General features: G+C 50.0%; 3 protein-coding genes across 6 annotated transcripts; 1 reads left to right on the top strand and 2 right to left on the bottom strand.

Annotated features, from left to right (window-relative positions):
* Window positions 1-35,687: 35,687 nt before the first annotated feature.
* Window positions 35,688-44,639, bottom strand: LOC133280692 (protein NDRG4-like). Of its 3 annotated transcripts, XM_061475608.1 has the most exons (15): window positions 44,482-44,639; window positions 42,344-42,449; window positions 40,911-41,031; window positions 40,521-40,583; window positions 40,263-40,323; window positions 39,916-40,002; window positions 39,781-39,837; window positions 39,366-39,469; window positions 38,862-38,918; window positions 38,713-38,764; window positions 38,059-38,106; window positions 37,825-37,860; window positions 37,687-37,738; window positions 37,020-37,058; window positions 35,688-36,418 (listed from the first exon to the last, which is right to left on the bottom strand). In XM_061475608.1, the coding sequence occupies exons 1-15, from the start codon at window positions 44,500-44,502 to the stop codon at window positions 36,264-36,266; spliced, it is 1,059 nt and encodes a 352-aa protein (XP_061331592.1). In that variant the 5' UTR covers window positions 44,503-44,639; the 3' UTR covers window positions 35,688-36,263. The 3 variants fall into 3 exon arrangements, with proteins under 3 accessions (XP_061331592.1, XP_061331593.1, XP_061331594.1); XM_061475609.1 differs by lacking the exon at window positions 37,020-37,058; XM_061475610.1 differs by lacking the exon at window positions 38,862-38,918.
* Window positions 44,640-62,708: 18,069 nt separating this feature from the next.
* LOC133280699 (casein kinase II subunit alpha'-like) lies at window positions 62,709-87,646 on the bottom strand. The gene is made up of 6 exons (XM_061475616.1): window positions 87,637-87,646; window positions 87,216-87,367; window positions 74,862-74,963; window positions 73,393-73,443; window positions 64,928-64,987; window positions 62,709-62,825 (listed from the first exon to the last, which is right to left on the bottom strand). The coding sequence occupies exons 1-6, from the start codon at window positions 87,644-87,646 to the stop codon at window positions 62,709-62,711; spliced, it is 492 nt and encodes a 163-aa protein (XP_061331600.1).
* Window positions 87,647-88,395: 749 nt separating this feature from the next.
* LOC133280694 (casein kinase II subunit alpha'-like) lies at window positions 88,396-122,519 on the top strand. Of its 2 annotated transcripts, XM_061475611.1 has the most exons (11): window positions 88,396-88,518; window positions 88,758-88,869; window positions 106,087-106,188; window positions 107,607-107,657; window positions 116,063-116,122; window positions 118,225-118,308; window positions 119,208-119,318; window positions 119,529-119,630; window positions 119,952-120,052; window positions 120,709-120,857; window positions 121,041-122,519. In XM_061475611.1, exons 1-11 carry the CDS (start codon window positions 88,415-88,417, stop codon window positions 121,115-121,117), a joined length of 1,053 nt encoding a protein of 350 aa, XP_061331595.1. In that variant the 5' UTR covers window positions 88,396-88,414; the 3' UTR covers window positions 121,118-122,519. The 2 variants fall into 2 exon arrangements, with proteins under 2 accessions (XP_061331595.1, XP_061331596.1); XM_061475612.1 differs by lacking the exon at window positions 118,225-118,308.
* The last annotated feature ends 19,575 nt before the right edge of the window (window positions 122,520-142,094 follow it).

Here is a 142,094-nt window from a genome sequence, read left to right as displayed (position 1 = left end):
ACTGTAGGGGTTGTTGGAGTTTTGTCAAGTCACTGGTTGCAGTGGCCAATTTATTCATTAGTACTTCTGAATTTGAATCCATTTAGGACCCCCAGTCCCATTCTTAACATCCCAGTCAAATCCCTCCGCTTTCTACCTTTGAAGGGTGCTTGCCTTTGTGACCATATAGTCCAACCTTCAAAGGATATCTTTTGGAAAGGAGAACAGGTTGGCTGAATTTCAGAGATATTGGTTTGCATTAATAATTCAACGCGTTTGAGAGACCATTCTGGGTTAAACATCAGTTGTTGTTGGCCCGTATTTCTTATTATATATGGACCAATTTCATAAAGTTTATGTTTGGTTGGCGTAACGGTTGTGATAGTGGATTCAGACACAATACTCGTAGTGGGGGTTGTTGTGGGAGGTCCAATATCTATAAAAAAATCGAATTCGATCCCTTTTGAATTATCTTTATCATGCCAAACACAAATTAGGTTCGCTGGTTGTGTCAATGTTAAATTATACCAACAGCTATTTTGGGGTTGTTTTTCACTATTACAAGTCTCTACTCCATGCCAGGTGCCATCCCCTAGAATTAGGGTTGGCTTCTGGGGTTCATGCGGATTTTCGCTAGAAAAATCAAAGAATTGGCATCTCACTTCAAATTTTTCTCCCATGTTTCCCCAGACCTTACTATTTGAGGAATATGTCATCTGATCTCCTGCTGTCTTTGCTCTCTCCCAGAATATCCTTTTGTCTGCTGATGTAAGGTTAAAGGGATATTCTGTTTGGTCTGCATGAAGGACCATTATGTCTAGGGGTAGAGGTTGTTTTAATAGTTCTTGTACATCTGATTCGGTAATCCCCTCTCCTTCTAATCACATGGTTATCACATATAGAGTAATTCCACTCCAGAAATTTCTGAGTGTTGTACTCATGGTACACTTATCTTGTTCGGGTAAGCTTTACTTTCAGTTCGTTGTCGCCCAATCTGACTTTCCAAGGGGCTCCTAGAGCTTTCTTTATTTGAGTATGATGAATCCAGGCGTTCTGCTCCTTAATTTTGATAGCAGTGAAAGCTGTGAGTAACACCTGGAATGGTCTTTTCCATCTTGGTTCAAGGTCTTCTTCTCCTGCAGGTTTGAAAGACTTTACGTACACATAATCTCCAGGTTGTATATTATGTACTGGACTATCCAATCCCCTGCTCCGAGTTCCAGCCACGTATTTTTCAATTTTTCTAAGTTGTTTCCCTAATTCTGTTATATAGGTGCCCATAATCTCCTCTCCTGCTTGGAGACATGTTCCTTGTTGAACCCCATATGGTCTACCATATAAAATTTCGAAGGGACTCAACCCTTCTCGTGTTCTTGGTTTAGTCCGAATTCTCAGCAGGGCCAATGGGAGTGCCTGGGGCCAAGGTAGACCTGCTTCTTGGCCTAGTTTCACAATTTGTTGTTTGATCAAGTGATTCATTTTCTCTACTTGGCCACTCGACTGAGGATGATAGGGGGTATGAAGTTGCCAATCAATACCCAAATATTTGCTAATTTGCTGTACCACATTTGAAATGAAATGTAGTCCCCTGTCTGAAGATACAGTGGCTGGAACTCCGTACCGTGGTATTATTTCCTGTAACAATTTCTTTGTTACCTCTTGGGCTTTTGCACTTCTAGTCGGAAAGGCTTCTGGCCACCCTGAAAAGGTATCTGTTAATACCAACAAATGTCTATACCCCCCTTTTCTTGGCAGTTCCGTAAATTCAATCTGCTACTGCTGTCCTGGTCCATTACCTCTACCAATTTGGCCCACTTTGGGTTTATGAGTATTTTTGGGATTTGTTTGAAGGCAGAGATTACATTGGTGAGTTACTTGTTGAATGGTGGCATTTAAGTTTCTAGCCATAATTTTGTTTATCAAATATTTATGCAAGGCATCAACTCCCCAATGTGTTTTTTGATGTTCATTCCTCACTAGGGACCATAACAATGATGAGGAAACAATTATTCTCCCTTGTGGTGTGTCAGCCCACCCCTCCTCATTGACTGCTCCATCTTGATCTGTAATGAATTGATCTTCCTTATTATAATTTCGCTTACCTTCCAGGGAAATGTTCCCATCAGAAATTAGGGCTCCTTCAGTAATTATCTCACCTCTTTCTTTTCAAATGGCATATTTTGAGTCTGTAGAGATGTTTATATTTTTTCCTTTTGCTAGTTCCAGAGCTCTAGTTAGTGCGATCAGTTCCTCCTTTTGTGCAGAAGTGTTTATTGGTAAAGGCCCAGATTCTATTACTTCTCTTCAGGTGGTGACTGCATATCCAGCATGCCGCTTTCCACTGACGACATAGCTGCTTCCATCAGTAAACAAGGTTTTTGCATTGTCCAAAGGAGTATCTATCTTTCAGGTCTGGATGGCTGGAATATGTAGCCTCAATGGTCTCCAGCCAATCATGATGTACAGGTTCTCCTTCATTTCCGCTGAGGGAAGAAGTTGGGTTGACAGTGTTAGTTACCACTATCTCTATGTCATCTTGTTCTACCATGATGGCTTGATGTTTCAGGAACCGTTGAGGGGAAAGCCAGTGCCCACCTTTTACTTCCAGTACTGCAGACACTGTATGGGACACTAGCACTGTCATTTTCTGGCCCAGGGTAAATTTGCGTGCTTCTTGGATATTTAGCACGACTGCCGCAACGGCTCTAAGGCACCCAGGCCATCCTTCGGGCTCAGAGTCCAATTGCTTAGAAAAATAAGCAGCTGCTCACCGATACGGACCCAAGTCCTGTGCTAGTATCCCCAAGGCGATCCCCTGTCTCTCGTGAAAGAACAGAAAGAATGGTTTACTCACGTCTGGAAGTCCTAAAGCTGGAGCTGACATAAGAGCATCCTTTAGTTGGTTGAAGGCTTGCGTAGCCTCCTTTGTCCACTGAAGGTATCTATTCCCATCAGCAATGAGTGCATATAAAGGCTTTACATGCAACCCGTAGGTATAGATCCACAGTCTACACCACCCTGTCATTCCCAAGAAGGTTCACAGTTCTTTTATCGTCCGCGGCTTCGGGGTCTGACATATTGCCTCTTTACGATCTTATCCCAGAGTTCGTTGTCCAGCGCTGACTTTGTAACCCAGGTAAATTACTCTCTGTTTCACTAACTGAGCCTTTTTCTTAGGTACCCTGTAACCCTGGAGTCCCAGAAAATTTAAAAGGCTTACTGTCCAAGCCACACAGTCTTCTTCTGTCTGAGTAGCAATTAAGATGTCCACTTACTGCAATAATTTTCCTTCTTCTGATGGAACTTCCCAGGATTCTAATTCTTTTGCAAGTTTTTCTCCAGAGTGGGACTGTTTTTGAATCCCTGAGGCAGCACCGTCCATGTGAGCTGGGTTTTGCGACCACTCTTAGGGTTTTCCCATTCAAACGCAAAGATTTTCTGGCTGGCTTCGTGGAGAGGGAGTCAAAAGAAAGCATCCTTCATATCTAAAACAGTAAACCAAGTTAACTTTGGTGTTAAACACGTTAATAAAGTGCATGGGTTTGCCACCACAGGGTAAAGATCCTCAGTTACTTTGTTAACAGCTTGTACTTTGTTAACAGCCCATACTGCTGGGAATACCTGATCCAATACATCTTCCCTGGCCTTCTCCTCAGTTTGATGTGTGATCAGAACTAGGCTCATCATTTCTAAATATTGTTGGTCATTTACTTCCAAGGTAATCTCGCCTCCTTTGAAGGTAATGGTTGCTCCCAATTGTTCTAATAAATCTCTCCCCAGGAGAGCCTTTGGGGAATTGGGCATGTATAGGAATTTATGAATGCCCCATTGCTTTCCCAATTGATATTTCAATGGTTTGCAAAAGTACGCCTTTTCGTTTTGGACAGTTGCCCCTTTTACCTTAATGTACTCATCTCCTAAGGGCATCAAGGCTTTGTTTAAAACTGAATATGTCGACCAAAAATTCTACTTCCTTCTCCTTGTCCCCTAGCTTTATTTTAACAAGTGGGTCTGCTAGGGAAGATTCCTCTGGTCCTCGTCATTCTTCCTTTACATGCGCGACCACCCTCCCTTTAGTAGCTCTATTTGGGCGACAGTTCCCTTTGTTTTCTGGACATTCATTTTTCCAATGCCCAAATTTCTTACACAACGCGCACTGTCCTTTACCCAGTCGGGGTCTTTGTTCTCTTCTTCCCCCTTCTTCCACTACTGCCACTAATTTCTGCATTCCTTGCTTATAACCTTCCTCCCGGTTACTGAACACTCGCCATGCCTCGTCCAGCAGAATTTCTAAATTTCTCCCTTCCGTTGGTCGTAACTTTTGGAGTTTCCTCCTAATGTCCTCAATAGATTGTCCCAGAAACAAAGAAACTAACTGTTGTATTACTACCTCTGACCCCGGATCTAATGGTGTATTATGGCACATTGCATCCTTTAATCGGTCTAAAAATTCAGACAGTGATTCTGAAGGGACCTGTTTTACTGCATATAATGCTGACCAATTTATAGTTTTTGGAATAGCCCTCTCTACTCCTTAAACAATCCATTCTTGATAAGCCTGCAGCCTTTCACGTTCTGATGATCGATTTGGATCCCATTTTGGATCCTGGAGAGGAAAAAAACCCCTTCACATCTTGTCTCATTTTGTAGTAATCTTCATCTAGATCTCCCACTGTTTTTAATATCAGTTGTTTTTCTGTTTCTGTCATTGCTTCTAATAGCAGCTGTATGTCATTCCAGTCTGGATTATGCTGCTTCACTATAAACTGCAAATATTTTGTAAGGTTCACAGGATCATTTCAGTAATCCTTAGCTACCTTCTTCCACGCCTCCAAGTCCAGGGTGGAAAAAGGTACTTTAATTAACATTGTATTTCCTTCAGGTCCTCCTGCCTCCCGAAGAGGTGCCCGTAGGATGTGTTTCTGTTGGGTTCATGAGGAGACTGGTCTCCCTGGGGGAGTAATGTTGTCCTCCAAATCTGTGTCTACCTGTCCCTTTGGTGGGGGTTTAAATACGTCTACTAATTCCTGATCTGCATCTCGGTGAATTTTATCCTGTTTAGTACACCTCTGACTAATATCATATGATGAACAACATCATTTGGGCTTGTTTTTGTTTTCCCTGCCATCCCTTTCCAGGGCTAACACCAGGGGATCCTGATGTGGTATCATTCCGCAGTCTCTCTGCCACTCCGGGTGGTTTCGGAGGGTGAAAAACATATCTGCGTATGATACTTCATCCCCTTTCCCTTTTCTCCTCAAAAACAACATTAATTTTAACATGGTATTATAATCCAATGTTCCATTAAGTGGCCACTTTACCCCATCTTCTAATTTATAGAGAGGCCACCACTGATTGCAATATTTAATTAGAGTTCTCTTATTCTCCGTCCCTCCGGGCCCTGCAATTTCTTTCCAATGTGCCAAAATACATCCCAAGGGGCTCTTTTTCAAAATTTCTTTACTTCATGAGGTTGCCTTTAATATCCCCATATGGCCAGTGTGAAAGTCTAATGGAGAGTGGAGACTAACAGTAGACTATCACGGCCTGAAGTCACACCACCACTGAATGCTCCTGTACCGGACATGCTAGAACTTCAGTATGAACTGGATTCAAAGGCAGCCTAGTGGGATGCCACAATTGATATTGCCAATGTGTTTTCTCAATTCCCTTGGCAGCAGAGTGCAGGCCACAGTTCGCTTTTACTTGGAGGGGTGTCCAGTACACTTGGAATCGACTGCCCCAGGGGTGGAAACACAGCCCTACCATCTGCCATGGACTGAACCAGACTGCACTGGAACAGGGGCAAGCCTCCAGAACATCTACAATGCATTGATGACACATCATTGTGTGGGGCCATATAGCAGAAATTTTTGAGAAAGGAAAAAAGGAACATGACTGGATTTCACCTAGCAGATTAACTCAATACCAGGCAGTGCTAATTGAACAAGATGACATGACTTTGACAATATCATTGGCCTTGAAACCTGTCAGCAAAACAGAATTAGAGCATGATTGTTTACAAGGAATGGAACAGATTAATTCCAGCTGGCCTTATTTGAGGGATATGCCTCTAACCAATGCAGACCTGGAATTATGCATGTATGGAAGCAGTTTTATGAGAAATGGAGAAATGAGAGCTGGATATGATGTAGTGACCCTGCACAAGGATGTGGAAACCCGAGCATTGCCTCCTAATACCTCATCACAAAAGGCTGAAGTAATAGCACTGACACGTGCCCTTGAATTGTCAGCAGACAAACGTGTGAATATTTATACTGACTCTAAATATGTTTTTTGTGTAGTCCATGCCCATGGGGCTATTTGGAAAGAACGAGGACTGTTATCATCACAAGTATCTCCTATCAAATACAGACCTGAAAGTTTAGATTTATTACAAGCTGTTTTGAAACCTAAAGAAGTTGCATTTATACAATGTAAAGCTCACCAGAAGGGCCAGGTGGAGGTAATAAAAGGAAAGTGAAGGGCCAGTGAAGCAGCTAAGAGGGTGGAAAATGTAGAGCAAATGATTGGATCCCTTGTTCCCACAGGGAAAGTAAAATGGGAACCTCCAGATTATATGGAAAGTGACAACAAATTGGCCCAACAGCTGGAATGTCTTAAAACATCAGATGAGTGGTGGATAACCAAAGACAACCAAGTGTTACTCACTGCTCTAATGGTAATAGAGGCCCTGAAGAGAGCTCATAATGAAACACACGGGAGCTGACGCTATGGTCACTATACCATAGGTCCTCAGATGCAGAAAATGGCAAATATAATAGTGTGTCAATATCATCTATGCTGTGTTAATAACCCTAAAATAATAAGGAAGGCACCCCTGGGAGAAGTAAGCTATGGTCAAGCCTCAGGGGAGCACTGGGAAATAGACCTTTCTGAACTACCAAAATACAGACAGTATAACTATCTCCTGGTTTTGGTAGATACCTTTTCTGGATGGCCAGAAGCTTTCCTATGCTACTCCAATAAGGTTAAAAAGGTAGTGAGGATTCTACTCAAGGAAATAATACCCAGGTTCGGGAATTCCCAAGGGGATATCATCAGATAATGGACCTCACTTTATAGCCAAAGTAGGTCAAGGGATTGTAAAATTTTTACAGATTCAGTGGAGGCTACATACTCCTTGTAGGCCACAGTCTAGTGGAAAACTAGAAAGAATGAATCAAACATTAAAGAGGCAGTTAACAAAATTATTTCAGGAGACTCAGATGAGTTGGGTGAAAGTTTTACTGATAGCATTTTTGAGAATTCAGGTCACATTGAGAACAAGGGAGGAAAGGAGTCCTTTTGAAATTGTGTGGAAAGCTGCATCCTGCTATGTGGACAGAAACTGGATCAAGTTAATGTAAAGAGGGATGCTACCATAATCAAATACCTACTTTCTCTGTCAAAGACTTTAAGATCTTTACTTAAGTATTTAAATCGGTGCACTCCTCCACCCTTGGATATACCAGTCCATGAATTTCAGACCAGGGATGGAATGTATATCAGGATGTGGAAGGATGAAGACCTGAGAGAAAAGTGGAAGGGACCTTTCAAAGTGCTCCTGACAACCTATACAGAGGTAAAGGTTAAAGGAGTCAACTTGTGGATACACTAAACTCAAGTAAAGAAGGCACCACACAAGGACTCAGTTTCAGAAGAAGTAGAACCTCTAAACCTGAAATTTCTGAAATTCAAATGAACTTTACATGGACTGATTTAGAGTCATTACATCATTTAGATTGCAAACGAGAGAGATTTCTATGTGTAAAATACTAACAGTGAGGAGGGGCACAAGAAGCCTGGAGGAAGCACAGACAGGACACTTGACCCAAACTAGCCAAAGGGGCATTCAATACCACAGCACGTCATGCCCAGTATATAAACTGGCAGGAGTTACCCAGAAGGCCCAGATCGCTGCTCAGGTAAGGCTGGGTATCAGTCAGCAGGTGGTGAGCAATTGTATTCTCTTCCCTTGTTATTTCTCTTATCATTATTATTATTGGGGGTAGCAGTAGTGGTTTTGTGTTATACCTTAGTTACTGGATTGTTCATATCTCAACCTGTGGGAGTTCCATTCTTTTGATTCTCCTCCCCATTCCTCCAGGAGGAGGGGGGAGGAAGAAGGGGGGACAGTGAGCAGTGACATGGTATGCAATTGCAACTTCATTATTAGCTAAGTACCAAACTAGTTTTTCTGCAGCTGCCTTCTGACTACAGTGCAAAATAGTTTCATCGGTCCACAGTTTCTCCATCCTTAACTTTGTACTTCTGAAATTCAAGCTAGAAGGGAATTCGATGCCCTACTCTGTGGGTCAGTAGAAGATGATCTATTCTAAGCAGTTCTCCTTGTTGCTTGCATATGTATGAAACCAGTTTCTTTTTCATACAGTTACTCTACATGTTTATAAGTCAATGCTTTATCTGTAAAAAAAAAAAAAATTACATATATATGACTCAAATTCTGTTTTGTCATATCACAGTAGTTTACTTAGAAATGCACAGCTGCATGTATGTGCCTAAAATATCTAAATGCTATATCAATGTTCTCCAAAATAAGAGCTGATTTAGGGCCAAATCCCCCAAAATCTAAATGGGATGTTGGCTCCTAAATAGACTGAGAAAAGCCTTGGGCAGCTGTCACTGAGCTGGGAAGTGCCCGACAGTTTTGGACTTTCCTGATGCCCAAGAGCCTGTTTCTGCGCTCCTGTCCAAAGGACTTTGGTCTTGCTTGGACCTGAGCAACTCATTTGTGTCCTCGTGATAGGGGGCCTGAATTAATAACCGAAAGTTAAACCTATGTTATTCTTCTGATTATCTTCAATCTCTTTAGTTAACAATAAGTATCTGTCTAAAAGTACAGCTGGTGTTTAATGTAAACTTGTGTAAGAAATGAAAGAACATCAGATAAGGGGAGCTGGTGGTCAAAGTTTGCACGTGCAACACAATATGTCTGATTAAGACCCGGATGAGACTGGAACTGCGGTTTGAGCCAAAGCCAGGGGACTAGTGAGCATGTGTGCAAGACAGAGGTGAAAAGTTCAAGAATGAGGAAGACTCGTTTACTTCATCTCGAGACCCCTGCCCACGACCACCAGGAGGCACTGCGCAGGCATGAAGGAAGCTTTAGCTCATTATAATATGAAGCGGGAAAAGGATATGAATATGTATAGGTGTGCTGTGTAACCTATTGCATATGTAACACTTTAGAGAATAAATGTAGAGGGAAAACGACGCTGGGGTGCGCATGACTTTGGAGGAACTATACCCCATGCGCCTCAGCTGAATAAAGCATGCCTACTTTACAACTATAACGAGTTGTGGAGTCAATCCGTGTATCAATTTGGCGAGCCAGGCAGAAGACCTCTGTCAGCTGCAGGACCGGCTAGGGAGCGGATATCCTAGGTGCCCCAGGCCATTTGCCTGGAGGATCTCCGCTCCTCGTCTGCTCACTGCGGCGGCAGACAACAACCTGTGACGGCTGTGGAAAAATGATATGCTTGGAATTTATATGGGTAATTTTGGGGGTCTAAAAGTCGTACGCGTGACCCGGGTCTGCTAGTAAGGCGCACAGAGACATCTGGTGCACAGTGTAGTTTCCCCTTGGCAGGTAGGGCTTGCAAGCAAGGGACTTGCCGACCGATAGAGCGGCTGCTAGCGATCCTCAGGGTGGATCGGGTGAGTCCGGGTTTTCACCGTATCCCAGGTTTGGGGAGACAGGACAGACCTGCTAATGACTGGGTAGGAAGCAGGAGAAGGTTAAGCGGAACCACCGTGTGAGTGTGTATGGGATCCCTGCGTGCAAGAATTCTGTGTGTGGCTGAGACGTGGCATAGCTACGAAGCGAGTGTGGAGTCCTGATCCACGGTTCCGTGTTCTCCGCAAGGAGAGCAGCCGGAGACAGACGAAGCATATTTGTTCTGTCTTGTATTCTTGTTTCTGATTTAAACACTGGGGGAGGAGTAGACAAAAGTAAACCGTGGCTAATTGGGGGGGGGGGGTGTTAAGAAGAGTTCCCTCTCTGTGCCCCAGTGGCTGTATAAGAAAAGTATAACCTCTAATATTTGTGGTCCTATTTTTGAGACCTGGACTTTACACTCAAAGAATTATAGCCTCACATATGGGTGCATAATAACTTTTGAACAGTGGAACCTGCCATGGATACTAGGACAGTGTAAATTTTGCTGGAACCGAAACTATGATCTAACAACAGGGGAGTTGATCGGCAGAACCCAGAAATATTATTTTACTGAACCCCCTGAGAATATCATAAAACTGGTGTGTAGGTGCTCTCATATTTTTATAAGTGCATTTGCAGAGCACTGGGAGACAGAGGCTATAGAGATTTGCAAAAGATTGTTTGAAATGGAAACCGATCAAAGCAAGGGAATTCTGAAGAAAAACCCATTAGGTTGCATTTTGGCACATTGGAAAGAACTGGGAGTGTCTCCTGGAGGCTTGGTAAGCAAGAAAACGTTGGTAAAATATTGTAACCAGTGATGGCCTTTATATACTTTGGAAGATCAGGAAAAATGGCATAAAAATGGAACTCTGAACTGTAATACATTGTTACAATTAATGTTGTTTTGAGGCAGCAAGGAAAATGGGATGAAGTAATGTATGCAGATATGCTTTTCACTTTAAGAAACCACCCAGAGTGACAGAGTGAATGCAAAACTAGTATAGCTCCACCAGATCCCTTAATTTTGGCTTTGGAAAAGGACAGGGAAAAACTGAAAGTTAAGATGGAGAGATGTTGTTCAGGTTGTGATATTGGGGGAATGATGTTTAAAGTTAAAAAAACAGTAATCAGGAAGATAGGTAGGAAAATTATATATCACAAGTACCTCCAAGAGGAGCACCCTCTGTATCTGTCTTATCAGATATTGATAAGGAGGCGGAGATTGCTGTCACTGGCAACAAGCAGCAGATTCACATTCAGAGTTAAGAAAGAGTTAAATCAGAAGTGCTGTTGCACAGGCAGGCATCTGCAGCCCTTGCAGAGCAGGGTGAACAGCTACGAGGAAAAAAAAAAGAAAAAAAACAGGATTAAAAATAAAAGGAAAACCAAGGGGGAGTGACATGGGGTGGCTCCGGTAACTGAATTGGAACTAGACTGACAGGGACTGGGTGAATCTTCCCTAACAGATCCACTGGTTATAATGAAGCTAGGGGACAAAAAAAGGCAGTGGAATTTTTAGTTGATACAGGTACAACGTATTCAGTTTTAAACAAAGCTTTAATGTCTTTGGGGGATGATTATACTATGGTAAAAGGGGCAACTGGCCAAAATGAAAAGGCTTATCAATTGAAAAAGCAATGGGGCATTCATAAATTCTTGTATATGCCTAACTCCTCAAAAGCCCTTTTGGGGAGAGATTTATTAGAACATTTAGAAGCGACTATTATTTTCAAAGGAGGCGAGATCACTTTAAAAGTAAACCACCAACAATATATAAAGATGTTAAACTTAGTTTTGGTTACTAACCACATCAAGGAAGAAGTCAGGGAAGATATACTGAATCAGGTATTTCCAGGGTTATGGGCTACAAACATACCTGGAAGGGCCAAAAATGCACCCCCGATACAGATTAAGCTCAAGGAGGGAAAACAGCCAGTCAGGATTAAGCAATACTCCCTGAAGAAAAAAAAATAGGGAAGGAATTCACACAGTAGTTGCCTACAATTAAGGCTGCTAAAAGAGTGACAGTCTAATTTTAACACCCCTATTTTACCTGTTTGTAAACCTGACGGGCCATACCGAGTGGTACAGGACTTACAAGCTGTTAACAAAATAACTGAGGACCTTTACCCTGTGGTAGCAAATAAATATACCCTATTAACATGCTTGACACCAGAGTTAACTTGGTTTACTGTTTTAGATCTGAAAGATACCTTCTTTTGCCTCCCTCTCCACAAAGCCAGCCAGAAAATCTTTGAATTTGAATGAGAAAGCCCTAAAAGTGTGCGCAAAACCCAGCTCATGTGGACGGTGCTGCCTCAGAGATTTAAGAACAGTCCCACGCTGTTTGGAGAGCAAGTCTCAAAAGACTTAGAGTCCTGAGAAGCCCCGCCGGAAGAAGGGAAGCTATTGCAGTACGTAGACAACATCTTAATAGACACCCTGACAGAAGAGGCTTGTGTTGCCTGGACGGTAAGCCTCTTAAATTTTCTGGGACTCCAGGAATGTAGGATATCAAAAAAAAAAAAAAAAGGCCAAATAGTAAAGTACCTAAAATATGAAATTAGTGCTGGACAGCGAACACTAAAAACCGAAAAGAGGCAATATGCCAAGCGCCAAAACCCCAGATGGTGAAAGAATTATGAATAGTATAGGTTGTGGATCTACAATTATGGACTAATTGTTAAACCTCTATATGCACTAATAGTAAAAGACAGCAAGAATCTTCAATGGACAAAAGAAGCCACTCAAACCTTCCACCAGCTGAAGATGCTCACATGTCAGCTCCAGCTCTAGGACTTCCAGACATGAGTAAACCATTCTTTCTATTCTCCCATGAGAAACCGAGGATTGCCCTAGGGATACTAGCACAGGACTTGGGTCCATACCAGTGAGCAGTTGCTTGTCTGTCCAAACAGTTAGACGCAGCGACCAAAAGAATGCCCAGGATGCCTTAGAGCCATTGCGGCAGTCGTGCTGAATATCCAAGAAGCACGCAAATTTACCTTAGGCCAGAAAATGACAGTACTAGTATCCCATACAGTGTCTGCAGTGCTGGAAGTAAAAGGCAGACACTGGCTTTCCCCTCAACAGTTCTAAATATCAAGCCATCATGGTAAAAAAAGATAATGCAGAGATAGTGGTAACCAACATTGTCAACCCAGCTTCTTTCCTCAGTGAAAACGAAGGAGAACTGGTACACCACAATTGCCTGGAAACCACTGAGGTCACGTACTCCAGCTGTCCAGACCTGAAGGATACCCCTTTGGACGACACAGAAACCTGGTTTACTGATGAGAGCAGCTATGTTATCAGTGGAAAACGACATGCTGGATATGCAGTTACCACCTGCAGAAAGGTAATAGAATCTGGGCCTTTGCCAATAAACACCTCTGAACAAAAAGAGGAACTCACTGCTCTGACTAAAGCCTTAGAAAGATCAAAAGGAAAGAATATAAACATCTATACAGACTCAAGATATGCATTTGGGGTTGTGCATGCACATGGGGCCATTTGGAAAGAAAGAGGACTGTTGAACTTGCAAGGGAAAAACATCAAACATGCATAAGAAATAGCGCAATTGTTGGAAGCGGTCCAACTGCCTGAGAAGGTAGCAATTATGCACATCAAGGCACACCAGAAGACAAAAGGTGGCGCAAAAGGTGCTATAACAACTGAAGGGGCCCTTAATTCCTGACAGGAAAAATCTCCCTGGAAGAGAGATTCTCCTCAATGAAGAAGGGTGGGCTAGCACAACACAGGAAAAAATAATTATCCCCTCCTCTTTGTTATGGTCCCTAATAAGAAGTGAACATCAAAAACGCACTGGCGCACTGGGGGCTGGATTCCCTACATAAATATTTAATAAGCAAAATTATGGCTAGAAACTTGTATGCTACTATCCAGCAAGTAACTCGGCAATGCCATCTCTGCCTCCAAACAAATTCCAAAACCAACCCTAAGCCAAAAATAGGCCAAATTGGGAGAGGTAACGGATCAGGGCAACAGTGACAGATTGACTTTACGAATCTCCCAAGAAAGGGGGGTATATATATTTGTTGATATTAACGGATGCCTTTTCAGGTTGGCCAGAAGCCTTTCCAACTAGAACTGTGAAAGCTCGAGAAGAAACACAATCGATACGAAGTACATATGCCTCGATACAGAACAAGGCATCTGTCATTTTGAAGCCCATCCAGACAAAACTCAAAAAACTGTACTCGTATATATTGGCCAGGGCTGTGTTTGTTTCAAAACTGCTTATCTTTCTGTGAAGATAGATGATGATGAAATTATGACTGTTCATGGGTTCAGCAGTAGCAGGAATTTTTATCCTTAGTAGCTGGTGCAGTGCTGTGTTTTCAACTTTAGTCTGAGAACAGTGCTGATAAAACACCAATGTTTTTAGTTGCTGTTTAGTAATGCTTACCCCAATCAAGGACTTTCTCAGTCTCATGCTCTGCCAGTGAGGAGGGGCACGGGAAGCTGGGAGGAAGCAGATACAGGTGTCCTGGTTTAAGCCCAGCCAGTAACTCAGAACCACGCAGTAGCTTGCTCACTTCCCCCCTTCTTCCTCCCCCTGCTCCCAGAAGGATGGGGAGGAGAATCAAGAGAATGTTACTCCCACAGGTTGAGATAAGAACAGTCCAGTAACTAAGCTATAACACAAACCACTACTGCTACCACCAATAATAATAATGATAAGGGAAATAACAAGGGAAGAGAATACAGCTGCTCACCACCCGCCAACCTATACCCAGCCTGACCCGAGGAGCAATCTAGACCTTCTGGGTAACTGCCCCCAGTTCCTACACTGGGCATGACGTCCTGTGGCATGGAATACCTCTTTGGCTAGTTTGGGTCAGGTGTCCTGTCTGTGCTTCCTCCCGGCTTCCCCTCCTCCCTGGCAGAGCACAAGACTCAGAAAGTCCTTGGTCAGACTAAACATTACTGAGCAACAACTAAAATCATCGGTGTTATCAGCACTGTTCCCAGGCTGAAAGTCAAAACCACAGCACTGCGCCAGCTACTAAGAAAGAGAAAAATGACTGCTACTGCTGAACCCAGGACACCATCCTAAACCTTCAGAATTCTCAAATGCTGCTGTAAATAGTCTGGTGGGGGAGCAGGGGATGTGAGGGAATGTCTTCTTCATAGGTTGACCCTCTGAGGGGAAAATATGGATGTGTAATAGTTAACAATTCCCATTATATGCCTCCCAAAGTACAGAGATGATGACCACTCTGGGAACGCAAGCCAGTTTCATGATCAATGAATCTATTGTATTACAAGTTATTACCATGAAGTACAGTGAAGCAAGAATCTTAGCCCAAGGCCCTCAGCCAATAAACACTAAAACAGCAAATAATGGCTCTAAGTAATGTATGACATGCTCAAACTCTGAGACCAAGCACAACAACTCTGAGAGCAAATAAATCAACCTTGTGATGAGTGACTATTAATCTGAAACAATGAATGCTTATCACTAATACTTTTAGACACACTCTGGTCAGATCTGCTTTCATCTCAAACCTTCATGCCCCACATTGGGCACTACAAAGGACTGTCGTGGTTTAAGCCCAGATGGTAACTCAGCACCACACAGCCGCTCACTTACACCCCCATTTCTTCCCCCTCCCCGCTGCGGCAGGATGGGGAAGAGATTCAAAAGAATGCAAACACCACAGGCTGAGATAAGAACAGCCCAGTAACTAAAGTATAATACAAAGCCGCTACTACTACCACCACTAATAGTAACAATGATAAGGGAAATAATAAGGGGAGAGAATATGAAATTAAAAGGGGAAGGGAAGAACAAACAACTCAAATAATGCCCAATACAATTGATCACCACCTTCTGAGTGATACCCAGCCTAACCCAAGCAACGATCTGTGCCTTCTGTGTGACTCCCCACAGTTTCTATACTGGGCATGATGTGCTGTGGCATGGAATACGCCTTTGGCTAGTTTGGGTCAGGTGTCCTGTCTCTGCTTCCTCCTGGCTTGTGTCAGCAACAATAGATAATGGTCTGTGGTGAAACTCACAAAAAAGGAATAGCACTGTTTGGCATGGGTTGTGGTAACATAAACTTGAAAATAAGGGAATTAACACTGCTTTTAGCAAAATGGAGTCTTATACTGGTAAACATCTGTTCACACACTGGCCACTTGTACGCTGATGTTGCAACTGGCAATTTTCCACTCCAACCCAAGGGGGGATGTAAGGACCTGCGCAGGGACAGACAGGTGAGAAGGCCAGATGTGCATCTTGGTTCAGGGGATGCCCTGTGTGTCACCATGCTTGGAGAGGGTATGTCAGATTGATATACTAATGACGGTGCCTGGCCGCCTGCACCTAAAGAGTGGACCACTCTGTGTCAAGCCTGCCAATTCCTTAAAGAAACTAGCCGTCTTAGTGTGGTCTCCTGAGCTTTATATGCAACAGCCCGTAACTCCTGGGACACGGAACACACTTTTAAAGGGATGTCCACCAGGATGGAAGGTGTATCTTATACCCATACTACTATCAGAACAAGGAAACCCCATTGAACAAGCAACTGAAAAGCTAAGCCAATTAGGGGATTTACCGGGGCTGGGCTTGGACAAAGGAGCTCACTATAAGGGGAGAGTAGGAAAGGAGGAGATATAAAAAAACTACAAGTTGTCCTGTTCCCGCTATGTGGATAATTAAAGAAGAAGAAGAATTACTGGTAGAGCACCTGGGTCTTGTGGGTCTTGAGCAGGCATGGGAGTGTTTGTGTGCATGGGTGCAAGGTCTGCCTGGGAAACAGCCTGAGGAGTGATTGTTTATAGAATGGAATATATAGTGACTGAAGACAATCACTGTGGTTGGTGTGGTTTCTCTTTGGCTTCATACCTCAGATCTAAACCCTCTGGTATTCCAGCAGGTCACCCATGTGACTGTTCAGGCCTGTAGGCAAGTGCCTGGATCTGGGGTGGAAGACTTCTTTCATGGTTGTTTGCCGGGGGGGGGGGGTGTCTCAGGAACACTATGTGCCTTTTATAGACCAATTGGACAATGTTATACAAAGGCAGACTGATGGTCACAGGGCTGCTCATGCACTTTTATTTCAGCTAGCATATGAGGGTACAGGTGGGGATTGTGGGGCTGTGTTAGCCCCAGTCAGAGGAAAAATTTGCAGACATTGTCGAGTTGGTTGGGGCATGTCGAGATGTCAGAGCAGAGGCTTGTAGGGCTTCTGCATTGGCTTCTGCATTAATTATTCTGTTTTTATTGGTCATAGTAGGTCACTTTCCAACCTGCCTGGCCCTTTAACTGTGGGTAATGATATAGCTGACTCCTTGACTGTTAACACTGTGCAGTTTACTTCTGCAGTTGCTTCACATTCCTTTTTTCATCAGAATGCCTCTGCTTTAAAGAAACACTTTAACCTGTTTTCTTCTCAAGCAAAGCAAATTGTCAGGTCTTGCCCTGACTGTCAGTCAACAGCTCAGTCCTCATTTTCCATGGGTGTAAATCCTTGTGGCTTAAAGGCAAATGTGGTATTGGGCCTGCAGAAATGGGAAGGGCCAGTGGAACTGATAATCTGGGGGACGGGTTATGTTTGTGTCCTCCTACCTACAGGTGCATGGTGGCTGCCTGCAAAGTTTGTCAAGCCATACCATGAGCTGGACAGATGACTTGAAGAACCTGATGCCTCAGCTGCAGGAGCTGACCTTAAAGACCCAGAGCAGAATGTGACAGAGGAAGAGAAAAAGGAATGATTTGCAAAACATAACTTGGGGGCAACTGAAAAGTCTACATCAAACTGCAAGTACTATGATGAGCACTGTAGGCATGGAGCCCTCTCCAATCAATACTTTTCTGGCTTACTTAGCAGTTATCACAGCTAATTCTGCTGTAAACACGTGCAAATCAATGAAGTCTATAACCAGACTGTGTTTACTGACTCAAATACGTGTGCATGCAATGTAGCTATTATTAGAGGACCTGATTTTGTGTATAAGCCACCTATATTTACTATCCAGTTGCAAATAAGAAACTACACTTTCTATTGTATGGATTTGTCAGTTTTAAAAGAGATGTTAGAGCATGCAAATATACAGCAGTTGCTAGAAAATGCTAAGGCAGAAGCCAGAAAGATTCTAATACTATGGTAGTGTTATAAAGCAGGCAATGGAACAAATTAAGAGGGTGGGAGAGCATAACTGGTGGGAAATTATCTTTGGCTGGTCCCCCACTGCCACGAACATCTTCAATACGCTGCTGCATCCTGTAATAGTTATACTGCTAATGTAAATCTGTGTGTGCTTTGCCATAGTAATGACTTGTTACTGGATGAGGCAGGTGAAACTCTGCATTGACAATGAGGTGCAAGGACTGAGGTTGGCCAAGTGCCTCCTACCATAGGCGAGGGCAAGACTGGGTTGGCCTCTGCATTTGCCACCAAGAAGAACCTTTAACTCCACTGTTGGCTGCAACCCAGAAGGCATTGAGCAGTGGGGACACATGCCATGCCAGACCTTGATGTGAGGGATGGCCTCCCCTGTTATAAGAGAGCCATCCAGGAGGGAAGGGCAGGCCAAGCAGCATGCGGTTGGCATGAGAGATGATCTAGTCCAAATCCTCTGCTCAAGCAGGGTCATCTAAAGCAGGTTTCATCACCCTCACAATAAAAATAAAAAAAAAAAAAAAAATTTAGCATAAGTAACTATTATAAGTAGTAATATAATAAATATCATATTTGAATCTTCTGTTCTCAAAGGCTAATGTCAAGAATCTGCTCTTGCATGATTTAAGACTCCTTAAGCAGAGAAGGGGATAAGGAAAGCCAAGGACTGTGTCTTTGGAAGTAACAGTATCTATTTCCAGGTTCCCATGACTCCCATTATATATGGCCAACACATTGGTGAAATCTTGGTTTTGGAGCCTGGACATCACCGCTTTTCTTTGTTTTACTTTTCCTCCATGTCATCTGGAGACTTGTTACTAGTTTGAGAAAGAACTGCTCGCTGCCTTGAGTGTACAAAACAAAATAGGACAGCGATTGGTTTTTTGCTTTTAGTACATAAGCATGGGTGTGAAGACTTTGACGGGTTATGGTGCATGAATTTAAGTGACCACTTCAGTTCAATACATGCACAAATACACAAGTTAAAGACCCTCACTACCCACCTAGCAGAAAACACTGGGTGGAACCACTTTCAGGGATGGACATGGGGGTGGGACTGGCTGTGAAAAGCTGTTATATTATTACTGGTAATAGGTATTGGGTTTTATGTATTTTATGTTGTGCTCCATGTCTGTTAGCACTAATATAGACTGTATATTATATAAAACTGTAGTACAGATGGTAAAATATCAGCATGTTCCAAATACAGACCATAGGCTGGCATGTGTCAGGGACGATAGATAATGGAAAAGTAATGTTTGGCACAGGTTGTGGGAACATAACCTTGAAAATAAGGGAGTTAACACCGCTTTTAGCAAAAGGGAGTCTTATACCAGTAAACATCTGTTCACGCACTGGCCACGTGTGCACTGAAGTTGCAACTGGCAATTTTCCACTCCAACCCAAGGGGGGATATAAGGGCCTGTGCAAGGACAGACAGGTGAGAAGGCCAGATGTGCATCCTGATTCAGGGGACGCCCTGACGACGCACTACCTAACACCCCTTCGACCGGGCAGCATGTTCCATCTCCTTCTCCTGCTCGGTGGTATCCCATGCAACCAGGGGTCAGTATGTATGTAACCTGTTTTGCATTAATTTTTTTTTTTTTCTTCACGTTAATAACGCAATAAATAGACTAGAGCATTTAATTATTTATATTGCGTTTGGTGTCCAGCCTTTGTACGTGGGAATCCTACGAACCTGGAACACGGCTTCTTGTGCCCCTCCTCACTGGCAGAGCATGAAACTTAGAAAGTCCTTGATCGGGGTAATCATTACTTAGCAAGAACTAAAACATTGGTGTGTTATCAGCATTGTTCTCAGACTAAAGCCAAAACACAGCACTGCACCAGCTGCTAGGAAGAGAATTAACTGTTACAGGACAGAGTTAACTGAACCCAGGACAAAACTACTCTGTGTGGAAACACTTTTCACTAACAACTCTGTCTTTGCTCTCCTCTTTCTGAAACAAGACAAAGGCTGGTTACAGATGAGATGTTGCTGCACATGCTGATTGAGCGTCACCTCCCTCAGGAGTTGCTTTGAGTGGAAATAAGGTGATCCCTGCAAATGAACCCAGCAGCAGCAGACACAGGAGGCAGAAAGTCGCCTGATAGCTATAGGTTGTTCCCTGCAACTGCTCCGTGCAATGGTTTTCCACCAGCAACCAGCAGGGCAGTGAGCAATCGATGTTCTCTGGAGCTGATGTTATGCTGTGGCTGTCACCAACTGTTACCACAAGTAATTCAACTATCCTGAATTTTTTGTTAACTTTGAATATTTGCCCATCACTGATAAATAAAGTATGTATGTATTCTGCATGATGCAAATGTTGCTTATAAAAGTGAGCTGAAAGGCTGCTGCATTTAAACTGACATAGGGGAGATTGAGATGAGGTCTTATGAAGAAGCTCTTCCCTGTGAGGGTGGTGAGGCACCAGCATAGATTGCTGTCCTGGGTTCAGCAGTAGCAGTCATGTTTCTCCTCCTTGGTAGCTGGTGCAGTGCAGTGTTTTGACTTTCGGCTCGGGAACAGAGCTGATAGAGATGTTTTGGTTTGGCCAAGGACTTTGTGAGCCTCATGCTCTGCCAGGGAGGAGGGGAAGCCGGGAGGAAGCAGGGACAGGACACCTGACCCAAACTGACCAAAGAGGTATTCCATACCACAGCACGTCATGCCCAGGATGTAACTGGGAGTTAGCCGGAAGGGCTGGGGGACTGCAGGGTTGGAGGAGGTATCGGTCGGAGCTTGGTCGGGCTTGGGGGGGGAGTTATCGGTCAGCTGGTGCTGAGGTGTTGTATTCTGTTCACTTGTTATTTCCTTTATCATTATTATCATTGGTGGTAGCAGTAGTGATTTGTGTTATACCTTAGTTACTAAACTGTTCTTATCTCAACCCGTGGGAGTTGCATTCTTTTGATTCTCCTCTCCGTCCCTCCGAGAGCAGGGGGAGGGCAAGAAAGGGGGGGAAGTGAGCGAATGAATTACCTGACTGGGTTTAAACCACGACAATTGCCCAGAGAAGCTGTGGCTGACCCATCCCTGGCAGTGTTCAAGGCCAGGTTGGACGGGGCTTGGAGCAACCTGCTCTAGTGGAAGTTGTCCCTGACTATGGCAGGGGGTTGGAACTGGATGAGGTTTAAGGTCCCTTCCAACATCAAACTGCTCTAGGGTTCTATGTGTTGGGATGTGGGAAGAGGAGCCAAGGAGAAAAAGGCTTTGGAGTCAAGGCATGTGCATAAAAAGTTTCAGTAGATGTTTCTCTCTATCCAGCATGTTTGAGCTCCTCTGCCCTGGGCTTCTCGTGTACTTTTGAAGTCTGCTTTACTTTGGATTGAACCTGCCTAGGAATAAAAACCTGCCTAAACTTTGTACAACATCTATAAGACCTTGATGGGTCTTAATCTAGATGAGAAAAGGGAGTGAAATAACCATATCACAATGTCCACCTGATAAAATGGGGGTGAATAAGCTGTCCTTTGCTGATCCAAGGCTGATGAAGGGCAGTGACTGGGGAGCACTGCAGGTCATACCTTGACCTGCTGACCTGACCTTGGAACCCTGAGTTTCCCCCTGTCCATTCATGACTGGTTCATCTCTGTCCCAGTGTAGGGAACATGAGGGAAAAATGAATTGGCCCATAGGCCTCAGCATGTAACTCCAAGGTCAAAGTATGGTGGGAGGAGGATGAGCATAGGTTGTGCTCATGCTGAAGGCTTCAGAGGGTGATGTGCTGTATACTGGGGTGACTTCATTGCACTCATTCCTGTTTTGTTGCTTTGTCCCTGGAAGAGACTGTGCTGAGAATGGGACATTCGGCTGTGTACCTTCCCTGTGGCACAGGGTGGACCTTACCTGTTGCCCAGGAACACAATGTGTGTGCTCCCAGGTGAAGGGCATTATTGACTGTGGCTCTTTCTTGGGTCTAGTTATTTAGGCAGAAGCCTTTTTGTTGAGAAGAAATGTGGGGAGGATGAAGAGATGATGTGTTCCTTTTAGATACTTATTTCACACTTTGCAGTCCTATGGCATTTGCCCAAGGCTCAAAGTTTAAGATGTCCTGGATGGTTTTTTAATGAAATACCAGTGATGCTCACTATGAAGCAGGAATTAATCTCCAGGTATCTGATTTGGAAGATCTCTGTCTTGCCATCTTATGCAGCTTCATTTTTCCACTATCATCTCATTCGCCAAACAAGAAGTTCCATTTTCCTCATTGCAGAAGCATCTCTGGACTTAAAATGAACATGAGAGACTGTAGCAATACTCTGCAAGCCCTGACCTCCCTTCACCCCTGTGTTAGGCCCTGCACCAGAGCACTGGGAAGAGGTACTCAAGTGAAATTCATTTGTTTGAATGGACCATGGGTGTGCACAGTGCTGGAGCTCCTCAGGGAGGGAGTAAAGGGGACCCTGGGCTCAGGACAGAGCTTAGAGCTGCCTGTGTTAGGCTGTGCTTATTGGGGCTTACTCATGACAGTGCTTCCCTGGGAATGACAAGCTCAATGGTACCAATCTGCACTGAGAGCCTGGCCACAGGCAGGCTGGGAGGTGGGAGATGGCAGCACAGCGGGTGAGCTGGGTGACCTGGGGTCCAAGGTATGAGTGAGAAGGAGAGAACAGCAGATAGTCCCTTTTGGGGGCAATGCTGGCACCTCTAGGGGTTGTGTGGAATTTGATGTTTGATAATTGACATACTGGGTGTTTCCAGGTGGCATATGGCTGTTTCATGTCCTGAACCCAGGACACATGCCCAGTTGCTTTCCTAGACCTGGGAGAAACACTTTGGATTCTGCCATGGATTTCTCCAACCACTGCTCTGTTTCAGGAGAGTACACACAGGGATGTGGCTGTGCTGAAGCCAGGAGGGTGTGTAGGAGGCATTTTCACTACTTGCTGTGGTCACTGTATGCTTTCCCTGAGTTGCTGTTAGTGCTTTGAGGGAAGGCACTGCTAGCCAGGCATCTCCAGTGCCCATGCCCTGACAAATGTGGGGAAGTGCAGTTGGTTTCTGTTATTCTGGGGCAGCAATAAGTGGGCTTCCACTGCTGGGGCCTCATGGGCACCCTCAGCAAGTTTGCAAATGACACCAAGTTGGCTGGGAGTGTTGATCTGCTGGAGGCTCTGCAGAGGAATCTGGACAGGCTGGATCAATGGGCTGTGGCTAATATGAGGTTCAATAAGGCAAAGTGCTGGGACCTGCATTTGGGCCACAACAACCCCATGCAATGCTCCAGGGTTGGGGCAGAATGGCTGGAAACTGCTCATGGAAAAGGACCTGGGGGTGCTGACTGACGGAGCTGAACATGAGCAGCTTGTGCCCAGGCAGCCAAGAAGGCCAACAGCATCCTGGCCTGTATAAGCAATAGTGTGGCCAGCAGGGCCAGGGCAGTGATCACCCCCCTGTATTCGGCACTGGTGAGGCCGCACCTTGAATCCTGTGTGCAGCTCTGGGCCCCTCAGTACAAGAGAGACATCGAGGTGCTGGAGTGGGGCCAGGGAAGGGCAACGGAGCTGGTGCAGGGCCTGGAGCACAAGTGTGATGGGGAACAGCTGAGGGACCTGGGGGTTTTAGACTGGAGAAGAGAAAGCTCAGGGGGGACCTTATCACTCTCTACAGCTACCTGAAAGGACAATGGAGTGAGGTGGGGTGTAGGCAGGAGTGTCTGCTCTGAGAACTATTCATTCCCTCTTGCACCAGGATGATCATGTCCTATTAGAAGAACTTAGAAAATGCTTTAGCTCTTCTGTAAATTCCCTCTTTTTCTTTTTCCCTGCACAACAGGCTCCACAGGGGATGACCCAATGCCAGATCTCTTACTTCAAGAGAGTGAAAAATCATTACCATGTGTTAAGATAGTTGTGTCCATAGTCCATAGATGGATGCTGGGATAAAACACAGTGGTGTTTGTGCTGTGTGTTCAGGAGTGCACAACCCAAAGCAAGTCTAGCTTTTAGTTTCAGGTCCAGGCACTGCTTTGTTGGTGTTGCAGCGAGATCTGTGTCCTGCCACCTGTAGATGTATCAAAAGGGTGTCAGAATGAGAGGACTGACAGCCTGTCATAAGATTGTGCTGTGTAAATAACAATGGGCAGATACATCTTGATTAGTAACATGCTTTCATAGAAGCAAAGCATTCAAAACTACACACCATGGACATCACCCTGCAAGTGAAATACCCAATGCTACATCACTGCTACAGTACAGAGATTTTTTAACTTAGATATTAAACATCCAAGAGTCTTAACTGAAATGTCACATCTGATTTGGTACCCAGGACGTAAAGCCTGCAGTTGCCCTTGGGCAACCCTGGTAGCTCTGCTCTGTGTCAGCTCATCTGCCTGGCAGGAAGATGTGTGGCTTCTCCTGAGCCACAGGACCTGTGCAGCTCTTCTGCACCAAGCAAGCCATGTGTGGGTTTATATGTTCAGCAGGATGCCAAATACATCACTGTGGTGGAAGGAGCTCTGGGGAGAACTAAGAGCAGCTCCCAGTGCCTAAAAGGGCTACAAGAAACCTGAAGAAGGGCTTTGGACAAGGGCCTGTAGGGACAGGACAAGAGGGAATGGCTTTAACCTGCCAGAGGGGAGACTGAGATGAGCTCTTAGGCAGAAGTTCTTCCCTGTGAGGGTGCTGAGGCGCTGGCACAGGGTGTCCAGAGAAGCTATGGCTGCCCCATCCCTGCTCTAATGGAAAGTGTCCCTGACCGTGGGCAGGGGGCTGGGACTGGATGAGCTTTAAGGTCCCTTCCAACTCAAACCAGTCTGGAAATTCTTTCCTGTTAGGGTGGTGAGGCACTGGAATAGGTTGCCCAGGGAGGTTGTGAATGCTCCATCCCTGGCAGTGTTCAAGACCAGGTTGGACGAGGCCTTGGGTGATATGATTTAGCGTAAGGTGTCCCTGCCCACGGCAGGGGGGGTGGAACTAGATGATATTAAGGTCCTTTCCAACCCTAATTATTCTATGATTCTATGATTTTATGGAGCAGCGAGGCCGGGTGAGCTGGCTGAGGGCGGCCCACCGCGCCACCAGGTGGCGTCCTGCAGTGCGGGGCGGGGTCACGTTGCCGGGTGCGAGCGGCGGCGGGGCAATGAAGGCGGAGCGAGGGTTGTAGCTGTTGGCGTTTGGCGCGTTGTGGATGGTGAATGACTAGTTGTACGTGGAGAGGAAGGTGGAGGTGCTCGAGACGTGAGAGCGGGGAAGGCCAGGATAGGGAGGGAGGAATGGGAACGGGGAAGGCTGGGATAGGGAGAGGGGAACGGGGAAGGCCGGGATCGGGAGGGAGGAATGAGAACGGGGAAGGCCGGGATCAGGAGGGGGGAACGAGAACGGGGAAGGCCGGGATCAGGAGGGGGGAACGGGGAAGGCCGACCCGGCGCTGCGGGGAGGGGCTGAGAGGGCGGGGAGGTGCAGGTCCCGGTCCACGGTGCTCGGGAGGGTCCCGTCGTGTTATGTTGAGCTGCCGCGGAATGGCACCGGCCCGGCTCCCTTGAGAAGTTCTGGGAAGGGGGTCACCCCAGGGGCCCGGGACTCTGGGCCCGGAGGTCAGGAAGAGCTCGGGAGGCACAGTGACCGTCAGGGCTCCATTCCCTCTCACCCCGGGCGGCTCTGTGTCTCACATCCCTGCATCACCCGTCACTGAAGCTCATATCGGAGCCCATCGACTTCTGAGCCGGGTCCGGGGCGGGGCCCCGGGCGGGGTCGTGGTGTGAGTTTCTCGCCAATCCCGGTCTGTCGGTGGGTGCCCGGCGCCGCGAGGAGCTGTAGGAACTCGCTGGACATGCTTCTGCGACGCTTCCGAAGCTGATCGGCTCCGGGACAGTCCTGCCTGGGGCTGGGGGACACGAGGGGCTCATTGGGCAGCGGCAGAAGCTGCTGCAGGCTGGCGCTGGGCGGCCGTCACCATCGTGCGGGGCCCGTCTCCCATCAGCCTGGGCTTGTCGCCTTCTGGGGCCATACCATCTCTCCCTGAGGTCTCCCAAGCTCATCCCGCGCTCTGTCCCGGCTGCAGAGATGGGAAACGGCTGCTTCATCCCCGGCCATTGGGTGTTACTGGAGTTCTTCCTACATAGCTGCTGTTTGGGCAGAGCTGGGGCCTTCCTTTTGCAGTCTCCCAGGCAAAGGTCTGCAGGTGTCTGCTGGCAGGGCTGTTTCCCCTCTAGTGCTGCCTGTAGGTGTTCCCTGTGCTGCATCTTCTTGCTCTCACCGTGCTGGGTGCTTTGTGCTGCTCCAGTCCATAGGTTTCCCTGGGAAGGACTGTGTCCTACCCAGGTGTTGCCTGAGGGCTCAGCTCACAGAGCAGATCCTCAGGACAGCCCAGCACAGGGCTGATCCAAGCCAGAGGGTGAGTTTCAGGTAGGAGCTGTGGCTACGGTTGTAATGAGTAAATTCCTGTTTGTTAATCAAATCTTGCTTGCTTAGGAGTTACTTGCTTAGAGTTACTTGCTTGCTTAATAGTTACTGGAAAATTACGGTGCTTTGACATGCTGCTTATAGACCGCAGGTATCCATTAAAGTAAACGATGCATGGGGAAGGCGATAAGGAGCCTTCCTCCCCACACCCACCGGGAGACAGAATGAAACCCCGAAGGAGATAAGGAGCCTTCCTCCCCACACCCACCGGAAGACAGAATGAGACCCCTTATCTACAGATCACACAGACGCAGAGGACGCCAGGAGGTGACACGTATATCGGATGAAGAAGAGTATAAAACCAGTGACTTTGGGGAAGTGGGATGCATGCCGTTGGCGGAGCGGAGACTCCCCGGCAGCCCAGCGCTGTTTTGCTTGCTGTTGCTTGCTCAATAAACCGATTTGATTCATTGGTCTGGCTCTCGTCAATTTATTTGAGCCACATTTATAACAATTTTGGTGCCGTGACTTGGATAGAGGCAATCTGGTGCGAAGCCCCACACAGGGGAGGCGCCCCGCTGTATAGTGGCCCTTGCTTGGTTGTTATCTCACCGTACCCTCTACCGACGAATCCTAAATTCGACAGCAAGCAAAAGAAAGCCGGCAACCCCGTAATCTTTGTTCACGAAGCTCCAAACGAAGACGCAGGAGTGCGTAAGTATAGGCCGGTTACCCGTTCGGTTGGGGTTGGGTATCCTGGAGTGTGCCTGTGTGAGACGTCCAATTAAGGATGAAGCGAGTGCGGACCCCTTAGTAGTGCGGTTCCCATCTCCCGCGAGGGACTGGGCCACGAACAGGGGGCAAAAAGACTGTATGTGTGTGAGAAGGCACTCCAGAAGATGGGACAGAAGAAAAGCAAGCCTTCTGATTCCATGGGGGGGTCGGAGCTTAAGGCTAAGCTACCCCAGATACCACCGGATAGTCCGTGGGGATTGATGATTAAATATTGGGCTGACTACCCTTCTAGGCGGGGTAAGGACAAAGTAAAAATGGTACATTATTGTATGGAAGTTTGGGGAGGTAAGCAGATTAGAGGTGATCATTTATATTGGCCCATATTTGGGTCCTTTAAGGACTGGATCTGCTAGTCTTTAAATATTTACGTTAACACAAAGGAACCATTTAGTTTGGAGGAAAGCGAGTATGCAAGTTTATGGATAGGGTCCAAGACTAGGACAAATTTATATCCTTTGAAAGAAAGAAAAGGGGGGGCAAAGAAGAAGACATGGAGTGAGGATGAAATCCCCATTTCGCCTCCCCCTTATATACCACCACCACCGCCACCGCAGCCCTCTCCTCCTCCAACAGCTCCAAACTACCCCTAGTTCCCCTGAGGAGAACAGGCGGGTGACCCAGAGCCAAAGTAGGGCAAGGGAAAGCAGGGGTAATCTATATCCCCTCCGAGAGGTTGCAATGGGAGGAGCGCAACCTGGTATGGGATATGTCTCTGTCCCTTTAAACTCAGGAGACGTTAGAGACTTTAAGAAGGAAATGGGTAACTTATTAGAGGATCCCCTGGGAGTTGCAGAACGAGTAGGTCAGTTTTGGGGGCCCAACACCTGGGATGAACTGCAGGCCATATTGGGTATTTTGTTCACGGCAGATGAAAGGGATATGGTCCGGAGGGCCGGAATGAGAATTTGGGACCAGCAGCATCAGCAAGGTCCCACGGCGGATGTTAAGTGGCCTCTCCAGAGACCTAATTGGAATAATCAAAATGAAATGGATAGAGGCCATATGCAGGACTTAAGGACTATCATAGTTCAGGGGATAAGGGAATCGGTCCCTAGGGGACAAAATATTAACAAAGCCTGCAGTGAACACCAGAAGAAGGATGAAACCCCTACGGAATGGTTAGAGAGACTTAGAAAAAAAAAATCTCCAACTTTATTCAGGGCTAGATCCTAATACTCTGGTAGGGCAAGCCTTACTAAAAACACAATCTGTAGCTAAATCATGGATGGATATTAGGAAGAAGCTGGAAAAAAATAGAAATTGGCAGGTCCGCGGTTTAGATGAACTACTGAGAGAAGCTCAGAAGGTATATGTTTATAGGGAAGAGGAGACCCAAAAGAAGCAGGCTAGAATGCTGGTAGCGGGGGTCAGAGAAGTACAGAGGGTACCCTCTCCTAGGAAGGGGCCTGAATCCCGACAATCGGGATTGGGACCCCAGAGGCCTCCAAGGGAAAAAGAGCGAGGAACGGTGATTTGTTTCTATTGTGGAGGAAAAGGACATGTTAAGAAAGACTGTAGAAAGAGGATGATGGATGAGAAGATGTTCAAGGAAGATTAGGGGTGTCAGGGGCTCTATCTGCTGGGGACTCGAGAAAGAACAGAGCCCTTGATAAAATTAAAAGTGGGTCCCTGTCAACAAGAAGTTGAGTTCCTAGTGGACTCAGGAGTGGAAAGATCAACTGTTCAAAAATTGCCCCGAGGATGTAAGATATCCCCGAAGACGGTACAGGTTATTGGAAACAAAGGAAAACCAGGAATAAAAATTGATTATTGAGAATCAGAAAATTGGTGGGCTCATAAGTGCCCTTAAGGGCGGCTACCTGTATCCAAAAGGGGAGACGATTGGAACAAGGGGAACATATACCCGAGAGCCCTAAACTCTGCCCTCAAGGATATTAGGATTCAACTATGGCCGAGCCCCTGAAGACTGCGACTGCTGCCGAGAAGAAAAATGACCTCGCTGCTCCAGGCAACGGAGTAGGCGATGGAGGCAGAGACGTACTAAGGTGGGGATATAGAAGAACCATAGTTACCAAAAGTTTAGGGTGGAAAGAGGCGATGGGCCAGGTGGGTAGTAAGACCCCTACCAAATTTCAAGGGAAGAATTGGAAATCTGGATTTATGAGAGGAGGTAACCCACCAATTTTCTGGATCATCTACTGGATATGGGGATGGACATTAATCCCGGTAAAAGGCTATGTCCATCAACCTTTCAAGTGGACCTTGTACAGATGGGAAGATCAACAAGTAGTCCAAAGTATAACCACTTCAGGAGGGCCCACTTTTACTGCTAGCCTCTGTCAACTAGTACCTAGAAGCCCGTGTTTAGATCGTGTGGGATTTTACTTCTGCCCAAGTTCGAATCCCGGAAGAGGATATTGTAATCACCCTGGGGAATATTACTGTGCCTACTGGGGATGCGAAACAATAGCCTCAGATTGGGTCCCTGGAAATCCGGACAAGTTTTTAAGGGTACAGTGGGGGCCTTATAAGGAACTGGGGGCCTCATTTTAATAAAGAAGGAACCAATCCCACAAGATCCTAAACCAGTAGGACCTAACAACGTATTAGCAGAAAAAACATCAGAGTAAATTCCTAAAATAGACAAAGTGGGGGTTAAAAATGAACCAATAATTTCCAGCAACTCAATGATTCTCGTATTGAATGACACTCAAAATCCTAAGGACAGTAATGAAGACAACTTTCTTTGGAAATTAATGAAAGCTAGTTACCAGTTGTTAAATGCCACCAATCCCAACCTAACCGAACATTGCTGGCTATGTTATGGGCTAAAGCCTCCTTTTTATGAAGCAGTGGGATTTACTCCAAAGGCTAGGCGTGTAAATGGTTCTAACCCAGCAGAATGTACATGGGGAAAAGAAAATCAAGGGATAACATTGACTCAGGTCACTGGGAAGGGCAGATGTATAGGAAAAATTCCAAAACGTCAAGAACATCTATGTGAAGTTAATACAACTGCTGCTAAACAGAAAAAAACAGCTAAGTGGTTATTACCAGCCAAAAATGCCAAGTGGGTTTGCTCAAACATAGGTGTAACACCTTGCCTGTCGCTAGAATTGTTTAATGATTCCTCAGATTTTTGTATCCAAGTAATGATAATACCAAGAATTCTTTACCATCCTGAAAATTTTATGTATGACCACCAGACTGCCCAAGACCATCACCTGTTTAAACGAGAACCTTTCACTGCATTAACGATAGCCACTTTAATGATTTTGGGAGGTACAGGAGTAGGTACAGGAATAGCCTAATTAGTAAAACAAAGTAAAGAATTTCACACCTTAAGAATGGCTGAAGATGAGGACTTAGAATGAACAATCCATAAGTGCCCTAGAAAAATCTGTAGGGTCGTTATCTGAAGTAGTGTTACAAAACTGAAGAGGATTAGACCTAATGTTGCTACAACAAGGAGGGCTTTGCGCCGCACTTACAGAAGAGTGTTGTGTGTATGCTGATCATACTGGAATTGTAAGTGATACCATGACCAAGCTACGAGAAGGACTAGAAAAAAGAAAAAGGGAGCGAGAAGCTCAACAAAGTTGGTATGAGTCATGGTTTAATTACTCTCCATGGTTGACTACATTACTGTCTACCATTGCAGGGCCCTTAATATTGGTAATTCCGGGACTAACTTTTGGCCCCTGTGTGTTTAACAAAGTGATTGAAATTGTAAAAAGAAGGCTAGAGACCGCCCACTTGATGCTCATTAGGGCTCAATACCAGCCACTAGATAAGGAATCTGCAGTAGAAGACACCTTAATTTTAAGCCACGCGGCACTCCAAAGATTTGATGAACAAAATGGTAAACAGAAAAAGAGGGGATTGTAATGAGTAAATTCCTGTTAATCAAATCTTGCTTGCTTAGGAGTTACTTGCTTAGAGTTACTTGCTTGCTTAATAGTTACTGGAAAATTACGGTGCTTTGACATGCTGCTTATAGACCGCGGGTATCCATTAAACGATGCATGGGGAAGGCGATAAGGAGCCTTCCTCCCCACACCCACCGGGAGACAGAATGAAACCCCTTATCTACAGATCACACAGAGGCAGAGGACGCCAGGAGGTGACATGTATATCGAATGAAGAAGAGTATAAAACCAGTGACTTTGGGGAAGTGGGGTGCGTGCCGTTGGCGGAGCGGAGACTCCCCGGCTGCCCAGCGCTGTTTTGCTTGCTGTCGCTTGCTCAATAAACTGATTTGATTCATTGGTCTGGCTCTCGTCAGTTTATTTGAGCCACATTTATAACACGGTGAGCCTGGAGGGGAGCAGCCAGTGCTGGGGGGATGGAGCTGCTCTACTGAGGGGTCAGCGGGAGGCATGTGGGGTGGGAATCACATGCCTCAAACATGGAGGGTCCTGTGGTGGAGGTTGTATGTGGGTAATAGGGGAAAATGGCTCTTGGGACAAGGTGAGTGCTCAGGAATAACCCCAACCCAGACAGCCTCTTCTTCTGACCTGGGTGTTTAACTTTCCCTCATTTTCTCTTTTTGTTATAAGAATAGTTTCTTAAGGGTTGCTTGTGGCAGATGTGGTGCACTGTCCTCATAACTCCAGGGATACTTCAGCAGCTGCCAGTGTGAGGGGTGATACTCATCCAGAAGCTTTGCTCTGTCTTATTCTGTCCCAGGATTAGAGTTTTGTGGTTGTCTTATACCAACCAAAGTCTGATTTGGGGTCAGATGGTTCAGCTGATTGAGCTGGAAACCCAGTTTGGGAAGGGTATGAGGAGAAGTAAGGCAAGGGCCAACCCTTTCTGCAGGTTTAGATCAGCTAAAACCCATCCCAGAACGGCACCAGCATCATCTCTCCCATGTCTCTGGCATCGAGCAAGGAGGGGCTCACTGACTTTCAGTTCAGGTGCCTCCTCATGGAGCAGCTTCTGCTACTTGCAAACTCTGATGCTGTGTGTTGCTTTTCGCTGCCTTTTTGCCTCTTTAGTTACATCCTGAGCCCTTAATGGGGCTTAAAGCTCTTGAATAAAGCCAGTGAAGTTGTTTCTGTTCAAAAAAAGCTCCATACATTAAATCTAGGCGGCAAAAGGATCACTCTGACAGTATGTGCTGCTGGAGCTCAGTGTGTTCCTCCTGCTGGAGCAGGACTGGAGGTGAAGCTGTTTGCCCTAAAGCAGCAGTTTGTGGGAGTGGGTCAGGCTGGAACTGTTGGAGAACTAGGCTTTGGAGTGGGTAGAGTGAGGAGGGCCTGCGTGATGCCCCTAGGGAGCACAGTGTTCTGTGGGAACACTGGGGAGGCTGGTCCCCAGCTCTATCTCTGGGTGGCCTGAAGAGTTCCCACAGAGGCAGTACACAGATGGAGTTTTAGGTGGCAAAGCAAGGGTGGATATCCGTGTTGATGGCATTGTTCTGAAGCTCGCCATGCCCAGGTGAGCATGTCCTGTGCCAGGACAGAAAGCTGGTGATGCCCAGCACTAGCTTTCTGTCTTGCCACCTTAGGTTTAGGAGCAGGGCCTGGATGTTTGCACTTTAGGACTTGGGCTCTCAAAGACCTCCCAGAGAGGCAGTATACATTACTTTTAGCCTGAGAACAATGCTGATAACACCAATGTTTTTAGTTGTTGCTAAGTAATGTTTACTCTGATCAAGGACTTTTCAGTCTCATGCTCTGCCAGTGAGGAGGGGCACAAGAAGCCGGGAGGAAGCAGAGACAGGACACCTGACCCAAACTAGCCAAAGGGGTATTCCAAACCATGGCACATCATACTTGGGATAGAAACTGGGAGGAGTTAGCCAGGAGGCACCGATCACTGCTGGGATGGGTCAGTGGGTGGTGAGAGATTGTCCTGTGCATCACTTGGGTATTCTGAGGTTTTTTGTTTTGGTTTGGTTTTGTCACCCATTATCATATTGTTATTGTTGATATTATTTCAATTATCATTACATTTTACTTTAATTTCAGTTACTAAACTGTTCTTATCTCAACCCATGGGTTTCACAGTCTTCTGATTCTTGTCCCCATCCCACCTGGGGTGGGGAAGGAGTGGCAGTGAATGAGTGGCTGTGTATTGCTAGGTTACTAGCTGGGGTTAAACCATGACAGACAGGGATCTTTCCCAAGGAGCTCTTCCTGCACTTGGAAAGGGTTATGGCCTGGGATATTCAAACCTTGATGGGGACACAAACAGAGGTCTGCAATACTGGAAGAGGACAGGGAGGCTGGTTCTCTTGAGGACACTGCTCATCCCCAGAGTTGTGCAGCCAAGGGTCTTCCCTTGAATCCAACCTCCATGGACCACAACTGGCAGCTTTCCAGTCTCCATCCAGTCCCAACATATGGGGTACTCTGCCTGTGGCTGCCCCAAAGCCAAAGCACCCCATGGCTCCCCTCCATGGGCGTTTTGGAGTCCTGGGCTCCCCTCCGGGGGCACCCTGGTCCCTCTCCCCCAGAAGTGCAGCCCCAGATGGGGTTTGTGGCCAAGGTGTCCCCCTTGTCCTCTCTGCCCACCAGATGTCTGCAGACAGGCCCAGGATGAGCCCAGAACTGTTTCTGTGCAGTGTTTTGGAAAGAGCACAGCAGGTTCTTAACATCTTTATTAGCTGCTTGGTTTTTTTTTTCCAACACAGTAAATCTTCTCTACAGCAACAGGTTAGTTAATCTGGTTTACATACTGCCATCTCGTGAGTGCTGCAGCCTTGATGCTACAGTGACAAGCCCAGGTTGCACTTGGACAGGAAAATGCATTAAATTCCTCTGTGACTGGGGAAAATAGGGAAAACCAACAAACCCCAAAAGAACAGGCCACCAGGGAAAACCAAACCAACCAACAAAACCAGGGTGAGGAACTGAAGATAAGCACAGCAGACCGCCTCCAGGGGAACCACATAGCACCGCTGGGATGAGAATGCAAGGGTGGATGAACCCAGGAAGGTCAGGGACTGCACCAACCCTTATATGTATCATGTATATAGGTATCTTTATATATAATCATCTGGAAGGACAAGCTGAGAAAACAAGAGATTGCAGCAGTATCTACAATAAAAAGGAGGTACACAGCTTTCAGAGTCACACTGAGAAGGAAGCACATGGCAGAACCAAGTGGGGGGACACATGGGGACACTGGTGTTTTGTGGTGTTATTCGGAGAAATCTCCAGGAACTCGCCAACAAAGTTTAAGTTGACAAGCAGGTATTTATTGCGGCGCCGGGAGACACGGGGGATAGCTCCACCTAGCGTGTCTCAGCCGAACTTCAAACAGACTGTGGTTATATTGGTGCTTAACATGCATATTCATTAAACGTCATACATATTCATTAACCATCAGAGAACCGCTTTACGTAATTCCACGCCCATTTTCACATGCGCACAGCAACGTAGTAGTGGTCTTTTGGGGGTCGTTTACTTCTTCCAACAATTTTCTTCACTTCTAGCAGCCTTTGAAGCACGCGCAGTAGATAATGCTTACACCAGCTGAATTGGTTTGGTAACACTGCAGACATAGCAATCATCCTGTCCTTCTACTTATCAGTTAGCTTAGCTACAGCCCATCCTGGACACCTGCTAGTTTCAGATACTCTTTATCTGCACATCCTGTTTTTCTATCCTGTTTTTCTTACACTTATTTTTGTACTAAGGTCATAAGGACCTAAAACTACACCAACTACAACGGTTTATCTTATACAAGAATTCTCATTATGTTCTCTAGCTACTCTATATTTTTTCTTCTGTGAAATGTACCTCAGTTATTTTCCATTGCTACTGTTACAAAGCCATCAAACTTAATGTTACTTAGAACTGATTCTACTTATTTACAAAGGTTTGCATTTCATTTTGTGCCTCCTTGTCTCAGTTGGCCATTTGATAGTGTGGGTCAGGGCATGGGTCTTGCAGCCAAAAGCCCTCGTGCACGTTCTGTGAGCTCTGTGCCCCTTGCTGTGGAGTGGGGATGGGGCCTGGGGGGCAGTTACTTTGGGGGAACTGGGTGGGACCTGCTCACCCAGCTGGTGGTGCCCAGTGGGTTCCCTCCAGGTCCCTGCTCAGGTCCCCCACAAATCACCCACAAAGGCCTGAGCGCCCATTGCCACTGCCCCTGGTGCAAGAGGACCTGGGCTCTGTGCAGGGTAGGGTAGGGATGGCAGCAGAGGCCAGGTGGGTTATGCAGTGACACAGCTCTCCATGCCCAGCACAGACTGGATCCACTGGAGCCAGTGGCTGGATGGGCTGAAAAGCTTGGGGAGAGCAAAACCCTTGAGAGACACCCCACTCTGCAGGTGAGATGCTGGGGGAGAAGGGGTTGTGTGGGCCATGAGTGGCCAGCTCTGTGGGCAAAGCCAGCCACTGGCAAGCTCCCCACATCCATGGGTCACCCCACACTGACAGAATCTTGCAGTGATGCACCCTGCAGGGCAGAGAGTGCTGAGGAGTCCCCAGCATTGCAGAGGGGGGTGGGAGTGTCTCATTGCTCATGGCTCCGTGCAGTGACACCCACAGGCTGTGGCGAAACTGGAGGGGGATTTATCATATCACATCCTAAACCCAGTGGCCAGGGACTGAGCAAGTCAGGACACACAGCTCCTCTTTACCCCCAGCCAAGGGACCAAGGAAGTGCCAACGTGTGCAAAGAGCAGAGGCAGGGGGACCCTCCCCTGCATGCCACCTTCCTGCCCAAATGGCTTCTGGAGCAGGGCTGAGCCCACTGCTCCAGGGCAACCTTCAGGGTACGTGACCAGGGCACGGGAACAGTTTGGGGGGTTATTTCTCACAATGCTGGGCCAGCTCCAGTGCAGCAGGTCCTGGGTGTGCTGGGGATCTTGTACCAGCTCTCCTCAGGGAGGACTGGTGGGGAGAAAGGGAGCTGCATCCCCGGGAAGGGCCCAGTGACCTCCCTCAGTGAGCACTGTTCCCTGTCTTCCTTCTGGCTTGGCCAGATGTCGGTTGATAGCGGGGCAACAACCTACCTCCTGTGTCTCTTCCATGTCCTGCTGTCCTGTCCCATCCCACCATCCTATCCCCACCTCACCCCTGCTTTCTCCATCCTGTCCCCACCACCACCCACCCTCCAAAGCCAGAGCCAGGCCGATGCTGGGAAGGTTGAGGACTGATGCAGAACCATGGTGACTGCTGGACAGAGCCAGGAGCTGAAGGCTGGGATGCAAAGCCCCTCTCCTTCTCTGGTACCAGACAAGGGCCAATGGCCAAAAAGACAAATTGACCCCAAAGGGGCGAGAGCCCTGGTGGAGGATGTTGACAGGACAGGCAGGTGCTGGTGTGATGCGGATGGGTAGGAGATGGCTCTGGAGAAGACGTCAGTGGCAGGTGTGGATCTCAGCACGATATCTCCATGGTGTGGTTGATCTGTCCCATGGCCTCGGTGCTCTCTGAGTGGGTACAGGCACGCGGACGGGTGCCATCCACCGAGCTGGTGCTGGTGAGGGAGGCTGTGCGGGAGCGTGCCAGCCGGGTCATGCTGGCGGATGGCACTGCACGGGCACACAGACATGAATGGGCTGCTCAGTTTCCTCTGAAAATCCAGCAAGATCTGAGCCAACAGCAACTCAAACAAGCAAAGCCACAGGTCCCACTCCCTGAAGCAAATGACACTGGGCACTAGCTTGCAGCATGCGGTGTTGTGACAACATGAGCAAGCTCCAGGCTGGCAAAGGACAGCAGGGCAGGGACAGCGGCCCCTGGACAGGCTGCACACCGGGAACATATCCTGGGAATGTGACCACTGGGCATGAGGCAGTGGGGACCCTGGTCACCATGATCCAGGCAAGGAGTGAGCCAGGATGGGAGTGCTTTTGGCTCACCAGGGTGTACAGAGATGGTGCCAGCCCTCCTCTATCCAGGATGCACAGTGGGCACTGCCAAGACTTGCCCACTTGGTGGGGGATGTCTCTGAATCGCATTTCTCAGCCCTCAGCCATGGGTCAGGGGGCTCATCTCAGGCAAAGCAGAGCAAGACAGAGGACATATGGCTGGGAAGGGCCATTCCAGCACCCAGGCTGCTCCCAAAGGTGCCCAGGCAGCTTGAGGGCACAGGCTGGGCAGCACCATGCAGCAGCAGGCACTGAGCAGTACCTGAGCCCCCACTCAGCCGCTGATCCTTCAGGTGGGCAACTGGCAGCAGCGGGATGTAACAGGGGCAGGGAGGGCAGAGAGATGTCATCAGCCAGGCTGGCTGCTCCATGGGGCCAGGACACCTCCACCCCCTCAACCCCACATGTGCATGCACATGGACCTGCACATGTGCATACAGACCTTCACACACATATGTATACATGGACCTTCATGCATATGCATGCACAAATGTGCACACAGACCTGCACATACACATGCATACACACATGTCCTCATGGACCTACACACACCTACGTGCACACAGACTTGTGCACATGGATTCTGTGTGTCTGTGCATGCACACAAAGCCCCTGCATGTGCATGCTCACATACAGGTATGTGTGCACACATGCACAGACGTGCTGTCCACACACATATGTACACACAGAGCCCTTGTACACACATCTGTGTGCACATGGAGCCTGCTCACACCCCCCCCCCACTCCCCCCCCCCCCCCAAAGACAAGGATAAATACACCACAGACACACATGCAGCTCTCCCTCAGGATGGGTACACCAGGTTACCAGGCTCCTCTCCTGCAGCCAGGTCAGCACACACACGCACATGGGCACACACGCATGTGCACATGTGGACACATGCCAGCCCCATGCCCAGCCCGGCACTCACTGTAGCCCATGCCCTGGAGGAAGTACTTGAAGGCCTCAGTCAGCTTGCCGGGCTGTGGGAGAGAGCAGAGGTGAGGGACAGCACCAGGGCATGTCTCAGGCCCAGTATACCCAATTTGGGGACACTGGGAGGGCTCACCTGTGTGACCTGGGGCAGCCCACCGGAGTCAGCCATCTGCAGAGACAAGGTCCTGCTTAGTCTGGGAGGGAGCCTTTGCCACCCACCCTGTCCCCTGGTACCCAGGATGACACTGCTGGGGCCACCCTGCTCTTCCCATGGCCAGGATGGACCTAGAATGGGGAGATAGGGACACCCTGCAACCCTGGGGAGGAGGGGGAATGGACCTCCTGGCTGCCTCTGCCACTGGCCTACCTTCAGGAAGGTGGTGTTGGTGGGGTCCAGCTTGGAGTTACACTCCACCTGTGGGCAAGAGGAGTGATATTAGCACCCTGGAATGCCCCGAGCCGGGCAGAAGTTGCACATGGGTAGTGCCACTGGCCCATGGCACTTCAGTGGCACATCCCACCCCAGGCAGGTGGAGACAGGAAGGCAATCCCTGAGCCTGCACACATGGGACTGAGGGGACCTTTCTCCTGCCAGGCATCCTGTGTGTCACACATATGTACAAGCATGTGTGTATGCACAGAGACACACATGCTGGAGGAGGTTGTGCATGCACTTACACATTACATGCAAATGTGGTCACCTGCACAATCCCTGAGGCTGATTGATTGTGCAAGCATGGACAACACATGTGTGTGTCAGCAGTTCTTTGAGTGCATGTGGCCAAGCAGGGAGGGTGCCTGTGTGCCAACAAATCCGAGTGTGCACACTGTGTGCATCTGAGCATAAGAGGAAGGGGAGATTTCCAGGTGTGTCACCATGCACATGCACACATGAGCAGGTAGGTTGGTACATGAGCACGTTCCTGCACATGGGTGCTCACGTTTGTCTGAGCAGGCGCATGTGTGTGTGCCCATGTAGTGATGGGCACTACCACTCCGCAGGCACTACACCATCACTCACCACCCCTTCTTCAGCAGGCGCATTGTCTCCAACCACCAGCATCACAGGGCAGCTGGAAGTGAGAGGAGGAAAAGGCACAGTCAGGGCTTGGCCTGGGAGGACTCCACTGCCCTGGGACCAACCCTATGCCATGCTGGTGCAACTCTTACCACAGTGTCTTGGCGTTGGGCACAGTCCCAGGCCGGTTTATGTCCAGATCCCTGCGGCTGATGGAGGAGAAAGAGGGTGAGTGTGAGCCTATGGGCCAGTGCTGCCACTGATGCCATAGCACAAGAGCTGCTATGCACTGCCAGCTCTGGGAAGCAGCACCCAGCCCCACTGCCCCAGCATGCTGTGGATGGAGAACCCCACATCCATCTCTGCCATGACCCAAATAGGGTGCAGCACCCAGTGCAGTAACAAGGCTCCCACCCCCCTGCATGATGGGACAGCATCTCTGTCCCCTTCTCTGTGCTAGCACCCAGTGCAGGAGACAGGGGACATGCACCCATGGTGGCAGGCTCTGGGACATGGCAAGGCTCTGCATCCCTGGCCAGCACCAGCAGCCAGCTCTACACTGCTGCCTGTGCCGGAGGGTGATGGCAGCACTCAACGAAGCCAGGCTTCCCAGCAGCACTGCAGCCTGGTGCAGATGGAAAGCCCAGGACACTCACCTGTTGTACATGTTGAGGAAGAGCTGGAGGTTGAACTGGTTCACCACACTGCTGATCTGCTGCCGGTAGCTCTGCACCAGCTCTGTGTTGTTCATCAGCTCTTCCTGTGCCAGCAGGGATGGGGATTAGGGCAGGCACTGCCTGATGCCATGCAGACACCCCACTCCCCCCCAACCTGCCTATGCTGTGCCAGAGAGGGCATGCAGCTGGGCACAGTGGAGCTGCAGGCAGCATTCCCAGGAAGGATGTGGGCATGAGTCACACACTTATGAAGGCTAAGCCCTAGATCAGGCAGGGCTTGACTAACCTCATCCCTGTGGATATAGGGCAGGTCCAATGCCACATGGCAAGGCACAGCCCGCAGGGATGCAGGATGAGAAGCTGGTGACCATCAGGATGCATTGGGATCCCTTACCTGGCTGAAGAGGTGGGAGAGGACAGTATCCAGTAGTGTGCTGGTGAGGCCAGAGAGCTGTGGAGGGAGCACAGGGAGTTACAGTGCCACTTGGCTGGCTCCTGCCCCAGGGAGTGGGGTCAGGGCTCTGCCCACCTTGGCAGCTGCCCAGTCAATCCAGCCTTTGCCGTTGGGGTCAATGTTCATGAGGACCAGTCCTTCAACCAGGTCAGGGAAGATGAGCTGCAGCGAGCAAGATGGGCAGTGCTCAGCAGGGTAGGGCAGCCCCCACCAGCACCACTGCCCACTGCACTGGGAGCAATGGGAGACATGTGGCAAGACCTGGCCAGCATGACCACATTGTCATCCTGGGCCCCCATTCCTCCAGGAGCCTTCACAGGGTCACAGCCTGCCCAGGGGTGTCAGATCCTGGTCTTCCCCATGCCCTGGGCTGACAGCAGCTACAGGTAACTCAGGGCCAGCCCAGCCCAGCCCCAGCTCACCGCAAACTTGGCCAACACGTAGGCTCCTGCCCCAACACCAATCCCGATCACGTACTTGAACCTGGAAAGTGAAGAGGTGCGTATGGGGGGGCCAGTGGGCTCCAGCATGGGCTCCCTGGGGCACCCCTCCACCTGCAGCACAAGGGCACATGCAGGATGCCAGCTTACTGGGACACCTCCCCAGCCCCAAAGCATTGTCCTCTGCCCATCTCTCTGCCCAGCACCCCCAGCCGGCAGTGTGGAGGGGAGGTGACTTACCCAAAGTGCTGCACCACACTGGGGAGCATGGCAGCCAGCTGGTCCAAGGATGGGTACTGGTACCTGCAGCACAGGGGGGGCACAGGATGATGTTATGGGATGCAGAGCAGGAAGGCTGGGACAGGGCAGCAGGGCTGCCTGGAGTGGGCAAGGAATTGTCATCCACCTGCAATCCACCCTGTTTGTCTGCCACGGGCTTTGACACAGTTCAGAGACCTGCAGGCAGGGCACAACTGCTCAGGCAGCAGCAGCCCATGGGCAGGGTGGTGACATCTCAGTGGGCAGGAAGGTGACAGAGATGTTACATGACAGTGGCCAGGGAAGTGACATCCCAGCAGGCAGGGAGGTGACACCCTGTGGGCATAGTGAGTCCCTAAATCTGGCACCTACCCCTGAGGGAACTGCGAGGCTCCTGCCTGCTGGCCCAGTGCATCCACATGGCACACCACAAAGTGCTTCGTGATCTCCTGCATGTCCTCATAGTTGAAGAAGGTATTGAAGCAAAGCTTGTCTGTCAAAGGGTAGGCAGGGATCAGACACTAAACACCCCGGCACGGGGGCCAGAGAGTATGCAGAAATGTTACCTACCCTCCCACTGCCCTTCAACCAGGAGGTGACATGTCACCAAAGCCTTCCCATCCCCTTCCTGCCAGGCTCCTTGTCCCCACAGCAGAGACCACAGCCACTGTTAGCAAGTCCTGCATCCCTACTGGTGCTGGGAAGCATGGAGATGGACAGACACAGCCAGGAAAATGAGGTGTTTGGGATCGGCCTTGTCAATTTGGAGGGATGGGACTGGGGAACTCAAAGCCCAGAGCTGCAGAACCACCCTGGGCAGCAGGAACAGTAGCCTGGGGTATTATCAGCCCTATCCAAAATCCCCAGCATGGGCTCAATCAAACATGGGATTTGAGAAACGGTTGCAAATCTCCCTCCTTGGAAACAGTCAAAGAAACAGCCCTGGTGCTGCTGTGGACAGGCCACCACCATTGCAGTGGGATACAGCCATTGTCAGGGCTTGGAGGGGTTCTGTCCCATGGCATCAGTGCCAGGACACCCCTTCTAAAACATAGGGGTGAGGCAGGTTGTAAGGGCCATCGCAACCAACATGGTGCATCCCTGGAAGTGAAAGTGCTCATTTCCACTTGTGGTGACTCAGCCTCAGCTCCTCCTCACATAGGCCACTGGGCATCCCAGCTTGGCTCAGCTCAGGGATACAGCCCAGGGTCTGGGCTGCAGGTCTAATCATAGAATCAATCAGGTTGGAAAAGACCTTCAAGATCACCAAGATTACCCAGCACTGCCAAGGCCACCACTAACCCATGTCACTAAGGGACTCAGCAACATGGTTTGTGAACACTTCCAGGGACAGTAACTCCACCACTGCCCTGGGCAGCCTGTTCCAATGCCTGACCAGCCCCTCAGTAAAGAAATTGTTCCTCATCTCCATCTAAACCAGATAGCACAGAATCCCCAGATCAGGTCTCTCCTTCCCTACTCTTCCCCATCTCCTTCAGACCCCACGACAGGGTGCATGCTCTGGATTCCAATGGGCAGGCAGCAGCGGAAACCCATCCAGCATCCCCTGTGTTCCATCCTTCCTGATGTGGCCAGCCCACAGCCAGCAGCAGGGTGCCCAAGCACTCCTGGCCTGGGCTTTGGATTGTGCTGAGCATCCAAACCCTCCTGGTGCCATCAGATACCTGGGGGCACCCAACGCAACCTGGGGACCCTCCATGGGAGGCTGACATCCTGCACCCACTGCAGCCCCAAGCTTGCTCCCTCCTGCCCTTGCACCCCATGGCTCAGGGACAAGTACTCACGGTTGAGGCCCACGTCATGGTATGTCAGGATGGCCGGGCGATTCCCCTTGGGAGAGCCCTGGATGACCACGTGCAGCAGTCCATAGGGGGTCTCAATGTCATGTTCCTGAGGGAAGAGAAGAGATGGGGTGATGCGTTTCGCTCAAAACATCCTCTCATGCCCCATCACCCCAGCCCTTACCCTGGGCAGCTGGATCCCATGGGAGCACAAGGGAAAGAGGAGTAGCCATTACAAGAAAAAAAACAGCTTTGGGCATCCCTGCAGTTGCAGAAGGAAGGCAAATCACAAGGAAGGAAAGGGAGGACTTGGGATAGGATAATGGGATTTAGGATCATGGTGCATCATGGGGTGGGATCACAGGATGGGATCAAGGGATAGAAGTCTGGGATGGGATGGGATGATCCAAGATGTCTTGGGAGACAAGGATCATGGAACAGGACAGGTAGACCACAGCATGGGACAGGAGATCTTCAAGGGCCTGAGACTGAGGGAGTTTGGCAACAGGATGGGGATGACAGCATGACCCAGTTGGCCTGGATTCGTTGTGCCTGGGACAAACAGACAGAGGTCAGACCCCAGACACTGCCCTGGGAAACTCTGAAGCCTGATGCCAAAATCACAGCTAAAGTAACTTAAAAACATCTTGGTCTGACATGGCTGTGCCCCCATACAGAGACCAGGGTTGCCCTGTGCCTCAGTTTCCCTGGCTGGGAGGGCTCACAGCCATCATCCCCAGCCAGCAAGGGAAACTGATGCTGCAAGCTGCCTGGGGACAAAGGACCAAGGTCCCCTCCGGATGCCCATCCCTGCCAGCCAGTGACCTCGAATCCAGGATCTGGTGGGAACAGGAACGTCATGGGGTGGGCAGGGGATGCTGGCACAGTCCTCACTGTGGGAACTGACAGCCTCACAGATGGGCTGTTGGGAGGGTAGCAGGTATGTATGTGGATGCTCCTGCGGGTTATGTGCTGCCAAGGACTCTGAAGGACACGGGCCTGAGGTGGGAGGAACTGCCTGAGGACGTGGTCTCCTCACTGCAGTGCCTCCCCTCACTGAGATCCATTATCTGTGGGGGGATGCAGTGCTTGAGGGCAGCTCAAAAGCTCTGTGGAGACCACACTCTGCTCCCCAAAGGCACCCCAAACCCACCCCTCATCCACAGCTGCCCCTCCACTCCCCAAGGCTGTATCAGACAGCAGGTAATGAGCAGGGACATCCCTCTGCACCAGTGGTGGGAAAACTGAGGCAGAGGAAGGGCCTGGCCCAAGGTCACAGAGCAGGAAGCATCCATGTAGTCTGATCCTGGGCATAGGGCTGACTCTTTGCCATCACTGTGCCCATGGTCCCCATCATAGCTCCAACAGCTCAGGCTGCATTCCCACCCCAAAATCACATGCCCAAGGTGGCAGCTCCTTCCCCACCCCCCCCCCCCAACTTCCCCCCCTCCCCCAGCCAGGCACATCCCTGCCCATGGTGCAGCCTCTGCAGCATTCCTGTGTACCACAGCCCTGCCCTTTGCAGCAGGGATGCTCGGGGGGGGGGGGGGGGGGGGGGAGGGGGGCAGGATAAGGATGCAGGGGATGCAGGCAGAGAGAAGTAGAGAGCACTGACAACCCATGGCCCTAGCAAGAAGCGGAGTAGGGTGAGGTGGAGGAGGAGTGTCACAGCACTCAGGCACCCAGCCCTGTACAGGTCACTCAGTTACTACTGAGGTGCTCCTCCTCTGCACCAGCCTGTTGCCATTACTACAGAGACCAAAAGGCATCCAAGAGATTGCTTCAAAACAGCAGGAGACCCTCTCCCTCTGCAGATCTGGGGTGGGGAAGGGGCAAGGTACCACCCATCCCCCCATCAGCAGCCTCTGCAGCCACACTCAGCCTGGGTGCAGCATCTCAGCTGGGCTCGGGGAGGACATGCTCAAGGACACTGTGTCCCTGAAGCCTGTGGCACATCAGATATGCAGCAATGGGGCTGCAAGAAGCAAAAGCTCCCCAGCAGCAGGTTCCCCCTCACCAACCCCTGCCTGCCCCACTCCAAGCCCTGCTGGGTACAAAGGTCCAGCCTCAACGAGCAGGGGAGGTACTTGAGGCAGAACTCGGCAAAGGGAGGGCAGCAAGCACGGAGCGGTGGTACCTACCCCATCCCAGCACTCAGGCATGGTGAGGAACTGGGAGGACAAGGATGCTCAGGCAGAGTGGAACAAGAGCAGGGTCCCGGTGCGCGGCACAGCGGTGCAGTGGACTGGGTGAAGCAGAGCTCTGCGCTGGCTCAGCCCCTCGCCTGGCTTTATAGCAGAGCCCCAGCCCTGTGCTAAGCCCTGCCTCTGCCTCCCTCCCCCCTCAACACAGGTTGGGCTCCATTGCGGGAGCACTGCGATGGAGCCAGCACTCAGCCATTGGCTGCCAACGGAATTAGTCATGCTCCAATTAGCCCCGAATATTCTTGTTTATGAAGGAAAAACTGCCTGGCGCCATGCAGAACCTGCTCCATTTTCCCTCCTCGGGCACAGCGGGACAGGCTGGGGTGCCTGGGCACCCAGCACACACGTGTGGCTCCAGCCACATGCAAACATGCAGAATCATGCTGGACCTGTAGCCTGCAGCAACACACATGCATCAGGAATCACAGCTCAAGCCCCGTGAGCTCAGCTTCAACCAGCAGGCTTATTCCCACAGAGTCTCTGATGTCTAATAACAGGTCTGAGCCCCTTTTCCTTGGGGAGAGCCCTTTCCCTGACCTGGGCAATTGATCACCCAGAGCTGGTGGGGAGCCACCGAACATGGTGTCCTGCAAACAAGTCAGGGGGTCTGAATGTTGAAGAAAGGATGGACAGGAAGGCAGAGAGATGGCATCCACCTTGTCTGCCCCAAAAGAGGTTTTCCTCTGCATTGCTTTGTCCTGCCTGGAGCTCAGAGCCAAGCCCAAGATCCATCTCTGCTAAGGAAGGACCGTGTGAGGGGTAAGCCCATCTTCCAGGGGGTCCTGGCACAGGTACAAAGCTGTTCATGGGTCCAGGTGGAATTCTTGCTTTCCTCAGCCCTGCTGCCTGTGGAGCCAAAGAGCACAAGCATCCACAGCCTCCAGGGAAAAGCAAGACATGCAGAGGGGCATGAGCAGGCAGAAAAAATCAGACAGTGGCAAAATAGAGGGAGAAGGGGTGGAAAAGCTGAGGTGAATGCAAAAGGGCTGCAGGGACACGGGAGGGCTGAGCAAGGCTGACTCCACTTGAATGGCACTGAATGTCATTGCCACCCCACTGGCTATGAGACCATCCACTGGCGGGTGGCCCAGAACTCCAGCAGGGCCAGGGCCACCAGGTCCCAGGGCAGAAGCTCCTGCCCCCTGCATTCCAACAACCTGGCTTATTCCAGCAGCCCCAAGGGCTTTACTGTGGCTGGTGTGAGAATGGGGGACCCCTGCACTCCCCCACAGCCCCCCCAGGCAAGAGCATCTTGGCAAGGGAGCAGTGATGGCTCTGGGGAGGAGCAGAGGGACAGAAAAGAGTTTAACTGGGGCAGGATTAAATACCCCAAAGAGGTGAGGGAAAAGTGCTGGGGTGGGGGAAAAAGGGGAGATTGCCACTGCACATCCTGGGGAGCTCATCCCATCCCACCCTGAGGCTCTTGGAGAGGAAGCAGGAGGGCTCAAGGCCTGGCTGGTTTGTGAATGCTGCTTTGATCCTTGCCCAGATCATCCTTTAGATACCGAGGTGCATTGCTGGGGCATTTGCTGTCTAGACCCACTCCACATGGGCACCATCAGGGACATGGGTCAGCATCACCATGGGCCAATCCCTGAAAGACTGTCATGCAAAGGTTGTCCTGGGAGAGTCATTGCTCTTTAATATCCCCTGCATGCCAACCAAGCCCTGCCCCAGCACAGGTGAGTGAGAGCCATACTGGTGCCCATGGTGCTTTCTTCACCCTCCTCACCCTCACATCAGTGACACCAGGATTCACTTCCCCTCCAGTTGTCAACAGGGACCCTGAGCAAGCAGGGCAAGGAGCAGCCCAGACCTACACAGACTGTCACTCCCAGCCCCAGCATCTCCCCAGCTTTAGGGCTGCTAGGAATGGTGTTATTTCTTTTCCACCACTGCCGTCTTTTAAAAATTTAATAATTCATAATTTTAAAAATTAATAATCTCTCCAAGAGAGACACCAGAAATGTCCTACTCTGCAAACCACCAGCCCAGAAACCTGATGGAAGTCCTTGCTCCCCACCTGGCTGTACCTGCATGGATGATGGAGACTGAGCAGGCAGGCCCCAAAAGCCTGGGCATCACTTTGGATCTGATAAGAGGGACCTGTGCTCCCTTGCTCTTCTCCCAAGGCAAATGAAATCCAGATTCATTTCACCCTTGCAGGTGCTGCTGTTTCAGTGCCAGACCTGGCAGGGCTCAGACAGCACCATCCAAGCCCACCCTACTGCTGGTCCTAGCCACTGGCAAAGCAGCAACATCATAGAACCTGAAGCCAGTCACTGGTGCCCCTTAGGAAGGGGGGATGCTTTGGGAGAGGGATAGGCAGCAAGCTGGGGTCTGGCAGCCCCACTGCCCTTCCTCCCCATTTACTGGTACTCTGGTCTCTGCAGGGAGAGCCTGGTGCAGGATGAGCTTGAGCAGAGGTGTGACAGTTAAGCCCACCAAAGTGGGAGCCAGGCATAAGCTGAGCCCCACAAGCCTTGAGGCCACGTTGTGGGGCTCCTACAGAGAGGTGAAATGGAAGTACAAGGTGGGCAGGTGCCAGTCAGGGAGCAGAGGGGCCCTGCTCTCCAAAAGAGGGGGCAATGCCAAAGCCTCCGAAAAAGAAAGGCTTTCAAACATCCTTATGTAAGCAAGGAGCTGGCATTGCCTAGGAAACCATTGCCATGGAAATGGTGGAGGGGCTTGAAAAGCAGCTTAGCCCTCCTGAGAAGAAATTGACTCTTTTAAAGAGGTTTTGTCCCCGGCTGTCGTGGTTTAAACCCAGTCAGGTAATTCGTTCGCTCACTTTCCCCCCCTTTCTTGCCCTCCCCCTGCTCCCGGAGGGACGGAGAGGAGAATCGAAAAGAATGCAACTCCCACGGGTTGAGATAAGAACAGTTTAGTAACTAAGGTATAACACAAATCACTACTGCTACCACCAATGATAATAATGATAAAGGAAATAACAAGGGAAGAGAATACAACACCTCACCACCAGCCGACCGATAACTCGCCCCCCAAGCCCGACCAAGCTCTGACCGATACCTCCTCCAACCCTGCAGTCTCCCAGCCCTTCCGGCTAACTCCCAGTTACATCCTGGGCATGACGTGCTGTGGTATGGAATACCTCTTTGGTCAGTTTGGGTCAGGTGTCCTGTCTCTGCTTCCTCCCAGCTTCCCCTCCTCCCTGGCAGAGCATGAGGCTCACAAAGTCCTTGGCCAAACCAAAACATCTCTATCAGCTCTGTTCCCGAGCCGAAAGTCAAAACACTGCACTACACCAGCTACCAAGGAGGAGAAACATGACTGCTACTGCTGAACCCAGGACATTATCCACCCCTTATTCCATACCATTCACGTCATGCTCAGATCCCACATTTTCAATATACCATCACTCTTATCTCGGTGCACTCTTATCTTAGTGCATGGACCAGTCCCTATAAAGCTGCTGCCTCCATCTGGTCCATGTCAGGCTCCACCTCTTGTAACAGTCTTCCAGAGCAGGAGAGACTGTGTGCAGTGTTCACACTCGTGAATAACCTGGGCAATAGTGTCCATTGTTAAGTCCACCCCTCGATCATGAGTCCATCTCTGTGTTGCATCTCTGCTCTGATGGCCTGAAGTGCCATGGGCCCACCAGGCTTAAAATAATTCACTGTCCCCTTAAGCAGTTTCTGCAGCTTGTTGCTGGGGACTCCATACAGCTGCCTTCCATCTCCAATGCTTCCAAAGCAGTGGAGGGGCCCAGTGGACTAGATACTTGCCCATACTGTCCCACACACCCTGCCACTCATGACTCTCCAGCCTTGGGGAAAATCTCTTGGTCCCCCTATATTGTTGTCTAACCCCAGACAAGACCCAAACCTGACTCTGCTTAACTTTTGAGATCAGACAAAATGGTTGTGGGTAGAACACAGCCTGTGTGTGTGCCAACATGCTGATCCCCATCACAATCAGCAGGCAGGTCCCAGGGATACCCAAAGGCCATTCAAAACCTTCAGAACTCTCAAACGATGCTGCTGTGCTTGTCACTGGGGCTGATGTAGCTGCTGTGCTTGCCGGCTCTCCCACCACCGGCTTCTCTTTTCCTGAGTCCAGCTCTTCCTCCTCTGCCTTGCTGGGAAATGCTGCGTGGTCTCCTGCATCCTCCTGGGGCTCGGCGGGCGGCTTCCGGGGAATGCTCTCGGCCGTCGCGGAGCTGGGCTCCTCCGCGGGGCTCGGCTCCTCCGCGGGGCTCGGCTCCTCCGCCGCCTTATCCCGCTGCTCGGCAGCCGCTTCCTTCCGCTCCTCGACCGCCCCGGCCTCCTCCACCCGCAGCCGTCCCCTCGCGGCCTCCAGCCCCGCTCCCGCCGCCGCTTGGTCCCCGGGGCCGCTCTCCCGGGCCGCTTCAGCAGCCGCCGGCTCCCGAGGCCGCTCCTCCTCGGTTCCCCGCAGCCTCACGAAGATGGAGAGTAGGGTGAGGGCCAGGACGGTGAAGAGCAGCCGGACGGCCAGGTACAAGTCCACGGCCACGTCCGTCCCGCCCTGCTGCTGGAGCCCGCCCGTATTACAAGCCATTGCCATAAAGCACAGTGAGACAAGAACCTTAGCCCAGGCCCCACACTTGATAAACACTATCACAGCAAATACCGGCTCTACGTAAGTTACAACGGTCTGAAGCTGTGAGATCAACAAGAACAACTCTGATACCCAATAAATCAGCATTGTGACGAATGACTATTAATCCAGTCAAATCTGTCGTTATCTCAACCCTTCGTGCCCCACGTTGGGCGCCAAAAAGGACTGTCGTGGTTTAAACCCAGTCAGGTAATTCGTTCGCTCACTTTCCCCCCCTTTCTTGCCCTCCCCCTGCTCCCGGAGGGACGGAGAGGAGAATCGAAAAGAATGCAACTCCCACGGGTTGAGATAAGAACAGTTTAGTAACTAAGGTATAACACAAATCACTACTGCTACCACCAATGATAATAATGATAAAGGAAATAACAAGGGAAGAGAATACAACACCTCACCACCAGCCGACCGATAACTCGCCCCCCAAGCCCGACCAAGCTCTGACCGATACCTCCTCCAACCCTGCAGTCTCCCAGCCCTTCCGGCTAACTCCCAGTTACATCCTGGGCATGACGTGCTGTGGTATGGAATACCTCTTTGGTCAGTTTGGGTCAGGTGTCCTGTCTCTGCTTCCTCCCGGCTTCCCCTCCTCCCTGGCAGAGCATGAGGCTCACAAAGTCCTTGGCCAAACCAAAACATCTCTATCAGCTCTGTTCCCGAGCCGAAAGTCAAAACACTGCACTACACCAGCTACCAAGGAGGAGAAACATGACTGCTACTGCTGAACCCAGGACACCGGCCCTTCGCCAAGTGCCCACAGCCACACCCAGTGCCAGCACAGAGATGCCTGGTACCATCCCCTCCTTCTGGCATCTGCAATGGATGTGCAGCCCCAGGTACAGACACTGACCAGGCACTGTGTCCCCATGGAAAAGGGGGACAGCAGCACCCCTGGGTACACTCAGCACCCTGCAGCCTTCCCCAGCCTCAGAATGCCATCCCCTGTGGGACCCAGGGTGGGAGCACGCCCCCGTGGCTGGTCCTACCTTCCAGTCTGTCTTCTGTGTAGAAGACATCTGAGTTGTCCTGGGAAGAGAAGGAGCCATTAGGGACAGAGACATCTTCCCTCCTCTCACCTATCTCACGAGCCCCCCTGACACCATGAGCACCCACTCCCCGGGGCAGTGCTGGCTGCAGGGGGACATGATGTCCACATGTGCACACACACACACACACATCTACAATACCTGTACACACACACTGCCTGCCAGTGCACACATACACACCTGTATGAACATACATCATCTGGCAGTGTGCACTTGCAGCCCAGAGCCCCCCCCCCCCCCTCCCCCGTGTCTGTTGGGCTGCACCCCCAGAGTGTGAGCAGCAGGTCAAGGGAGGGGATTCTCCCCCTCTGCTGCACTCAGGGGAAACCCCCCTGCAGTCCTGATCCAGCTCTGGGGCAGCAACACAAGAGGGATGTGGAGCTGTTGGAGTGAGTCCAGAGGAGGCCATGGAGATGCTGCGAGGGCTGGAGCAGCTCTGTTCTGGAACCAGTCTGAGAGAGCTGGGCTGGTTCAGCCTGGAGAAGAGAAGGCTCCTTAAGGGGAGACCTCAGAGCAGCTGCCAGTGTCTGAAGGGGGCCTACAAGGATGCCGGAGAGGGACTCTTCATCAGGGACTGTAGCGATGGGACAAGGGGGAATGGGTTTAAACTTAAACAAGGAAAGTTCAGGTTAGATATTAGAAAGACACTCTTCCCTGTGAGTGTGCTGAGGCACTGGCACAGGGTGCCCAGAGAAGCTGTGGCTGCCCCATCCCTGGCAGTGTTCAAGGCCAGGTTGGACAGGGCTTGAGCAACCTGCTCTAGTGGAAGGTGTCCCTGCCCATGGCAGGGGGTTGGAACTGGATGATCTTAAGGTCCTTTCCAACCCAAACCAGTCTGGGATTCCATGATTCTATGATCACACCAAGCCAGAAAATGTGCTCACCCATGCACGTGCAATACTCTGCCATCCAGAGGGACCTTGACACGCTTGAGGTGGGCTGATGCCAACCTTATGAAGTTTAACCATGCCAAGTGCAAGGTTCTGCACCTGGGTCGGAGCAATTCCAGGCACAGCTACAGGTTGAGAAGAGATTCAGAGCAGCCCTGTGGAGAAGGACTATGGGGGTGCTGGTCAATGAGAAACTGAACATGAGCCAGCAGTATGTGCTTGCAGCCCAGAAAGCCAACCGTATCCTGGGCTGCATCAAAAGGAGTGTGACCAGCAGGTCAAAGGAGGTGATCCTGCCCCTCTACTCTGCTCTCGTGAGACCTCACTTGGAGTATTGCGTGCAGTTCTGGTGTCCTCAACATAAAAAGGACACGGAACTGTTGGAACAAGTCCAGAGGAGGGCCACGAGGATGATCAGGGGACTGGAGCACCTCCCGTATGAAGACAGGCTGAGAAAATTGGGGCTGTTCAGCCTGGAGAAGAAAATGCTGCTTGGAGACCTCATAGCAGCCTTCCAGTATCTGAAGGGGGCCTATAAGGATGCTGGTGATTCATGCTTCATTAGGGATTGTAGTGGTAGGACAAGGGGTAACAGGTTCAAACTTAAATAGGGGAAGTTTAGATTGGATATAAGGAAGAAGTTCTTTATTGTGAGGGTGGTGAGGCACTGGAATAGGTTGCCCAGGGAGGTTGTGAATGCTCCATCCCTTGCTGTTTTCAAGTCCAGGTTGGACAGAGCCTTGGGTGGCATGGTTTAGTGTGAGGTGTCCCTGTCCATGGCAGGGGGGTTGGAACTTGATGATCTTAAGGTCCTTTCCACCCCTAACTATTCTATGATTCTAATACCAGCACACATCTGCACACATGTACACTGAAAACCAACACATGTGCACACATGTGCACCCAACACCAGAACACACACACCTCCCCAGGCTCCCACTTCAGCACCTGCATCCTGAGGAGCCAGAGCCGCTGGGGTCACTACTCACCAGCTTGGCATCCTGGCCCTGCAGCCGTAGCTTCTCCTCAGTGAAGGGCAGCACATGCAGCCCTGCCATGGTCATCTCCTGCAGCAGCAGCCCTGCAATGGAGGTGTCAGGGCGGGTTCTGCCTCCAGCCCCTTCACCCCATCCCCTGAAGCCTCCTGGGTCCCTCTGCCCATGGGCACAGGACCCAAAGCAGCTTCACTCCAAATATCTACCACAGGGACTTGGTGCTTCAGCTTGTCCATAGGCCTCAGTGAGCCCCTTTGCTGGGAGCTGGAAGCAGTCACAGGGCAGGCAGTGCCTAGAGGTCCAGTTCTTCCAGTTAGGGACAGACCAACCTCCAGGGCACAGTCCCTGGCAAACTGGAAGACCAGCCTGGTCTACCTATGCTGGTTACCCCTGTAAGCAGTCAATACAGGGCAACATCCTAATTCCACACCATCTTCCAGCATCACTTGGAAAGAGAAAATCCAGCAGTTTTTCTGGGTTTAGGCTGCAGACAGACATGGATGGGACAGAGGGAGCTCTCCCTGCACAGCTAGGAAGAAGGGTGATGTTTCTCAGCTGTGCTAGGAGGCAGAAGGATGCTCCAAGCAGCAGGGGAGCAGAGACGCTCTGAAGTTCATATTGCAATGATGGAGAAAACCAAATGTGGAGCCTTTACTCACAAATTCTTCTTCTTCCCTGGGAAGCAGGTGCTGGCCAGTGGGCAGCTCACCCCAGGGCTTGCAGGGACAGACTTCACCATGGTGCTGACTCTCAGCAGAGGTGTGATACTGGATGCTGTTGACAAGAGACATTGTACCCCCAGCACCAGCATCTCCAAAAACACCCCCAGGCACAAGTCCAGCTTAGAAAGCAGAATAGAACAAGGGGATGCCTGTGCCCCTAGCAGCTGGCTCCACACAGAAGGTGACAGATGTGGGGGACAATCCAGTCTCCCTTGTGTATAGATGGGGTGGGTAACTGGCAGGTCCCAGTGCAAGGGGATTATCTGAGCTCAGGCAGGATCTGGACCTCAGGTCTTTGCCTTCACAGCCTCCATTTCCACCCCTTCCCCAAGGCCAAGCCCTTGGACAAATTGCTGCTCTGAATGGGCCAGCACCAGCCCTATCCTACCTCCACTGGCTGCCCACTCCCTGCAACGTCCCTGGAGATACTGGGGATGGAATGGGGCTGCACTAGCACCACAGCAGGCACAGACCCTGCTCGATCCACAGCCTAGGCCAAACCTGCTCCACATTTGCCCACTTTCAAACCTGGCTCAGCCCAGGTGAGTGATGTGGAAGGGCCAGGCAATGGCATGAGCATTGCAATGCCACCAGGAATACGGGAGCTAGTCATAAACTCCCCTCCAAAGCTGGATTTGCTCATCCAGCTGGGTTTTGCATCCAAGCAGGCTGTGCCACCTGGCTGCTTTCTTCACACACTGCACTTTGCTCCCTGGGGGTCATCCAACAAACCACAACTGTTTGGAGGGAGAAACACCATGGGAAAGCCTCCATGGAGTCCCAGGGCACCCAGCACTGGGGTGTCCATGTCACCTCCTGCACCGAGGGCCCCACTGCACAACACCCCAGTGGGGAGAGGTGCCACAGCCCCATGGAGGGGCACCTTCCTGGGACATGCTGCTCCAGGCTAGGCTGCTGCTGGGTAAATGGCTCTGTGCAAGGGGACAGCCCTTGCCTGAAGCCCACCAGTGCAGCCCAGATGATGCAGCCCTGCAAAGCCACTGACCAACAGTCCCCGACCCCCGGGGACACCATCCCAGGGTTAAAAAATGGGAAGAAAATCAGCTTCACCAGTAGTTGGGTCTGGAAGAGAGCAGGAGCATCCCACACTGAACGCAGGCACCCACTGTTGTGGCCGCAGCCCTCATCGTGGCTGGGAACAGCACTTAGTGTATGATGAGTGCCTTTAAGTAATTAAAGCCTCCCACTAATATGGGAGGGAGGGAGGGTGGCCCAGCCATGAGGAAAGGCCCCATGACCTTGCCGATGGCAGGGGAAGAGCTGGCTCACAAGGGACATGGCAGAGATCTGTGCCAACTGGTATCCTCAGCACAGGGTGGACAGTCCCTCCGGTGATGCTGAGCATGGGAATGGAGCAGGGATTGGTACATCGGGGAGTCCCATGTGTGCAACAGCCTGCAAGCAGGATTCCCGTGGGTGCTTTGCTTCCCATGGTACCCTTGTCCCTGCCCCTGCCAGTGCAGCAATGGGGCTGTGGGCAGCCTTACCCAGCCTCTCTGGGCCACTGTCACCCTGGAGGGCTGGTGAGGAAGCCATGGCTCTGGGTCTCCTGGCCAAGACAAATTGGTTCCCATCATGCTGGGTCAATGTGACTGGCAGTAAGCCCTTTTCCCTCCAGCTTGCCCCAATGCTCCTCCACAGCACCCGTCCCAAGCACATCCATCTCTGTTCCCACTCTGCCTTCCCAGTGCAGTTCCACCATTTCCTGGGCACAGCCAGGACACACCTCCTCCCTAATCCCAAATCAGTCCCAAATCCAGAGTGATACCAGTGCTCTGTTTGGGATGAGTGCTCTGACTTGCTGGGCCCTGGCACTATAGACAGGGATGGAAACAGCCACATTGGCTTACCTTCCCCAGGGATCTGCAGCCCTTATTGGCTTATTGGAGGAGAGAGAGCTAATGGCAAGGAAATACACTTATTATTATTATCATCATCATCATTATGAGGCCATGGGAAGGGCTTAACATCGGGCATCATGTCCGGTTGAAGCCGGGGTGAAGGATGAACACCCCCAGCTTGCTCTGCCCCCATGGTGGGGGGCACAGGTCTGCACCCCAGCACACACCCCCAAAGCCAGCCCAATGCAGGTGGTGTGGGAGCGGGCAGGACCCAGCTGGGGGGATCCAGTGCCACCTGTGAGGGGCTGAGTGCTGTAGACATGGTGTCCTGGGTTCAGCAGTAGCAGTCATGTTTTTCCTTTGTGTTAACTGGTGCAGTGCTGTGTTTTGACTTCTAGCTTGAGAACAGTGTTGGTGAAGCCGATGTTTTCGGTTGTTGCTAAGTGATGTTTACCCTGACCAAGGACTCTGTGAGGCTCATGCTCTGCCAGGGAGGAGGGGAAGCTGTGAGGAAGCAGAGACGGGGCGCCTGACCCGGGCTAGCCGGGGAGGTATTCCAGACCACAGCACGTCATGGCCGGGGTGGGGGGTAACTGGGAGTTACCCGGAAGGACAGGGGCTTCCGGGTGGAACTCGTTTTCTTGGCCGGTGGTATCGTATTCTCTTCCCTTGTTATTTTCCCTTATCATTGTTTTAGCTGATAGTAGCGGTGGTGATTTGTTGCTGGACTGTTCTTGTCTCAACCCGTAGGAGTTGCACTCTCTCGATCCTCCTCCCCGTTCCTCCGGGAGCGGGGAAGGGGAGAGCCCCGGTGCAGGGGGGGGGGGGGGAGACGGGCACGGACCTCGATTGTTGTCAGCTCGGCACCACTCACTGGGAGTGAGTGAACAAGTTGCCTGACTGGGTTTAAACCACGACAGTTCTTTTTGGCGCCCAACGTGGGGCACGAGGGGTTGAGATAAGAACAGATCTGACTGGATTGATAGTCACTCGTCACAATGCTGATTTATTGGCTCTCAAGGTTTTTCCTCTTGATCTCACAGTTTCAGTATATCATAACTTACGTTCATCCAGTATTTGCTGTATTAGTGTTTTTAAAGTGTGGGGCTTGGGCTAAGGTTTTTATCCCATTGTACTTTATGGTAATGACTTGTAATACAATAGAATCATTGATCATGAAACTGATCTGGCTTATGTTCCCAGTGTGGTCACCACCTTTATACTTTGGGAGGTATATGATGGAGGTGCTTAGCAATTACACATCTTTTTTCTCCTCCTCAGGTGCTCAACCTGTGAAGGAGACATCCTTTTACCCTCCTAGTCATCCCCCCAGACCATTTACATTTGAGAGTTTTGAATTTTTTGAATGGCCTTTTAATGCTGTTGAGACTTGTTTGCTGATGGTGATGGGAATCACCATGCTAACACGCATACAGAGTGTGTTTTGCCCACTACTGATTTCAAGAGTTAAGCAGATTCAGGTTCGGGTCTTGTCTGGGGTCAAACGACGATGTAGGAGGACCGAGAGATTTTCCCAGAGGCTGGACAGCCATGAGTGGCAGGGTGTGTGGGATAGTATGGGCAAGTATCTAGGTCAGTGGGCCCCTCCAGTACTTTGGAATTTCACTACCGAACAACTGCAAAATCCAGAAGAATTAGTAAAACACTTAAATGAGGTGTGTGGTCATTCTGGCCATACCAGAGATGGACAAATCACGGCAACGTGCTGGGGCTTGGCCTATGCTTACAGGGCCTTGTTCAACACTATCCAGCACCTTCAAAAGGAAAAGAATGTCGGCGGATTTGAGGGCAAAGTGACAGTCGCTACTCAAACTTTGGCTGCAATGAACTGCGCAGCTACCCCAGTGGCAAGTACAGCAGCTGCTCAAACTTCAACTGCAACAGACAGCGCGGTTACCCCAGCTCCAAGCACAGTAGCTACACCACCCCCAGCAACAAGTACAGTCGCTACTCAAACCACAGTGATAATCACTGCAGCCAAACCAGAGGACCAATTCGTACCAATATCAGTTGCCCCTATACGCAAGAGAACAAGCAAAAAGGAGGCAAAAAGGGTGAAGCGAGATGAAGAACCAATGAATTCACCACCCGGTCCAGAATCTGATCAGGAGTCATCATCACATGACGAAGATGAAGAAGAAGAGGTAACTTCTCGACCTCGGACCTCAACCGAGCTGCGGAATATGTGAAAAGATTTTACCTGTCAACCAGGGGAGCACATCATCACCTGGTTACTCCGATGCTGGGACAATGGGGCCGATGGTCACGAACTAGAAGGTACAGAAGCCAAGCAGCTGGGATCACTTGCTAGAGAAGGGGGAATTGACAAAGCAATTGCAAGAGAGAAAAAGTCCCTCAGCCTTTGGAGGAGGCTCTTGGCAGCTGTGAAAGAAAGGTTTCCATACAAGGACGATGTTACGAGTCGTTCGGCCAAGTGGACTACTATAGACAAAGGCATCCAGTCTCTGAGGGAATCAGCCATCGTAGATATGATCTATCACATCAAGCCGAATAACGGGGATACACCTATAGATCCAGATGAAGTTGAATGTACACGACCCATGTGGCGAAAACTTACACGGAATGCACCGTCATCATATGCCCATTCATTGGCAACAGTGACCTGGAATGACATAGTACCACTAACAGTGGATGAAATGGTTCATAAACTCCGAGAGTTCGAAGACAATCTCACCCCTTCCATCATCTCAGCTGTGAAAAAACTGTCCCAGGACCTCGAAAAATCGAGGGACGATGTATCTGATTTAACCAGCTCCTCACGTGTACCAACACACGTCTCAGCTATTAACAAAAGACGTCCTATTGTTCAAGAGAGGAGATACAGAAGGTATACGCCACGGGGTACCCTATGGTTTTACCTGCTGGATCACGGAGAAGACATGACAAAGTGGGATGGAAAACCTACTTCAGCTTTGGAGGAACGGGTGAGTGAACTGAAGAGGGGAGCAAGGGCCAAGACTGATCGTCCCATGAGAGCTACGGCTTCAGTCTCTGGTGAGCAGTTTCCCAGATGGAATGGAAGAGCTGATTTTACTCCAGCTCCTGTGATAATGAAGAATAATCCCTTTCAACACGACTTAAGTGTCCAATGCTGTGACGACCATTAGAGGGGCCCTGCCTCCAGCCAGGTGGAGGTAGGGGACAATCGGATTTATTGGACTGTGTAGATCAGATGGCCTGGCACATCAGTCCCACAGAAGTATAAGGCTCTAGTAGATACCGGTGCACAGTGTACCCTGATGCCATCAAGCTGTCAAGGGGTGGAACCCATCTATATTTCTGGAGTAACAGGAGGATCCCAAGAGTTGACTGTGCTGGAGGCTGAAATCAGCCTGACTGGGAGGGAGTGGCAAAAGCACCCTATTGTGACTGGTCCAGAGGCTCCATGCATCCTCGGCATAGACTACCTCAAGAGAGGGTACTTCAAAGACCCAAAAGGGTACCGGTGGGCTTTTGGTATTGCTGCTTTGGAGACTGAGGAAATTGAGCAGCTGTCCACCTTGCCTGGTCTCTCAGAAGATCCCTCTGCTGTGGGGTTGCTGAAAGTTGAAGAACAACAAGTGCCAATCGCGACCACAACAGTGCACCGGCGGCAATATCGCACCAACCGAGACTCCCTGATTCCCATCCATCAGCTGATCCGTAGACTGGAGAGTCAGGGGGTGATCAGCAGGACCCGCTCACCCTTCAATAGCCCCATATGGCCAGTGCGAAAGTCTAACGGAGAATGGAGACTAACAGTAGACTATTGTGGCCTGAATGAAGTCACGCCACCATTGAGTGCTGCCGTACCGGACATGCTAGAACTTCAGTATGAACTAGAGTCAAAGGCAGCCAAGTGGTATGCCACGATTGATATTGCCAATGCATTTTTCTCAATTCCTTTGGCAGCAGAGTACAGGCCACAGTTTGCTTTTACTTGGAGGGGTGTCCAGTTCACTTGGAACCGACTGCCCCAGGGGTGGAAACACAGCCCTACCATTTGCCATGGACTGATCCAGACTGCACTGGAACAGGGGCAAGCTCCAGAACACCTGCAATACATTGATGACATTATTGTGTGGGGCGATACAGCGGAAGAAGTCTTTGAGAAAGGGAGGAAAATAATCCAAATCCTGCTGAAAGCCGGTTTTGCCATAAAACGGAGTAAGGTCAAGGGACCACTTGGGTGGCATGGTTTAGTGTGAGGTGTCCCTGCCCATGGCAGGGGGTTGGAACTTGATGATCCTTTCCAACCCAAACCATTCTGTGATTCTGTGATTCTATGATTATGGCCAAGAGATCTAGGGAGTCTGGAGAGTGGGGGCATGTAGGACAAAGGAGCTGAGAGCACCCAGAAACAAGAGTAAGGATGACAAGGCACCTGGGTGTCCTCTGGAGCAGGGGGGTGCAGGTTCCCCTGAGCATAGGTTGGTCATGGTCAAGGATCCCAGGTGGTGCCAGGATAAGATGGACCTGTGCAATGAAGGTCACCACAGTAGAGTCATGATGGTCTGGGGGGTGCCAGGGAGTGAGGATGGTGGTAACCATGGTGTCTGAAGTAGCACCCAGGAGTGGAGGCCATACTGGAGGAGTGATGATCCCCCACATATTGATGCTGGGGTGGCAGCTATTTGGGGTAGAGCAGGAGGTTGTGGGGTGGCCATTTAGGTCAGGCAAAACCAGTGGCTATGAACACCACCATGGAGGTGGTTGGAGAGTGCTGGTCCCACAGTAGGGAAGATGCAGGACCCTCATCTTCTGTGTGAGGTACGGATGCTGGTGGTTGCTCCCTCTGCTCTGGCTGTGATCCTGCATTGTCAGGGGCCACCAGCTCTGCAGAGCAGCCAGTCTGAGGAGGTTTGCCCACCACCCTTGTAAGGGTGCCCAAGTTTCTAAAGGATCCTGGAGCTCCCAAGGTGGCAGGGTATGAAGCAAGGCTGTTTCCTGAATTGAGACAGCTTGTCCAGCAAGGACAGAGGGCACCAGCCTGCCCCTAGAGCAAAGGCTAATTCCAACTTGCCTCCATGCTGGGCAAGCCCATCCTGCCACTGTTCTTCCTCTGTACTTCCTTGGTACTGCTTTAATTCATGTTTTCCACAGTTGGGGATATAACAGCCTCAACTCCCAAGATCATAGAATCACAGAATCCCAGACTGGTTTGGGTTGGAAGGGCCCTTAAAGCTCATCCAGTTCCAACCCCCTGCCATGGGCAGGGACACCTTCCATTAGAGCAAGTTGCTCCAATCCCCATCCAACCTGGCCTTGAACACTGCCAGGGATGGAGCATTCACAACCTCCTTCGGGCGACTGCACAAGACACGCCATTCAGAACTGGCCCTTCCCAAAACATTCCCATGCAGAACCACTGAGGACCCCATCACCTGCCTTCGATGGGATGTTTCCCCATCAACCTACAGGGGCTGCTCCCAGGAGCAGGGCTGTGGTCTAGTGTCCAGGCTAGCACTTGCTCCTCCTCCCTGCTGGGCATATCTTCCAGGAGAGTCCAGGGAAAACATTCCATATCTTCCTTGCAAAGGCAGCGTGCATGAGTCAGGGCTTGCTGCTGCTCCATCCTGCCTTTCAGTGCTATTTATTTGTCAGCGTTGGTTTTCCAAGGCTCCTTGCAGGTTGTGTGAAGCTCAAGTTTTCCTACACTGCAAGATCCTGCAAGGTCCATGCAAGATGCTGCAAGAGGGTAGGGATCTTGGAGACAACCTCTGGAGGTCCTGGGGACCAGCCAGCAGTGGACCTAGGCAAGCCCAGGAAAGCATTTTCTTGGCATTCTTTGTAACCACCACCCATGGGAGCAGTGCTGGTATTTCAAGGGAGGTTGAACCAGGGTCTTGTTAGCACCACCCTCATCCAGACATCCAGGTTTGTCCCCAACCTTAAATTCCCAGGATGGCAGCAGGTGCCCACAGATACTCCAGACTTCAACCTCATTACCCCTTGGCCAACTGCAGTGGCCAACAGAGCTCTGTGCTTCACAGCACCTTTCACTGCTGGGCCATGGGGTGCCTTGAGAATGGCCACAGGCAGCTCATCCTACAAACACCTTCTGAAGGGCTGGAGGAGCATCTGCTGATACAGATATCCATCTCCATCCCTGTTACATCTGTTTTAACAGCTTGTCCCAGGCTTTTTGGATGGCAGCCAGTTTTCAGCTGACTTCAGCCTCTCCCACTGAGTCACCAGGAGCTCTGTATCCAGTCTCTGTTCACCTTCCCAGCTCAGAGAGATGTCAGGGAGCACAGGGAGCCTTGAATCTCTCAACTAGGAGCCAGCCCAACACTTCAATGGGCTCAGATCTTCCCTGCCTTCAGTGCTACCCTTCTGTGGGTCCAGCAGCCAAGGGGTTTCCTCTGAATTGGTGAGGGATTAGACAGGATTGGATTAAAATCTTACTGATCCTGTGCAAATTTAAACCTCCTCCTCCTCCAAATGCCAGGGATTTCTGTGGGAATAAATGATTTTTCACACTGGGGATTTATCTTATTGTCATGGTTTAAGCCCAGCCAGTAACTCAGAAGCACGCAGCCACTTACTCTCTCCCTCTTCTTCCCTTTGGACTCCCCAGGACCTTGCTAGGGGTTTGGGGGTGCTGCCTGCAGATTTGTGTCACCTCCTGGCATTTAGTCATGTACCCTAATGCTCATTTTCCAGGTGCTGCTGTGGCACCAGCATTTCCCAAGGACCTGAAGAGCCCTCTTGCACAGAGATGTGGGTGATGATGCAGAAGTTGGGCTACAGGTGTCTGAGGGATGTCCCGTTCCTTGTGCCAGAGGGATGATCATGTTGGGGATATGTCAAACACAGGGGATGCTCCCCAGCATCAAGTGCTGCCAAAGCCAACCCCCTTGGTCTCTCTCAACTGGGATTTGCTGTGGGGCTGGGGCCAGATTCCCACCACATACCAAAGCAGTTGGGTGGTGATGGACACAGGCTCAAGGCTGGCCATCAGGCAATACCCTGAACTCATCCCACCAAAGCAAGTGGGTCTGAGGGGGCCAGCAGAACTCTGCACCATCCTCCCCTGATGCTCAGGGCTGGGGTTCCACTAGCCAGGCACCAGCCTCTCCAGCAGCACAGGGACTCCTGGCCAGGCTCCTGCAAAGCCCGAGCAGCCTGGGAGCCACCAGCTCCAAAGGGATGAGAGCCAGAAGCAGGAGGAAGCAGTTGGATGCTGTGGTGCAAGTTAGGTCACAAATGTCTGCAGAAGCACAGTGCTGCTCACCAGACCCAAGCCTCTGCCCCACCACTGTGGGCTGGTGAGATGAAGAGGAGTTTGCCATCCCGGGGCTATTCACCCCCTCATCCACAGCTCATGGTGACCACAGGGGCCAAGCAGGCAGCAGGAGATGCTATTTTAAGCCTCCTGGCTGGGTGCTGGATCCCTCCACCCCATCTATGTGGTGTGTTTCCCAAGCACACACCCCAGCCATCCCCATTTTGTACCCCCTCCTTCCCCCACGCATGGACTGACTCCTGCACCAGCAGTGCCGGGTAATTTTCCATCTCATGGCCAATGCCAGCAGCAGTGTATGGAACTGTCATCACTGGTGCAAAAGTGGCAGCTCCTTTCTATCCTCTGTCTGGAGCCTTTCTTTCCTCACATCTCCATATCCAGAGCAGAGTGGACAGTCAGGGACCTGTGGTCCCAGGCCCTGGGACAGATCCAGGTAACCCTATGTAGTTACAGGGAAGCCTGGAGCTGAAGGGTCATGTGCAGGGGTGGGGATGGGGTTTTACACTGTCTACCTGTAACGAGCACCAATGCAAGATGGAAACATCTCCATGTAGGAGGTCTTCGTATGGAATTTGTTGGTAGGGAAACAGGCACGGAGCAGCTGGGCCTGGGCAGGGACTGCCAAGGTCACAAGCTGATCCCACAGGCAGCCTTAAGGCACTTTCAACATCATGTGGAAGAGTGGAGCATGTGGATGGGGAAAAGGTCACAGAGATGGGGATGCTGCTGGGGCTCCAGAGCAAAGCTCCAGTGGAAGCTCAGCTCCCAGCAGCATTCTCCCCCTCAAGAGTCAGCTCTCTTGAAAAAGACCAGCTGGAGAGACATGTGATGCTCTTTCATGACATTGTGGGGTTTGACGTCCCTGTGCATGATCCCCATGCTGTGACAGTAATCCAGGGCCTGGAACACACAAGCACATACATTAGACAAGTCTGTAACCACGGGCACAGCAGTAGAACAGTCAGTTCTCAGCCAGGGGCACGACTGCCCTGTGCACAGCAAGTGCTGCAACCTTGGCATGAGAAACTGGCATCTTCACCTCTTATGCTGTATGTGAGGAATTTACAAGCTAGCAACAAGACCTTGTGTCCTACTGCAGTCCCAGATCCTGGAACTGTGCTCCCTGAACAGTCTTTGAAGAACACGATGCAGAGAGGCATCCCAGTGCTCCAGCCTGGTGAGCACTGTGCTTCCTAGGTTCCACTCTATTCCCCAGGAAAGGATGATTCTTACATACATAGACCTTATGGCCTTCAAGTGCTACTTTCCACCTGTGTCCCAAAACACACTTAAGCTAGAAAGTCACCTCTGCCCTGCTCATTTAAGCCAAACCAGCACTTACAAAAGGCAAGTTGATGGCATGTGAGGGCGAGCAAAGCTACCTAAAGCTTGAAGGCAGGAGTACATGAACTCTCCAGCTCCATGACCTTGCACCATTCACCCTCCTGCAGCTGTTACATTGAGCAAAGGGGCGAGAATGTTGTTTTCCCATCGCCAAGGGGGAGGGACACCCATCCATCAATATCTATCAGATGCTCCAAGACCTCCAGCAGCACGGAAGGAGGGTACAGCCTGCAGTCATTCAATATCCAAGACATCAGTGTCAGGGACGTAATGTTGTCCCTGGGCCGCAGCTGCAGCAGGAAGCAGAGGAGGCAGCAGCTTCCATCACAGCAAAGGCCTGAGGGATACCCCTGCACTGACACATGGCCTCACAGCCAACAGGAGTCACAGCAAATGGCAGTCCTGGGATCTCCAGTACAGGAAATCTGTAACAGGTCAGACAGACTGCTTTCAGGGATGAAGCTGTTCTAGTGTCTTGCTTGTTTCAAGGCTGGATCATCTAAACCTCACCATCCTTCCCACTCTAATCCAGGGCTGCCCTCAGTAGGAAGGTCTTTCCCTTGCAGGCAGGTGCAGCAAGCTTAAGACTGCAGAGAAGAAAGCCTTCCTCAAGGCCACTAGATGTATTGCAGGAAACCTGCAGTCATGAAGCCCTGAAGCACAAAGGGCTTTCCCTAGTCTGTCCTACACATTTCCAGAGGCAGGGGGCCTACAAAGTGTCAGCCCAAAGTCCTGAGGCCCTACTGGGACCTGACACCTGCTCCAGCAGGTCAGCACAGAACAGCCCTGGGATCAGCTGAAACCTGTCACCTCTCCCTATATCCTGCTGCCTCCCATGGCCTGTGGCTGCAGACCCCAGAGGGGCAGTGCATCAGATCTCAGATCTGCCATGTGACTCCATGAGCATTTCTATGGGGAGGTGTAAACCAGGCTAGTCAAGAGGAAGTATTTAGGGCACCCTAAATTCCCGCCCCCTTCATCAGAGGGGCAGGGAAAGCCTTGGCTGGGAGGTCTCAAAGGAAAACACCAGTGTTATATCAACACATAACAGCCAGCACAACCAGAAGCTTCATTCCCCAAGACCACATCCATGGGGGTTCTGTGACCACAACTTGGGCTTGAAGTGTCCTAGATCCCTCACCCAGAGATGCAGGGGTCTAAAGACCAAGTGGGCAGAAGACACCTTCTATTTGAATACTGCAGCAGAAGCAAGCCTGGAGGTGGCAATCCCTCCTGCTCTCCTCAGCATGCTGAAGAGTCCCCAGTTCCCCAGCTCTGCAAATACCTCCCAATGTTTGTACTGGGTCTGGCTGGGAGGGAATTGATTTTCCTCATAGCAGCCCAACAGTGCTAGAAACACAGGGACCGAGCACAGATCTACCTGGTATCTAATAATCACAAATGCTCCACAGGGAAAAAACAGACCCCAGAGAATCGGACACTTTTGGAAGTGACCAAAGGTTCCCAGTTCAGCTGCAATACCTCACAGCAACAAGCTAGATAACCAGATCTCTTCCCAAACCTTCCCAAGTTATGAGACATGGATTCTGCACTGAACGTGAGAGGCAACTGTTTAGTAGCAGTGCCCCATGTGCCCTGCTACTACCTCTCTCATTCCTGGTGTCCCCATCCAGACTTCCACATGCAATGCCACTCACCTTCAGCAGCTCATGCATATAAAACCGAATATCATAGTCTGTCAGGATCTGGTACAGTTGCTAAAACAAATTTGGGGAGGGAGGAAGAAAAAAAAGGGAAACAAAAATAAATACTTGCGATTAATAAATACAAGAGATTTAGATTAATTTTATGTCCTGTACCCCACTTGCCTCCTATCACTGACCCCATTACAGATCCCTTGTGAATGCTGCTGCTCCCAAGGGCTTGTCCTGGTCTCAGACCTGTCAGGGCTACACACTAGGGAATCCAGACAGGATGTGAGAGCCCCCGTGAAATACTACTGGAATCATTCAGCCCTGCCATGACTTCTTTCCAGCAGGAGACAGGCAGATTGCCTGTTCAAGGAGGAAAGAGCATGCCCTTCAGAGCACACTGAGTTGGCACAGATGATCTCAACTCTCAGTTCACATGCAAAGTCACCATGGTGACTTGACAACATCTGTAACTTCATTCAGAGGAGGCAGGTTGGGAACACATGGGTAAGGTTTCCAAGTGCTCAAGGTGGGGCAGGGAAGAGGAAAACATTAACCTAAAGGAGAATAGGGTGGGGAAACACAAAAGGTAGAGACAGCCTCAGAGGCTCCCCTCTATCCCAGAATAAAGGCTAATGCAACTCTACAGCACAGGAATGCTTGTGGGGCCAAGGAGAACTCAGCTCAGAGTCTCAGGGACATGCTTGTTGCCAGCACACATTTGCTACCCTCCTCTGCTCTGTGTCCTCCTGCAGCTACTCCTGCAATTTAACCTGCACCATGCCACCAGCACTGTCACTGGAGACCTCATCACCCTGTTGCTCCCACGCCAAGTCATAACTGGCTCCAGGTTTGCCATCTGCTCTGTCACTGGCAGCAGTGCCAGCCTGACTCCTGGACTGTGCTCTCACACAGGTAGGGCAAGGTGAGACAGTCACAGGGCTGCAGCAGGACCAGACCTCTCTGCCCTTCCTAATAGACAAGGATCATCCCACAGCTCAGTCAAATCACCGACTGCATCAGAACTGGAGCCAGCTGCCATCATGGCACCACTTGGCAGCTTCAGGAAAAATCCCAGAGCAGGGGACTGAAATTCACATTCCAAGAAAGCAGCTCTAGCCCTGGATCCCCCCCCAGGCCCATGCCGAGATCCTCAGGATCTTGCCTTACTTAGGGCAGGCTCCAAACAGCCTCCCACCCCCACCCAGTATTGCTCTGGGAAATCATTTGACAACACACAAGCATCACTTACACACACAGAGCTTTACCAGCCTCCAGGCCACAAGCTGCACTGTATCCTCATGAGCTAGGATGATCCTAATGCTTCTGAGCAACCCACTGAAGAAAGTGAGCAGGGAGCAAAAAAGACATAGCCACAAGCTACAGCAGGGATAGATTTCTTGACCTGGTTGTGCGTGGCTGTGGTGCATGACCCACAGCCAGCAGAGGACAACTGAGCCCTTACAGGACTTTGTTTAAATGGCTTGCTTGGGTAACAAACACTATGGGAGGGACACATGCTTAAAACACGTCTTTTTGGGAATCAACACCCTGTTCAACTTCACCTGGCAACACCAATGCACCTAAGGAAGGAGGAGGGCTGGAGAGGCAGTGGCAGAACAAGGCCAGACCCCATTTTCCCCATTCCCTGTCTCCTCTGCCTCTCGCTACCTGCAAGCAGGGAGGGATGGAAGGGAGCTCACAGATGCCTTTCTTCCCAGGCCCACAATGCAGTTGCTTCTCTGACTCACAGCCTTTAGCAGAGGCAGCCGTTGAGGAACCAGCTTTAAATAGACCTCCATGGAAGACCTGTCTGTGAAACCCAGCACCTCTGACCTGCACACTGTGCAGACAGTGTGATTAGCAACGCCCAGGCTCCATGTGTTGCAGGATACAGTCCTGAATGCACAAGTCTCTGAAGGCCAGAACCAAGGTTTCCACTGCAAGTAGGTCCCACACAGCAGCTGCCCCAAGGCTGACTGGGCTCCAAATCCCGTTTGCCCAGCCTAGCAGGGCAGAGCAGATATCTCCTTTACAGATGTGTCCCATGCTCTGCTCTTGCAGCTGGCTCTATCAGAAAACTATCAGAAACATCACTGTGGGCATCACTCAGACCCAACTCAACATCTGCCCAGGTAGTTGCCAGCACACAAACACAAGGCATCGAGAGGTGTGGGCTGGTCTCCTTTTGCCATACAGAGCAAGAGGAAAGGCGAAACTCACCCACAGGAAGCCTCTACTCTCCAGCATTTGGTGATATTTTGGCACACACCATGTAACTTGGCAACTGGGTCAACTGCTGAGGTGAGTAGCTCAAGAGAGGATGCCTTCAACACCTGAGCGGGGGGAAGCTCAGCGTCCAGGAGCCTCAACTCAGAGTGGCGAGAAACACCGAGGGAGCCTCAGGTCCTCAACAGGACTTGCCCAGGAGCCAGCAGCGAGCATGGACTCACAGGGGGCAACCCCAGGAGGGACAACGGTAGATTTAAACAGGTTATCATAGACTGTTGCCAGAACTGCTGAACCCAGCAAGGCTACTGCAGGCAGAGGGGAGGTGGCAGAACACAAGGCCCTGGGACTTTTCATTTCCCCCACCTCCGGAAGAAACCTGCAGAGATTTCATGAAAAAAAGAGGATAAAAGCCATAAAAATAACAAAAATGCTCCAGCACGGCCCTGTTCCTCCCCAAAGTTCCTGTTGCAAGGACCCCAGTGCCATCTTGACCTGGCAGATTTGAGCTGGGACCCCCAATCCCACTGAAGGTACCTCTGCACCCCTTAGGCACCCTTCCACAGCAACACCAAGTGCTGATGGTGCCACAAAGACCTGTGGTGGAGGACAGCTGGTGATGGTGATTGCCTACCAGGGGCTCGGATCAGGGATGTTGCAGAGAGGCTGCCTGCTCTAGTAAGTCCCACTGACTATTACCCACTTCTAGTGATCCATGTGGGTGCTAGTGATATAGACAGCAGTTTTCCGGACAACATAAAGAAGGACTACAGAGCCCTGGGAGAGGTGGTTAGGGGCTCTGGAGCTCAGGTTGTCTTTTCGTCAATTCTCCAGGATAAAGGGGAGGACCCTAAAAAGGCTAGGCGGATTGGCCAGGTTAATAAATGGTTAGAAGGGTGGTACCATAGTCAGGGGTTTGGGTATTTAGAACATTGGACTCAATTTGGGAGGCCAGGTCTAGTGGGGGCTGGTGGAGCTGCTCTGACAAGGGGAAGAGCAGTTTTGGTAGGAGGCTTGCCAGACTGGTCAAGGAGGCTTTAAACTAGATGTGTTGGGGGAGGGGGGCATCATTCCATCCCAACACACCCAGTCAGTTGCCAACACCTATAATAAATGCTCGGAGCAATGTAGAGATATTCCAGCTGCCCCAGCCAATGAGCCGGCTTCATTTGGAGCTCGGCTCAGATGCCTCTATACAAACACCCGTAGCAAGGGGGACAAACAAGAGGAATTAGAGATGTGTGCACGACTACAGGGATATGATATAACAGGCATCACAGAAACATGGTGGGATGGCTCCTATGACTGAAGTGTTGGAATGGAAGGTTACAGGCTCTTTAGAAAAGAAAAGCCCAGCAGACAGGGAGGAGGAGTTGCCCTTTATGTTAGGGACAGGCTGGAGTGTAGGGAACTCTGTCTGGGGACAGGGGATCAGTCAATAGAGAGTTTGTGGGTCAGGGTTAAAGGGAAAACAGCTATGGGAGACATTACTGTGGGGATCTGTTACAGACCACCTGATCAAGAGGACTCTGTGGATGAAGCACTCTATAGACAAATAGGAAAAGCCTCATGCTCACAGGCCCTTGTTCTCATGGGGGACTTCAACCACCCTGATATCTGTTGGAGGGATGGTAGGGCCCAGCACAAGCAATCCAGGAGGTTCCTCGATTGTGTGGAAGACAACTTCCTTCTGCAAGTAATAGAAGAGCCGACAAGGAGAGGTGCCATGCTTGACCTCGTGCTCACCAACAGGGAAGGGCTCGTTGTAAATGTGACGCTCCAGGGCAGCCTTGGATGCAGCAATCACAAGATGGTCGAGTTCGAGATCCTCAGGACAGTGAGAAGAGCGTGCAGCAAGCTCACTGCCCTGGACTTCAAAAGAGCAGACTTTGACCTCTTCAGGAACCTGCTTAGTAAGGTTCCATGGGCTATAGCCCTAGAGGGCAGGGGGGCCCAAGACTGTTGGCTGATATTCAAGGATCATCTGCTACAAGCTCAGGAGTTTTGTGTCCCAACTAGAAGGAAGCGCAGCAGGAGGGCCAGGAGACCTCCTTGCACGGATAAGGAGCTGCTGAGGAAAATTTGAAGGAAAAAAGAGGCTTATAAAAGGTGGAAGCAAGGACAGGCGGCCTGGGAAGAGTACAGGGATGTTGCCTGGGAAGCTAGGGACCAGGTTAGGAAAGCCCAGTTAGAATTAAACTTGGCTAGGGATGTGAAAGATAACAGAAAGGGATTCTATAGGTACATTGCAAATAAAAGACAGACTAGGGACAATGTGGGCCCTCTCCAGAAGCTATCGGGAGAACTGGCTACCCTGGATTTGGAGAAGGCTGAGGTTCTCAATGACTTCTTTGCCTCAGTCTTCAATGGCAAAGGCTCTGACCACACCACCCAAGTCTTGGAAGGGAGATGCAGGGACTGTGAGAATGAAGACCTTGGGCCCACTGTAGGAGAGGATCCGGTTCGAGATCATCTTAAGAACCTGAACGTGCACAAGTCCATGGGACCTGATGAAATCCATCCGCGGGTCCTGAAGGAGCTGGTGAATGAAGTTGCTAAGCCACTGTCCATCATATTTGAGAAATCATGGCAGTCAGGTGAAGTTCTCGACGACTGGAAAAAGGGAAACATAACCCCCATTTTCAAGAAGGGGAAAATGGATGACCCGGGGAATTACAGACCAGTCAGTCTCACCTCCGTGCCTGGCAAAATCTTGGAGCAGATTCTCCTTGGAAGGTATGCTAAGGCACATGAAAAACAACAAGGTGCTTGGTGACAGCCAACATGGCTTCACTAAGGGGAACATGGACAGTGGGACTCAGTGCACCCTCAGCAAGTTTGCCGATGACACCAAGCTGTGTGGTTCGGTTGATACGCTGGAGGGAAGGAATGCCATCCAGAGGGACCTCGACACGCTTGTGAGGTGGGCTGATGCCAACCTCATGAAGTTTAACCATGCCAAGTGCAAGGTCCTACACCTGGGTCAGAACAATCCCAGGCACAGCTACAGGTTGGGCAGAGAAGAGATTCAGAGCAGCCTTGTGGAGAAGGACTTGGGGGTGTTGGTCAATGAGAAAATGAACATGAGCCAGCTTCAGTGTGCGCTCACAGCCCAGAAAGCCAACCATATCCTGGGCTGCATCAAAAGGCAGCGTGGAAGTTTTGAGTCAAAAACCTGCTGTCCTCACAACTCCCAACAGGCTGAACATCCTGAAACAACCTTTCATCACTCACCTTTTTTGCCCATCTCTTCTTCAGCTGCAAACTTGCTAGTGTGTTTTAAGATCAAAACAGCAAACCCAACCCGAAACTGCTGAAGACCTGGTTCTGTCCCCTTCTTTCCCGAGGGAATTTCCCTTTTGGAGCAATGGAAGGTGCAGTACCAGGTACGCTCACAGACTACACAAAACAAGAGAGTTGTTGGTGGTTGAAGGACAGGCATCTCATTGCTAGTTTGAAACCAATTAGCAAAAACCATTTAATTTCACTGATTTAATTTCACTCAACTGACTGCAAAGCCCTGCAGTGCAGCTCTCATTTAAAGCAGATGACTGTGGGATAGCTTGAGTGCTACCAGATGACAAGTAATACAGCAGGTCTGAAGAGAAGCACTAGCCCTGTACACAAGCTGCGGTCCTCATGCAGCAGCATACACATGTAGTCTAGTTCCAAGGATGGAACTGATCATCCCTAGAACTAGTTTAGTTCTAAGGATGATCACCATCATCCCTGCAAGTACAGAGCCATCACTTTCAGACAGGACTGTCCTGGGTTCAGCTGTAACGGTTATTTTTCTCCATCCTAGTAGCTGGTGCAGTGCTGTGGTTTTGACTTTAGCCTGAGAACAGTGCTGATAGCAACAACTAAAAACATCGGTGTGTTAAGTAATGCTTACTCCGATCAACGGCTTTTCAGTCTCATGCTCTGCCAGGGAGGAGGGGAAGCCGGGAGGAAGCAGAGACTGGACACCTGACCCAAACTAGCCAAAGAGGTATTCCATACCACAGCACTTCATGCCCAGAATATAAACTAGGGGGAGTCACCCAGAAGGTCCAGGTCGCTGCTCGGGTTGGGCTGGGTATCAGTCAGTGGGTGGTGAGCAATTGTATTGAGCATCACTCGGGGTTACTGGGGGGTTTTCCCTTCCCTTTTTAGTCTTATGTTCTCTCCCCTTGTTATTTCCCTTATCATTATTATTGGTGGTGGTAGCAGTAGTGGGTTTGTGTTATACCTTAGTTACTGGACTGTTCTTATCTCAACCCATGGGAGTTACATTCTTTCCATTCTCCTCCCCGTCCCTCCAGGAGCAGGGGGGAAGAAGAGGAAAGTGAGCGAGCGGCTGTGGGGTTCTGAGTTACCGGCTGGGCTTAAAGCTTAAATCATGACAAGGACTCAGCCAGGCAACTTAATAAAATGTAATCATCTCTGGGGAGATATCGCATAAATCTGCTTTTTATACTGTCATTTAAAAATAGACAAACCATGTGTAATACAAGCTGGTGCTTCTGATCCAGAATCATCCACAGCCATTGCTTAGGCCCCACAGAGCCACAGCTTCTGGAGAGCTGAGGAAACCCAGCAGCTGTTTTCCCAGGTGCCCAGACATGAACAATGTCCTGCCATCCGAATGGGCAAAGGGGTGAAGGTATTAACAGTAAACAAAAAATAGTAACATTGAAGGAAAGAAACTGCTGGACAGGAGACAACTTAACCTTGTGAGCAACTACTGCCAACAGGACAGAGAAAACCACAATCCTGTAAAGCAGTCAGCAACCTGCTGTACACAAGCTGCCCTGGGAAACTCTCATGCACCCTGAAGGCGATCTGCCAGTGAGAGGCACAGGCACTTAGCTCCAGCAGAATTTGGCTGCTCAGGGAGATCAGGACAGTGGAGCAGAGGGGACAATGACTGGAGCTGGGTGCTCTCCAGCTGCTTCATGTATAGAGGTATAGGGCAAGCCAAGACCTCCAACACAAGTCATCTCACCTACTCTGTGTGTTTTCTGCTTGGCAAGGGCACTTCAGAGCACGGGAAGAGACAGCTTGGGAGCCTCTATGGAAGATATCCACAGGTACCCTCTGTAATCTGTAATTACACTCAGTAATCTGCCAGTTAGCTGTAGCCCCAAGAACCTACCCAAAAGAGGCAGCAGATCCCATGGGAGTGTAGCTCCAATAACCCACACGTCCCATATATAGTTAGTGAAATTGAGGTTACAAATAAGCTCTGAGCACGAACAGCCATACTGTCTGCCCTGGGAGACATGCCTGCATTCCCAAGACAAGTTATTCCTGATTTGTACCAATCAACATCAGAAGCATCAATACTTTCTGTCTTGGACTTGCACAGCTCTGAATCTGGGATTCCTTGAGAAGCCAGGCTCCCTCCTAAAAACCTAGAAATGATCTGCTGTAAACTCATAGAGCTGTTTCTAATGCAACAGCATGTCTGGGACAGCTGACCTACCATGGACACCCAGCCCTGCATTTTGCAGTTCAGAGTCCCTGTTGGCCATCAGCCTCAAGTTACTACTTAACACTCCACTTACATGGGGGAAGCAAAGATACCATTAAAATAGGTGTAGCTGCTAATTAGATATTTCTTGTGTGGTTCAGCTCACTGTTGTCAGCCAGAAGCATTTCAGTCACACAGGCAGCGGTAGCTACACTCAGAGAAGGACCCACTTCATTTTGGGAAGGAATAATACCCCTCAGAGCTCCCCAGAAATCTGAAGAGCCATGGAATATGCTGCAGGCTCAGGCAAGCAGAAAAGCTCTTCAGATGTATTCAAGGCTGCTCAGTCCCCTGCTACCAGGCCCATGGGCAGTGGGAGGTGTTCTCTCCAGCCTCTGCACCCCACAGTCCCCAGGTCTGAAGGATTCCAGCACAAACTGGTGTCACCTACTCCATCAACTGCACTGCTGTAAATAGAGAACCACAGCACAGGGATTAATTTGGGCTGAATATATAGCACAGCAGTAATTACTAAATTGAGAGGGGAGTAAAAATATCTAACTTGTTGAACTTACTCCTCCAAGTTGGGAGGAGATTCAGCTTTTTATTTCTTCTCATCTAGAGCCTGTTTACAGATTTCTAATTTACAGGGAGAAAGAAAGGTGAAGCTGACATAGGTGAAAACTCCAAACTCCCCCCACAGTTCTCAAGAAGTAACTGGCAGCCCAAGATCACAGTACTCAACAGAAACGGGAAGCCTCCCCCCTCCACACTCAGGCAGACTCACCTTAAAATCTGTGTTATTGATGTACTCAAACACCAGAGCAGGGGTCTTTGACTGCAAAAGAGAAAGAGAGTCACGGTTTAAAACACCCTCTTGACCTTCCTTTGCTCCAAGAGACCCAAGAAAGCTTTTGCTTCCTGCCCAACCCTCGCTTCAGAGAGTGGGACAGGAGCAGGACAGTGAGAGAAACACAGCCCTGCTCCTGCAGCAGACAGAGGCAAGCTCCACTGAGACCCCCCCCCCACCAAGCATGAACATGGCATTTTGGTCAGTGCTGCTCTTCCCCATGCCCCAGAGCAGAGACAGCACTGGACAAGGCAAAGTGTGTTGCAAGCCATCACAAAAGGAAGGTCACCAGGACTGCCAATGCTACAGCAGTGTCATTTCCTCTCTGTGGCTGCCAACAGGCTGGAGTTACAGACCTCAGCCAGCTGCTACTCAGATAAACTTCCCAGGAATGGGGTAATTGTGACAATGCAGACAAAGGCCAACCGTATCCTGGGCTGCATCAAAAGGAGCGTGACCAGCAGGTCGAAGGAGGTGATCCTGCCCCTCTAACTCTGCTCTCGTGAGACCCTACTTGGAGTATTGCGTGCAGTTCTGGTGTCCTCAACATAAAAAGGACATGGAACTGTTGGAACAAGTCCAGAGGAGGGCCACGAGGATGATCAGGGGACTGGAGCACCTCCCGTATGAAGACAGGCTGAGAAAATTTTCTGTTCAGCCTGGAGAAGAAAAGGCTGCGTGGAGACCTCATAGCAGCCTTCCAATATCTGAAGGGGGCCTATAAGGATGCTGGTGATTCATGCTTCATTAGGGATTGTAGTGGTAGGACAAGGGGTAACAGGTTCAAACTTAAATAGGGGAAGTTCAGGCTGGATGTAAGGCGGAAGTTCTTTACTGTAAGGGTGGTGAGGCACTGGAATGGGTTGCCCAAGGAAGTTGTGAACGCTCTATCCCTGGCAATGTTCAAGGTCAGTCTGGACAGAGCCTTGGGTGACATGGTTTAGTGTGAGGTGTCCCTGCCCATGACAGGGGGGTTGGCACTAGATGATCTTAAGGTCCTTTCCAACCCTAACTATTCTATGATTCTATGACCTCTAGTCACTGGGCAGGACAGCAACCAGAAGGATGAAAAGTGCTTAATATCCAATTGCCCAAGGAGATACTTCCAGATGCCAGACAGGAGTTGGAAGGCCACAGGCTCTGCTTTCTTACAGAACATTTGTAGGGCTACAAAACTTCTCCCCTCATGGAAAACTCACAGAAGGGGTGTAAAAGAATCTGGGGAACATGGAGAGGAACATGAGCCCATGCAAACCAACCCACCACAGGAGACCCTGATGAGCTGGACACCGCTCACCCCCGGCTGCACAAAGGCACAGGCAGCACCTAACCCAAGCTGAGAGCAGGAGCCAAGGGGCAGCTTCTCATGCTTGCAGCTGGTGGGAAGGCAATACATGGGCACCTACCACTGGATCCTTGACAGTGTCAACCAGATTAATGATGTTGGTGCCACCACGTAGATTCTCCAGAATCTTAACCTCGCGTTTTATCTTCTTTTTTTTCACTGGCTTAAATAGACAAAAGAAATTAGAAGTGAGAGTTCTTTCAGAAATTAACATCGATTTCTGCCACCATTTTTGACTGGATCATATCACCTCCCCTCCTCTCCTGCTCCCACCCTCACCATGGAACATCTTTAGCATGAACTAGGACTTCCCTCTCATCAGTGAAAGATTTCCACTCATCAGGGGAAAATCAAACCACTCCAGACAAACATAATTGTGACTCCTGTGACTCCAGTAACTGTGGTTAAAAGCATCCTAAACTCCTCTGTGGAAATCTCAGCACACTCATTCTGTGTTATGCATCTAGAGCCACAGGACAAGCAGGGCATACCTCATATCTCAGCTTTTGTTTACCAGCACAAACCAGTTCTTTACTCCTTAATCCCAAACCATTTCCCAACAAGTACTTTAATCCATTGGAACAACAATCTGAGAGCCTCCAACACTAAGATTTCTCATAAGCTCAGACACTGCTACACCTAACTGCATGCAACCACCCCAAGAGCATACACCCAACTGCATAGCATCTATATACCATGATTAGTTTTAAAGTCTACAGACATTTGAAACAGTTTTGACTCCCCAGATCTGCACAGACCCAGGAACTCCCTCTGCAAAGTAAGCTTTTTTCTGGCCATCACCCTACACAGACTGACACAGACCAGCTGCTCCCAAGGCAGGGCATCCACTCCCAGGACAGCACTAGCTCTGTGCCTGCTCGGAAGAAAAGGCAGCTTAGAGCAGCTAGGAGGAGAGCCTTGGTTAGTGACCGGTGTGGGCATCACTGGTTGCAAGTCACTGGGTCTAGCAGCCCTTCACTGCAGAGCTGGAACATCCCCTCCTGCACCACTGGTACCACTGCAGAGCCATCCTACAGGGACTGGTAAAGCCATTGCTCTATCTCTGAGGTTTCCTGATGAAAACCTTCCTCTCCAGACATTTTGCTTTCTACAACATTCACCATTCAGCATGGAGTCTGCTGCATGAGGAGGGGAGCAACAGGGAAGAGCAAAGAGGTACAAGGCACCTTACCAAAGTGACATACGTTATCAGATGTGAAGGACAAAGAGCCACAAGAACTCAACAGCTTGTGCTCGCCACCTCGCCTCTGCTGCAGCCTCCCACTTCAATGAGGGCTGCAGAGTGCCAATGTGGCAACTCACAGTCTGTCACAGGCAAATCCAAGGCAATCCCTGGTTTCAGACCCCTCACAGGAATGTACAAGCAGATGGGAGAAGGAACAGAAGCCTTTTATATAGTGGGAAATATGGTGCTTAAGTGATAAAATATGCTGTCTTTCTAGGCTCTTTCAGGTGGCTGAAACCTTCAGATTTGAATCCTGCCCTTCTCTTCCAAGTTAAAAGGCAGGAGCTAGACTTTCAAGCCAAAATATGAGAATCTCAGCCTGAAGCAGAGTGCCAAAAATAACACCAATGCCGACACAGGGAGCCTCAGCACCTCATAACACCACTGTGGAAAACAGTAGCAAGGCCACCAGCTGTTAGTTAGAGCTGGGGAAAGGGTGACCAACAGCCCGGGGCAGGACCCAGACAGCTGGAGCCGGTAGGAGGTTGGACAGACAGGGAGAAGCAGCAGGGGTATAGAAACTAGAAGTGACAGGACAAGGGGAATGGCTTTAACCTGCCAGAGGGAAGACTGAGATGAGCTCTTAGGCAGAAGTTCTTCCCTGTGAAGGTGCTGAGGTGCTGGCACAGGGTGCCCAGAGAAGCTGTGGCTGCCCCATCCCTGGCAGTGTTCAAGGCCAGGTTGGACGGGGCTTGGAGCAACCTGCTCTAGTGGAAGGTGTCCCTGCCCATGGCAGGGGGTTGGAACTGGATGAGCTTCAAGGTCCCTTCCAACACAAACCAGTTGAGGATTCTATGATTTCTGAACCTGAGAGGAAGATGCTTCATTAGTGACTAATTTCATTTATGTCAGCACAGGGACAAACACCACCCTTGCATCACCCACATGCACTCATCCTACCAGAAGGCCAAGATGGAATTAGAAGATGTAATTTAGTTACTCTGCTTGCCCAGCCTCTCTGCTGCAGCACCTGCACTGGACTGGGAGCTCAAGCCATGCCTAGGACAGTCAGGAGGACCCAAAGCTCACTTTGAAATACCTTCTCCATTGTACTTCAAGTTATCTCATGGGCCTTTTGCATCAGGTGGGTAGGGGAGGATATCCCTCTGAGATTTCCCTTTCTCCTTTCATAGCAACCAACACTCCCACTGGGGCAGAAGATGCTGTCTTCCAGTCACTTCCCCATGTTTCCACCTTTTTCAGGACAGGAAAATGATACCTTGCATGATCTCCACCAAGAATCTACCCCTACCCACAATTTGCTTATTAAAAGACACAAGCAGACAGAATCATCACCTTTTGGAAAAAAGGAGAGAAGTTTTGTTGGTTTGGGTTTGGTTTTTTTTTTTTTCCAATGAAATGCCTGCAGATCATCCCCAACATCACTGAGGGAAAACACTCCAGCAAACACTGTCTCAGCAAGAGGGCAAGTTCAAAGCTGCTCGCTGTTTGCATGTTTTCCTGCTTAGCTGCAGTAGCACAGAGCTCAGGCCGGGTTGTCTGCACAACGCTATAGTGCCTCCATGCTAGTATGAGCCCTGGACAGGGTGGGAGCACGGGAAGCCTTACTCATGGCAGGGGGGAAGAAGTGCATTCTCACAGCGCTCTCCCCGCCTGCAGCCAGTGCTCAGGATGAGGTGTTCTGCCACTAGGTAAATAGGGAAGAGGTGGGGATGGATAAATGCCACGGGCTGAATGTCAGCTTAGAGGAAAATGTCAGCTTAGAGGAAAAGCTATTGCCTGGAAGTTTCCTCAGGGAGCAATGCAGGGGAATGGAGGATTTTCCCATTTTAGACCTGCAGGAGGAAACTGGTGACTGCTGACCTTCCCCTGCCCCAGCTTTCACCCACCAGCCTACCCAGCCACAGGCCACCTCCTACCCACGTGTTGTCCCACACCATTGCTCCAGCCTTAACTGCAAATGCTGTCTACTACCCAAAACCACATCACTGGGGCTCAGTTTTTGCCCGGCAACTGATTCCAAGGCCAAGCTCTTGCATCTGGCAAGTCAAACGCCACTCCAGCACACAGCCAGTACTGCACTGGAGCTAACTGTTCACAACCAGAGAAACTCTGATGACTTCCTTCCTGACCCCAGACCCCAGCACTGCTGAAGCCACGGGCAATCAGCAGCATATCCTCCAAGCACCAGGATTAAGCTTGCATTGCTACAACTGTCTCCAAGTCACCTGATCTGTCTCTCCAAGGATGTTGACTCCAAACATGCATGGATTAAATGTGAACTGAAGCTATTATGGCCTCCAACCATCTGCCTCTCCCAGCTTGGGTAGCTTCTAAAACACCAGCCCTTGCAGCCAGAGTATTTTTAACAGTACTCATTTAACGCTGTTTTATTAAACCAGGCTATGAAAAGCAGTGTTTCGGGTTGTTTCTCCTACCACAGCTCAGCCCCCCTGCCCTGGGAGGAGGACTTCCAGCAGAGGAATGGAGCAGGCACATAGACAAAATAAACTACTCCTGAGTTTGATCAGCCTGTGTTTGCAAAGCAGCGTTTTATACTGGTGCAGACTCCAACTCCATCTGTTCCCATGGCAGAGGCATTTCAAAGCTTTCCTCCATGCTGGGATTCTCTAGTGACCAGTATGAATCAAACTCTCATTGTAGCCCTTCCCTGTGAGACAGGCTCCAGCAGAGTCCCTCTGCTCCATGCAAACACCTATTTCCATGAAATCTGTAGAAACTTGACAGCCTGGAGACTTCTGTCACATTTGGTTGAAATTGGCCAACCAGTGCAAATACTACTAGGGGGGAAGAGGGGGAGAAAAGATGACAGACAGCAGGATTGCATAAGGCTTGTTTCCATAGGAAGCCAGGCTAAAAGACATACCTCAGTTTAACCATGTCTACACTGGGAACAGTTTAATTACTTCAACTACAGCAGTACCCTTAGAACAACATCACTGTCTAGCACAAGCCAGTTCCCCAGGAAATTGCTTCCTTCCTCAGGCAAACTTGAAGTGAGGTGGCTGTGGATGGTGAAGACAAACATGCAGCTTATGGCTGTCTACTGTGCAGAGGGACAAGGTGGCCTCCAGCTACAGTGTAGGCTTAAATTTTAAACTAACAATAGTGTGTGCACCTTTAACAAAGTAGAATAGACTAAACTGTTCTCACTTACTAACACGTAGAGAGAAAGGAATGTTCAGATGATGGGGGAAGGAACATCATGGGACTGATAACAACTAGGAAGACAGTAAATAAGACCAAGGATGCCAGCCTTCAAGACAGCAGAGTGGCGCCCAATATGGAGCAAGAGTGGAACAGAACAGAAGCAAGGACATGCCAACTGCTAACTCAGCACTAGGACCTTGCGAGTGTGCGCAAGCACTGAGGTCATTCAGTAAACACAGTGAGGAAGACTATCTGTGACCACCAGAGACCCCCACTCAGCAAGAAAGCACATGTGTAATTAGGATGTAAATATTATTAGTTTCTGGAAAAGCTATGAATATGCATGAGTATGCTAAATATAGAGCTGCTGTCGGCAAGTATTGGGCATGCTCACCTTTGCGAAGCTATTTGCATGTGTGCCCAGCACTGCAATAAAGAATGCTGCTTTCTGAAACTCAAAATTGAGTCTTAGAGAGGTTCTCTGACCGACTTTTATGGTAACAACAGGAGGATGGTCTCTACTGGACCCAGCAGCTCTCACTCAACTGTCCCCTGCCAGCCACCCTTTGCTGCAGGTTTCCTCCTGTACCAGCCCAAAGGATCCCATGAGGGGGCCTCAATCCACTTGAAAGTCAGGCAGAGGAGGCAGTGACAGTGGCCAGCGCTATCCCAGCTGCCTTTGCCCAAAGCTTGGGAAGCACCACATGATGCCATCCCTCTGCAGAAAATGAGGAACGGAGTAAGTCGTTGCTTTGCAGTCAGGTAGATGCAAAACACCCCTCTGACTGAGAGATCAGATCCCTGGTCATTTTCTATGAGATCATGTAAACTTGTAAGCGGGGAAGAAGTCCAGCTGCAGCAAACACCAGATAGGAGAATTAACACTGTTTGCTAAAATAAACCTTTAAATACAAGGCTGCAAATATCACTTCCTGTCTCCAAGTAATGAACAGTTAATGATCATTTTTACTTTTTACCAGCCTTCTCCAGCATTTCCAACTGAGAGAGAAAAGCAGTGACCAGGAAGGCATGTGAAATATGAGTTAAATCCAAAGCACTGTGATGGTGCCACAAAGACCTGTGGTGGAGGACAGCTGGTGATGGATGGAGCACACAGCCGCCACCAGCAGAGAGGGAACACTGAGATGAGCAGCAAGGGAAGCAGAGGTCTGAATCCAAGCTTTGGGGCAGGTCAGGGTTAAATCCATGGCCAGTATGCATGCACATGGGGCTACTGTGGGGGCACAAGAAGCTGCCCAGGGCAGATGGGCTGGCTGCCCACCTTGGCAGTTGAGCAGTGCAGTAGGTTCCACCCCGAGGCATGTGTGTTCCAGTGATGATGTGCAGAGGAGCCAGAGCTAGATTTAGCCTTGGTTGTGCACGTGATGTTTGCATTGGTGCCCTTAAAGACACTGTTTGGAGCATGTGGCTGCTGGCCCTGCCTCATTCAGCCCTGGACCTTTGATGGTCAAGCTGTTCAAAAAGGGGAGAAACAAGGAGCATTAGCAGTTGATGAGACATAATCCTAAGGGCCTATTTCCAAAAATGCCCAGGAGGCATCTCTCAGAAACCAGCAGTGCATACAAAGCAGTGAAAGGGCGACCTTGGTGGCCGTGGAGATGTCCTTGTGCTGAGGCAAAGATGTCTGCCAGGCAGAGCTGCTCCACGGGTGTGGGACCATGTGCTGTGGATCCATGGACAGAGCAAGGGGCTATTGGGCTAGCTTGGGTTCAGGGCACTGGTGCTGGAGCACTGTCTGTTGGTGATGGGCCCAGTTCTGCATCTCATTGCCTGCCCACCCTAGGGCAGGCATGATTTGTCCCAGCCTTGCATTCACAGGGCAGCAAAAGCCCCACAGCTTGCTGGCTCCAAAACAAACAGGGACAGAATGACAGAAGGGCAATTGGACCTGTAATGGATGGGAACCCGGCTGGGAGTTGATTCCCTCTCATGACTGAGAACCATAACAAAGGATGTTGTTTGCCACAGTGTATTCAGCAGAGTACATATGTTTGTGTTCATCGTGACTGTTGTAAAGAGGCGGGAAAACACAGGTGTGCAGCTGTTCTATGACCTTCGTACTTGGCTGCACTGGGGCGCCTGGCCAACGCTCTCAGAGTGGACAGTGGTGAGATCATGATAAACTGCACAGCCCCAAGAGTAAACAATTAGAGATCTGGCATAAAGCCGGGTGTTTTGATAAGGGTATAAAAGCGGGACCCTCTTGTGGCCATGGCAGAAGCCTCACCTATGGGTGGACGCACTGCATAGGAATTTTCCCAATTACCTGAGACTCCTGGCATCAGCTGCAACGGGGCTTCCCAGCTGGAAGTGTGGGCCTGGATGATTCAGTGGTAATTGATAATGTATGTCTTCTTAATATCTGTTCCCTCTATACAGTAATGATTTGATGCATTGCTAACTTTGTACTTATATACATATATCTCTGATTTGCTTTATTGTACTTATTTACTATATAAAGATATTTAACTAATTCTCATTAGTGTGCTTGCTTTTAGTGTGCTTGCTGGCTTTAGTGTGCTGGTTTAATAAACTGTGCATATTTGTCATGGTTTAAGCCCAGCTGGTAACTCAGAACCATGCAGCCGCTCACTCCCCCCCCCCACCCCCCCCCGGAGGAATGAAAAGAATGTAACTCCCAGAGGTTGAGATAAGAACAGTCCAGTAACTAAGGTGTGACACAAACCACTACAGCTACCACCAATAATAATAATGATAAGGGAAATAACAAGGGAAGAGAATACAATTGCTCACCACCTGCCAATCGATACCCAGCCCGACCCAAGCAGTGATCTGGGCCTTCCAGGTAACTCCCCCCAGTTTATATAGGGGGCATGACATGCTGTGGTATGGAATACCTCTTTGGCTAGTTTGGGTCAGGTGTCCAGTTTCTGCTTCCTCCCGGCTTCCCGTGCCCCTCCTCACTGGCAGAGCATGGGACTGAAAAGTCCTTGATCAGAGTAAGCATTACGTGGCAACAACCAAAAACGTTGATGTTATCAGCACTGTTCTCAGATTAAAGTCAAAACCACAGCACTGCACCAGCTACCAAGAAGGAGAAAAATGACTGCCTCCGCTGAACCCAGGACAATATTATACAGCTAGTGTGGGTCATTTAGTGGCATATACTGTCTGTCAACAGAACAGGACCTTGGAGACCCCAAATAGATCCCACAAACCCTGGCTAGAGCCCTCAGGGACAGCTCACTCCCCCCAGAACCACTGGGCTTCATGCAGAACAAGGGGAGTTTGCAGTGTGGCATGAGCTCAGGGCATGGGCTGCAGGAAATAGGCAGGAGCCAGCCACACCACTCTCCAACTGGGATGAAGAAGCTGCAATCCTGCAGGGAGCTCAGCATCCTCTCCCTGCAACACAGCCCAGGATGGGGTGTGTTGCTGCTGGTACAGGGATGTGCTGTGCCCTGCAGCACAAAGCTGGAGCCAGCAAGCTGCCAGCCCACCCAGCCACCTCCTGCTCTCCTGGTGCAGGGCTAACAGTAACTTTCCATCCTGGCTGGGGGCTCTGCCCTAACAAGATGCTCTTCTATGTCCCTCTAATAGGGCTGGGCCCCATTCAAGGCTCTCTGTTCATTTAGACCCCAAGTCTCCCCCTTTTGTTGTTCGAGCTACCCAACAGGCTGTTCCTCCAAGCCCTGCTCCTCCCTGTGCTCATAGCCCTTCCGTCTCAGGCAAACAAAAGGATTTTCTCCTAAAAATGGGGGAAATAAAAGCTCAGCAACCCGCCAAGAAAGATTCCAACGGTTCAACTGCACTCTTGGTAGAGGAACAAGGCATCCCCGGGGACTTTGCCATCAGCCATTCCCAAAGCTACCTCTGCACAGGCACCTCTGCCTGGAATTGGAGGTCTGGGTCCATCAGCTGCATTGATCGGCTGAGGATGGCAGAGCAAAGTTGATTTACAGAAGGAGGAATCTGGCCCTGGAGCTCAGTGTGGTACTAGAAGCTCGTTCATCTCTAGCAAGTATTATTGAAAGGATCACAATAATCAGCTTATAAAGCCTGATGCCAATTGCTCAATAGGAAAACTGGCTTCAGAGCTGCAGTACTTTCGCCAGCCATCAGCTGGGAAACCAAAAAATTTTAGTCAGAAGAGCTACAAAACAAGGAGCCTACTTGTGTTAATACTGTCAGTTGTTTGCATCTTACAACTTCCATTATGGGAACTCAAACTTGGGAGGCATCAAGAGAGACAGACAGCTGTGGGAACAGGTCTGGTGCAGGAAGAGTTCTCCCACCACTAGGAGGCACTTCTGGAGGTGCCATTTCCCAGGTCCTCACCTGCAGAGCTCACCTGCAGCCCCTCTGTGACATTCTGGGCTGCCACAGGCCCATCTGTCCTGAGCAGCCCCCTCCATGGCTGCCTGCCTCCTCCCTGTTGCAGGAGCCAGCAGCTGCAGCTCTCAGCCCTGCTGTGCTGCTCCTGTGACAGCCCCATCCCAGAGCCAAGCCAGGCTTTAAAGACCCATCAGCAGAGCAGAGTCAAATGATTGAGTGACTGGCTGTGTTTAGCAAGCTGACAGGCATGAGGCAGAGCAGAGACAGCAGGGTCTCTCCTCAGAGGCCAGAGACAAGCACATTCTCAAAGGTACCCATCCCAATGGAGCAAAGTTGCTCACTCTTACCCTCCCTGGGAGGGCAGGATAATGCCATTTCCAAGAGCTGGCTTTTCTGGCTGTGAGCTGCCGTGATGGTTTAAGGGGAGGGTGATGTTGTGGAAAGACTTTTCTCAAAGATTCCACAGTTCACCCATCACCAGCAGCTGTGTTTGGGGTCACAGGATGCACCTCTCCATTGGCTGGTTATGTACAGCTGGGCTGGGAAGAGGGGAGGGGGCCCCACTCCTGGAGTCTCACCAGCACATATCAAGGTTGCCTCATGATGAGATTTAGTGAAAGACTGAGATGAGATCTTAGGAGGAAGCTCTTCCCTGTGAGGGCGCTGAGGCGCTGGCACAGGGTGCCCGGAGAAGCTGTGGCTGACCCATCCCTGGCAGTGTTCAAGGCCAGGTTCGATGGGGCTCGGAGCAACCTGCTCTAGTGGAAGGTGTCCCTGCCTGTGGCAGGGAGTTGTAACTGGATAAGCTTCAAGGTCCCTTCCAACCCAAACCAGTCTGGGATTCTGTGATTATCGTGACCAGGACATGCCAGCAGCTGAGGGCACTTGGGTCCCACTTTCCCATGGGCATGGAGGCCCACAGGCTGGCAGGGCAGATTTTTTAAAGCAGATTATATTTGGCTTCTAACACTGGTAAGAAGCACACCTAGGTGATCCCAGCAATCCTCCTGATGAGACAGCACAATGATCCTGGCACAAGGCCAGATATGGGTTTTCCCCTCTGTGCTCAAACTGCAGGGAGCCCTGGTGGGATGGGCACCCAACCACCTCTCCCTGAAAGGTGGCAGATGCCCATTACATTCAGTGGACAGAGCAGCAGGCTGCCCATAGAAATAAGTTGCAGAAATATTCCAGGCAAGCTGAGACTATTCAGTCTATGCTGCCCAAACTCCCAGGACCTCCTCAGCACAGCACATCTGAGACAGAGCCTTGGCCCAGGCTCATGGGTGGGTGGTGGAGCTAAGGAGGGGCTGTCACACAGGAGGGACAGCAAAGCCTTGGGCAAAACCAGCCAGGGAGTGAATTGCCCCAAGGGAACTGAAAAGTCATGAAAAGAGAGGAGCCTGGAGCACAGGGAACACATCGGGGGTTTCCAGGTACCAGCTTCTCTGCGGGGTGTCTGCGTCAGGAGGGGGATGCAGTGGGGCAGAGCAACACATGGAGAAAGGGCTCCAACATAGCCAGTCCTTGCCTGGGCAGGAGAAGGCATCTGGAGGGGCCCAAACAGCCACCCACAGTCCTTCCTTCTTCCTCATCCTGAAAGCCTTCAGTGAAGAAGTAACTACCAGCCAAATACCCAGCTCCCCTTGCCTATACTCCTTCAGCTCTGCCCCTGACCTCCTTGGCCCGCAGCTGATCAATATCTCTAGCTCTGGGGGGATCCATCAACACTAAGGATTTCATCTCACTTCTTACTAATGCACTCCCTTGTTGTGCTGCATTTGGGCCATGGACCTGGCAGATGCTGGGAGAGAGGCAGAGGGCTGGCCAAAGGCACCATCACGTGCTGTCCCAGGACAGCAGGTTAACTCTTAGCAACCCCCATTTGCCACATAACCCTCTCCACCACAGAGGCAGGTCTTCAGCCCTTCCTCCCACAGTTCATGGCTCACTGGAAGACCATAGACCCTCCTCTCTCAGCTCTCCAGCTCCTTGGAAAGGCACATTCAGCATGTCTGAGTGCCTCAGCCAGGATTTTGGTGCTCTTAGCCAAAACCCACCAACGTGTCCTCACAGTCCCTCATTGCCTTATCACACAGCAACTGCTCTTCTCCGGAGAGCCCCCATCAAACTCCTGTGTGCCTGCCTGGAGATGGGGGGACTTGAGGACACCCTAACCCACCAGTGATGGGAAGCAGGACCCAACATTTGGAGTCCTTCTCTTGAGTGACCCAACTTTTAGCCAGGATGAAAAAGCAGGCACTTGTTTAACAGTGGGGAGTTGAAGGTGCCCCCTTGCCCTGCACGCAGCCTCCATCCATCCTGCAGGTCCAGCCCCTCGAGGTAGCCAACCTGCTGTCCTTCAGCCCCTGCCGTTCCTGCCTGAGCTGGAGCACTGAATTGCAGCAGCTTCCCAGTTAAGGCGCTTCCCCCAGGAGCACTTCTGGAGCCATGTGTGGGAGCACCAACCCAGACATGCAGCACACACCTCCCTTCGCACTCATCTTCTCCTTCCTTTTTTATCCCTGTCCCTTTTAGGAGAAGCACAAAACAAAACTAAGATGAAGTCACCAAACTGATTGGGGAGGGCTGGATACCAGTGCTGTCCAGGCATCCTCCCAGCTTGGGGGGAGGGGGGTGATGTTAAATCCAGTCCTTGTCTAAAGCAGCCCTGGAAGGAGTGGCTTTCACCAGTGGGTGCCAGACACCCATTCAAACCCACTTGTCTTCCAGCCTCCACATCCTCTGCAGCAGGGTGTTGCACATCCCTGGGGTAAAGTCATCCTTGACGTGCTGCTGGCTATGTGACAGTACCACTGGTTTACAGCTGGTCCTGCCAGAGCTTCTGGAGCCCCATCCCACGTCCTCGGGTGCACCAAACAGGGGCTTCTTGGCCAGCCTGGCACTGACCTTCACTGTGAATCCAGTCACATGCACCCTGTCAATAACTAAACACGAGATAACACAATGAGCTGTCACAGCCAATTAACATGCTGGGCTTAATCTGCTTGCGGGCTTCCACGGTGGAGGTGAGGGGTCGGCTCCAGAACAGTGGGGCTGGGGAGAGGCAGGGTGAGGGCTGTGGATCACAGCCACCCTGTCCGCTGGCTTCCCTGGCCAAGAGCCAGGGGCAGAAGGCTCCTGTGGGTGCTTCCCTGGCAGCACACAGATGTGGCATCATCTCCCTAGCATGTGGGCATCCCAGCCCATCAAAACAGCAGAGGGATGGGCAGCTACAGGGTAACTGGTGCTGAGACACTACACACAGGGCTTTAGCCCCAAGGAAGACCCACTCGTTAGGAGAGCAGGCAGCTACAACTGCCAAACCCAAAAGGGTCCCACTTAAAGCCAAAAGGGATCTCAATGTCTGTTGTTGAGTGCCTCTCAATTAATTAGCATCCTGCTGATTCTACAATTGAGGCTCCTGTTAAGGAGATTAAACTGGTTTCTGCCACAAAGCAGATGCTGTTCCCAAGGCTCCTCCTCCAGAGGAGCTCTCAGCCCACAGCTATGCTGGACAGTAGAAGTGGAGACATCAAAACATTGTTACAGCATGCGGGACACCAAACCTATTTCCAAACCCACCATCCCAACATCCTTAATGCGGAAACAAGAGAATTGGCATGAAGGAAGAGACACAGCAGTCCTGGAGCCCTGCCAACCGTGCTCCTCTCCCCCTCACTTCCAGCCACCTACACCACCCACCAATGGGACACTCACCTTGAGGATTTTCACGACCACCCTCTCATTGTTGGTGATGTTGATGGCCTCAAATACCTCACTGTATTTGCCTCGCCCGAGCTTTCGAACCAGCTGGTAGTCGTCCTGATTGCTGTGGGCACCAAGAGTAGAGAGGGGTACACACACAATAACTTACAGGGCAGCAGGCCATAGCGGGGGGGGGCAGTATGAGAAAGCCTAGTAGTAAGGGTTTAATGGGACTGATCAAGTAAACCAGAGCAATTTTGGAAAATCTTTTAGCTCTGACAAACACTTATTAAGTAAGAACATGAGCTCTGGCAGATGTAGTAGCAGAGCTGGCATATTTGCTGTAACAAAGACACTGCCTATAATCCAGAGGACAAATACACTCTTAATAAGGGAGTATTACCTTCATTTCAGGGATTTCTGAGTGCAAAACCTGTGGCCATCTGTAATCCTTCCCATCTAATCTCTTCCAGCCTTTAAAATAATAATTTCAAACTCTTTCCATTCCCATGATTGAATAAACTTGGCAGCTCTTGGCTCTGTGCGAAGGGAAAGAACCTTTCTTTCTCCTTCCTGTGCTAGCCTGGTAAGATTTCAGCATTAATGGGGTTTTAAATTGTTTTATTATGAAGAGCCCTGTGGCTCGGTGCAGCCCCTCCAGAGGAGCATGGTGCCTCCTTCTGCCCCAGGTCACACCCTGGGGGTGACAAGAAGTGATGAGGGGCTGAGCAGGGGTGTGATGAGGAGTTGAGCAGGGGTATGGTGAGGCTGAGGTGGGCTGACCGGGACAGGGGGTGACGGAGCCGTGGTGGGGACCGTAGGAGGTTGACAAGGGGTGACAGGAGGGTGATGGGGGCCTGACGGGTGAGTGACGGCTGCCATGGCGGGGGGGAGGATGGGGCGGGGTGGGTGGGTGTGTGACGGCAAGCGGCTGGGCGGGCTGGACCTCCGCGCCGCCGGGGGTCGCTGCGTGGCGGGCTTCTGTGCGGGCGCCTCTTTTGAGGGCGCGTTTTCCGGCTTCGTCGCGCGGTGCTCGTGGCCGGGCCGGGCCTCGGCACGTTCTGTACGGGCCCCGCGCCTAACCGCCCCCGGGCCGGCCCCGCCCTTGCCGCCCCCGTCGCCCCGCTCCGGACTGGACTTGCTACCGCCTGCAGTCGCCTTCCTGTGCGTCCCCCCCGCCGGCCTCCCTGCGGCCGCCGCTCGTGGCTGCCATGCCCGGCCCGGCTGCCGGCAGCCGTGCGCGGGTGTACGCCGAGGTGAACAGCCTGAGGAGCCGCGAGTACTGGGACTATGAGGCGCACGTCCCAAGCTGGGGGTAAAGCGCCCCGCGGGGACACCCCTCATTCCCCAATCCTTTTCCCCGGCGGTCCCGCATCCTCCGGGCCTGAGCCCACCGGGAGGGTTCTGTGACCGATTCACCTCTCCCCGTTTTGTGGTTTCTCCGGGGGGCTGCGGGGGGAGCTGGGAGAGCCGCCCCCCCCCCCCCCCCCCGCTATGGCCTGCTGCCCTGTAAGTTATTGTGTGTGTACCCCTCTCTACTCTTGGTGCCCACAGCAATCAGGACGACTACCAGCTGGTTCGAAAGCTCGGGCGAGGCAAATACAGTGAGGTATTTGAGGCCATCAACATCACCAACAATGAGAGGGTGGTCGTGAAAATCCTCAAGGTGAGTGTCCCATTGGTGGGTGGTGTAGGTGGCTGGAAGTGAGGGGGAGAGGAGCACGGTTGGCAGGGCTCCAGGACTGCTGCGTCTCTTCCTTCATGCCAATTCTCTTGTTTCCGCATTAAGGATGTTGGGATGGTGGGTTTGGAAATAGGTTTGGTGTCCCGCATGCTGTAGCAATGTTTTGATGTCTCCACCTCTCCTGTCCAGCATAGCTGTGGGCTGAGAGCTCCTCTGGAGGAGGAGAGCTGCGAGTCCTGACATTTGAACAGCATTGCAAATGCTGCCTGTGTTTGGTAAACTGTGTCAGTTTTAGACAAATTTTAGACAATGCCTGTCTAAAACAGCCCAGGGACTGCTGTGTCAACAGGAATGTGGAGTGTGGAACATGGATTCCTTCTGTTAACCTCTAGACAGCTGGCATGGAGCCTTTTCAGAGCCAGTGTGTGGGATGCTCAGCAGCCAAAAAAGCAGGCAATGTTGAGTTCTTTAGAGGATCTGACATGGAAAAGAACTTCACTAGACAGGCCAGAACCACCATGGACACTTGAGGAGACTGAAAGAGGCCATGTTAAGTTTGGCAACATTGGTGACCTGTGTTCTGGTGTGTTAAGCTGTGGGGACCTTCATGCAGCAGTAACAGGTTGTAGTTTAGGATGGCTGAATGCATGGCTCAGACACCGCAGGACATACCTTACCTGAAGCAGCAAGCTCACAGTGGGCTGTGGTAATTGTCCTAGCAGCAGTCTGTGTTGGTGATCTGGGGATGGACAGGGGTGTTAAAGACACAGAAATGAAAGGTTAGAGTGGAGGTGCTTTTGGTCTTGGCTTGGTTGGCACTTGTGGCTGTCACTTGTTGGACCAGCAGCACTTGTCACATGATCCCAAGAGCATGTGGGAGCTGGTGCCTGACCATAGGTGTCCTAAGAATTTGGGCACATGTTGATCCACAGCGTGCAGGGAGGGCTGAGCTTAACCTGCCCTTGCAGCCACCAATACTAGTAGCTACCTGGGACACATCTCTGCAGGTCTGTAGCCTGAAGGCATTTGCTAGATCCACCACATAAGTGTGGCTGTCTGTCTCTGCTGATATCCCACTCACAGTGCCTGCTGCTTCCTTGGGATCTTCCTTGGCTTTCCAGAGAACATGTCATGGGCTGTCCTAGGCAAGGATTGACCTCCTGTCTGCCTCTGGGAGGAGGTGCACACACTCCTGCTTTGGCTGTGGTCAAGGTGGTGGCCAGGTGAGCTTTTTGTGGGAGCCCCTGTGGCTGAGCCTGACATCAGGGCAGTGGTGAGGCTCATGTCTTCTTGCTGAGCTGAGTTCCTCTGGCATGCTGTTGGGTCCTTCCCCTCCTTTGGATGCTTTATGTGGTTTAAAGGTTTGTTTGTTTAAAGTAGGGGCAGGTAGGAGTTTCTTCTATGAGAGAGTAGTCAAAGATAGTGCAGAGCTGGGTTTTATGGCAAGATGGCTTGTGGCTATGCTGAGGAAACTGCTCTTCTGCACGCTGCTCTGGAGCCCCTGGTGGTCTCTTTAGGATTACTGTGGTTTGTTGAGATCCTGGGTCTTGTCCCACATAGAAAGGCACCACAGGGCTGGGAAGGGACTGTGGAGGAAGTTGTCAGGAATCTTCCTCCTTGCCTCTTCCCAACCTAAAGAGCCTCTCCTAGAGCGATGCTCCTCTCCCTGCAGCAGCCAAACTCTGTCATGTCTAGGGAGCTCTTCAGCATTGGACTGTGAGTCAGCTGGCAAGAGTCATCTGAGGGTGGCTGGGTGCTCCTTCTCCTTGGGGCCTGAATGTGTTGCCTTAATACCCTGCAAGCCGGGGACTGGATTGTCCCAGATCTGAAGTGGATAGTGTTGCCAACAGTTTCCCTGGCTCCCCGCACTTGCATTAACATGCAGACAGCATTCCTGAGAGTGAATAAGGAAAAGCAGAAAGTCCAGATAAATAGGATGAACTTCCTTGTCAGTGGAAAGTGAGTTTCAGAGCACTGTGGTGTGTACGTTACGAAAGACTGTGAAGTGCAGCAGTAACATTGCTCTGATCTGTGGAAAGTGCCTCTCGTTTCCTGTAGCTAGACTCAAACTTAATTGTGAATGTAATTGCATGTATCTATAGTGGAGCCTTAGCAAAGAGGCTGGGTCTCTCTTCCTCCTAATTCAGGCTGGATCCTCTGAGGTAGGAAATGCAACCAGAAGCCTTTGGGGTTTCGTGTGGCTCTAGGGCAGGTACAAAGGGGAAGACTTGTTTGGCAATGGATGTGACTGTTTAGTACAGTTGCTTCTTTCTCTTTAAGGTTTTTTGAGTGATTTTTTTTTTTTTTTTTTTTATCAAGAGTCACTGTTTTAATATCTGTGCCTCGTGGGAGGTGACTGGTGTCTCTTGCCAGCCTTGCTCTTTGAAGCAGCTTATCCTTGCCAAGCTTAAGTTAGCATGTAACAAGTACTTCCGTTGCTTTTTCCCCCTTCTTTGATGTTGTGCTGCCTGAACATCTTGTACCATCCTCCAGAGAGGTCAGGAAATTTTATCATCTTTTCCTGATGCAGAACTGAGCCACAGAGATTTCCTGTGTGACTTTGGACAAGTCCCTTAGCCTCAGCAAAACAGACTACAGCATAGTTCTAGTGCTGCATGAAGGAGATAAATCTTGCTCTTCTGGCAGCCACTTGCCTTGTTTGTTTAAGTGCCCTATGAAAACTTTAGTATTGGATAAGGGCAGGGAGCTAATGGCTCTGGCATCACAGTGCCTCAGGCCTTTTGGGTTTACACAAAGCAAGGTGCCCCATTTCCCTGGCCAGTACCCAGCATTGCCTTTAGGTTCTGCTACCCCAAGTGCAGGACCAGGCCTAATTCTGCGGGAAAATGGTATGTGCTCATGCAGCTAGTTGTGGTCATAATGTGTCCGCAAAGGAGCAGAATGGAGATCATGTAGATGACCCTAACATTACCAGTTCCTGGCCCAAGTGCCTTTCCTTGCACACAGGGTGCTCCTGGTGTCAGTTTTTCCCAGAAAATTCTGCAGCCCTTTTAAAAGAAGGCAAGCCAAGCATGCAGGTTGCTTCTCGCCCCACTGCAGCAGCACATCAGGACACACCATGTAGGACAGTGAGCGCAAGGCAGCAAGGCAGGAGCCCTGGTTTGCCACACAGACACCCCTGCTAAGCATCCTCCAGAAAGCTTTGGTCTTGAGAAGTAAGGCAGAGAGCAGCTCCCCACCTTTGCAACCTGTTTGGGGAGCAAAGACTCAGCAAAAAAAGCTGTGGGGCTGAAGTCATCTTGGAAGGTAGCGGAGGAATCTGCACTGTACAGACCTTCCTACCCCTCACAGGCAGTAATAGCCAGCAGCAGTGTTCCCCCAGTCCATGACTAGTATAGGAGGCCCTTGTGGGCTTTTTGATCTGTCTGGCCTGGGTTCAGCTGTGGGCATGCTTCCTGCATGCTTAGGGGTGGGCCAAGCCGGGAAGAGGGAATGTGTGAACATGTCCTGTACGTGCTTTTGTGTCTTGCTTAAATTTGACACTAAGGTTTGACTCCCAGGATGAGGTCTGACATTCCTCGGCATGTATGAAGGAGGTTCAAGCCGTCTTTGTTTCCAGTGAGCCCTGTATCATCTACATCCAGTTACAGAATGGTTATGGTTGGAAGGGACCTCTGGAGATCATTAGTACAACCCCCTGCTAAAGCAGGTTCAGTGCTTTGGCAGGTATCTAAAGCACAGCTCTGTTCATTCATATCTAACCACTTAGTTTTAGAATTTTGGTGGACTCCTGAGGTCAGTCTGCAACCTTTGGGCTGTCTCTGATGAACTTCCCATTTTGTTTTTCTGCTAATGCAGCTCCAAAGTGTCTGCCAGGCTCCTCATATGCCTTAAAGGTGAATCACCTGTTCTGGAGTAACAGTGTTCTTGGGAGATGTGAACAGCATTGCAAGTTGCCACTCTAAAAGCCAAAGATAAACTTTCCACACTGCTTGCAACTTTTATGGGTGATACTCTGTGGTAAGAGCACTGCTGTTAAAGTTACCTACAGCTGTGGCTGTTGGTGAGCTTCAGCCGTACCTCAGCATCCTTCACAACCTTCTTGTACTGATTACCACCATCTTTAGAAAGCATGTAGATGTGGCACTTAGTGACATGAGGTAGTAGTGGACTTGGCAGTGCTGGGTTAACAGTTGCACTTGATGATCTTAAAGGTGTTTTCCAACCTAAACAATTCTCTGATTCTGGGATCTGAGTGTCCACTTAAGGCAGAGATGACAGCATCCATATTGTCCCCTCTGTGCAGGAGTCATCCTGCCTTCCTGATGCACACGTGTGTCTAAGTACACTGCTTGCAAAGCATTAAACCCATACAGACTGTTTTGCCTACTTGTATGGTTATTGTCTGCATAGGTACAACACCCAGGTGGAGCTAAGGGCAAGAATGCAGTTACAAGTAGAGGGACCAGTGAAATGGAGGCTCTGCAGCATGATGAAATAGCCCCTTTCTCCTTTGGTGGCTTTTTGTTCCTCTGTGCTGAGTCCATGAGCAGGAACTTTCAGCCGTGTACGTGGTTTCACAAGTGCATTCTTGTTTGCTTGGCTTTGTTTTTCCCCTGTTCCCTCTTTTGGGGTGTGTGAACCCTCCAGAGCTGCTGCTCATACCAGGCACTGCTGCAAGGTCCTTCCAGCACTGAACTCGAATTGTTTCTCTAATAGCTAAGGAACCATTTGGGGGAGGTAGGCTCTGGTAAATGATGATCTGTCTCTAAAAGCTTTAGAGCGCACATACATCAGCATGTTCTAGACGGGGGTTGAAATGGCTCCCATACTGGTGTGCAGAAGGGATTGCACAGGGAAATAGGATTGGATGGTGTTGGTCCCTCAGGCTGGAGCTTCTGACTGCATTGGTGACCTTCCTTCCACCAGCTTTAGCTGCCCAGCTGTGTGGCTGCCCCATGCTGACACAGGCAGAATGAGGTGAGCCGACCATCACCTCCTCCTGGCCTCTCATGAGCACTGCTCTGGATTTACAACAGCATCCTCCAAGTGAGGCCTTCCCTGGGCAGGCCATGATGGCATCTAACCCCTGAGCATCTCTGCAAAGCAATTCCACCCTCAGCCCCAGAGCCCTCCAAGTCCTGGCTGGAAAGACTGTCCCCACCCTGGGCCTTCATCTGAGTTAGCAGGGCAGGATGGAACAGGGAAAGGAAAATACTGCGAATCAGGCCTTGGGAACAGCATCTGCTTTGTGGCAGAAACCAGTTTAATCTCCTTAACAGGAGCCTCAATTGTAGAATCAGCAGGATGCTAATTAATTGAGAGGCACTCAACAACAGACATTGAGATCCCTTTTGGCTTTAAGTGGGACCCTTTTGGGTTTGGCAGTTGTAGCTGCCTGCTCTCCTAACGAGTGGGTCTTCCTTGGGGCTAAAGCCCTGTGTGTAGTGTCTCAGCACCAGTTACCCTGTAGCTGCCCATCCCTCTGCTGTTTTGATGGGCTGGGATGCCCACATGCTAGGGAGATGATGCCACATCTGTGTGCTGCCAGGGAAGCACCCACAGGAGCCTTCTGCCCCTGGCTCTTGGCCAGGGAAGCCAGCGGACAGGGTGGCTGTGATCCACAGCCCTCACCCTGCCTCTCCCCAGCCCCACTGTTCTGGAGCCGACCCCTCACCTCCACCGTGGAAGCCCGCAAGCAGATTAAGCCCAGCATGTTAATTGGCTGTGACAGCTCATTGTGTTATCTCGTGTTTAGTTATTGACAGGGTGCATGTGACTGGATTCACAGTGAAGGTCAGTGCCAGGCTGGCCAAGAAGCCCCTGTTTGGTGCACCCGAGGACGTGGGATGGGGCTCCAGAAGCTCTGGCAGGACCAGCTGTAAACCAGTGGTACTGTCACATAGCCAGCAGCACGTCAAGGATGACTTTACCCCAGGGATGTGCAACACCCTGCTGCAGAGGATGTGGAGGCTGGAAGACAAGTGGGTTTGAATGGGTGTCTGGCACCCACTGGTGAAAGCCACTCCTTCCAGGGCTGCTTTAGACAAGGACTGGATTTAACATCACCCCCCTCCCCCCAAGCTGGGAGGATGCCTGGACAGCACTGGTATCCAGCCCTCCCCAATCAGTTTGGTGACTTCATCTTAGTTTTGTTTTGTGCTTCTCCTAAAAGGGACAGGGATAAAAAAGGAAGGAGAAGATGAGTGCGAAGGGAGGTGTGTGCTGCATGTCTGGGTTGGTGCTCCCACACATGGCTCCAGAAGTGCTCCTGGGGGAAGCGCCTTAACTGGGAAGCTGCTGCAATTCAGTGCTCCAGCTCAGGCAGGAACGGCAGGGGCTGAAGGACAGCAGGTTGGCTACCTCGAGGGGCTGGACCTGCAGGATGGATGGAGGCTGCGTGCAGGGCAAGGGGGCACCTTCAACTCCCCACTGTTAAACAAGTGCCTGCTTTTTCATCCTGGCTAAAAGTTGGGTCACTCAAGAGAAGGACTCCAAATGTTGGGTCCTGCTTCCCATCACTGGTGGGTTAGGGTGTCCTCAAGTCCCCCCATCTCCAGGCAGGCACACAGGAGTTTGATGGGGGCTCTCCGGAGAAGAGCAGTTGCTGTGTGATAAGGCAATGAGGGACTGTGAGGACACGTTGGTGGGTTTTGGCTAAGAGCACCAAAATCCTGGCTGAGGCACTCAGACATGCTGAATGTGCCTTTCCAAGGAGCTGGAGAGCTGAGAGAGGAGGGTCTATGGTCTTCCAGTGAGCCATGAACTGTGGGAGGAAGGGCTGAAGACCTGCCTCTGTGGTGGAGAGGGTTATGTGGCAAATGGGGGTTGCTAAGAGTTAACCTGCTGTCCTGGGACAGCACGTGATGGTGCCTTTGGCCAGCCCTCTGCCTCTCTCCCAGCATCTGCCAGGTCCATGGCCCAAATGCAGCACAACAAGGGAGTGCATTAGTAAGAAGTGAGATGAAATCCTTAGTGTTGATGGATCCCCCCAGAGCTAGAGATATTGATCAGCTGCGGGCCAAGGAGGTCAGGGGCAGAGCTGAAGGAGTATAGGCAAGGGGAGCTGGGTATTTGGCTGGTAGTTACTTCTTCACTGAAGGCTTTCAGGATGAGGAAGAAGGAAGGACTGTGGGTGGCTGTTTGGGCCCCTCCAGATGCCTTCTCCTGCCCAGGCAAGGACTGGCTATGTTGGAGCCCTTTCTCCATGTGTTGCTCTGCCCCACTGCATCCCCCTCCTGACGCAGACACCCCGCAGAGAAGCTGGTACCTGGAAACCCCCGATGTGTTCCCTGTGCTCCAGGCTCCTCTCTTTTCATGACTTTTCAGTTCCCTTGGGGCAATTCACTCCCTGGCTGGTTTTGCCCAAGGCTTTGCTGTCCCTCCTGTGTGACAGCCCCTCCTTAGCTCCACCACCCACCCATGAGCCTGGGCCAAGGCTCTGTCTCAGATGTGCTGTGCTGAGGAGGTCCTGGGAGTTTGGGCAGCATAGACTGAATAGTCTCAGCTTGCCTGGAATATTTCTGCAACTTATTTCTATGGGCAGCCTGCTGCTCTGTCCACTGAATGTAATGGGCATCTGCCACCTTTCAGGGAGAGGTGGTTGGGTGCCCATCCCACCAGGGCTCCCTGCAGTTTGAGCACAGAGGGGAAAACCCATATCTGGCCTTGTGCCAGGATCATTGTGCTGTCTCATCAGGAGGATTGCTGGGATCACCTAGGTGTGCTTCTTACCAGTGTTAGAAGCCAAATATAATCTGCTTTAAAAAATCTGCCCTGCCAGCCTGTGGGCCTCCATGCCCATGGGAAAGTGGGACCCAAGTGCCCTCAGCTGCTGGCATGTCCTGGTCACGATAATCACAGAATCCCAGACTGGTTTGGGTTGGAAGGGACCTTGAAGCTTATCCAGTTACAACTCCCTGCCACGGGCAGGGACACCTTCCACTAGAGCAGGTTGCTCCGAGCCCCATCGAACCTGGCCTTGAACACTGCCAGGGATGGGTCAGCCACAGCTTCTCCGGGCACCCTGTGCCAGCGCCTCAGCGCCCTCACAGGGAAGAGCTTCCTCCTAAGATCTCATCTCAGTCTTTCACTAAATCTCATCATGAGGCAACCTTGATATGTGCTGGTGAGACTCCAGGAGTGGGGCCCCCTCCCCTCTTCCCAGCCCAGCTGTACATAACCAGCCAATGGAGAGGTGCATCCTGTGACCCCAAACACAGCTGCTGGTGATGGGTGAACTGTGGAATCTTTGAGAAAAGTCTTTCCACAACATCACCCTCCCCTTAAACCATCACGGCAGCTCACAGCCAGAAAAGCCAGCTCTTGGAAATGGCATTATCCTGCCCTCCCAGGGAGGGTAAGAGTGAGCAACTTTGCTCCATTGGGATGGGTACCTTTGAGAATGTGCTTGTCTCTGGCCTCTGAGGAGAGACCCTGCTGTCTCTGCTCTGCCTCATGCCTGTCAGCTTGCTAAACACAGCCAGTCACTCAATCATTTGACTCTGCTCTGCTGATGGGTCTTTAAAGCCTGGCTTGGCTCTGGGATGGGGCTGTCACAGGAGCAGCACAGCAGGGCTGAGAGCTGCAGCTGCTGGCTCCTGCAACAGGGAGGAGGCAGGCAGCCATGGAGGGGGCTGCTCAGGACAGATGGGCCTGTGGCAGCCCAGAATGTCACAGAGGGGCTGCAGGTGAGCTCTGCAGGTGAGGACCTGGGAAATGGCACCTCCAGAAGTGCCTCCTAGTGGTGGGAGAACTCTTCCTGCACCAGACCTGTTCCCACAGCTGTCTGTCTCTCTTGATGCCTCCCAAGTTTGAGTTCCCATAATGGAAGTTGTAAGATGCAAACAACTGACAGTATTAACACAAGTAGGCTCCTTGTTTTGTAGCTCTTCTGACTAAAATTTTTTGGTTTCCCAGCTGATGGCTGGCGAAAGTACTGCAGCTCTGAAGCCAGTTTTCCTATTGAGCAATTGGCATCAGGCTTTATAAGCTGATTATTGTGATCCTTTCAATAATACTTGCTAGAGATGAACGAGCTTCTAGTACCACACTGAGCTCCAGGGCCAGATTCCTCCTTCTGTAAATCAACTTTGCTCTGCCATCCTCAGCCGATCAATGCAGCTGATGGACCCAGACCTCCAATTCCAGGCAGAGGTGCCTGTGCAGAGGTAGCTTTGGGAATGGCTGATGGCAAAGTCCCCGGGGATGCCTTGTTCCTCTACCAAGAGTGCAGTTGAACCGTTGGAATCTTTCTTGGCGGGTTGCTGAGCTTTTATTTCCCCCATTTTTAGGAGAAAATCCTTTTGTTTGCCTGAGACGGAAGGGCTATGAGCACAGGGAGGAGCAGGGCTTGGAGGAACAGCCTGTTGGGTAGCTCGAACAACAAAAGGGGGAGACTTGGGGTCTAAATGAACAGAGAGCCTTGAATGGGGCCCAGCCCTATTAGAGGGACATAGAAGAGCATCTTGTTAGGGCAGAGCCCCCAGCCAGGATGGAAAGTTACTGTTAGCCCTGCACCAGGAGAGCAGGAGGTGGCTGGGTGGGCTGGCAGCTTGCTGGCTCCAGCTTTGTGCTGCAGGGCACAGCACATCCCTGTACCAGCAGCAACACACCCCATCCTGGGCTGTGTTGCAGGGAGAGGATGCTGAGCTCCCTGCAGGATTGCAGCTTCTTCATCCCAGTTGGAGAGTGGTGTGGCTGGCTCCTGCCTATTTCCTGCAGCCCATGCCCTGAGCTCATGCCACACTGCAAACTCCCCTTGTTCTGCATGAAGCCCAGTGGTTCTGGGGGGAGTGAGCTGTCCCTGAGGGCTCTAGCCAGGGTTTGTGGGATCTATTTGGGGTCTCCAAGGTCCTGTTCTGTTGACAGACAGTATATGCCACTAAATGACCCACACTAGCTGTATAATATTGTCCTGGGTTCAGCGGAGGCAGTCATTTTTCTCCTTCTTGGTAGCTGGTGCAGTGCTGTGGTTTTGACTTTAATCTGAGAACAGTGCTGATAACATCAACGTTTTTGGTTGTTGCCACGTAATGCTTACTCTGATCAAGGACTTTTCAGTCCCATGCTCTGCCAGTGAGGAGGGGCACGGGAAGCCGGGAGGAAGCAGAAACTGGACACCTGACCCAAACTAGCCAAAGAGGTATTCCATACCACAGCATGTCATGCCCCCTATATAAACTGGGGGGAGTTACCTGGAAGGCCCAGATCACTGCTTGGGTCGGGCTGGGTATCGATTGGCAGGTGGTGAGCAATTGTATTCTCTTCCCTTGTTATTTCCCTTATCATTATTATTATTGGTGGTAGCTGTAGTGGTTTGTGTCACACCTTAGTTACTGGACTGTTCTTATCTCAACCTCTGGGAGTTACATTCTTTTCATTCCTCCGGGGGGGGGTGGGGGGGGGGAGTGAGCGGCTGCATGGTTCTGAGTTACCAGCTGGGCTTAAACCATGACAAATATGCACAGTTTATTAAACCAGCACACTAAAGCCAGCAAGCACACTAAAAGCAAGCACACTAATGAGAATTAGTTAAATATCTTTATATAGTAAATAAGTACAATAAAGCAAATCAGAGATATATGTATATAAGTACAAAGTTAGCAATGCATCAAATCATTACTGTATAGAGGGAACAGATATTAAGAAGACATACATTATCAATTACCACTGAATCATCCAGGCCCACACTTCCAGCTGGGAAGCCCCGTTGCAGCTGATGCCAGGAGTCTCAGGTAATTGGGAAAATTCCTATGCAGTGCGTCCACCCATAGGTGAGGCTTCTGCCATGGCCACAAGAGGGTCCCGCTTTTATACCCTTATCAAAACACCCGGCTTTATGCCAGATCTCTAATTGTTTACTCTTGGGGCTGTGCAGTTTATCATGATCTCACCACTGTCCACTCTGAGAGCGTTGGCCAGGCGCCCCAGTGCAGCCAAGTACGAAGGTCATAGAACAGCTGCACACCTGTGTTTTCCCGCCTCTTTACAACAGTCACGATGAACACAAACATATGTACTCTGCTGAATACACTGTGGCAAACAACATCCTTTGTTATGGTTCTCAGTCATGAGAGGGAATCAACTCCCAGCCGGGTTCCCATCCATTACAGGTCCAATTGCCCTTCTGTCATTCTGTCCCTGTTTGTTTTGGAGCCAGCAAGCTGTGGGGCTTTTGCTGCCCTGTGAATGCAAGGCTGGGACAAATCATGCCTGCCCTAGGGTGGGCAGGCAATGAGATGCAGAACTGGGCCCATCACCAACAGACAGTGCTCCAGCACCAGTGCCCTGAACCCAAGCTAGCCCAATAGCCCCTTGCTCTGTCCATGGATCCACAGCACATGGTCCCACACCCGTGGAGCAGCTCTGCCTGGCAGACATCTTTGCCTCAGCACAAGGACATCTCCACGGCCACCAAGGTCGCCCTTTCACTGCTTTGTATGCACTGCTGGTTTCTGAGAGATGCCTCCTGGGCATTTTTGGAAATAGGCCCTTAGGATTATGTCTCATCAACTGCTAATGCTCCTTGTTTCTCCCCTTTTTGAACAGCTTGACCATCAAAGGTCCAGGGCTGAATGAGGCAGGGCCAGCAGCCACATGCTCCAAACAGTGTCTTTAAGGGCACCAATGCAAACATCACGTGCACAACCAAGGCTAAATCTAGCTCTGGCTCCTCTGCACATCATCACTGGAACACACATGCCTCGGGGTGGAACCTACTGCACTGCTCAACTGCCAAGGTGGGCAGCCAGCCCATCTGCCCTGGGCAGCTTCTTGTGCCCCCACAGTAGCCCCATGTGCATGCATACTGGCCATGGATTTAACCCTGACCTGCCCCAAAGCTTGGATTCAGACCTCTGCTTCCCTTGCTGCTCATCTCAGTGTTCCCTCTCTGCTGGTGGCGGCTGTGTGCTCCATCCATCACCAGCTGTCCTCCACCACAGGTCTTTGTGGCACCATCACAGTGCTTTGGATTTAACTCATATTTCACATGCCTTCCTGGTCACTGCTTTTCTCTCTCAGTTGGAAATGCTGGAGAAGGCTGGTAAAAAGTAAAAATGATCATTAACTGTTCATTACTTGGAGACAGGAAGTGATATTTGCAGCCTTGTATTTAAAGGTTTATTTTAGCAAACAGTGTTAATTCTCCTATCTGGTGTTTGCTGCAGCTGGACTTCTTCCCCGCTTACAAGTTTACATGATCTCATAGAAAATGACCAGGGATCTGATCTCTCAGTCAGAGGGGTGTTTTGCATCTACCTGACTGCAAAGCAACGACTTACTCCGTTCCTCATTTTCTGCAGAGGGATGGCATCATGTGGTGCTTCCCAAGCTTTGGGCAAAGGCAGCTGGGATAGCGCTGGCCACTGTCACTGCCTCCTCTGCCTGACTTTCAAGTGGATTGAGGCCCCCTCATGGGATCCTTTGGGCTGGTACAGGAGGAAACCTGCAGCAAAGGGTGGCTGGCAGGGGACAGTTGAGTGAGAGCTGCTGGGTCCAGTAGAGACCATCCTCCTGTTGTTACCATAAAAGTCGGTCAGAGAACCTCTCTAAGACTCAATTTTGAGTTTCAGAAAGCAGCATTCTTTATTGCAGTGCTGGGCACACATGCAAATAGCTTCGCAAAGGTGAGCATGCCCAATACTTGCCGACAGCAGCTCTATATTTAGCATACTCATGCATATTCATAGCTTTTCCAGAAACTAATAATATTTACATCCTAATTACACATGTGCTTTCTTGCTGAGTGGGGGTCTCTGGTGGTCACAGATAGTCTTCCTCACTGTGTTTACTGAATGACCTCAGTGCTTGCGCACACTCGCAAGGTCCTAGTGCTGAGTTAGCAGTTGGCATGTCCTTGCTTCTGTTCTGTTCCACTCTTGCTCCATATTGGGCGCCACTCTGCTGTCTTGAAGGCTGGCATCCTTGGTCTTATTTACTGTCTTCCTAGTTGTTATCAGTCCCATGATGTTCCTTCCCCCATCATCTGAACATTCCTTTCTCTCTACGTGTTAGTAAGTGAGAACAGTTTAGTCTATTCTACTTTGTTAAAGGTGCACACACTATTGTTAGTTTAAAATTTAAGCCTACACTGTAGCTGGAGGCCACCTTGTCCCTCTGCACAGTAGACAGCCATAAGCTGCATGTTTGTCTTCACCATCCACAGCCACCTCACTTCAAGTTTGCCTGAGGAAGGAAGCAATTTCCTGGGGAACTGGCTTGTGCTAGACAGTGATGTTGTTCTAAGGGTACTGCTGTAGTTGAAGTAATTAAACTGTTCCCAGTGTAGACATGGTTAAACTGAGGTATGTCTTTTAGCCTGGCTTCCTATGGAAACAAGCCTTATGCAATCCTGCTGTCTGTCATCTTTTCTCCCCCTCTTCCCCCCTAGTAGTATTTGCACTGGTTGGCCAATTTCAACCAAATGTGACAGAAGTCTCCAGGCTGTCAAGTTTCTACAGATTTCATGGAAATAGGTGTTTGCATGGAGCAGAGGGACTCTGCTGGAGCCTGTCTCACAGGGAAGGGCTACAATGAGAGTTTGATTCATACTGGTCACTAGAGAATCCCAGCATGGAGGAAAGCTTTGAAATGCCTCTGCCATGGGAACAGATGGAGTTGGAGTCTGCACCAGTATAAAACGCTGCTTTGCAAACACAGGCTGATCAAACTCAGGAGTAGTTTATTTTGTCTATGTGCCTGCTCCATTCCTCTGCTGGAAGTCCTCCTCCCAGGGCAGGGGGGCTGAGCTGTGGTAGGAGAAACAACCCGAAACACTGCTTTTCATAGCCTGGTTTAATAAAACAGCGTTAAATGAGTACTGTTAAAAATACTCTGGCTGCAAGGGCTGGTGTTTTAGAAGCTACCCAAGCTGGGAGAGGCAGATGGTTGGAGGCCATAATAGCTTCAGTTCACATTTAATCCATGCATGTTTGGAGTCAACATCCTTGGAGAGACAGATCAGGTGACTTGGAGACAGTTGTAGCAATGCAAGCTTAATCCTGGTGCTTGGAGGATATGCTGCTGATTGCCCGTGGCTTCAGCAGTGCTGGGGTCTGGGGTCAGGAAGGAAGTCATCAGAGTTTCTCTGGTTGTGAACAGTTAGCTCCAGTGCAGTACTGGCTGTGTGCTGGAGTGGCGTTTGACTTGCCAGATGCAAGAGCTTGGCCTTGGAATCAGTTGCCGGGCAAAAACTGAGCCCCAGTGATGTGGTTTTGGGTAGTAGACAGCATTTGCAGTTAAGGCTGGAGCAATGGTGTGGGACAACACGTGGGTAGGAGGTGGCCTGTGGCTGGGTAGGCTGGTGGGTGAAAGCTGGGGCAGGGGAAGGTCAGCAGTCACCAGTTTCCTCCTGCAGGTCTAAAATGGGAAAATCCTCCATTCCCCTGCATTGCTCCCTGAGGAAACTTCCAGGCAATAGCTTTTCCTCTAAGCTGACATTTTCCTCTAAGCTGACATTCAGCCCGTGGCATTTATCCATCCCCACCTCTTCCCTATTTACCTAGTGGCAGAACACCTCATCCTGAGCACTGGCTGCAGGCGGGGAGAGCGCTGTGAGAATGCACTTCTTCCCCCCTGCCATGAGTAAGGCTTCCCGTGCTCCCACCCTGTCCAGGGCTCATACTAGCATGGAGGCACTATAGCGTTGTGCAGACAACCCGGCCTGAGCTCTGTGCTACTGCAGCTAAGCAGGAAAACATGCAAACAGCGAGCAGCTTTGAACTTGCCCTCTTGCTGAGACAGTGTTTGCTGGAGTGTTTTCCCTCAGTGATGTTGGGGATGATCTGCAGGCATTTCATTGGAAAAAAAAAAAAACCAAACCCAAACCAACAAAACTTCTCTCCTTTTTTCCAAAAGGTGATGATTCTGTCTGCTTGTGTCTTTTAATAAGCAAATTGTGGGTAGGGGTAGATTCTTGGTGGAGATCATGCAAGGTATCATTTTCCTGTCCTGAAAAAGGTGGAAACATGGGGAAGTGACTGGAAGACAGCATCTTCTGCCCCAGTGGGAGTGTTGGTTGCTATGAAAGGAGAAAGGGAAATCTCAGAGGGATATCCTCCCCTACCCACCTGATGCAAAAGGCCCATGAGATAACTTGAAGTACAATGGAGAAGGTATTTCAAAGTGAGCTTTGGGTCCTCCTGACTGTCCTAGGCATGGCTTGAGCTCCCAGTCCAGTGCAGGTGCTGCAGCAGAGAGGCTGGGCAAGCAGAGTAACTAAATTACATCTTCTAATTCCATCTTGGCCTTCTGGTAGGATGAGTGCATGTGGGTGATGCAAGGGTGGTGTTTGTCCCTGTGCTGACATAAATGAAATTAGTCACTAATGAAGCATCTTCCTCTCAGGTTCAGAAATCATAGAATCCTCAACTGGTTTGTGTTGGAAGGGACCTTGAAGCTCATCCAGTTCCAACCCCCTGCCATGGGCAGGGACACCTTCCACTAGAGCAGGTTGCTCCAAGCCCCGTCCAACCTGGCCTTGAACACTGCCAGGGATGGGGCAGCCACAGCTTCTCTGGGCACCCTGTGCCAGCACCTCAGCACCTTCACAGGGAAGAACTTCTGCCTAAGAGCTCATCTCAGTCTTCCCTCTGGCAGGTTAAAGCCATTCCCCTTGTCCTGTCACTTCTAGTTTCTATACCCCTGCTGCTTCTCCCTGTCTGTCCAACCTCCTACCGGCTCCAGCTGTCTGGGTCCTGCCCCGGGCTGTTGGTCACCCTTTCCCCAGCTCTAACTAACAGCTGGTGGCCTTGCTACTGTTTTCCACAGTGGTGTTATGAGGTGCTGAGGCTCCCTGTGTCGGCATTGGTGTTATTTTTGGCACTCTGCTTCAGGCTGAGATTCTCATATTTTGGCTTGAAAGTCTAGCTCCTGCCTTTTAACTTGGAAGAGAAGGGCAGGATTCAAATCTGAAGGTTTCAGCCACCTGAAAGAGCCTAGAAAGACAGCATATTTTATCACTTAAGCACCATATTTCCCACTATATAAAAGGCTTCTGTTCCTTCTCCCATCTGCTTGTACATTCCTGTGAGGGGTCTGAAACCAGGGATTGCCTTGGATTTGCCTGTGACAGACTGTGAGTTGCCACATTGGCACTCTGCAGCCCTCATTGAAGTGGGAGGCTGCAGCAGAGGCGAGGTGGCGAGCACAAGCTGTTGAGTTCTTGTGGCTCTTTGTCCTTCACATCTGATAACGTATGTCACTTTGGTAAGGTGCCTTGTACCTCTTTGCTCTTCCCTGTTGCTCCCCTCCTCATGCAGCAGACTCCATGCTGAATGGTGAATGTTGTAGAAAGCAAAATGTCTGGAGAGGAAGGTTTTCATCAGGAAACCTCAGAGATAGAGCAATGGCTTTACCAGTCCCTGTAGGATGGCTCTGCAGTGGTACCAGTGGTGCAGGAGGGGATGTTCCAGCTCTGCAGTGAAGGGCTGCTAGACCCAGTGACTTGCAACCAGTGATGCCCACACCGGTCACTAACCAAGGCTCTCCTCCTAGCTGCTCTAAGCTGCCTTTTCTTCCGAGCAGGCACAGAGCTAGTGCTGTCCTGGGAGTGGATGCCCTGCCTTGGGAGCAGCTGGTCTGTGTCAGTCTGTGTAGGGTGATGGCCAGAAAAAAGCTTACTTTGCAGAGGGAGTTCCTGGGTCTGTGCAGATCTGGGGAGTCAAAACTGTTTCAAATGTCTGTAGACTTTAAAACTAATCATGGTATATAGATGCTATGCAGTTGGGTGTATGCTCTTGGGGTGGTTGCATGCAGTTAGGTGTAGCAGTGTCTGAGCTTATGAGAAATCTTAGTGTTGGAGGCTCTCAGATTGTTGTTCCAATGGATTAAAGTACTTGTTGGGAAATGGTTTGGGATTAAGGAGTAAAGAACTGGTTTGTGCTGGTAAACAAAAGCTGAGATATGAGGTATGCCCTGCTTGTCCTGTGGCTCTAGATGCATAACACAGAATGAGTGTGCTGAGATTTCCACAGAGGAGTTTAGGATGCTTTTAACCACAGTTACTGGAGTCACAGGAGTCACAATTATGTTTGTCTGGAGTGGTTTGATTTTCCCCTGATGAGTGGAAATCTTTCACTGATGAGAGGGAAGTCCTAGTTCATGCTAAAGATGTTCCATGGTGAGGGTGGGAGCAGGAGAGGAGGGGAGGTGATATGATCCAGTCAAAAATGGTGGCAGAAATCGATGTTAATTTCTGAAAGAACTCTCACTTCTAATTTCTTTTGTCTATTTAAGCCAGTGAAAAAAAAGAAGATAAAACGCGAGGTTAAGATTCTGGAGAATCTACGTGGTGGCACCAACATCATTAATCTGGTTGACACTGTCAAGGATCCAGTGGTAGGTGCCCATGTATTGCCTTCCCACCAGCTGCAAGCATGAGAAGCTGCCCCTTGGCTCCTGCTCTCAGCTTGGGTTAGGTGCTGCCTGTGCCTTTGTGCAGCCGGGGGTGAGCGGTGTCCAGCTCATCAGGGTCTCCTGTGGTGGGTTGGTTTGCATGGGCTCATGTTCCTCTCCATGTTCCCCAGATTCTTTTACACCCCTTCTGTGAGTTTTCCATGAGGGGAGAAGTTTTGTAGCCCTACAAATGTTCTGTAAGAAAGCAGAGCCTGTGGCCTTCCAACTCCTGTCTGGCATCTGGAAGTATCTCCTTGGGCAATTGGATATTAAGCACTTTTCATCCTTCTGGTTGCTGTCCTGCCCAGTGACTAGAGGTCATAGAATCATAGAATAGTTAGGGTTGGAAAGGACCTTAAGATCATCTAGTGCCAACCCCCCTGTCATGGGCAGGGACACCTCACACTAAACCATGTCACCCAAGGCTCTGTCCAGACTGACCTTGAACATTGCCAGGGATAGAGCGTTCACAACTTCCTTGGGCAACCCATTCCAGTGCCTCACCACCCTTACAGTAAAGAACTTCCGCCTTACATCCAGCCTGAACTTCCCCTATTTAAGTTTGAACCTGTTACCCCTTGTCCTACCACTACAATCCCTAATGAAGCATGAATCACCAGCATCCTTATAGGCCCCCTTCAGATATTGGAAGGCTGCTATGAGGTCTCCACGCAGCCTTTTCTTCTCCAGGCTGAACAGAAAATTTTCTCAGCCTGTCTTCATACGGGAGGTGCTCCAGTCCCCTGATCATCCTCGTGGCCCTCCTCTGGACTTGTTCCAACAGTTCCATGTCCTTTTTATGTTGAGGACACCAGAACTGCACGCAATACTCCAAGTAGGGTCTCACGAGAGCAGAGTTAGAGGGGCAGGATCACCTCCTTCGACCTGCTGGTCACGCTCCTTTTGATGCAGCCCAGGATACGGTTGGCCTTTGTCTGCATTGTCACAATTACCCCATTCCTGGGAAGTTTATCTGAGTAGCAGCTGGCTGAGGTCTGTAACTCCAGCCTGTTGGCAGCCACAGAGAGGAAATGACACTGCTGTAGCATTGGCAGTCCTGGTGACCTTCCTTTTGTGATGGCTTGCAACACACTTTGCCTTGTCCAGTGCTGTCTCTGCTCTGGGGCATGGGGAAGAGCAGCACTGACCAAAATGCCATGTTCATGCTTGGTGGGGGGGGGGTCTCAGTGGAGCTTGCCTCTGTCTGCTGCAGGAGCAGGGCTGTGTTTCTCTCACTGTCCTGCTCCTGTCCCACTCTCTGAAGCGAGGGTTGGGCAGGAAGCAAAAGCTTTCTTGGGTCTCTTGGAGCAAAGGAAGGTCAAGAGGGTGTTTTAAACCGTGACTCTCTTTCTCTTTTGCAGTCAAAGACCCCTGCTCTGGTGTTTGAGTACATCAATAACACAGATTTTAAGGTGAGTCTGCCTGAGTGTGGAGGGGGGAGGCTTCCCGTTTCTGTTGAGTACTGTGATCTTGGGCTGCCAGTTACTTCTTGAGAACTGTGGGGGGAGTTTGGAGTTTTCACCTATGTCAGCTTCACCTTTCTTTCTCCCTGTAAATTAGAAATCTGTAAACAGGCTCTAGATGAGAAGAAATAAAAAGCTGAATCTCCTCCCAACTTGGAGGAGTAAGTTCAACAAGTTAGATATTTTTACTCCCCTCTCAATTTAGTAATTACTGCTGTGCTATATATTCAGCCCAAATTAATCCCTGTGCTGTGGTTCTCTATTTACAGCAGTGCAGTTGATGGAGTAGGTGACACCAGTTTGTGCTGGAATCCTTCAGACCTGGGGACTGTGGGGTGCAGAGGCTGGAGAGAACACCTCCCACTGCCCATGGGCCTGGTAGCAGGGGACTGAGCAGCCTTGAATACATCTGAAGAGCTTTTCTGCTTGCCTGAGCCTGCAGCATATTCCATGGCTCTTCAGATTTCTGGGGAGCTCTGAGGGGTATTATTCCTTCCCAAAATGAAGTGGGTCCTTCTCTGAGTGTAGCTACCGCTGCCTGTGTGACTGAAATGCTTCTGGCTGACAACAGTGAGCTGAACCACACAAGAAATATCTAATTAGCAGCTACACCTATTTTAATGGTATCTTTGCTTCCCCCATGTAAGTGGAGTGTTAAGTAGTAACTTGAGGCTGATGGCCAACAGGGACTCTGAACTGCAAAATGCAGGGCTGGGTGTCCATGGTAGGTCAGCTGTCCCAGACATGCTGTTGCATTAGAAACAGCTCTATGAGTTTACAGCAGATCATTTCTAGGTTTTTAGGAGGGAGCCTGGCTTCTCAAGGAATCCCAGATTCAGAGCTGTGCAAGTCCAAGACAGAAAGTATTGATGCTTCTGATGTTGATTGGTACAAATCAGGAATAACTTGTCTTGGGAATGCAGGCATGTCTCCCAGGGCAGACAGTATGGCTGTTCGTGCTCAGAGCTTATTTGTAACCTCAATTTCACTAACTATATATGGGACGTGTGGGTTATTGGAGCTACACTCCCATGGGATCTGCTGCCTCTTTTGGGTAGGTTCTTGGGGCTACAGCTAACTGGCAGATTACTGAGTGTAATTACAGATTACAGAGGGTACCTGTGGATATCTTCCATAGAGGCTCCCAAGCTGTCTCTTCCCGTGCTCTGAAGTGCCCTTGCCAAGCAGAAAACACACAGAGTAGGTGAGATGACTTGTGTTGGAGGTCTTGGCTTGCCCTATACCTCTATACATGAAGCAGCTGGAGAGCACCCAGCTCCAGTCATTGTCCCCTCTGCTCCACTGTCCTGATCTCCCTGAGCAGCCAAATTCTGCTGGAGCTAAGTGCCTGTGCCTCTCACTGGCAGATCGCCTTCAGGGTGCATGAGAGTTTCCCAGGGCAGCTTGTGTACAGCAGGTTGCTGACTGCTTTACAGGATTGTGGTTTTCTCTGTCCTGTTGGCAGTAGTTGCTCACAAGGTTAAGTTGTCTCCTGTCCAGCAGTTTCTTTCCTTCAATGTTACTATTTTTTGTTTACTGTTAATACCTTCACCCCTTTGCCCATTCGGATGGCAGGACATTGTTCATGTCTGGGCACCTGGGAAAACAGCTGCTGGGTTTCCTCAGCTCTCCAGAAGCTGTGGCTCTGTGGGGCCTAAGCAATGGCTGTGGATGATTCTGGATCAGAAGCACCAGCTTGTATTACACATGGTTTGTCTATTTTTAAATGACAGTATAAAAAGCAGATTTATGCGATATCTCCCCAGAGATGATTACATTTTATTAAGTTGCCTGGCTGAGTCCTTGTCATGATTTAAGCTTTAAGCCCAGCCGGTAACTCAGAACCCCACAGCCGCTCGCTCACTTTCCTCTTCTTCCCCCCTGCTCCTGGAGGGACGGGGAGGAGAATGGAAAGAATGTAACTCCCATGGGTTGAGATAAGAACAGTCCAGTAACTAAGGTATAACACAAACCCACTACTGCTACCACCACCAATAATAATGATAAGGGAAATAACAAGGGGAGAGAACATAAGACTAAAAAGGGAAGGGAAAACCCCCCAGTAACCCCGAGTGATGCTCAATACAATTGCTCACCACCCACTGACTGATACCCAGCCCAACCCGAGCAGCGACCTGGACCTTCTGGGTGACTCCCCCTAGTTTATATTCTGGGCATGAAGTGCTGTGGTATGGAATACCTCTTTGGCTAGTTTGGGTCAGGTGTCCAGTCTCTGCTTCCTCCCGGCTTCCCCTCCTCCCTGGCAGAGCATGAGACTGAAAAGCCGTTGATCGGAGTAAGCATTACTTAACACACCGATGTTTTTAGTTGTTGCTATCAGCACTGTTCTCAGGCTAAAGTCAAAACCACAGCACTGCACCAGCTACTAGGATGGAGAAAAATAACCGTTACAGCTGAACCCAGGACAGTCCTGTCTGAAAGTGATGGCTCTGTACTTGCAGGGATGATGGTGATCATCCTTAGAACTAAACTAGTTCTAGGGATGATCAGTTCCATCCTTGGAACTAGACTACATGTGTATGCTGCTGCATGAGGACCGCAGCTTGTGTACAGGGCTAGTGCTTCTCTTCAGACCTGCTGTATTACTTGTCATCTGGTAGCACTCAAGCTATCCCACAGTCATCTGCTTTAAATGAGAGCTGCACTGCAGGGCTTTGCAGTCAGTTGAGTGAAATTAAATCAGTGAAATTAAATGGTTTTTGCTAATTGGTTTCAAACTAGCAATGAGATGCCTGTCCTTCAACCACCAACAACTCTCTTGTTTTGTGTAGTCTGTGAGCGTACCTGGTACTGCACCTTCCATTGCTCCAAAAGGGAAATTCCCTCGGGAAAGAAGGGGACAGAACCAGGTCTTCAGCAGTTTCGGGTTGGGTTTGCTGTTTTGATCTTAAAACACACTAGCAAGTTTGCAGCTGAAGAAGAGATGGGCAAAAAAGGTGAGTGATGAAAGGTTGTTTCAGGATGTTCAGCCTGTTGGGAGTTGTGAGGACAGCAGGTTTTTGACTCAAAACTTCCACGCTGCCTTTTGATGCAGCCCAGGATATGGTTGGCTTTCTGGGCTGTGAGCGCACACTGAAGCTGGCTCATGTTCATTTTCTCATTGACCAACACCCCCAAGTCCTTCTCCACAAGGCTGCTCTGAATCTCTTCTCTGCCCAACCTGTAGCTGTGCCTGGGATTGTTCTGACCCAGGTGTAGGACCTTGCACTTGGCATGGTTAAACTTCATGAGGTTGGCATCAGCCCACCTCACAAGCGTGTCGAGGTCCCTCTGGATGGCATTCCTTCCCTCCAGCGTATCAACCGAACCACACAGCTTGGTGTCATCGGCAAACTTGCTGAGGGTGCACTGAGTCCCACTGTCCATGTTCCCCTTAGTGAAGCCATGTTGGCTGTCACCAAGCACCTTGTTGTTTTTCATGTGCCTTAGCATACCTTCCAAGGAGAATCTGCTCCAAGATTTTGCCAGGCACGGAGGTGAGACTGACTGGTCTGTAATTCCCCGGGTCATCCATTTTCCCCTTCTTGAAAATGGGGGTTATGTTTCCCTTTTTCCAGTCGTCGAGAACTTCACCTGACTGCCATGATTTCTCAAATATGATGGACAGTGGCTTAGCAACTTCATTCACCAGCTCCTTCAGGACCCGCGGATGGATTTCATCAGGTCCCATGGACTTGTGCACGTTCAGGTTCTTAAGATGATCTCGAACCGGATCCTCTCCTACAGTGGGCCCAAGGTCTTCATTCTCACAGTCCCTGCATCTCCCTTCCAAGACTTGGGTGGTGTGGTCAGAGCCTTTGCCATTGAAGACTGAGGCAAAGAAGTCATTGAGAACCTCAGCCTTCTCCAAATCCAGGGTAGCCAGTTCTCCCGATAGCTTCTGGAGAGGGCCCACATTGTCCCTAGTCTGTCTTTTATTTGCAATGTACCTATAGAATCCCTTTCTGTTATCTTTCACATCCCTAGCCAAGTTTAATTCTAACTGGGCTTTCCTAACCTGGTCCCTAGCTTCCCAGGCAACATCCCTGTACTCTTCCCAGGCCGCCTGTCCTTGCTTCCACCTTTTATAAGCCTCTTTTTTCCTTCAAATTTTCCTCAGCAGCTCCTTATCCGTGCAAGGAGGTCTCCTGGCCCTCCTGCTGCGCTTCCTTCTAGTTGGGACACAAAACTCCTGAGCTTGTAGCAGATGATCCTTGAATATCAGCCAACAGTCTTGGGCCCCCCTGCCCTCTAGGGCTATAGCCCATGGAACCTTACTAAGCAGGTTCCTGAAGAGGTCAAAGTCTGCTCTTTTGAAGTCCAGGGCAGTGAGCTTGCTGCACGCTCTTCTCACTGTCCTGAGGATCTCGAACTCGACCATCTTGTGATTGCTGCATCCAAGGCTGCCCTGGAGCGTCACATTTACAACGAGCCCTTCCCTGTTGGTGAGCACGAGGTCAAGCATGGCACCTCTCCTTGTCGGCTCTTCTATTACTTGCAGAAGGAAGTTGTCTTCCACACAATCGAGGAACCTCCTGGATTGCTTGTGCTGGGCCCTACCATCCCTCCAACAGATATCAGGGTGGTTGAAGTCCCCCATGAGAACAAGGGCCTGTGAGCATGAGGCTTTTCCTATTTGTCTATAGAGTGCTTCATCCACAGAGTCCTCTTGATCAGGTGGTCTGTAACAGATCCCCACAGTAATGTCTCCCATAGCTGTTTTCCCTTTAACCCTGACCCACAAACTCTCTATTGACTGATCCCCTGTCCCCAGACAGAGTTCCCTACACTCCAGCCTGTCCCTAACATAAAGGGCAACTCCTCCTCCCTGTCTGCTGGGCTTTTCTTTTCTAAAGAGCCTGTAACCTTCCATTCCAACACTTCAGTCATAGGAGCCATCCCACCATGTTTCTGTGATGCCTGTTATATCATATCCCTGTAGTCGTGCACACATCTCTAATTCCTCTTGTTTGTCCCCCTTGCTACGGGTGTTTGTATAGAGGCATCTGAGCCGAGCTCCAAATGAAGCCGGCTCATTGGCTGGGGCAGCTGGAATATCTCTACATTGCTCCGAGCATTTATTATAGGTGTTGGCAACTGACTGGGTGTGTTGGGATGGAATGATGCCCCCCTCCCCCAACACATCTAGTTTAAAGCCTCCTTGACCAGTCTGGCAAGCCTCCTACCAAAACTGCTCTTCCCCTTGTCAGAGCAGCTCCACCAGCCCCCACTAGACCTGGCCTCCCAAATTGAGTCCAATGTTCTAAATACCCAAACCCCTGACTATGGTACCACCCTTCTAACCATTTATTAACCTGGCCAATCCGCCTAGCCTTTTTAGGGTCCTCCCCTTTATCCTGGAGAATTGACGAAAAGACAACCTGAGCTCCAGAGCCCCTAACCACCTCTCCCAGGGCTCTGTAGTCCTTCTTTATGTTGTCCGGAAAACTGCTGTCTATATCACTAGCACCCACATGGATCACTAGAAGTGGGTAATAGTCAGTGGGACTTACTAGAGCAGGCAGCCTCTCTGCAACATCCCTGATCCGAGCCCCTGGTAGGCAATCACCATCACCAGCTGTCCTCCACCACAGGTCTTTGTGGCACCATCAGCACTTGGTGTTGCTGTGGAAGGGTGCCTAAGGGGTGCAGAGGTACCTTCAGTGGGATTGGGGGTCCCAGCTCAAATCTGCCAGGTCAAGATGGCACTGGGGTCCTTGCAACAGGAACTTTGGGGAGGAACAGGGCCGTGCTGGAGCATTTTTGTTATTTTTATGGCTTTTATCCTCTTTTTTTCATGAAATCTCTGCAGGTTTCTTCCGGAGGTGGGGGAAATGAAAAGTCCCAGGGCCTTGTGTTCTGCCACCTCCCCTCTGCCTGCAGTAGCCTTGCTGGGTTCAGCAGTTCTGGCAACAGTCTATGATAACCTGTTTAAATCTACCGTTGTCCCTCCTGGGGTTGCCCCCTGTGAGTCCATGCTCGCTGCTGGCTCCTGGGCAAGTCCTGTTGAGGACCTGAGGCTCCCTCGGTGTTTCTCGCCACTCTGAGTTGAGGCTCCTGGACGCTGAGCTTCCCCCCGCTCAGGTGTTGAAGGCATCCTCTCTTGAGCTACTCACCTCAGCAGTTGACCCAGTTGCCAAGTTACATGGTGTGTGCCAAAATATCACCAAATGCTGGAGAGTAGAGGCTTCCTGTGGGTGAGTTTCGCCTTTCCTCTTGCTCTGTATGGCAAAAGGAGACCAGCCCACACCTCTCGATGCCTTGTGTTTGTGTGCTGGCAACTACCTGGGCAGATGTTGAGTTGGGTCTGAGTGATGCCCACAGTGATGTTTCTGATAGTTTTCTGATAGAGCCAGCTGCAAGAGCAGAGCATGGGACACATCTGTAAAGGAGATATCTGCTCTGCCCTGCTAGGCTGGGCAAACGGGATTTGGAGCCCAGTCAGCCTTGGGGCAGCTGCTGTGTGGGACCTACTTGCAGTGGAAACCTTGGTTCTGGCCTTCAGAGACTTGTGCATTCAGGACTGTATCCTGCAACACATGGAGCCTGGGCGTTGCTAATCACACTGTCTGCACAGTGTGCAGGTCAGAGGTGCTGGGTTTCACAGACAGGTCTTCCATGGAGGTCTATTTAAAGCTGGTTCCTCAACGGCTGCCTCTGCTAAAGGCTGTGAGTCAGAGAAGCAACTGCATTGTGGGCCTGGGAAGAAAGGCATCTGTGAGCTCCCTTCCATCCCTCCCTGCTTGCAGGTAGCGAGAGGCAGAGGAGACAGGGAATGGGGAAAATGGGGTCTGGCCTTGTTCTGCCACTGCCTCTCCAGCCCTCCTCCTTCCTTAGGTGCATTGGTGTTGCCAGGTGAAGTTGAACAGGGTGTTGATTCCCAAAAAGACGTGTTTTAAGCATGTGTCCCTCCCATAGTGTTTGTTACCCAAGCAAGCCATTTAAACAAAGTCCTGTAAGGGCTCAGTTGTCCTCTGCTGGCTGTGGGTCATGCACCACAGCCACGCACAACCAGGTCAAGAAATCTATCCCTGCTGTAGCTTGTGGCTATGTCTTTTTTGCTCCCTGCTCACTTTCTTCAGTGGGTTGCTCAGAAGCATTAGGATCATCCTAGCTCATGAGGATACAGTGCAGCTTGTGGCCTGGAGGCTGGTAAAGCTCTGTGTGTGTAAGTGATGCTTGTGTGTTGTCAAATGATTTCCCAGAGCAATACTGGGTGGGGGTGGGAGGCTGTTTGGAGCCTGCCCTAAGTAAGGCAAGATCCTGAGGATCTCGGCATGGGCCTGGGGGGGGATCCAGGGCTAGAGCTGCTTTCTTGGAATGTGAATTTCAGTCCCCTGCTCTGGGATTTTTCCTGAAGCTGCCAAGTGGTGCCATGATGGCAGCTGGCTCCAGTTCTGATGCAGTCGGTGATTTGACTGAGCTGTGGGATGATCCTTGTCTATTAGGAAGGGCAGAGAGGTCTGGTCCTGCTGCAGCCCTGTGACTGTCTCACCTTGCCCTACCTGTGTGAGAGCACAGTCCAGGAGTCAGGCTGGCACTGCTGCCAGTGACAGAGCAGATGGCAAACCTGGAGCCAGTTATGACTTGGCGTGGGAGCAACAGGGTGATGAGGTCTCCAGTGACAGTGCTGGTGGCATGGTGCAGGTTAAATTGCAGGAGTAGCTGCAGGAGGACACAGAGCAGAGGAGGGTAGCAAATGTGTGCTGGCAACAAGCATGTCCCTGAGACTCTGAGCTGAGTTCTCCTTGGCCCCACAAGCATTCCTGTGCTGTAGAGTTGCATTAGCCTTTATTCTGGGATAGAGGGGAGCCTCTGAGGCTGTCTCTACCTTTTGTGTTTCCCCACCCTATTCTCCTTTAGGTTAATGTTTTCCTCTTCCCTGCCCCACCTTGAGCACTTGGAAACCTTACCCATGTGTTCCCAACCTGCCTCCTCTGAATGAAGTTACAGATGTTGTCAAGTCACCATGGTGACTTTGCATGTGAACTGAGAGTTGAGATCATCTGTGCCAACTCAGTGTGCTCTGAAGGGCATGCTCTTTCCTCCTTGAACAGGCAATCTGCCTGTCTCCTGCTGGAAAGAAGTCATGGCAGGGCTGAATGATTCCAGTAGTATTTCACGGGGGCTCTCACATCCTGTCTGGATTCCCTAGTGTGTAGCCCTGACAGGTCTGAGACCAGGACAAGCCCTTGGGAGCAGCAGCATTCACAAGGGATCTGTAATGGGGTCAGTGATAGGAGGCAAGTGGGGTACAGGACATAAAATTAATCTAAATCTCTTGTATTTATTAATCGCAAGTATTTATTTTTGTTTCCCTTTTTTTTCTTCCTCCCTCCCCAAATTTGTTTTAGCAACTGTACCAGATCCTGACAGACTATGATATTCGGTTTTATATGCATGAGCTGCTGAAGGTGAGTGGCATTGCATGTGGAAGTCTGGATGGGGACACCAGGAATGAGAGAGGTAGTAGCAGGGCACATGGGGCACTGCTACTAAACAGTTGCCTCTCACGTTCAGTGCAGAATCCATGTCTCATAACTTGGGAAGGTTTGGGAAGAGATCTGGTTATCTAGCTTGTTGCTGTGAGGTATTGCAGCTGAACTGGGAACCTTTGGTCACTTCCAAAAGTGTCCGATTCTCTGGGGTCTGTTTTTTCCCTGTGGAGCATTTGTGATTATTAGATACCAGGTAGATCTGTGCTCGGTCCCTGTGTTTCTAGCACTGTTGGGCTGCTATGAGGAAAATCAATTCCCTCCCAGCCAGACCCAGTACAAACATTGGGAGGTATTTGCAGAGCTGGGGAACTGGGGACTCTTCAGCATGCTGAGGAGAGCAGGAGGGATTGCCACCTCCAGGCTTGCTTCTGCTGCAGTATTCAAATAGAAGGTGTCTTCTGCCCACTTGGTCTTTAGACCCCTGCATCTCTGGGTGAGGGATCTAGGACACTTCAAGCCCAAGTTGTGGTCACAGAACCCCCATGGATGTGGTCTTGGGGAATGAAGCTTCTGGTTGTGCTGGCTGTTATGTGTTGATATAACACTGGTGTTTTCCTTTGAGACCTCCCAGCCAAGGCTTTCCCTGCCCCTCTGATGAAGGGGGCGGGAATTTAGGGTGCCCTAAATACTTCCTCTTGACTAGCCTGGTTTACACCTCCCCATAGAAATGCTCATGGAGTCACATGGCAGATCTGAGATCTGATGCACTGCCCCTCTGGGGTCTGCAGCCACAGGCCATGGGAGGCAGCAGGATATAGGGAGAGGTGACAGGTTTCAGCTGATCCCAGGGCTGTTCTGTGCTGACCTGCTGGAGCAGGTGTCAGGTCCCAGTAGGGCCTCAGGACTTTGGGCTGACACTTTGTAGGCCCCCTGCCTCTGGAAATGTGTAGGACAGACTAGGGAAAGCCCTTTGTGCTTCAGGGCTTCATGACTGCAGGTTTCCTGCAATACATCTAGTGGCCTTGAGGAAGGCTTTCTTCTCTGCAGTCTTAAGCTTGCTGCACCTGCCTGCAAGGGAAAGACCTTCCTACTGAGGGCAGCCCTGGATTAGAGTGGGAAGGATGGTGAGGTTTAGATGATCCAGCCTTGAAACAAGCAAGACACTAGAACAGCTTCATCCCTGAAAGCAGTCTGTCTGACCTGTTACAGATTTCCTGTACTGGAGATCCCAGGACTGCCATTTGCTGTGACTCCTGTTGGCTGTGAGGCCATGTGTCAGTGCAGGGGTATCCCTCAGGCCTTTGCTGTGATGGAAGCTGCTGCCTCCTCTGCTTCCTGCTGCAGCTGCGGCCCAGGGACAACATTACGTCCCTGACACTGATGTCTTGGATATTGAATGACTGCAGGCTGTACCCTCCTTCCGTGCTGCTGGAGGTCTTGGAGCATCTGATAGATATTGATGGATGGGTGTCCCTCCCCCTTGGCGATGGGAAAACAACATTCTCGCCCCTTTGCTCAATGTAACAGCTGCAGGAGGGTGAATGGTGCAAGGTCATGGAGCTGGAGAGTTCATGTACTCCTGCCTTCAAGCTTTAGGTAGCTTTGCTCGCCCTCACATGCCATCAACTTGCCTTTTGTAAGTGCTGGTTTGGCTTAAATGAGCAGGGCAGAGGTGACTTTCTAGCTTAAGTGTGTTTTGGGACACAGGTGGAAAGTAGCACTTGAAGGCCATAAGGTCTATGTATGTAAGAATCATCCTTTCCTGGGGAATAGAGTGGAACCTAGGAAGCACAGTGCTCACCAGGCTGGAGCACTGGGATGCCTCTCTGCATCGTGTTCTTCAAAGACTGTTCAGGGAGCACAGTTCCAGGATCTGGGACTGCAGTAGGACACAAGGTCTTGTTGCTAGCTTGTAAATTCCTCACATACAGCATAAGAGGTGAAGATGCCAGTTTCTCATGCCAAGGTTGCAGCACTTGCTGTGCACAGGGCAGTCGTGCCCCTGGCTGAGAACTGACTGTTCTACTGCTGTGCCCGTGGTTACAGACTTGTCTAATGTATGTGCTTGTGTGTTCCAGGCCCTGGATTACTGTCACAGCATGGGGATCATGCACAGGGACGTCAAACCCCACAATGTCATGATAGATCACCAGCAGAAAAAGGTACTGTGGCACCAGGGCTTACAAGCAGGGGGTTTCCAGGGAAACTCTGCCATCTCTGTACCCATAGCCTGGGCAGCTGGACTTACCCTTGTAACCTTTCTTTACCACCTCCCCTCCACTGTTCCGCTGCAGGAAATGGCCAAAGTCCCACTGGAGGGCACCACAGTGGGAATGCATAGCTTAGAGGTTCTTCACCCCAGCCAAGCACGCTGGGTTTCTTTGCTGAGAGGAGCAGGTCTGGGCCATCAGTCTCCAACTGGGGAGGCTGCAGAGACCCTAGGCAGAAGGAGGGTGGCCTTGTCTGAAATACATGTGAATGTTTTTCCCTAGGGAACATAAGCTCATCCTATAGTACTGTGGTGGCTGTACAGGCAAGGTGAGGTTTATGAGGGGGAAATCTCTTCCTAGACCTGCTGTCCTTCAGTAATGCAGCAGGTTGTTCATCCCTGGACTGTGAAGGAGATGGTCTGGCTTGCAGGATGTAGTGGGCCCCCTCCTACCTTGTTTCTTGCTTTCAGTGCCCAGTTAAGATCAACTCTGCCTTTGGGCCAGCTCCTCTAAACAGCAGGATAAGACTGTGAATAGGCTTTTGCCTGTTCCCTGGTGCACAGGGACCTGTCTGCTGTGGCTGCTGGTGCTGGTGAGGACCCAGTTGCCTGGAAGTACCAGTGTGCTTGGACTCAGGCAGAGGAGCTCTCAAAGCTGGGCTTTTCCCCAGCAGCTGGTTATGGGGGAAGAGACTGACCAGAACTCTAAGAGCATCTCCTGTCCTCAGAGCACCTCCCTGCATCCCAGGCTCCACGCGAACATCACAGCATTGAGAGGGTTGGCCAGTGCGGCTTCACCTAAGTGGCTCGTCCTGGGGCTCCTGACTCTGTGTCTCTTTATTGCATGTTCAGCTGCGGCTCATAGACTGGGGTTTGGCCGAATTCTACCACCCAGCTCAGGAATACAATGTCCGTGTGGCTTCTAGGTACTTCAAAGGACCAGAGCTGCTTGTGGACTACCAAGTAAGAGTCTGCCTCCTCCTTGCTAGCCAGTGATACCACTTGCGGCTGCATTTTGGCCACATTTGGGGTGTCTGGTTGTGTCTGCCAGGGCATTGCCTGGGTTGTAAAGAGGCCGGCTGTGAAGTGAAAAGGCTGAGGTTGCCTGTGCAGCTGGGGAACCGGGCTGTGGTGAGCATGCCTCTTCTCACAGCATCTCCTTTTTTCCCTCAGATGTATGACTACAGCTTAGACATGTGGAGTTTAGGTTGTATGCTGGCAAGCATGATCTTCCGAAAGGAGCCTTTCTTCCACGGCCAGGACAATTATGACCAAGTAAAGACTTTGCTACCTGGCTTATTCCATGAGATGTTTGTCACCACCTCATCTCTGTGTGTACAGTGGGGAGGTTCTGGGGATCAGACCACCAGGCTGGGAGGATGTTGCTATGTGCTTAGTTAAGCCATCTGGGATTATGCTTCACTGGCTTCTGTAGGAGACTTGTTTTCTGCACATGTTGCAAAAACAAGTTTCAAGGGAGATATTCCTTCCATCTGGGATGTTTCCAGAAGGAGAGCTCCTCAGATTTGGGTAGCTCTGCCTCTGCAAAAGAGTGGTGGCCTGTCCTGCTCCCTCTCAACATGCCTTTTGTTCCAGCTGGTTCGCATCGCAAAGGTCCTGGGCACAGATGAACTGTATGGGTATCTCAAGAAATACCACATAGAACTGGACCCACACTTCAATGATATCCTGGGCCAGTAAGTGGAGAAGCGAAATGCTGCCTTTTTTCTTTGTTACACATAGGTAAATGGATGCCCATCCCCTTGGACTCTCAGAAAAGGCCTGCTTTGATCTTCAGGGTCATAGTGCTGCTTGCAGGCCTCTGTCTGGCTGCTCATGTCATCTTAGGAGGTCACTGAAATGCAGACTCTGCTTTTGCCTCTCCCATGATCCACAAGCTATCCCTTGTTTCTTCCTTCTCCTACTCATTGACATTCTAGAAGTGGAGATGTAGACACTGGAGGTGAGTGCAGGCTGAGGGGCTAAACGTCTCCCAGATGAGGTTTCTGGAAAGGACAAGAGGTGGGTGTCATAGCAAGGACAGGTCCCAACAAGCTGGCTGGCAAGCCAGAGCACTTCTGGTCCTAAGGGTATCATCCTGCCTGCTGCATCCTGTTGTCTAGGCCCTGTAGGCAGAAGGGAATGTGCAATATTGGGCCTTTCCCAGGTGTAGGACATCCACACAACAGTATACATAAAGAAGAGGGCTCTCCCACTTTGGCAAGTGCTTGCTGAGCAGTAGCTTGTGCAGGGAAGAGCTGTAGCAGTCTGTTGTAGCCCTGTCTTCTCAGAGGTGGACAGTGGCAGGGCTGTGCTGGTGGGATCTGGGCAGTGACTGCTGGTCCCCTTGTAGGCATTCCCGGAAGCGCTGGGAGAACTTCATTCACAGCGAGAACAGACACCTGATCAGTCCTGAAGTTCTAGACCTCCTGGACAAGCTCCTGAGATATGACCATCAACAGAGGCTGACCGCCAAGGAGGCAATGGACCACCCCTATTTCTGTGAGTGTGGAGAAGCCGGGATGGAGAGGGGTCTCTGTGGGGCAAATTCCAGCTCCCTGCTCTGTGAAAGCCTTGGCAGCTCTGTGGGTTTTGAGGGCAGTTCTCTGGAAGGGTTTGCCAGGATGGAGCTTCCGCTTTATTAAATGCTGTTTCCCCTTCCTGCCTGGTCCTGGTCTCCTGCAGATCCAGTGGTGAAGGAGCAGTCCCAGCCCAGCTCAGAAAATGCTGTGCTCTCCAGTGGCCTGACAACAATACGATGAAGTCTGGAAAACAACATTTAATTCAAGAAGTTTACAAATAAAAGTAAAACCTTCGGTCACACAGTGAAGGGAAAAGAACCCAAGGACACCCCCCCCTTCCCCTCCCCTTTATACTTGGCAGAAATCTAACCGGGGGGGTGGGGGGGGGTGGGTCATAAACCTCAGTTCCTCTCTGGTGGTTGTGGCTAATGTAACTCTAAACATGTGGTACCAAAACCCTGGGCAGATGGCCTTGCAAGAGCTAAACATGTAGTGATTTCCCCAGGGCTCAACACAACTGATTCTGGTTCACATCTCTACAGATCCTTCTCCTCCTTCTCAGTCCAGCCTTCCCTAGCACACTGGTGGGGACAAATTGGTCCTTCCACCATCAGCTCTTAACATGCCTCTTTCTTAACATGCCTTTCTGACTTGTAGACTGGAACCAAATTCAGGCTGGAGGTCATCAGGTGCAACTCTTGTTTGGTGGTCCAAGTCCTACTGCTCACTCTGGGCTTGAATTTGGCCCTTGAATTCCAGTTTCAGTTGTTGATTACTGGGGTGGTTGGGGGGAGGTTCAACAAAAAACAGCCCCACAAACCCAGCAGCATCTCAGGATTGGTTTGGAGCATTAAAATGAAGGTGTTAATTCATGTTTCTGGGAAGAGGTGAGATCTCTCCAGGTATGTTTGACAAAGGCTCTCTCCGAGAGGAAACTCAATAGACCTGCTTTGGAAACTTGTGAATGTGAGGGCTACTCTCGAGGCCAGAGAGAGGAGGGACTGTCCAGGCGTTCCCACTGAGCTCAGGAAAATCTGTGTTGCAAGATTTCTTGTGCTAGGTGTGCAGCCACGTACCTCATGACGTGGCTGCTGTGAAAATTCATGCCAGAGCACAGCTCTGGAACAGTTCAGCATTGTAGGATGGAGGAGTGGAGAGAGGAGGCTGTGGGGGGGGAGGATCAGCAAGCAGCAGCGTGGTCTGTTGGGGAGGGGGTTGTGCAGCTACTGATCCAGGACTTGGGATCCCACCTCCTGTTTTAACCAAGCCAGCCATTTGTTGATGGGTGCCAATCCTGTGGGGGGGGGTGGGGGGTTCATCTTGTGGGTTCTTTCATCAGATCCCTCGATGGCTTTATAGCCCCACAGTTCACAGTTGCCTCCTCTACTTGTTCTGTGACTTCATCAAGTGGTTCTGGTGACACTCAAACCTAGAAGCTGGAGAGTGTTTTCCCACCAGCACCTAAACACAGAATTTCCTTCTGCGGCATTGGCGAAAGAGTTGATTTTTTTAATAAGGTTGCAATGTTTCTATTTCACACAACTGTTTACATTCCATATTTCAATAAAGTTCTATTGGCATTGATAGTAGGTCAATCCATTTGTATAATTCACCAAAACAAATAAATATATATATGTCTGAACGTCTGCAGTCTCCAGTCTATGGGATAGCCAGGAGTGAGAGCTGAAGGCATGGCCTCCTTGAGGAGGTCAGGTTGTCTCTTCCAGTCCCTCTTGTCTGAGTATTTTGGCATCACTTAGTCTTTGGTTGCAGTTTTTCATGCTGTCAGCTCTGAGGCTTTCACTTTGTCAGGTTGTCTCTCCTTGCGTGGGGCCACAGAGGAGGTGCAAGGGTTTGGGGTCGGCTCTTGTGGTGCGTTGGACTGCAGCAGCCAGTGCCTGAGGTCCCAGTCTTGGTCTCTGTTCCATGGCTGCTCAGATGAGAAGTCACTGGCACATGGCTGGAAGCTGGGGGCCTCTCCATGTGCAGACCCTCATGCTTGTCTCCTCTCAGCCTGGGTGGATGGCTTTTTCTGAAGAAGTGGTGAGCAGGGAGTAGCTCTTTCCTTCCATCTCAGACTGTGACTGGTGCAGGAGCTCAGTCAGTTGTCAGTGATGGGGTGAGGAACAACTGGTACTGCCATCCTACAGGACCCTCACTGACATGAATTCTCCTGCAGATGCTGCTGAAGGCTTTGGTGCTTCCAGCCCTGTCCCTCCTTCTCCCACCCCTTACGGGCTGCTAGGCCTGAGGGCATGGAGTGCCCTTAAGCTGTGCTAATGCTAGCAGGGTTGGTTTGGAGTTTTAACATCAGTTTCTGAACTGATTTTAAATGTGTATTGAATTGCTCCATTGAGGAGAGGCAAGATCAGGTGATTCTCATGGCCTGTCCAAGTTGCTGTGGGGAAAACTTGTTTTCCAGCTCTTGTGTGTTGGCATTCCCAGCTTCTGGAGAGTCGAGGCAGAAGAGGCATGGGGGAGAAGGGATTCAGTGTGGGAATTATGAATAGGTGAAAAACATTTATTGTTGTATACAGGTGCTTGACAGTGTCCAAACCTGATGGTGGAGTTTCATGGTGGTGCTTCAAGAAGTCTCAGTTCTGTAAACTTGAGTAAGCAAATATTTCATGGTGCCCTCAAGCAGAGGAAGAGATGCTCTTTCCAGACAGTGGAATGGGTAAATGGCTTTCCCTGCTTGCAGTAACCAAAGAGGCTAGAACAACCTGCCCCATATCTCCCCACATCCTACCTCAGCTCTAGGGTAGGATGAGCTTCAACAGATCCATCCTGGAGGGAGACACAGGAGCTGAGCAGGTGTAGCCTGGGACTGAGGACCCCAAGGGCAGTATGGACGCTTGGTTGCAGTTCAGGCTGGTTCCTCTTCACACCCAGCACTTGGAGCAGGAAACCCTGCTCTCCTCTGGACCTCAGCAAAGCACTGTCCTGCCTGAAGGCACAGCTGGGAACCAGAGAAGACCATGTCTTCCCCATCTTGTCTGTGCCTGTTGCAAGTGTTCTATGGCACAATGGAAGCTTTTAGTGGGACTAGAGGAGATGGTTGTGGCAGCAGAGAGAGACAACACAGAAGGTTGGGGAGAAGAATGTGTCTGACTGCCTGGGAAAGTGCTGCTTTGCTGGACTGTGTCTCCCCCTTGCCCTGCCTTCCCCTCTACCCCTTCCAAAGCAGCTAAGGATCCCTCGTGGTCACCACATCCACAGGGACATGCAAAGGGTGGCCAGGTGGCAGGACATGGGGCAGCGTGCCCAGCCATCTCCACATCCCCTACTGCTGGAGGAGCTTTGTCGAGCTGGTGGTGCCCCAGATGCTCACACTTCCCTCCTCCCGTCTCTCCTCAGGTCTGCTGCTGTTTTTCCCAGTTTTCCATAGCAGAATTAGAAACAAACCAAAGGTCCTGTCAGTGTGTGTAGAGTGATGGTGGGTGGACTGCACAGTGCAGGCAGGGTTGAGAGCAGACACCCACCTCTGACCACAGCCACTCCCTGTGATGAGAGAGGTTCTTCTGCCTGTGGTTCCTTGTTGAGCTCTTCTGACCCAGAAAGCATGGAAATGTGAATGAAGGGTGTGCACAGCAGTTGTTGGTTAGTTGTTCCTTTCTCCATTCCGGCTGTTCCCTCCCAACCTCTGGTGGACCATGGTCAGCCAGGTTGCTCCTGTCCCTGCCAGGGCACAGAAGTGGCAGAGGCTGTAGTGTCATGATGGACACGCCCCTAGATTATAATTAAAAGAATTCTATATTGTGCAATAAAAGTTTTAAAAGAAGCACATGAGGAGGAGTATTCAGTGGGGTGGGAGCTGTGGGGTGGGAGCTGTGGGGCAGGACCAGCCACACTGGGGAATGCTGGGCCCTGCTAGGACAGGCTGGGTGAGAACAGCAGGAGGAACTAGTTGTACACAAGATCACCATGGGCAAAGGAGCCACTTGCCACCTTTGGGGTGTCCCTCCTTAGGCCCCCACACTCTTCTGGAGGTGCCCGAGTGCTAATGCTGGTGCCTGCTTTACCCAGCCTGTGGGGCTTGGGCATGGCTCTGTTTGCACCCCAGTAGCTCCCATCTCTTCCTCTTTCTGGGCTCAGACTCCCCTCCTCCTTCATAGCACCATCACTGCAAAGCGCTGAGCCTGGAGCTCCTGCTCATGGGCCTCTGCATCTCAGGACCTCCCCCACGGACATGGTGCTTTACCAGCAGCTCTGGGAGAGCCTGGCTGCAATCCTGGTGGCTGTCCAAGCTGCGCTCTGCTCTTAGATGTTAATGGACCACTTGAAACTCTGATCTAAAACCTCCAGCTGGACTCTGTATGACTATACATGGTCATTTCTCTTCCCCTGTCCCATTCCTTCACTGCTTGTGTTTTCCCCTACACTGAAGCTGCCCAGGCTAAAGGTACCCCTGAGACAAGCCTCTTGACTGGCAAAGAGATCCCTGCTGCTGATCCCAGGGAGGGGAGCTCAGGTAAGGGGAGCCATATGCTCCTGCTGGCACAGAACCACTTGGTGCTGGTCACACACAGCCCTGGCAGTGTGAGTCCTCCCACAAAGCCTGTAAGTGGTGCAGGTGGGAATTTGCCAACACTGTCCTCATACATTACACCCAGAGACAGGATCACAGAATCCCAGACTGATTTGGGTTGGAAGGTACCTCAAAGCTCATTCAGTTCCAGCCCCCTGCCACAGGCAGGGACACCTTCCACTAGAGCAGGTTGCTCCAAGCCCCATCCAACCTGGCCTTGAACACTGGCAGGGATGGGTCAGCCACAGCCACCCTGTGCCAGCACCTCAACACCCTCACAGGGAAGAAATGGTAAAATCTAATCTCAGTCTCCCCTCTGGCAGATTAAAGCCATTCCCCTTGTCCTGTCCCTATAGGCCCTTGTCCAAAGCCCCTCTCCAGGTTTCCTGTAGCCCCTTTAGGCACTGGAGCTGCTCTAAGGTCTCCCCTTAAGGAGCCTTCTTTTCTCCAGGCTGAACCAGCCCAGCTCTCTCAGACTGGTTCCAGAACAGAGCTGCTCCAGCCCTCGCAGCATCTCCACGGCCTCCTCTGGACTCACTCCAACAGCTCCACGTCCCTCTTGTGTTGCTGCCCCAGAGCTGGATCAGGACTGCAGGGGGGAATCTTCCCAGAGCACAGCAGAGGGAGAGAATCCCCTCCCTCGACCTGCTGCTCACACTCTGGGGGTGCAGCCCAGGAGCAGTTCTGAAATGCTGAGGAAATGCCATTGTGCCAGCAAACATGAGGCAGTGCTAGGACAATCTCTTGCACCTTCTTGGGAGTGCCAGCAGCTGCTTTCTGTTACTCACACTCTGTGGTTGCGATATAAGGAAAGCAAGTGCCTGGAAAACATAGGGTTAAGATACTTTTAACTTAACTTAGGTCTAAGATAGAGAACAATGTTTGTGTTGTAAGTCTGTGGTGTGATAACAGAATTTATTAGTCTTGCCAACAAGAGTGAATTATTTCTTTCCATCCTTCTAATGAGTGAATTATTTCTTACCATCCTTCTAATTAGCAGTTAGTTTGGAGACAGTGCCTCCCGAACATCTGCTAGCTTAGGATACTCCTTGTCTGCCCATCCTGTTCTGCTTGCAATAAATTTTGTATGAAGTTCACACTGTTCTAAATCTTTGCCAGCTATCATAAAATTACAGATATGGCTGGTTTCAGCTACTTGTGTGATTACTGGGTGTCCTGAGTTCAGCAATAGCAGTCATTTTTCTCCTTCTTAGTAGCTGGTGCTGTTAGCGTCGAGACAAACACATAACCACCGGGATGGTTATATGAGGTGCTTTATTGAGGCACCGGGAACCAGGGGTGCGCACCCAAATCTGGTTCCGACTCCCGTCACATCGCGTTCACAATTTATACATTAAAAGTTTCACAACTAATACATATTCAACATAGGTTGCTTCATCAACTAATACATATGCATCAGGGATTGCTCCATCAGTCCATTTCGACATCAGCCTCTTCTGCGCTTGCGTAGCTCCCTCTGGTGGTCGTTCCGATGAAGTAAGGAGTCTTCCTCAGATGAAGTAAGAAGTCTTCCTCAGGTTGTCCTCTTCACCTTTTCTTTACTTGGATAGGCCCCAACCGTTTTGTGGACGTTAGCATTCTCTTATCTTCACCAGGATGCTTCTGGTATGCCCTTTTGGCTTTCTTAAGCCTGGGTTCTACTTGGGTATAGCTCCACAGTACATTCCTTTTTATCCTCCCTATACCGTATATGGTTATGTTAGTTTCTATTACTAAAACTACAGAGTTACTAAGATACAGGATGGCACAGCTATTGCTGATTTTACAGAATAGCTAGAATACAGAACCACAACATCACAATTCTTATAAATGTAACTTTTGCTGCTCCGTACCCCAGCCACCCCATATAGAAGCCTTCTATTGATTTATAAACCTTTTGGATATAATTATTTTTACTACGCTTTCGACTATGCTATATGTTTATCCCATCATAAAACTCCACCCTTCCTTAATATCAAAAGAGGGAAGCTTTATGATAGAACAACCACACAGAATTATGGAGTAAAATTTTACCATTCTCTAACAGTGCAGCACTGTGTTTTGACTTTCAGCCTGGGAACAGAGCTGATAACACCGGTGTTTTAGTCTGACCAAAGACTTTGTGAGCCTCATGCTCTGCCAGGGAGGAAGGAAAGCCGTGAGGAAGCAGAGAGGACACCTGACCCAAACTGACCAAAGAAGTATTCCATACCACAGCATGTCATGACCAGGATGTAAGTGAGAGTTACCTGGAAGGGCTAGTGGACTGCAGGGTTGGATGAGGTATTGGTTGGTGCTTGGTCAGGTGGGGTGGGGCGAGTTATCGGTCGGCTGGTGCTCAGGTGTTGTGTTCTCTTCCCTTGTTATTTCCTTTATCATTATTATTATTGGTGGTAGCAGTAGTGATTTGTGTTATACCTTAGTTACTAAACTGTTCTTATCTCAACCCGTGGGAGTTGCATTCTGTTTGATTCTCCTCTCCATCCCTCCGGGAGTAGGGGGAGGGAAAGAAGGGGGGGAGTTTCACAGTTTCACAGTATTCTAGAGATTGGAAGGGACCTCAAAAGATCATCTAGTCCAATCCCCCTGCCGGAGCAGGAACACCTAGATAATGTTACACAGGAATGTGTCCAGGCGGGTTTTGAATGTCTCCAGGGAAGGAGACTCCACAACCTCCCTGGGCAGCCTGTTCCAGTGTTCCGTCACCCTCACTGAGAAGAAGTTTCTTCTCAAGTTTAAGTGGAACCTCTTGTGTTCCAGTTTGTACCCATTACCCCTTGTCCTATCATTGTTTGCCACTGAGTAGAGCTTGGCTCCATCCTCGTGACACTCCCCCTTTATATATTTATATACACTAATAAGGTCACCCCTCAGTCTCCTCTTCTCCAAACTATAGAGACCCAGCTCCCTCAGTCTTTCCTCATAAGGGAGATGCTCCACTCCCTTAATCATCTTAGTTGCCCTGCGCTGGACTCTCTCCAGCAGGTCCCTGTCCTTCTTGAACTGAGGGGCCCAGAACTGGACACAGTATTCCAGATGCGGTCTCACCAGGGCAGAGTAGAGGGGAAGGAGGACCTCTCTCGATCTACTAACCACCCCCCTTCTAATAAACCCCAGGATGCCATTGGCCTTCTTGTCCACAAGGGCACAGTGTTGGCTCATGGTCATCCTGTCATCCACTAGGACCCCCAGGTCCCTCTCCCCTACACTGCTCTCTAACAGGTTGTTCCCCAACCTATACTGGAACCTGGGGTTGTTCCTGCCCAGATGCAGGACTCTACACTTTCCCTTGTTATATTTCATCAAGTTATTCCCTGCCCAACTCTCCAGCCTGTCCAGGTCTCGCTGGATGGCAGCACAGCCTTCTGGCGTGTCAGCCACTCCTCCCAGCTTAGTGTCATCAGCAAACTTGCTGATAGTACACTTAATTCCCTCATCTAAATCATTGATGAATATATTAAATAATACTGGTCCCAGTACTGACCCTTGAGGCACTCCACTAGTTACAGGCCTCCAACTAGACTCCGCCCCATAGACTACAACTCTCTGGCTTTTCTCCTTCAGCCAGTTCACAGTCCACCTCACTACCTGATCATCCAGACCACACTTCCTCAATTTAGCTGTGAGGATGCTGTGGGAGACTGTGTCAAATGCTTTGCTGAAGTCAAGGTAGACCACATCCACTCCTCTGCCATCATCCATCCACCGTGTTATTTCCTCATAAAAGGCTAAGAGATTGGTCAAGCATGATTTCCCCTTGGTGAAGCCATGTTGACTGCCCCTCATAACCCTCTTATCCTTGATATGCCTTAAGATGGCACCAAGGATAAGGTGTTCCATCACTTTCCCAGGGATGGAGGTGAGGCTGACGGGTCTATAGTTACCTGGGTCCTCCTTCTTGCCCTTTTTGAAGACTGGAGTGACATTTGCTTTCCTCCAGTCCTCAGGCACCTCTCCCGTTTCCCAAGACTTGGTAAAGATGATGGAGAGTGGTCTAGCAATGACTTCCGCCAGTTCCCTCAGCACCCGCGGGTGCATCCCATCTGGACCCATGGATTTATGGATGTCCAGATTGCTCAACTGGTCTCTAACCCATTCCTCATCGACTAAGGCAAACCGCTCTGTTGACCTGACTTCATCTAAGGTCTCAGGGGTACAGGGCTCTTCAGGACTGCCTGCAGCAGAGTAGACAGAGACAAAGAAGGCATTCAGTAACTCTGCCATCTCTGTATCTTCTGTCACCAGGGCACCCATCCCGTTCATCAGTGGGCCTACACTGCCTCTGGTGTTAGTTTTGTCTGCCATGTATTTGAAAAAGCTCTTTATGCTGTCCTTGACCCTTTGTTGCAGAATGACTCTAAGAGCAGGACCATAGAGTTCTGGAGGACTGTGCAAGCAAGGCAGGGGGTAGCCCCCACAGGTAGCCGGAGACCGGACCTGGGAGGAGAATGTGGAGGAAGCTGTGGGGGGCTAACCAATACTGTTGTGCCAAGAAGGAGTGGCTGAATACCACTCCTATATATGTGTGAACTGTGTCACAAATAAAGGAGAAGTTGCTTATCACCCATATTGGGTTGGCCTGTCTGCTTCTCCTCGCCGCTTACAACCCTTCTCGCCAGGTTTAATTCTAGGGAGGCATTAGTCATCCTAGCTGCCTTCCTACATCCTCTAGCAGCAGCCTTATATTCCTCCCAAGTGGCCAGCCCCTCCTTCCATGACCTGTAAACTGTCCTCTTCCACTTGAGCATACCCAGCAATTCCCTATTTAGCCACGCGGGTCTCCTGGCCCTCTTCCTTGACTTCCTATGTGTTGGGATGCTCCAATCTTGAGCTCGGAAAAAGCAAACCTTGAGTGAGTGAACAAGCTGCCTGACTGGTTTGAAACCATGACACTGGGGCATCCAACTGTGCCAAAGGTGAAAAGTGCACCATGAGGAAGACTGCTTACTTCATCTTGAAGACCCCTGCCCATGACCATTGGAGGGCAGTGCACAAGCGCCAAAAGGGATGAGATTTATGATAATGAGTACCTAAACTAATTGTAATATCCCCACTGCTCTCTCGGGAACCTAATGAATATGCATGTTTGTGTGTAATAAATATCTGCTTGCTTAACCCCTCAACGTGCAAGTTAGGAGGAGCAATCCCCCTTGCACCCGGTGCCATAATTAACATACCTGCTTTATAACTCTCTTTGAGTTGTAGACTCTGGTTCTGTGCTTCGATTTGGCACCCCAGAAGGGACCATCTCTGTCCGGCTGCAGTACCTGCTGAGTACGGCACTTCTCTGGGCGCCCCCGAGATTTCTTGGGAGGGTTCCCCTCACTCACTCAGATCACTGCAGGGGCAGACAAGGACCATCACTAGTGAATCATCAGGTATGTTTGAACCAGGTAAAGGGGATACCTATACGTTGTAAGGAGACGTCCTACGCGAGGTAAAGAGCATGGGTGCTCACCCCAAGGGTTTGGTAGGGTATCGGTACAAGGGTAGTAGATAAAGGCATATACTCGGCTGCTAGCGTCTGTTTGGTATGCACCCACAAGAAGCAGGGGGCATCTTGTGGTTTGGGTCGTACAAGAGGCAGGGGGTGTCTTGTGGAAATGGTTTTGGATCTTATTGGTATTCGACTTATTTTTTGGCTTGTTACAGTAATGATTTTGGTCTTGTGATTTTGGTACTGGTGACAGGATGTTATAACTGTTATTAATTGTTGTTTCTTTGATTGAATGTTAGTCTCTGTCTCAAGTGTTGTAACTGTGTGGAGTGTGTCTGTGGGATCCTGTGTGTGTGAATGCGAGACTGATAATGGGAAATCAGCCGAGTGGAGAGATCTTGAAAAAGAGTCCTTTAGGGTGCATTTTGGCACATTGGAAAGAACTGGGAGGGTTTCCTGGGGGTTCATTAAACAAGAAAACATTGGTAAAATATTGTAACCAATGGTGGCCTTTGTATACTTTGGAAGATCAGGAAAAATGGCCTAAAAATGGAACTCTGAACTAAAATACATTGGTGCAATTAATGTTGTTTTGTGGGGGCAAGGAAAATGGGATGAAGTGATGTATGCAGATATGTTTTTCACTTTAAGAAACCACCCAGCGTGACAGACTGAATGCGAAATTAATATAGCTCCACAAGGTCCTTTAATTTTGTCTTTGGAACAGGACAGGGAGCTGGAGAGATGTTGTTCAGCCTGTCATATGGGGAAAGATGTTTAAAGTTAAAAAACAGTAATCAGGAAGATAGGTTGGAAAATTATGTATCACAAGCACCCTCTGCATCTGTCCTATCTGATTTTGATAAGGAGGAGGAGATTGCTGTCACTGGTAACAAGCAGCACATTCACATTCAGAGTTAAGAAGAGGTTAAACCGGAAGTGCTGTTGCAGAGGCAGGCATCTGCAGCCCCTGCAGAGCAGGGTGAGCAACTGTGAGAAAAACAAAAAAAAAGGAAAACCAAGGGGGAAAGGAGGGGAGCTCGCGCAGCTCCTGTGTTTGAGCATAGGATGGGTGCTGGGACAGGCGGACAAGTGGGAACAGATATGTTGACAGATGGGACTGAGGGGTTGTTGATATGGGAGTGAAGGGGGAAGCATGGAGAGCGTATAGGAATCAGGAAGAGGTAGAAAAGAAAAAGCTGGGTCGTGCTATGGCCACGGCTGTGGTGGTTGCTTTGAAACTGGTGGAGGAGGAATGTCAGGTAGAGGTGGAGGAGGAATGTCAGGCGGATGTGGGGGAGTGGGTTCTTACCGGATCGGTGTGCATGCTGTGGGGAGTTTGGACATTGGAAGTGAGGCTGCCCTGGGGACTGAATTGGAACTAGATTGATGGGGACCTGGGGAATCTACCCTAGCAGATCCACTGGTTAAATTAAAGCTAGGGACTAGAGGAAATAAAGTGGAATTTTTAGTGGATACAGGAGCAACTTATTCTGCGTTAAATCAGAGGGAAAATAATTTGTTACAGTTGTAGGAGCTACTGGCTGCCAAGGAAAAGGAAAAAAAAAAAAGGCATTCTTTCTAAAACCTTTAGAGTACAAATTGGGAAAACAAATAGGAATGCATAAATTATTATGCATGCCAAATTCTCCAAAATCTTTATTATGGCGAGAAGCAACATTTAAAGAAGGCAAAATGGAGTTTAGAGTTAAAAACAATCAATTAATTGCAGTTTTGAGTTTATCTTTAATTCAACAGAAAAGCGAACAGGAGGACCTCCCTGAAATAGAAGACAACCTTAATCAGGTATATCTGGGAGTATGGGCATCTGAAGTTCCAGGTAAGGTGAAAAATACTTTGCCTGTTATAGTGGAAATTAAAAGGGGGGGGGGGGGCTTGCCCAATTAGAATAAAACAATAACCCTTAAAATTAGAAGATCAAAGGGAATCAAATAAATCATTGTTAAATTTTAAAATATAGATTATTAATTGAATGTGAATTGGAATATAATACTCCTATCTGGACAGTAAAGAAATATGATAGGAAAAGTTGCATATTGGTTCAAGATCTTAGAGCAACCAACAAAATTATAGAGGATATTCATCCAGTAGTAGCTAATCTGTATACGTTATTGACTAAAATGCATAATAATCAGAAACGGTTTGCTGTCTTGAATTTAAAGGACTCTTTATTTTGCTTCCCATTGGCCAAAGAAAATGAAAATTTATTTGGTTTTGAATGGAAAATCCTGACACGGGAAGGAAAACTCAATTAACTTGGACAGTATTACCTCAAGGGTTCTAAAACAAGTCCAACGACTTTTGGAAATCAGTTAGCTAGAGAACTAGAATCACGGAAGCTATCCACTCAGATAGGGATGCTGTTACAATATGTGGATGATCTATTAATTGCCACAGAAACAAAGGCAGAATGTGTCCAGGGGATGGTATGATTATTGAATTTCCTGGGACTGAATGGTTATTGGGTATCCAAACAAAAAGCCCAACTAATTCAAACCTGAGTCTCCTACTTAGAATATGAAGTAACAGGAGGACAGAGAGAACTCTGAACCACCAGAAAAGAAACCATTTGACAAACTCCACGACCGTTGACCGTCAAGGAGCTCTGGATGTTCCTGGGAATGACTGTATGCCACAGACTTTAGATCCATGATTATGGTGTTCTGGTAAGACCACTATATGAACTGTTAAAAGGAAATCCTCCCTCTTTGGAATGGACTGATTCAGCAGAGGGGGCTTTTAGAAATTCAAAAACAGAGCTAATGAGAGCACCAGCTCTGGGACTTCCAGATGCAAACAAACCCTTTTGGCTATATTCTCATGAAAAACAAGGAATAGCCTTGGGGGTCCTTGCTCAGAAACTAGGACCCTATAAAAGGGCAGTGGCATATTTTTCAAAACAGATGTATGAAGCAAACAAAGGATGGCCCGGATGCCTAAGGGCTGTGGCAGCAGTTGTCATGAATATTGAAGAGGCTTGCAAATTCACCTTGGAACAAAAGATTACTGTGCTAGTGTCCCATGTGGTATCAGCAGTCCTGGAACAGAAAGGAGCCCATTGGTTATCTCCTTCATGTTTTTTTAAAATACCAGGCCACCCTTGTGGAATATGATATAGAAATTGTGGTCACTAATGTTGTGGATCCAGCATCCTTTTTGCAGGCACAATCGACAGAACCACTAACACACGACTGCTTGGCCACTGTACAGACCGTATATTCGAGCCGACCAGATTTGATTCTTGGTTTACTGATGGTAGTAGCTTCATGAGAAATGGTGAACGAAAGGCAGGATATGCCATTACCACCACTTCACAGGTAATAGAAGCTAAACCTATATCCGCAAACACCTCCGCCCAAAAGGCAGAAATAATAGCATTAATGAGAGCCCTGGAATTGGCTAAAGACAAAAGGATAAATATTTGGACTGATTCTAAATATTTATTTGGTGTGGTCCAAGCACATGGTGCCATCTGGAAAGAATGAGGACTTTTTAACATACAAGGGAAACAGATTAAACATGCTACAGAAACTGCTGTTCAGCTACCTGAGGAAGTAGCTATTACGCATTGTAGAGGGCATCAACAAGGTGACCCTAATCAGAAAAATGGAAATAATTTGGCTGATTTCGAAGCCAAACGAGCATCTGAACAATCTCAAATCATGTCCTTAATCCCTGATGGCAAACTAACAATTGAGAAATCTGAACCTAGATATTCAAAAGAGGATAAAAATTTGATTGAAGATCTGAAAAGACAGGAAAACAAAGAGGGTTGGGTTCAGATACCTGATGGGCGAATTGTAATCCCTATAATCAACTCTAGAAGCTAGTTCAGGAAGAACATAATAAAACTCATTGGGTGAAAATAGAAATCAAATTGGGACAACTGGGAGAGGAAGTTATCTGAGACAGCAGTGGCAAATAGATTTTTCTGAATTACTGAGAAAAGGAGGTTATTGATATTTGTTGGTATTAAAAAGAATATTAGGGACAAGAGCGACAGGTTTGGTTTATCCAATTCATCCTTTCAGGTCTGGAGACTGGGTTTAAGAATATTATACCTGTGTACAAAGAAATGCCACAGATGTAGGTCACTGTTCAAATTGCAATCACACTATTCATATAGATGGTATCACAGTTCAGTGGTGGCCCATTCCTGAAGGGGAAGGATGATATTGGTTATGTGGAGAAAATGCTCATAAGACTCTACCCTAACTGGAAGGGGGCATGCACCTTAGGTGCTGTGGTACCCAATCTTGCTATTATTGGCTTCAAAAGGAGGGGTTTGTTCCATAATCAGTGGTTCCTATAAAGATCAAAGTGGCAGAATTGAAACAGATATGGAGGAAATTTGGAAACTAACTGAAAGAATGATACCTCTTGGGGTTTTGAAGAAATATGAAAAAAAGTTAACTTCATGGTTACCTAATCTCTTCTAGTTGAGGCAAGTGGTTGCAGGAATCTTAATACTAATTGTTTTAACAGTGATTACTTGTGTTGTACAGTGTTGTTTTTGGTGTTGTAAAAGGTTCATAACTGATTATGAAGATTGGAAAAGACATAAGGTTAGACAACAAGTCAAAAGTGGTAAATACTTTGCCAGAACTCCTGAGTAAAATGGAGTTACATTGCAAAGGAATTTGCAAAGGTAAAAGAAAAGGGGGTCTTGAAATAAGGAAAGCAAGTGCCTGGAAAACATAGGGTTAAGATACTTTTAACTTAACTTAGGTCTAAGATAGAGAACAATGTTTGTGTTGTAAGTCTGTGGTGTGATAACAGAATTTAGTAGTCTTACCAACAAGAGTGAATTATTTCTTTCCATCCTTCTAATGAGTGAATTATTTCTTACCATCCTTCTAATTAGCAGTTAGTTTGGAGACAGTGCCTCCCGAACATCTGCTAGCTTAGGATACTCCTTGTCTGCCCATCCTGTTCTGCTTGCAATAAATTTTGTATGAAGTTCACACTGTTCTAAATCTTTGCCAGCTATCATAAAATTACAGATATGGCTGGTTTCAGCTAGTTGTGTGATTACTGGGGCATCCAACTGTGCCAAAGTTGAAAAGTGCACCATGAGGAAGACTGCTTACTTCATCTTGAAGACCCCTGCCCATAACCATCAGAGGGCAGTGCGCAAGCGCCAAAAGGGACGAGATTTATGATAATGAGTACCTAAACTAACTGTAATATCCCCACTGCTCTCTTGGGAACCTAATGAATATGCATGTTTGTGTGTAATAAATATCTGTTTGCTTAACCCCTCGGCATGCAAGTTAGGAGGACCGATCTCCCTTGCACCCAGCATCATAGTAAACATACCTGCTTTATAACTCTCCTTGAGTTTTAGACTCTGATTCTGTGCTTCAGTAGTGCTATCCAGAAATGCAGGTCCACAGGCATAGGGCTAAGCTGTGAGCATGTGTCACTTGTGTCTTAATGGAACTGCTGGCAGTTAATAGTCGCACAGGACTTCCAATGGGCGGGCGGGCTGGCTGGCTGGCTGTCCTGGGCTCAGCAGTAGCAGTCATTTTTCTCCTTCTTAGTAGCTGGTGCAGTGCTGTGGTTTTTACCTTCGGCCTGGGAACAGTGCTGATAACACCAATGTTTTTAGTTGTTGCTCAGTAATGTTTACTCTGACCAAGGACTTAGTTCTGAGTCTCATGCTCTGCCAGGGAGGAGGGGAAGCCAGGAGGAAGCAAAGACAGGACACCTGACCCAAACTAGCCAAAGAGGTATTCCATACCACAGCATATCATGACCAGGATATAACTGGGAGTTAGCCAGAAGGGCTAGTTCAATGCAGGGTTGAACTAGGTATCGGTTGGTCCTCGGTTGGGCAGAGTGAGGCGAATTATCGGTTGGCGGGTGGTGAGGTGTTATATTCTCTTCCCTTGTTATTTCCTTTATCATTATTATTATTGGTGGTAGCAGTAGTGATTTGTGTTATACCTCAGTTACTAAATTGTTCTTATCTCAACCCGTGGGAGTTGCATTCTTTTGATTCTCCTCCCCATCCCTCCAGGAGCAGGGGGAAGGCAAGAAGGGGGGGGGTGGGTGGTGGTGGTGTGTGTGAGAGAGAGACTGCGTGGCTGGGTTTAAACCACGACAGTTCTTTTTGGCACCCAATGTGGGGCACGAAAGGTTGAGATAATGACAGATCTGACTGGATTAATAGTCATTCGTCACAATGCTGATTTATTGGCTCTCAAAGTTGTTTCTCTTGATCTTACAGTTTCAGAATGTTGCACCTTACTTAGAGCCGGTATTTGCTGTGGTAGTGTTTATCAAGTGTGCGGCTTAGGCTAATGTTCTTGTCTCACTGTACTTTATGGTAACTATTTGTAATACAGGCAGGCTCCTGCAGCAGAGTGGGATGGACGTGGCTGTGGACTTGTACCTGGCCGTCCGGCTGCTCTTCACCGTCCTGGCCCTCGTCCTCACCTTCATCTTCGTGAGGCTGCAGGGAGCCGGGGGGGGGAACGGCCCCGGGAGCCGGTGGCTGCCGAAGCGGACCAGGAGAGCAGCTCCGGGGACCAAGCGGCGGCGGGAGCGGGGCCGGAGGCTGGCAGGGAACGGCTGCCGGTGGAGGAGGTCGGGGCGGTCGAGGAGAGGAAGGAGGCGGCTGCCGAGCAGCGGGAGGAGGCGGCGGAGGAGCTGAGCCCCGCAGAGGAGCCTAGCCCCGCGGAGAAGCCTAGCCCGCGGCCGAGCCCAGCCCAGCCACGGCCGAGAGCATTCCCCGGCAGCCGCCCGCCGGGCCCCAGGAGGATGCAGGAGACCACGCAGCATTTCCCAGCAAGGCAGAGGAGGAATATCAGGACTCAGAAAAAGAGAAGCTGGTGGTGAGAGAGCTGGCAAGCACAGCAGCTACACCAGCCCCAGTGACAAGTACAGCAGCATCATTTGAGAGTTCTGAAGGTTTTGAATGGCCTTTGGGTACCCGTGGGACCTGCTTGCTGATTGTGATGGGGATCACCATGTTGGCACGCATACAGAGTGTGTTTTACCCATGACCATTTTGTCTGATCTCAAAAGTTAAGCAGAGTCCGTTTTGGGTCTTGTCGTGGTTTAAACCCTAGCCAGACAGCTTGTTCACTCACTCCCAGTGAGTGGTGCCGGGCTGAGAGCAATAGAGCCCCCCCCTCCCCCCCCCCCCCCACCGGGGCTCTCTCCTTCCCTGCTCCCAGAGGAATGGGGAGGAGGATCGAAAGAGTGCAACTCCCATGGGTTGAGACAAGAACAGTCCAGCAAACAATGTACAACACAAATCACCATTGCTACTACCAACGACAACAATGATAAGAGAAAATAACAAGGGAAGAGAATACAATAACACCGGCCAAGAAACGAGTCCCCACCCGGAAGCCCGTGTCCTTCTGGGCAACTCCCAGTTACCCCCCACCCCAGGCATGATGTGCTGTGGTATGGCATATCTCTTTGGCTACCCTGGGTCAGGCGCCCTGTCTCTGCGTCCTCCTGGCTTCCCCTCCTCCCTGGCAGAGCATGAGCCTCACAAAGTCCTTGGTCAGGGTAAACATCACTTAGCAACAACTGAAAACATCGGTATCACCAGCACTGTTCCCAGGCTGGAAGTCAAAACACAGCACTGCACCAGCTACCACGAAGGAGAAACATGACTGCTACTGCTGAACCCAGGACAGGTCTTATCTAGGGTTAGACGACGATATAGGAGGACCAGATTTTCCCCAAGGCTGGACAGTTATGAGTGGCAGGGTGTGTGGGACAGTATGGGTATCTTGTCCACTGGGCCCCTCCAGTGCTTTGGAAGCGTCGGAGATGGAAGGCAACTGTATGGAGTCCCCAGCAACAAGTTGCAGAAACTGCTGAAGGGGACAGTGAATCATTTTGAGCCTGGTGGGCCCATGATACTTTAGGCCATCAGGGCAGAGATGGAACATAGAGGTGGACTCATGATTGAGGGGTGGACTTAGCAATGGTCACTATTGCCCAGGTTATTCACGAGTGTGAACACTGCACACAGCCTCTCCTGCTCTGAAAGGCTTTTACAAGAGATGGAGCCTGACATCATGGACCAAATGGACTCAGCAGCATTATAGGGGTCCATGCACTAAGATAAGAGTGCACTGTGAGACAAGGGGGGGCACAAAATTACAAAATGGAATATATAAACCTTTAGAATCAGTTTTAAGTAATGTTAAGTTTGATGGCTTTGTAACAGTGATGCGCAGATAGACTCCACAACTTGTTAAAGTTGTAAAGTAGGTATGCTTTTTATTCAGTACTGAGGCGTATGGGGGATAGCTCCTCCAAAAGCAAGCGCACCTTAGCATCATTTTCCTCTTTACATTTATCCTCTAAAGTTATACATATGCATGAAGTTGCACAACACGCCTATACATATTCATGTCCTATCCCTGCTTCATATTATAATGAGCTAAGAAGTCCTTTGCACCTGCACAGTGCCTCCTAGTGGTGGTGGGAGAGGGTCTCAAGATGAAGTAAACAAGTCTTCCTTGAGCCTGAACTTTTCACCTCTAGTCCTTAAGCATGGTCCCTGGAGGCTTGGTCATTGTCCAAAGCACAGAGCCAATTTCACCCAGCCTAGGCGTCCAAAGGACAGGAATCAAGTCACGGTCCCTAACTCTTAACAATAGCCACGTCCTTGTATCTTGTTCTAGCATATACGGCGAGTACGATAATCATGAACAAGTAGTAACGTTGTTAAGCAAGCGGCTTGATCTACCCCCTTGTACATTGTAAGTACGATAAGCATGAGCAAGCAGTAACACTTAAGCAAGCAGCTTGACCTACCCCTCCTGTACATTGTTTAACCCTTCGCATCTAAAGTATCAATGGAAAATTACTGAGGTGCATGATACATAGAAAAAAAATAAAGTACAGCTAAAGAACATATTGAGAATTCTTGTACAAGATAAATTTTTATAGTTGACATAGTTTTAAGAAAAACAGTCTAGAAGAACAGGACACAGGGATAAGGAGTATCTGGGAATGGCAGGTGTCCAGGATGGGCTACAGTTAAACCAACTGATAAGTAGGACAGGAGGATTATTATGTCTTTGGTGCTAACAAACCAATTAAACTGGTATGAGCATCTATTGTGCGTGCTTCAGAGGCTGCCAGAAGTGATGAAGATTGTTGGAAGAAGTAAACGACCCTCAGAGACCACCACCACAATTCTATACTCATGCAGGAACTTTCTGGAAAATGATGTAATCCATATATGTAGCCTCATGAATATGTATGCATGCCAAGGAACTATAATAAGGACGGCTTGTGTAGCAATACGGGGACGCACGTTAGGAGGAGCTATCCCCCATGTCTCCTGGCACCGCAATAAAGAATACCTGCTTGTCAGCTTGAAAACTTTGTTTGCAAGTTTGTTCCTGGAGTTTTCTCCAAATCAACTGAGATAAGAGTGATGGTATATTGAAAATGTGGGATCTGAGCATGACGCGAATGGTATGAAATAAGGGGTGGATACTGTCCTGGGCTCAGCAGTAGCAGTCATTTTTCCCCTTCTTAGTAGCTGGTGCAGTACTGTGGTTTTTACCTTCGGCCTAGGAACAGTGCTGATAACACCAATGTTTTTAGTTGTTGCTCAGTAATGTTTACTCTGACCAGGGACTTAGTTCTGAGTCTCATGCTCTGCCAGGGAGGAGGGGAAGTCGGGAGGAAGCAGAGACAGGACACCTGACCCAAACTAGCCAAAGAGGTATTCCATACCACAGCACGTCATGACCAGGATGTAACTGGGAGTTAGCCGGAAGGGCTAGTTCAGTGCAGGGTTGGACTAGGTATCGGTTGGTCCTCGGTTGGGCAGAGTGAGGCGAGTTATCGGTCGGCGGGTGGTGAGGTGTTGTATTCTCTTCCCTTGTTATTTCCTTTATCATTATTATTATTGGTGGTAGTGATGCGCAGATAGACTCCACAACTCATTAAAAGTTGTAAAGTAGGTATGCTTTTTATTCAGCGCTGAGACACACGGGGACAATTCCTCAAAGTCATGCGTGCCTCAGTGTTGTTTCCCTCTACATTTATTCTCTAAAGTTATATATATTCATATGGTTGCACAATACGCCTATACAGATTCATGTCCTATCCCCGCTTCGTATTATAATGAGCTAGAAGGTCCTTTGCGCCTGCGCAGTGCCCACTCTGGTCATGGGCCGGGGTCTCAAGATGAAGTAAATGAGTCTTCCTCCTGTGGGTAGGGGTCTTCAAGATGAAGTAAATGAGTCTTCCTCTTCTTGAACTTTTCACCTTTTAGTCTTCACGTATGGCCTTAGGGTTTTGTTGGTGTCCCAGCCATAAACCATCTGTTTCTCCCCCTTCAGGCGTCTGCTTTTCCTTATCAATAGCTGCTTATCAGTAGCTGCTTATCAGTAGAATCAGGCGTCTGCTTTTCCTTATCAATAGAACCAGGTGTCTGCTTTTCCTTATCAATGGTTAGTGCCTTTGTTCTGCATAGTAGGCATGATAGGTACAGACAATGCTTTTGTTTAAGCAAGCGAATTCCTCTAAACCCCCTGTACAACCCCCCTGTACATTGGTTAACCCTGTATCAGTAGGGCTCTGCTCAGGAAAGCCAGAAAAAAAGATTCAGTGACACGAACACATTCCCCTCCGCAACAAACAGCGTCGGAGAGTCTTGATCACCTCGCACTGACGCCTCAGGCATCGGAGGCCACCCTAGTGTGGGCACTCGCTCGCAGCCCCACTGGGTGCAGCGCCAGACCCGCCTCGGAAGTCTGCTTCCACGGCCTCAGGCGCCGCCTCACCTTCTTGTCCCAGATCTGCAGCGGCTTGCTGCCGATGCTGTTCAGCACCGAGAGAAAACCGCTCTGGAACATGTTCTTGAACATAGCGGAGACACACCAGGCACCACTCCCACCGCCGGGACGACACACAGGCACGCCACTCTTTCCACAGATCCCTCCGCATTACGAAACCACACTCCCCACTGGCAGCGCCGCCGTCAGCACGGAACTACTTATCGTGCCGCACTGCTGCTGCCGGATCTACTTCCAGTGAGGGACCTGGGGGTGTGGGAGCGCGCGGTGGTGCCATGGCAAAGTCGGTGGTTGGTGCCCGTAAGCCTCGATAGGGTCCTCCGGCGATCACGGCAGCGCAGCCCCGCGAGGAGGCCGTGGGCTGCCCCGGGCAGTACCGGCTGGTCGGTAGCGACCCGCCGGGCCCAGCGCCTAGCCCCCGGTGTTGAGTAACGGCGGGCA

This window comes from Pezoporus flaviventris, unplaced genomic scaffold, assembly GCF_033815535.1.
Source record: "Pezoporus flaviventris isolate CSIRO_AGI_PZ_B2104156 unplaced genomic scaffold, CSIRO_AGI_Pfla_v1 ptg000085l, whole genome shotgun sequence".
Lineage (NCBI taxonomy): Eukaryota > Metazoa > Chordata > Aves > Psittaciformes > Psittacidae > Pezoporus > Pezoporus flaviventris.
Note: the sequence above shows the minus strand (reverse complement) of the source record. Positions and strands in the feature narration are given on the sequence as shown.

Excerpts from the sequence above, each read along its gene's own strand:
- LOC133280692 (XM_061475608.1), bottom strand. The coding sequence starts at position 44,502 with ATGCCTGAGTGCTGGGATGGG. Across the intron at positions 42,450-44,481 it reads TGCCTGAGTGCTGGGATGGG|GAACATGACATTGAGACCCC; the intron begins GTAGGTACCACC and ends CTCTTCCCTCAG. Across the intron at positions 41,032-42,343 it reads CCATGACGTGGGCCTCAACC|ACAAGCTTTGCTTCAATACC; the intron begins GTGAGTACTTGT and ends ACCCTTTGACAG.
- LOC133280699 (XM_061475616.1), bottom strand. Across the intron at positions 74,964-87,215 it reads TGGTCGTGAAAATCCTCAAG|CCAGTGAAAAAAAAGAAGAT; the intron begins GTGAGTGTCCCA and ends TGTCTATTTAAG. Across the intron at positions 62,826-64,927 it reads ATATGCATGAGCTGCTGAAG|GCCCTGGATTACTGTCACAG; the intron begins GTGAGTGGCATT and ends TGTGTGTTCCAG.
- LOC133280694 (XM_061475611.1), top strand. The coding sequence starts at position 88,415 with ATGCCCGGCCCGGCTGCCGGCAGCCGTGCGCGGGTGTACGCCGAGGTG. Across the intron at positions 116,123-118,224 it reads ATATGCATGAGCTGCTGAAG|GCCCTGGATTACTGTCACAG; the intron begins GTGAGTGGCATT and ends TGTGTGTTCCAG. Across the intron at positions 119,631-119,951 it reads GCCAGGACAATTATGACCAA|CTGGTTCGCATCGCAAAGGT; the intron begins GTAAAGACTTTG and ends CTTTTGTTCCAG.